A 135,032-nucleotide genomic window follows, 5' to 3' on the forward strand; every position below is an offset into this window, starting at 1 on the left:
CACCATTGAAAGAATACGAATAGGAATCACCATTCAAAAGAGTGGTGATTCCTAATACGGCCGGTAATTGGCGGGATACGGCTGCTAATTGCTGGCCAAATATGCCTGGAAAATACACTTCATTTTCCAGGCGTATTTGCCTTAAGCCTGCACGAATCAGTCAGATCCGTGCAGGCTGCAGTGTAAAAAAAAGAGAGAAAAAATAAATAAATAATTTTAAAAAATGGCGTGGGGTCCCCCCCCACGGGCATAACCAGCCCCAGGCTCACAGAGCCGGTTCTGGTTTTAAAAAATCAGGGACCAAATTAAACAGGGTTCCCCGTATTTTTTAAAACCAGCACCAGGCCCAAGGGCCGGTCCTGGTTCCCAAAATATGGGGGACAAAATGAATAGGGATCCCCCGTATTTTAAGAACCAGCACCAGGCCCAACCAGCCAGCAGGGTAATGCCACAGCCGGGGGACACTTAAGGTCCCGTGGCCGAAGCATTAAACTACTGACCAGTCAGCCTGGGCAGGGGTCCTGGAGAAGTGGGGACCCCCCCAATGAAGGGGTCCCCCCCTCCACAACTTACCTGCCCAGGCTGAAGCCTGGTGCTGTCCCCGGGGCCCCTGGGCTTTGGGCACTGGGCTGATGTGGGTGTAAAAATAGAAATAGCCATTGGGTTCTGCTTTGGAACTATGAGTCCTAGCAAGCCTGGTCCGCATACTGGGACTTGGAGAACCACAAGTCCCAGCATGCGGACCATTAATGGGCTTGCTGGGACTCTTAGTTCCACTGCAGAACCAATAGTTAAATAAAAACACAAAGACACCTTAGAAATTAAACTTTAAAACACACAGAGCCCATTCATGCAAATACAATGCCCCTCGTCCAGTAGAAATCCAGGATGGGTACCTGTGGAGGAAAACCATACTCACCTGGGTCCTCTGCGTAGATCAAGTCCTCTTCGTTCTAAAGTAGGCATCCACGGGACTTTGCAAAATAAAAAAAACGCATACCCAATACCAGCACGGACTGAGGAGAGCCGGAGGATGTCTGTGTACATCCTGTGGCTCTTCCCCCCGAATTGCGGTATTGGCTGCCTAGCGGCTAATCAGGAGTCGCAAGGGCGTTAGGCGGCTAATAGCGCTATTCGGCAGCAGGGGTATGCAGGGGGTGAAGGAGGGCAGTAGGAGGGTGCAGGAGGGCAGAAGGTGGACGCAGGGGATGCAGGTGGGAAGCAGGGGGTGGCAGCAGGGCAGCAGGAGGGTGAAGGTTGGCAGCAGGGGGTGAAGGTGGGAAGCAGCAGGGGGTGACAGATGGGCAGCAGGGGGTGAAGGTGGGAAGCAGCAGGGGGGGTGACAGATGGGCAGCAGGGGGGTGAAGGTGGGCAGCAGGAGGTGGCAGATGGGCAGCAGGGGGTGAAGGTTGGCAGCAGGATGTGAAGGTGGGCAGCATTGCAGCAGGAGGGTGAAGGTGGGAATCAGCAGGGGGTGGCAGATGGGCAGCATGGGGTGAAGGTGGGCAGCAGGGGGTGAAGGTGGGCAGCAGGGGGTGAAGGTGGGCAGCAGCAGGGGGTGGCAGCAGGGGGGTGAGGGTTGGCAGCAGGGGGTGAAGGTGGGAAGCAGCAGGGGGTGGCAGATGGGTAGCAGGGGGGGGTGAAGGTTCGCAGCAGGAGATTAAAAGAGGGCAGCAGATGGGTGCAGGTGGGCAACAGGAGGGTGTAGGTGGGCAGCAGGAGGGTGCAGGTGGGCAGCAGGGGTTGAAGGTTGGCAGCAGGGGGTGAAGATGGGCAGCTGCAGGGGATGGCAGCAGGGCAGTGGCAGCAGGGGGGTGAAGGTGGGCAGCAGCAGGGGGTGGCAGCAGGGGGTAAAGGTGGGAAGCAGCAGGGGGTGGCAGGTGGGCAGCAGGGGAGGTGTAGGTGGGCAACAGCAGGGGGTGGCAGCAGGGGGACCAGGCAGCGATATGCAGCCGGTGCAGATTATCACAGCACTGATGATACGCATCGGCAGCTGGCGGGGAGAAGGGGGGTGGACATCCATGGCGTCTGGCAGGCGGGGGTGCATCCATGGCTGGCTGGCTGGCTGGCGTTGGGGTGCGCTCCATTCCGGATTGTGGAGCATTGCCGGCTGGCAGGCGGGTTGGATTCGCTCCATGGCCAGCGGGCAATTCATTGCAGCTCGCAGGGGATTATCCCCAGCGGCTGGTCGCAGGCGGGTGGGGAGGATGCAGTCCGTGGCTGCTGGGCTGCGGGCGGGGGAGCATTCCAGGGCAGCTCCCAGGGGATTATCCCCGGCGGCTGGGGATGATGCAGTCCGTGGCTGCTGGGCTGCGGAGCACTCCACGGCAGCTCCCAGGGGATTATCCCCGGCGGCTGGCGGCAGGCGAGAGCTGCAGGAGGAGTCCTGTGGGGACAGACAGCAGCGGTATGGGGATTTGTAGATGGGAAGGCACAGGGTGCACCCCGGAGACCACAAGTAAGTACTGTAGGAGAGAGTGAGGGACGGAAGGGGGACACAGCCACCAGGTCAGCCAGTATGAAGGGGGAGCGGGTGTCCAGCAAACTCCCCTGAATGTGGCAGAAAGAAGCAGGGGAGTTAGGAGAAACTAAAAGTTTACAATCACTGCAGCACCACAGCACCTCTCCTGCATAAGCTAACGGCAGGCGAATTGTACATGCCCCCCTCCCTTCCGCCTCATTGGTGTTTTAACGCCAGGAGGTGTTCCGCCCTGTATTCACCCTGAATACACTAATTAGTGAAAGGGTGAAACAGAATCCGCCTGTCTAGCTGATGTAAAAGCTAGAACAGGCGGGACTGGACGCACTAACGCCGGACCCTGAATATGCCCCACAGTGGTAATGTCCTTCCACGTGGGTGACCAGTGGGGGAATGTAATCACCGATGGAGTCCTGTGAGTGGTGTCCGCCAATGGGAAAAACAAACGGAGGAGGGGGGGGGGGCAATGGATGGATGGTAGCTGGAACAATGTCCACATCAATGGGTAGTCCGCACTGGATAATCCTGGGCAGGAGACAAGCCACTAACGCGTTTCACTGCAACCCTGCAGCTTTATCAAAGGTGTTGAGATGTGTACCTGGGCTAGGTATATATACCTGATTTAATGAAGACATGATTAACATGTGTGTGGTCCAAACACTGATTCAATTAAATTAAATACATTTCAAAATACACTTTAATATGGAGGCAGACGTACATCACCAATATCCCAATAATATTTCAATAAAAAGCACCAAACTAAATAAAAATCAATATAAAAGAAATCCAACAGCACAATGAATCCGATCACGTGATCAGGGTCGGATCATTATATACAATCCTATATTTATTCAATATTGTGTCTATTAATATATTATGACACCAGGTTACCAATAATAGTCTAATTAGACAGAAAGTTGTTTTTGTTTTTTTTTGCAATTACTTCAGCCCGGAGAGTGTGTGAGATCCAGGCACTATGGGCACAAGAACCTTATTTTAAGATTTTTTCACACAAGGTAGTGCTCAGCACTAATCTGCAGTTTTTACCTGCGGTAATTTCCTCTTTAGGTCTACCTGATCGTCTGTGCATACTTTTGCTAAGCATTAGGTTCTGGATGTGAATTGAAAACATTTTGGAGAGCGTGTTCTTAGCCAAGTAATGGCTTGAAGTATTGTTATCCACCCTTATTCTGCTTTGGTATTCCCCAATGTTATGGCTGCCATGAAGTAGGAAGAAGTAAATAGCGGATTATACTCACAAAAATTAATTTTCTTCAGAATACTTCATGGTAGCCTATGATTTTACCTCCCTGTTTGTGTTTTTTTCCCTAGGATCGAGGGAGTAGACATTCAAAGGCTGAGGGTGCAAGGGTGGAGTGTGCTATATACGCGGTGTGGGAGGATCCTAGGGTTAAAAACCTACCTGTCTATGATGAGAAGGGGTTCAAACCCAATGTTATGGCTGCCATGAAGTATCCTGAAGAAAAGGAATTATCGTGGAGTATAATCAGCTAGGATTCTAGTTAACTCTGTAGCAATTGGGCTGAATCATAAATCACCTTTGAGAATTTTATATGGAGGCTTTTTCAGTTTTCCTTACAGCAAGTGATGGTTACAGACTACACCTGCAGTCACCTGGCCAAGCAACATTCTCACCAACTGTGAGCATTGACATGGTGGCACCATAAATAAACATTGCTGCCTCTTGTATTCTTATTAGCTTGCTGTAATTGCTGCAGCAAATGTTTTATTATTGCTTGTTGAATCATTCCTAACTCCTTATAGGAATATGGAAATATGCATCCTTGAGGTCGAGTGAGACTAGAAAACCCCCTCTTATCCCCAGAAGAATGGACTTCATAGTTTCCATATGGAATTTCTTCTTCTTCCATATCCTCCTGTTTAGATCACTTAGATCTAAAATAGTCTGAAATCCTCTGGATGCTTTGGTTACAACAAAAAGACGGAGTAAACAAAGGTGCATTCTTCCACCTCTGGAACCTTCTCCACTGCCCCAAAATTGATTAACTCCCTTATGCTCTGATCTAGAGCAAAACCTTCCTCTGGAAACATAGAAATCTTTGAAACCAAAAATGTATGGTTAGCTTGACGATCTCCAATACCGATTTGTCCTGAATGGTGCAAGACCAACTCCTTGCAAACTTCAGAAGCCTTCCCGCAACAGGAACAGTTACACGGGAAGGAACACCGTCACTGCCGCTAAGATCCTCTTCTACTGGAATTACGAAAATTGATCTCGACAATACGGCCGAATATCTTGCCTAAAATACTGCCTAGTTGAGAACTCAGGGAACTTTCCACGCTTATCTTGAGGAAGCTTGACTGACTTCCCACCAGACATCTTTTGTATTAAGGCATCCGATTTACCTCCAAATAAAAAGGATCCTTCGAAAGGCAGAGAAACCAGCCTATTCTTAGAATGCATTTCAGCTGCCCACGCCTTCAACCACAAAGCTCTTCTGGCTAGAATACATGGGGTACACTTTATCAACCCTCTTAAGCTCCTCATACACTATGCGATTTTCGGCCGATTTCACCCGATATCGGCACCGGATTGTGTTTGACATCTGATCTAATATGATGCGCGGTCCCGTGCGCATCGGATCAGGTGGTCGGACCAGCTGAACATAAGATATATCGGAATCTGATCCATCATGGGTGATTTATAGCACCCACAATGTTTCAGATCCGATATATCTCCGGGTACCTCCTTCCGGTGCTGTGGACCTCCTCCAAGCGCAGCAGTGGGAACTCCCCCAGTAGCAGCAGCGGGAACTCATGTAGTCACAGGAAGGGGCAGGCGTAACGGCCGGGAGATAAGAAGGCAGAGAGCGGCAGCAGGGAGACTCTTCCCTGCAGTGCTGCTAGATGTCATATTGCGCAGCAGAGCCCCCGGACCCCCCCCCCCCTCCCTCTCCTTTGCTGCTATATGACAGCACGGGCAGCAGAGCTCAGAGTCTGCTCGCCTCTGCTGCTGAATGTCAGCTCGGACAGCAGAGCACAGACTCCCCCTCTCTCCTGCCTCTGGATGACAGCACGGGCAGCAGAGCCCGGACCCTGTGTGTGCCTGACAAAAAGACACCAGTCATGGAGTATAAGCCAACGTTTCAGAGCCAAGTGGCCCCTTTATCAAGGTGCAGAGAGAATCGAACCTCTCTAATATAAATACCTGAGTGATTTGTTCGTGTCTCCCACCGCGGCACCATGCCTGGTGTCTTTTTGTACGAGTGCCGACACCCCCCAAACTATATATATACATATACCGCCATTCTCATTTTCTCAGAACAGTAATACCTGCAAGGTATAGCACTGTTCAGGCTACTCCCTAGAGCCATCCCATCAGATAAATCTCACGGCACATCCAATTTGCGTCTGATGAATCACGCGATAAATCACATGTGATAAATCACGTGATTTATCCGACGCAAATTGGATGTAAAAAATGGCACATCAAGTGTCAAATTGTATGTAGGCCTCCTGGGAAGCTGCTGGGGAAGTTCAGGGGAAATCAGATGCAATTTACAGGTCAGATAAATCTTACTAGTGTATGGGGGCCTTTTAAGCTGCCCATGCTTATCCGCATTGAGCCATTCCTTCTGTAAAACAAACTTTGTGTATAGGAAAGCATCTGCCCTATTTTTACCTATTTTCAAACAGGGTATCACTCATCTTTAACAGCCTCCTTGTAATTAAGGGTCTTATATAATTTCTTTAAGACTGCTTCCATCAGGTCCAAGTTAAATAATCTAACATCTTCAACAAGTTCTCCACCTCAGACAAAGGGGCAGATGTATTAAGCCTTAACAATAGATAAATGCAAGGGTGATAGAGAGATAACCCTCCAGCCAATCAGCTCCTTACTGACTTTTTTCAAACACAACCTGTAACATGGTAGTTAGCAGGTGATTGGCTGGATGTTTATCTCTCTTTATCACCCTTGCATTTATCTCTTGCTAAGGCTTAATACATCTGCCCCAATGAACCTTAATCCTCAGACATGAACACAGGGGAAAATATCTCATTCACAATCAAGGCTCGTTTAAAACCTAGATCTCTTGCTGCTATTAAGAAATTCCTCCTTAGAAAGGAAAGTCTTCTTCATCCAATCCATCAAGTCTGACAACTGCACAGCTGCATAAGCCCCAGGAGTTACATCTCTAGAACACTCTGGGGAAATATTTTCCTCCTCAATGGCAACAAAAGATTTATCACAAGAAGGGCAAACTTTGGAGCAATGCTTCTTGCATAGCTTCTTCTTAGGGCCTGGAAGCACACCAAAAAAACAAAGGATACTATAACTGACTGACTAGTAAAACAAAAAATAATGAAACTAAACCCAATCCTCACAGAGGACCTAATTGGGCAGCATTATGGAAGACTTTGTGGCAGAGGTAACCTCCATTATACCTTCGCTTGAGATTTCACACTGTGGCCTGCACCAACATCCAGCGCTGAACCCTCTTGCCATCGCACCAGAAGTGCTTCAGTGGAAGGTCCCCCTGGAATGCACGCTGCGCCGCCATGGAACGCAGCTCCATAGTGTTCCCAGTCCTGGCCACAGCACACAATGTGCAGACACCAGCAGAACCCATTCTAACAGCGCTAAGGCTGATACCCGGCTCCAGGGACTGCCAGAACATACTGCCGTAATAAGTCTGTGCTACCAGCAAGGACTAAACATGTGGGTAATGGCGCCGCTAACCCAAAGACCCTGCTGCCCAGCGCACAGCTCCCCGTGAGTAGAGAAAATCAAATAAAACAAATTGAGACCTGACTACCTGCCTACTTGGAGGACACAGGAAAAAAGACAAGGGTGGAGTGTGCTATACACTTAGTGTGGGCGGATCCTAGGGTAAAAAACCTACCTGTATGATGAGGAGGAGGGGTTCAAACCCAATGTTATGGCTGCAATGAAGTAGGAAGAAGAAATTATTGGGTCTATGTACTGTACTGAGAGAGATTAAGTACAGAAAGATTACTTTCTCTCTCTCCAGGCATAATAAGTAAACCCTTTAGTCAGCTGGGGACACAATGTTTATTTTGGGCAAGAAATTGTTTATTTTTTAACAGTAAATATAGTTTGACTAGGCATATTCCTTTATAATAAACAAAGCCAATAATTTGCTGTAGATGAAGCAATGTAATTTTAGGCCTGATACTAAATGTATTTAACCCTCCTAGTTTATAACACAAATATTGATTCAGACACACACAGATATTTTTAAGTTGTCAAACATTTATTAATACAGTCTCAGGAGTTTGTTCACTCTGTAATTATCACAGAAATATCAAGTGGACAAACTTTCTCCTGAAATGTAAGAAAACCACGAAAGATCAGCAAGGGTTCTGCTGACCTCAATTTATGTCCTATGGCACTATAACACACAGGTTGTACCACCATCATCAGCTACAGTATAACACAATTCATTCTTTAATTCTTGATTTTCACAATACAATCTTATTAAATGCAGGTCAGTGCTTAAAAGTCTGTGCAATAAACAGAGACTGTATGAATCACATGGCCTTCCTTTCTAGGCACTTGACTACTGTGAACACACAATAGCGCAAGCCTTGATCCTGCAATCTTGCCACACAAGATTAACATCTCCGGCAATGCTCCATCTAAAAACACTTGCACAGTGGTAATGGGTAATCACCAGTCTCCTTCTCATGCTGAAATGTGGCTTGAGATCAAAACTCATGTGGTCACAACTGCTCGAGGCACCTCCGGTTTCACAGCTTATAATGGCTTCTGCCTTTGACAGTTCCTATGCCCTTAGGCAATGGGAGGCATTTTATTTTTTGAACCAAAAAGGTAAAATGTTCCCTATTTGCCCCTGCAGAATACAGAAGCTAGAAGGGAAGTGTTGAGTGGATGAATCCTAGCAACACAGCTTTTGCCCTCACTTTTCCCGTAGGACACAGACTCCAGCATCACATCGTTGGGTAGCCATGGATGTAACCACATCCCAACTGTCAATAACAGGATCGTAGCATTCAACACTGTTCAGCAGGGAATTGCCATCATAACTGAAATACAAACAGAAAGTCAATGCAGTTCTATATTCTTGCTATTAAAGCTCAAATGATTACTTTATATCTGGACTCATTTGGGACAAATTCTTCAACAGACATATGTTACAATAGATGCTTCAATACTATAACAAATTCAATTTGATTTCGTATGTTTTTACTGGAACATATTACAAATGTACAGTGTAAATTAGCAATGATAGTGGAAAATATGATGGAACAGAATGTCCACATAACCATAAATGTAAAACGTAACGGTACTCTTTACCTAGCACGGCGCTCATCGCGGCTATCGCATGCACTAAAAAACGGGTGCGACGCGATGCCCGCGATTTCTCGTAGGGATCAATGTTAAAAGTGTGATTGGACGCGATTTTAGTGTTCAATGCCCGTGATTTTTACATAGGAATTTAAATGGGCCACAGAGCCCAAATAGTCCCCCTAAAGTCTGAAATGGCCCCCACAATTTTTAACGCCACCCTACGATCAACGTCAACCCGAAGCGTGGCGAGCGCAGCGAGCCCGCGAGGGGCGGCGGTACGCGTCCTCCGACCTCTTCATACCCCCACTATCCACGTCGGTGTGGAGTTGAGAATAGTGTGGCAAGCGCAGCGAGCCACCGAGCCCGAAGCGTGGCGAGCGCAGAGAGCCCCGCGAGCGGACGCAGATACCTTCACAGGTAAACGCGTCCCTTCGCGGGCTTCACAGGTATCCACGTCCGCTCGCCACGTTTCGGGCTCGCTGCGCTCGCCACACTATTTTATTCTCAACTCCACGCCGACGTGGATAGTGGGGGTATGAAAAGGTCGGAGGACGCGTACCGCCGCCCCTCGCGGGCTCGCTGCACTCGCCACGCTTCGGGTTGACGTTGATCTAGGGGTGGCGTTAACAATTGTGGGGGCCATTTCAGACTTCAGGGGGACTATTAGGGCTCTGTGGCCCATTTAACATTGTTTCCTATGGACAAATCGCGGGCATTGAGGCATTTAACACTAAAATCGGGTCCAATCACACTTTTAACATTGATCCCTATGGGAAATCGCGGGCATCGCGTCGCACCCATTTTTTTAGTGAATGCGATGGCCGCGACTTTTTACCCCCGATGACCGCGATGCCAATCGCGGGCGCCGTTCTAGGTAAAGAGTACCAACGTAACATATCCAGATATGCCATTTTACATCTTCGCTGCAATTATGTGAAACAGCCCCTCTTGGCACGCCAGGTCAAGTGAGAATCTAAAAACTGGATAACAATTGTATAGCAGTCGTAATGCAACGCAACTAGTATGGGGATTGTGCTGATCAATTTGATAAATGACACCTGCATATCTGTGTGTAGCACTTCGTATGTAGATTTAGAGGATTTAGTCACGATGTTGCAGCTGCCATTTTTTTCCAAATGCAAGGTCTGTTCTGCTCCGTATAGACTCAGCACAACCCTCATGTGCGTCCTCACAATGCGTTGCAATTAAAAAGCATTTTCGGCAAAAAATAAACTTTAGCAGACATTAGCCGAGCTGCAAGGGGCAGGGGGGCTAAATCCTGCCACGCAGCTCGCACTGCATCTGTAAGCATAGTCAGCATTTTGGACTGTTGCCTGATGCTTCCTGTGGATTGCTATTGTTACTGTATGAAGGTACCCAGCATTTAACTCCCCAGTGGTGGAAAAAGTAAAAAAAGTTGTATTGAAATAAATTACATGTAACAATTAAAATATACAATTTCAATACAACTTTTGCACTTCACCTGAATGCTGGTTCATTACTTTATGTACTACTGGTGAGGTAAGTGCATCAAATGGCTTTATGAATGCTGCACCTCTTTTCTTTGTATGAGTGCAGAGGCAGACCTATACCAGGCAGCACACCTTTTAAGATAGATTTAGTCCACTTTAATTGACCAGCATATTACCAAATAAGTTCTGGATTGCAAAAAAATGTTTTTTAAGGATTTTGGGGAACAATATCCAAAAAGATATATGAAAGACCACAGTCAACGAGCCTTCATCCTAGACTGACACACATAAATGAGCAAACTAGCCCAATATATATCTGTCTTTACACTGATCACAGCACCAACAGCTGTGTGAGATGGCTGAAAGGCCAATCAACGATGGCCCCTTAATGGGTACACCCCCACCAGAACTCCTTATAAGGAGCATGTCACTCAATTTAGCATACCCACATAACTGCAGGGACGTGCGTCTGTCAGACGTAACAGACGGCCGCCTGCTGCATAGCTCTGTGTGGGGGCATGCCCCTCTATATTAGGCTGAGAGAGAGAGAGACCCACAGAGATAGAGGCTTACCATACTATCCCTTTAAACTATGACACTTAAGGTGCCCATACACGTTACAATTATTGTATACAATATTGTATACAATATCGCATCTCATCGCATATCGGTTTTGCGATGAGATCAGATGAGATGTGCAGCACATACTTTTTGTACTAGATCTCATCGCAAAACCGATATGCGATGAGATGCGATATTGTATACAATATTGTATACAATAATTGTAACGTGTATGGGCACCTTTATGAATTACAGCTGTGTACACATCTAGCCTCCTTGCATAGTTAAACAGCTCATCTGATCATCTTTCCATGTAACTTTCTGTTGAAATGTGTCTTGTTCGCAAACTTATAGGAATAGTATACACAAGCAGATTATGCCGATTAAACCGATATGCTGCATTCCTATACTGTATGCTACAAAGGCTGCATCTCTATATGAAATGCTAAGCTACAGTTTTCCTTAAAAAAAAAAAAAACATTTAACATAGCATTTCATATACAGATACAGGTGCGGTCACATTTTAAATCAGCAGAAGCTGCTTGTGCATTCTATTTTCACCACTGTGCAAATAAGATGTATTTTCATGAAAAGAAGATACTCAGAAAGATGCAAGTCTCGAGGTACTCAAGTGTTAATTGTAACACGACTTGTAGTGAACGGAAGATAGTTATGTAAACAAATCTTCATAAAAGTTCGGTGGCTGGCTGACTTCAAGCCTGCATGGTATTTCGTTTTGCACTACAGAGGACGTGTTCATATCCAATATGGACATTTCCATTTTGGACTGTGCATAATGCACACAAGGGCCAAGTTTGCAGCATTTAAAAAAAAAAAGGAAGAATTAATAAGGGCATGAAAGCCATCTTAAGGTGCCCATACACGTTACTATTATAGTATCCAATATTGGATACAATATCGCATCTCATCGCATCTCGGTTTTGCGATGAGTTTAGATGAGATGAGATCTAGTACAAAAAGTATGTGCTGCACATACTTTTTGTACTAGATCTCATCTCATCTTATCGCAAAACTGAGATGCGATGAGATGCGATATTGTATCCAATATTGGATACTATAATAGTAACATGTATGGGCACCTTTATGCATAGATGGCTACAGAAGATTATATGAAAAAGGAGTTGACTTTTATTCAATGCCATGTTATTTAAGAAAGTTTAATAATCCACTACTGGTTCCGAATATGTAAAGCAGAGTGTGAGCCCATCAGCTCACTAAGGAGGAAATTTACTAAGATGGGAGTTCTATTTCAGATGGAATGTTACTAAGGGCAACCAATGACTTGTCATTTACTAAGCACCTTGTAGAAGATTATAGATCAAATCTAATTAGTTGCCCATAGCAACATCCCATCTGAAATAGAACTCCCATCTTAGTAAATTTAGAATTACATTGTACCCTCAACTCAAGGACTTCTCCCTTCTCACTCAAGTGTACATGTTATATCCTGCGGCCAATATCTTCACATCCACTGATAGGGTGAAAGTAAAATTTGCTTGTTGTTTAACCTTAAATGCGATCATTTCCCTTTTTTTTTGGGGGGGGGGGGGGGGGGGTATTGTAACAGGGTGTGAGAATCAGAAAGTATGAGCAATCCAGGGTTTCATTTGCTTGTTTTTTTTAAAGCAGCAGTCATTTACACTGCAACACCAGGTTGATTTTTTAGTGTAAATGATTGCCGGTTTAAAAAAAAACCCTACCAAAATCTTACGCATCTTACGAACCTCACACATTCCCACCTTGGTGTCTTCTCATAAAAAGGTAAATAACACCAAAACAGTCATTGAGTCTTCAAACAGCTCCTCATACACACCCAGCAATGGCATATAATCTTCCACGTAAAACAGTGGCTCCAACATAGCATCGTGGTGTAGTCATGCTGGTCATAGTAGTCCAGGAGTCTGTACGAATATTGTAGGCTTCAACAGAAGATAAATGAGCAGTGCCATCAAATCCTCCCACCACATAGATGTGATCATTTAAAAGGGCCACTCCAGCACCTGTACTTACAGTACAAAAAGTATTAAGTATCTACAATTAGATTTTTTTTCTTCAGATTTTAGTATTTTATATGATTATTTTGTATATAGTGTCCAAGTACCTGAACGTTTTGTAGCCATAGGTGTCACGTGACTCCAGTGACCAGTATGAGGATCATATCGTTCCACAGAACTTAGAATGTTTAAGCCATCATAACCACCTGAAAGTTAGGTTACATAAGTTATCAGAAACTAGTTATGCAGTGTGTATAATGTATTTCATTAATGCTGTCCCAAACCCGTCTCACCTAGACAATAAATAACGCCATTTGCTACAACAAGTCCTGCCCCTTCACGCGCAGTTTGCATATCACCCAACATGCTCCACTGGTCAATATTCGGATCATAACGTTCCATACTTGTGTGTCTCCTGCTTCCATCAAATCCACCAGAGACATATATCATATCTGTAAAAATGGGGGAAAATGTAAATTAAATTAGTTAATGGAAAACATTTTCTCTTATATGATCAGATAACTACTTTTTAAGAAAATAAATGTATTTGACGTAAACATCTTAATGACACATTTTAAACTCAGCCAGTGGTTCCCAAACTTTTTTTTAAATCAGGGCACCCTAGAGCACCAACATTTTTTCAAGGCACCCCTAGGCCAAAAGTTTCTTATTGAGAAATACATAAATATTAAATTAAGTATATTGTGTTTATATGTCATGCTTATCGTCAGTTATGTGGTAAGGAACAGCATTTGCTTCTATTTTTCCACATAGGTTATGATTGATGACCGCAAGTCCAATTTGTATTGGTCTTAGATTATCAACCCAAGGCACCCCTGCAAGAATCCCAACAGCTATCAGTCCCATGCTAATCTGCAGAAATCATTGGTGACATCTGATATGCATACAAGTTTTTACTGTGCAAAATCACCAATGTGTACATATGTAATTATAGCCAAAAGTAACATAGTAACAATAATCAAAATCCACTACAAAACACTATTCCCAAACAAACATTAATGGCACATCATACGTAACTGACCTTGTGGAATAAACCATGTATAAAAATGCCTTTAAACCATTCTAGTTCTAACCTCCTAAAGTGGTGGCTCCTGCCAGCCCTCGTCTTACATTCATGGGAGCCACCGAGTACCAAACGCCATCCTCTTCCGAGGTGTAATCCAAACACTCCACTGAGCTGAGACGAGAGCGCCCATCATAACCTCCTATAACATAGACACGGTCCCCGAGTGATACTGTGGCCACATAACGCCGCTTACGGGTAATACTCTAGATATGAAAAATAGAAAAACAGTAAATGTCATACTAAACAAAACCACAAGGAATCTAAAATAATAAAACTTAAGGTGTGTAGACACATTGCAATTTGGTTGCTCAGCAATTTTGGCTTAATATCGCTCAGCAATATATTGCTCAGTGCACCGTTTTCATCAGCCACCCGCGAATTTGGCTGAAAATTGCAAGCAATTCTGTCTTTAAAATTATATATATATATATCTATATATCTATATACACACACACACACATATATATATATATATATATATATATATATATATATATATATATATATATATATATATATATATATAGCAACACTTATTCCGTTTATAGGAAAAAAAAACAGCACTCACGATTTGGTGAAAATAGAAAACGGTGTATTTCAACAGGTCATAGTAGTTATCAAGCTGTCTGTCGTCCCCAGCTTGATAACTACTATGACCTGTTGAAATACACCGTTTTCTATTTTCACCAAATCGTGAGTGCTGGTTTTTTTTCCTATAAACGGAATAAGTGTTGCTGTTAAACTGAGTCTGGACCTTGCACCGCTCCTCCATTTACTAACTGTGTTTGAGTGCCACCTTGCCCAAGTAAATTATATACATATATATATATATATAAATAAAAATACATACACACACACACACATAAATATATATATATATATTTTTTTACCTCTATTCTATTTTTATTCTATAATCGAATGAGCATGCTCCTGTGACCAGTGACTCTTAAGAGCTGGCTGTGGGAGTGAGCTCATCAGAGGCAGATTGGCCAACCGGGAAACCGGACCATTTCCCGGTGGGCCGGTCCAGATTTCCCTCTGGCTGGGCCGCCGACCGTGCTTCCAGGGCTGCCGCCATCCTATATATATCTTATATATGCAAGCGGCCGCAGCCTGGTCACAAACAACAGCGTAGCCCAAAACAAAAATGTCTGCCACATATGTGCATATATTACATGCACATATGTGGCGGCCATATTTGATTTGGGATATGCTGCAGCTTGTGACCAGGCTGCTGTTCGCTGTCAGATGACGTCACCAGCTAGCGGACAGAAGCGCAGCGGACGAACCTGAAGCTTGGTGAGTAGTGTCGCCCCCCACCCCCCCCTGGGCCATAGCGTTAGCAAGAATGATGACATTTCCATGAAATGTTTTACATAAACTGGTTGAAAAGTACTAAAGCAGTGGTCAGAAAACAGGTAAATTACCCAATATGGTTTAAAAAATGGAATTTCTGGGGGTAATGGGCAGTCGCGACCCGTCCATTACCCCCAGGAATTTCATTTCATTACATCTAGAATCTATATATAGGTTCTAAATGCATGCCTGGCTATGTGTGTTACAGTACTGCAGTGCACAAGGACTCGACGCCTCCAAGTCCACCTTCTTCTTCAGTAGAGTTGACCAGTTGCTGCACCATCTCGGCAGCACAAAGTCTGTACTGCCACTGCGGGTCCGATTTTATTTGCCTGTGTATAGGCTCCTGCCAAGGTATACCCATCTCTAGTCTAGGGAAAAAAAATTGCACAGACTGTCACTATATCATCTTGAAATACTGACACTAATATTTATTTGGACGTCAAATTATCAATGGCTATACCACACACAGCCTGGCAGCCATTGATAATGATTACATGTGATGATGATTTGTATGGCTGTATGTTTTACAAATTTTGTACCACACACAGCCATACACGGTCATAGTCATCATCATCATCACTAAATTTCAAGGCTCTGGTACAGATGGGCATTACCCTCCAACATACTGGTATTCTTGGATGGTTGTACCTTTACCATAATAAATTCTCTCCTGGGGTTTTTCTCAGCCTATCCACAACTGCTAATCAAACCAACATGTTAGGTACGGACTACACCGACCCTTTTAGAATAGTACTTTGCAAGCCAACTTAAAAATTCTAAATACATTTTTACAGTCCATCAACAGTTAGTTGGTCCACAAACTAGCAAACTCAATTTCATAATTTAGGTTAATTGTTTTCAGTGAACAAAAATTTTTTTTTTTTTTTTTAAAACACACCATAGTAGCCCAAACAATGAGCTAGCTCACTTTTAAGCCATATACAGGTGTACAGTATAATTACAATAACAGATGGAACATAATGTAGCACCTCTTCTTCTCCTTTGCCTTTAGGTGCATAAACACTGGGGGTTTTATCCCAGCGTATATGTTCACAGATGATAGGGAAAATCACTGGACTGAAAAACATTCTGTGCACACACTGAGCGTTTTTCACCCGTTTAGCAATTTTCCCGAGGGTGGATGGCTTTCCATAGCAGGACGCTATGGAAAGCCGTCTGTGTCGCCACTCATCTGCTGGTAATACCAGCAGATGAGCGGATGGACCAACAATGATGCGGAAGCACGCATCAGCGATCACCACTCATTGCTGCCACGTACACACTGGGCAGCGTTCAAGCTGAAAGCAGCTCAGATGAGTAAACTGAATGGCTTTCAGCTCAGTCATCCAGTGTGTATGGGCCTTTTAAGTAATTTTCCAAGTGGTCTTTGAACATTAAAACGTGTGTGTGTGTAAACTGGCCTATCATGCAATAATCTGAAGAGCTAGCAATGGAGTATATGGAAAACAAGTACTACGAACTTGAAACAATTTGCTTCATACTCCACTGCAGCCATTACAATGGGATGCACCAAAATAACACAATAGGAAGGGATACAGATGAATCCGGCCTTACTGTTGCTGGCGATCCGCCAGCAACACGGCGCTCCAACTGACTGAGTCCCCCACGCACGCGCGTCTCAGTATCCGGGCAGCGAGGCAGATGCAATACTGTCCGCCTCCCACTCGAGGAGGCTGGGGGGGACCCGTGGGCACCAGGCGACCGAGGGCAGCACCGTCGGAAGGGGACGCGCACGCACCTCGTGCGCGCGCTTCACCTTCTGGCATACAGATGGCGCGGGGCAGGGGATGGCAGCTGGCGTCGCCATCGCCATCCCCTGCAAAGATGAATCCCGCTACATCTGTACATCCACTGCATAAGCAAACAGGAAAGATTCTATTTGGGAAACATGGTTTGTGTAGATTATATTATTCAAAGCCCCCTTATTTCCATGAGATTCGGAAGGTCTTTATACACATCTGACCAATTGTTGCCATGGATCCAGTGCTGAAGAAGGATGTACACAATTACCAATAATGGCTTACCATTAGGGACCAAATTTGAAACCGTAACATACATACACACTATTAAATAAAATAATTAAAAATAATGCTCTAATTAAGTGCAGCTCCCAGTGAGTTTCTGGAAACTCTTCAAATAATATGAGGAATATTTTATAGAGATAACTAAAAAGAGCACGGTACTTGTTTAGTTTCACGGAGGCAGCGCGAGACGCTCTAGCTTGAATATTGCCATCTTGTCAAACTGCCTTAAGCTGCGGTGTCAGCGTAGCTCCAGCAGCAATGCAATGATACACGGTCATCTGTGCGCTGACAGGTCATTGTGGCGCCACAATGACCTGTCAGCGCAGTGACTCGGCAGCACCTCAGTGCTGACTATGCATCTGAATTTTGCGTCTGCTGACACAGCGTCTGGATTTTGCGTCTACTGCTTAGACGCTATTGCGTCTAAGCAGTAGACGCAAAATTCAGTGGGGTATAGGGGTACAGTGTGTAAAACACTGTTAAACCAGTTCACAATGACAGTAGTTGACGTAACAGCTGTCAACCTTGTTTATTCCACCATCCACGCCATCCCGAAGCATGGCGAGCCCCACGAGGGGACACGGTACGCGTCCTCCCGACGTTTTCTTATCCCCACTATCCACGTCAGCGTGGAGTTGATTTTATATAGTGTGGCAAGCCGAAGCGTGGCGAGCGCAGCGATACACAGATAACCTTACATGTATTCCGCGTGCGCTCGCCGACGTGGATAGTGGGGGGTATAAAAAGGTCGGGAGGACGCATACCGCGTGCGCTCTCCTCACTTAAGGATGGCGAGGATGTTGGGGGTATTTCAGGAACACATTTACACCTGCAAAATCATACACTCATACAGTTACTAGGCAATATCTAGAGTGGGGTCGGGCTGCCGCCGCTGGAGCGTCTGAGACGCTCCTACGTAACACTAAGATGGAGCGCCTCTCCACCGGCGCCATTATGATGCCCTCTCCACATGAGGGCATATCATGCGGGCACAAGCGCTGTGTGAGAGGCGCTCACTTGACAGGAGGTTAGGGGTAGCAGCGCTGGCCTGCCACGGAGAACTCAGCAAACTAAATAAGTAGCTGCCGCCCTGAAACTAAACAAGTAGTCCAAGTAACCTGATCATGTAAGGCGGCTAGGCAGCTGGCAAGCTGCCAGAATTCAAACAGTCGCTACGCTAGTAGCGCAGCTTAAGCCAGTCTGGCAGTTTGGCAAGGTGCCAATATTCAAGCTAGAGCGTCTCGCGCTGCCGCTGTGAAACTAAACAAGTACCAAGAGCACAATAGAACAAAACATCAGATTTATTTAAATCTTTACACATAAGAGATTTAAGATTTTATATATATATATATCTATATATCTATATATATATATATATATATATATATATAGATATATATATATAGATAGATAGAGAGAGAGAGAGAGAGAGAGAAGAGAGAGATATAGATATACACGTCACAATTCTATTATAGTAATCATGTGGTAAATAAATGAGGTGTCTCAAGTTATCACAGTCAGCTGTTATACAAATTAGATGTTCCACGGTTCATGACTTTCCCTGTACTGTATACTAATGGGGCAAATGGTGCAAATTACAGGAAACACCTCTCTTTTCCAAAAAGGGTGACTTTACTTGTAATCAAGCCAGTGTGGGGGGGACATAGGGCACATTTAACGTGCTCCCAAATATATGTAAAGATTAATTTTCTACAGTGCCAAGTGACACAGTCGGCTGATCAATCAAAAGACAATCGCTATTAGGGAGTTAACATAGGATTTATAGTTTGTGCATTAATGGTATGTGCTGGTAAATAACACTGCAGCTTTTGGGGAAAGAAAGAGCTCCCAAAACAACTCCTGACGGAGTACACAAATAATTTATTCCTGGTGCAGTCCTTTACCCATTTCACGCGGCAAAGCCAGATGGGACCCAGGATCTCCACAGCAACCACACTAAACCTGGGTCGCTAATTATACAGAGGGCGACCCGGGTGTAACTCTTCTTATAACTTGGGTCAAATTGCCGGGTTGGTCGACCCATGTTATGAGCAGTGGTGGTTTCACACTGCACCCCAACCCAGGTCCACTCATAACTGACCCAGCAATAGCCCGTGTTTGAGCTGCAATTCAAAAGGGGTACAAAACCCTAATACATGTCAAATCTCAAACAATTCTGGGACAAAATTTTTCTCAAACAACATTATAAGCTGTAGCAAGTATAAATGTTAACTATTGCAAGTAAGAAATGCTCTTAAAGGAATAATACTGTAATATCCTTATACCGGCAAGCTCTTTTTCTACTGGAGACAAAGACAAGGGCACCTATATAGGAGGTGATACTCTAAAAGAGGCTGCTGATCAATTAAGGAGTAGTCAGACCCTAATAATGTTATACCAAGAAAAAGATAAACAGCGCCTTTTCACTACAATGAAATACACACAACCAATGGTAAAAAGTAAAGTTTTTATTAAAATAAATAGCACATAAATACAATTGTACATCAAATATAATAAAATTGATTGATATGCTCACTCCTGGAAGAACTGAATATGTATAACACTGGCTCAGTAATTAAAGAAGGGGTGCATGCACATTACCAACGGACTGGATGGTGGGTCACTGTCCATGAATGGGGAAGGAGGGAATGGTTACACAAGTCCTCTCTAGTGGTGCGGTCTTCAGATGTTAAACCGCTGGAGGTAACTGTAAACTGGTCCGGAAATTGAATCCCAAGTAGTCCAAGGGTAAAGCTACAGCCAGTAGTGAAACGTGTCAGGTGTTCACTCATTCCTGGACTTATATCTCAGATTCAAGGTCTGCCATTCCACCTTCTGGACAAACCTGGTCACTATCCCCATTGTGGAGATTTTTCACCAAACCCACAGATAACCCTGATCCTTCATTCTATCCGGATATCCCCAGGTAAAATTGGGCACCACCTACCATCATAAGCAAGGACATTGTACCATCACCCTGCGGTACCATTGTGTTTCCTCCAGCAGCCTGGGGAGCGCTGCATCACTTTTATCAATTTTATCAATCAATTTTATCAATCAATTTTATCAATAAATTTTATTATATTTGATGTACAATTGTATTTATGTGCTATTTATTTTAATAAAAACACTTTTTACCATTGGTTGTGTGTATTTCATTGTAGTGAAGAGGCGCTGTTCTTTATCTTTTACTTTTTCACTGTAATATCCTTGCCTGGACTGTTAATACTCCAGAGTTGACAGAGCAACTGCTGTGCTTAAAATAAAAAAATCATTAAATATGTATAATAGTGGTTCCTCGAGCAAAGTGTTAATAGTGGAAATAATCAGTTTCAGGAGATCAAAATAGCATACACAATTTTAAAAACAAGAACTAAAAGAAAATTATAGGCTTAAAAAAGGAAGTAAAATTAAAAAAAAAAGATACTTTTAAATCAATAATAAATTCACTTTGTCAAGCAATGCCTGATTCTGTTCAAGGAGGAATCCACAGCACTCTTGGTTTTAACTTACAAGCTAACAAAGGGATCTGCAAACACGTGTTTTCTCACATTTTAGGGTGTTACTGTGGGAGTTTCTGCCCATTTTTATTCAGTTTTAACCCATGCCTTGTTTTTCCAAAAAAAGCATGGGCCAAAAAAATAGCTCATAACTGAATATAATAGCAACTAAATAGTCCCATTATTTCCCTTGGCGAAAAAATGGGCCCATTTCAATAATCTCCCTAAATGGTAAACATCGACATTAGAAATATGTCGACATTTATGACTGTCAACAACTTTCTTTTAGGCCTTCTATCCATGTTGACCTTGTGGCCAGATACCATTTTTCTCTTTGTAGTTAAGATTTTGGTCTATAGCAGTGGTAGCCAACCCTAGCCCTCGAGGGCTACCAACAGTTCACATTTTCCAGACAACCTAGCTGCTGCACAGCTGCACTCATTAATCACTGACACATTTTAAAAGATACACAGATGGAGCTAATTAGCTCACTTGTGATTCTGTGAGGAGGCCTACAAAACATGCACTGTTGGTAGCTCTTGAGGACTAGGGTTGGCTACCCCAGGTCTATAGCATTCCCTTAAGCCATGTACATATAGGGGTAGATTTATTAAGCTCGGTGAAGTGATAAAGTGTCTGATTTTTATCACCGTCCAATCAGCTCCTACCTGTCATGTTTCAAACCAAGCCTGTAACTTCACAGGTAGGAGCTGATTGGCCAGTGATAAAAACCAGACAGTTTATCACTACACCGAGCTTAATAAATCTACCCCATAGTGAGATATTGGCTAATAGACTATTTTGACTAAGCAATTTTGGCTAGATGCACAAGCAATTTTGACTTAAACGATTTTGACTAACTAATGATAGTCTGTGATCTAGTAAATATTGCATTGCCTGACTTAGCAGGACCACACATCGTCATCGCTGCAGGGGAAACACTGGGAGATTTTGGCTAACCTAGGCAATTTTGACTAATCAAAAAAATACAACTGCAAAAATCCGGTTTACAATTGAAAACAAAAAAATTTAAGTAAGACATAACAAATAATGGGGCAGATGTATTAAGCCTTAACAAGAGATAAATTCAAGTGTGATAAGGAGATAAACATCCAGCCAATCAGCTCCTTACTGACTTTTTTCAAACACAGCCTGAACCATGGCAGTTAGCAGGTGATTGGCTGGACGTTTATCTCTCCTTATCACACTTGCATTTATCTCTTGTTAAGGCTTAATACATCTGCCCCAATATGTCACGACATGTTTAGTTAATTCGTATGTTTATATAGGTTTCAGATATGTTGTATAGAACGGTTTAAGCATTTTTACCACACAGTTCAAAATTCTATTTGTACAGTCACTTTCCGCTCCGTAACGGCAGTGGAATAGGTGCACAATTAATTTAACATTTAGCTCCTCTATGGTACAAATCCCAAGTTATGTTTCATACACTAATACGCAAAAATCCTGTTAAATAATAGGTCACGATGAAAAAAGGACATTTCTATACCCAAAGCAACTTTTCACAAAAAAACACAAACTATGAATTACAATGCAGTTTTGTTCAAGTTAGATTGCTCAATAGTTCCTACATGGTACCTGCCCTAGTCAGGAGACAGACCCATGAGTTTAAGCAGCAACATGCTTGAGAATTCCATCCCTAGGACATCCTCTGACCTAGCCCTATGCCACTCACCCAGCGACAGGGAGGCAAGGAACAGAGGCTGCTTCTGAAGGGCTATGCCATGAGGTGGCTAGGAACCAGGGTAGTGATTGCAGGGTTTGGGTCTAGAATCTTAGGGAGGAAATGCGCTGTTGACAGTATATAAAGATGAATCTTGCAGGATGGAGGCAGGGCATAATCACTCTAATCTGTTCAAAGCATTTGTTAGCTTGGTGCCCTGCATCCTAATTTCAGAAGATTTATCTTTGCACTAAACAGTCCTGGGATAGTTTGTATGAAAAATAAAAGTTTACTATTAGAACCACTAAACTCACTGGAAGGAAACTCCACTCCTGGTTTTTGGGATCATATTTCTCCACCACATCAATAGGAGATTGCTGGCTACCAAATCCTCCAATAACAAGCAGCACCTCATTCGCTCCTAAAAAAAATAAAAAAAAAATAAATAGAAACAAACATATGCCACAGACCGATCGTTCTGACAAATGCTCCAACTACAAAGGAAATCTATATTTTTCTCAAAAGCCGCATAGGGAACATGAACATCTTTATTCTTAAGACACCCAGTTAAAATATTTCTTGAACACCGACAGTGATATGAATTCATTTTTATATGATGCACATATAAACATTATTGCGATTCATTGAGATATGGTCAAAGGTACCATTTCATAACACCACCTTTATTGCACATCCAGTTATTGGGGTCTATGGGATAGACTATGGGTGTTTATAGGGCTGCCGTATCATTTGAAGCGCCTAAGTCTCCATACCTTAGTTATAGCTTGTGCATCCATTTCTAGGTCTAGCACAAACATGTTATGTGAACTCACTGTTATTGTACACATACTATGTGTAAGCTGTGACCAAATCTGCTTAGTCACATATGTACAGTAAGTCTTTATTGTACACCTGTGCTGAAAACACACAACATAGGTCCAATGCTACATTAGCCAATGTGTACTGAGCACTCCTCACAAGTGCACACCCCAATGGATGTGAGTCACAGTCAGCTACCATCTCCTTCCTGGGAAAATGGATTGCACAGATGGAAATGAGGAGAGACAAGTCCAATATCATACTATAGGTATAGAAAACAATTGCAATAAATTGTAAACAGGGAGTGATACGGGGGCTTTTTCAAGCCTTGAAAAAGACCCCATGGGTGAGGGTTGAAACACGTTGGGTGTGATGTTGACACTCTTTCATACCAGGGGAATCCAGAGACAAGCTTTGTTCCAGCTTCATTCCATACTCCAGTGCCTTCACCAGGGCGACAGACTGGTGACTATGTTATGCTGTTAGAACTGTTTGAAACCAGTTATTTACCATCAGCTGGCTCCCTATGAAATGAATCTACATCAGGATGGAAGGTCGGCTATTTCAATGGACGTATCATTTCATTATTGTATTATATATCAGTCTATTGGTGCCATATTATCCATATCACCCCCTGCTTATAACTGTACCATTTGTTTTCAAATAACCTTGTGTGTGATCTTGTGGCAGCCATTGAGAGCGCAGGACCAGGGATATACTCTTTTTTTGTTATTAACTGCAATAAATTAACCTTAAGAATTGAAGAATAAAAATTCTTCTTCTGTGAATGTGAAAAAAAAGTCAGCTTAGCCCAAGCAAACTTGAACAAGAAACTCATGTTGCGTGTACTAAAAAACAAATAAATCTAAATACTTGATGGCAATTCTTCTCAGTGTACCAGCAGACTATCAGATATGCAATGTTTGGAACCAATGCAGTACAGGAGATAAACATTTTCTAATATAAAGGATTGTTGTTACTTTTCATTTTCTTAGTTGCTGATCCTTAATTGAAGAGCAGCTGACTGGTTGGAAGCTATCCAGTTACAGGTTTTGCCCACCAGACAAAATCCCCAACAAAATCAACAAAGAGAAACTGACAGATTACAAAATTACCAGAAAGTAAAGATCTCCCACATAGCATTTTGCAACTTGGAAGAGGAGAGTGAAACTCTAAATATCATCATTCTAAATAAGTCATTAGTGAATTGCACTTTTAAAATGACATATCAGGAAATTTTTCTCAGCAACTCTTACGGCTTCTGTATAAGTATTATTATAGCCTTCCAGACAGCCGATATGACATGCACATTCTCACACATACCCAGGCGCACCCTGGTTCTTGGACCTTGCATCTGACTCCTTAACTCTGGACGAAGGTGAAATTTCTTTGCTTCATCTACCAGATCTCTGCACTGTAAGCTGCATTTGATTAGGGGCTGCAAGGAGACAAACATACAACTTAACACTATCAAATGACAGATCTAAGACAAAGGATAAAGAGGCAGAAAATACATTCCCTGGGCCATGTACCTCTGTATCTATAACATCTGTGATGTAGCGTGGCGTGAGCAGTGGCATGCGCACATACTGAAGAAGCTGTGGAAGGGACTTCTCCCTGTGCTGCTTGTTGTGCTTCACCCAGTTTAACACAGCCTCAAACACAGGCTCTTCAGAATCTATCTGCATGACAAAAAGTGACATAAGCCTCTGCAATCATTGAGATGAACACCATGTACTTGCTAAAGCAGAGCCAATACATACACACACACACACACACACACAGTGGCCATCACTTCATGACAACTGTATGTGCTTTCTTTTACTCTTGTACCTGGATCTCATCGCATCTGATTAGCTTCTCCACCTCCTCCTGCTGTAGCAAGATAAACTCCTCATGTTGTACTACATCTGGAAAATGTTTCTGGCTATAAACTTCAGCAGCCTGCATAAGGTCCAAGCAATTATGAGTCTCTGCAAAGTCCCGTATTCCTAAGCAGTTAGATGGATCTAGTTGAGACTCCAGGAAGTCACAGCACGCCTGTTTCACACCTGCATGGGTTACATGTTACAGTAGGAACTTGTGCAGCCATTTATCTAAGCTACAAAGAATAAATATGGAAAATAATATTTTCCCCAGTACACAACATCCCTATCCCTCCACACACTTCAGTGTAATATATATAGGAAAGTAACAGGAAAACCCATTGAAAGCAAAATTAAGATGCAAGGGGATACGTACATTGTCGGAAAGCACTATGCAAACCCTGGAACACTGGCACAAGGAAATCAACTAAAACTAAATGCTAATTATTGATAGGGTGTGGTATCTGCGCTCAACTAGAGAGTATTGTAGCGAAGGGGCTGCTTAGATTTAGAGTGGTCTAAGGTCTATTTAGGTAGTTTGTTAGTTATTAACCAAGCGCTCAACTTCTTGATATGAATGGTAAAAGGATAGCTGGGCTTCAGTGCTACCAGTATGTACATTTTGTGAAGTGTATTATGTATATCTTATGGTCACAACTCAAAAAAACAGTATAAAGAACAATGGAACTGCGCAATATAAGGGATAAATATTTTTGCCAATTTATTTGCTCACTGTAAAAACATATATCACATCAAACACAAGTCCACACAACATACATATAAAAATACTTAAGAAAAAATGTACACAACCGGTTGTGACTGTATTGCATGCACAAAAATATTTTTGTTAAAAGCTGGTCATGTTAGTTTAAATATGAACCACTCTTGAGGAAGAAAAAAAAATAGCCGTCGGGTTAGGGTCTTTTGTTAGCTCAGTTCAATGACTGGTTAGTAGACAGTCTATTTTCTGATGTTAATAACTGGTTTGTTAGCAGTTAATGATGTGAAATATATATAAAACCACTGTGGTTTTATATATATATTTCACATCATTAACTGCTAACAAACCAGTTATTAACATTATGATTAGCCATCCTGTATACATATGTAGCGCCAGCACTTGTGAAACTATTAAAATAGCATGTCACTGTTCTCTCTTTGTGCTGGCTTTCTGTGGTCCTCATAGAACAGGAATGGGGAATCTTCGTCCCTCCAGCTCATGTTGAGCTACACATCTCATCCCTGCTTCAGTTTTGCTATTTGGCCATGCTAAAACAGATAGTTCCCCATCCCTGCCAAAGTAGTTGTCAACATAATAAATGTTGACAAGCTCATTGCATACCAGAAAGGGTTTTTTTTTCTAGTTGTTGCTACAAGTAAAATGTGTGATGTGCTGAATATGTTGGTGGTCGAATTTACAAATAATTATGAAAAAAGTGATATGATGGCCATTTTAATGACAGTTGTCAGTAATTTATGAGGAGATCCTCTGCTCACCTTTCAGCTGAAGTAAACAAGCAGCTGGCAGAAGTTCTTGTACATTCTCCACTGTTACATGAACGGTCTCTGTGTACACAAAGTCAAGTAGTATCTCCATAGTAGATGACGTCAGCCCCTGTATATCCACATATGGTTTACCTTTCTCAGACAACTGATATTTTAAGGGTGGTTAAATGGGAAGAGAAGAGAATTTATTGAATCAGGAGATAAAATGTATTAATGATGTTGCAGATAAGCAGACATTACAAATATAATCTTCACACGGACTCTAAACTAAACTTAGGTACTTGTGTAGTTTCACGGCAGCAGTTACGTAGTTAGCGTAGCGTCCCTGCCAGAATCAGCGCAGTGTTCCCACCGTCAGCGTCCACACCGTCAGCGTCCCTGTAAGTATAAGCGTAGTGTTCACGCCCATTCGCGGCTAGCCGGAGCTTACGTAGTTAGCGTAATCAGTCAGGCGTCCCTGTCAGTATCAGTGTTGTGTTCCCGCCAGCCCCGCGAGTGGACACAATACACGTCCTCACGACTTGTTCATACCCCCACTATCCTCGTTGTCGTGGAGTTGATGTTATAAAGTGTGGCTAGCGCAGCAAGCCCCACGAGGGGATGCGGAAAACACGTCAAGTAATCCGCGTCTGCTCGCCACACTCTATAAAATCAAATCCGTACCCTGCCACAATAATTACTGAGACACAAAAGTGTCTGAGACTCTCCGGTGTCTCAGACAGATGGAGCGTCTCTCCACCGCCACCCGCATGATCCCCTCTCCGCCGAGGATATGGCGGTTACCGGCGCTGTGTGAAAGGTGCTCACTAGGCTTGCCAGGGACAGAGCTGCAGCTTCCGGGGACAGTACGGTGACTAGCTGCCAGACGGGGACACTACGCAGGGTTTCCGCGGAGTCACTACGCTTAACTACGCTATGCAGCCGTTGGTCTACACTGACAACGTAGCTTAGCCTACACTGAAAACTTAGTGTGGCCTGCTGCCGTGACACTATAGGTATTACCAAAGAGTCTGGTCTTTCCTCACCAGTACCTCTAGTTATCAACTTTGCATTTCAACCTTGAAATTTTTTATGCTAAAGCATCCATTTAATGCTCCCATCACAGAGAACATGAAGATATTTGGATCGATTCTAACATTTTTCTAGTGAATTAAATGGATATTACAGAGGGGATGAGAATTTATTTTGAGTAAATTGCATGGTCCAGATAACATACCTCTTGCAATAGTTTCCAGGTGGTAATAGGGGAGGGTTACTCTAAAATGTTGCGTTTAATTGGAGCTTTTCCCTGTCACTGACCACTCTACACATAGCTAGCCACTTATCAGCCACATGATGGTATGTGAAAAACGACTTTTAAAAGAACTGTGAAACAAGTTTGAAGACTTGAAACTGTTTTATTGCACACAATGTGACGGAGGAATTAGCCGAGAGAAGCTTTTGTTCTTTCATTAAATCTCAGCAAAATAACCAATTATTACCAACGGATATCTGTCAGTCATAGTTTTTAGCTTAATTGCCAAACTGTTGTTTTGCAAAGTAATATAAGTTATCAGCTCGAAAATCCAATGCAGAATATTGTTGCATGGTGTCCAATGGGAAAGAAAATAAAGAGTTCAACTTCAACATGCTACCTTGGAAACTGAACTAGAACTGTAATAATACAAATCAGTTAAATCTGTGATTTAACCAATTTGCATGAACAACAGGTTTTGTCCATTTTACCTTGTTATTTTGCTCTCTATTACAATATTTTATTTTTATTCCAACCAGCCAGCTAATTGTATAGTACATGCCCTAGTGGGGCATACATTCAGGGTGATTTAAGCCCCATTTCTAAGCGATCTGACAAGATTGCTTAGAAATGAAGCAAATATTTTGTTCTGTATGTACACCCTATAGCAGGCATTCCCAACCACGGTCCTCAAGGCACACCAACAGTGCAATTTTTAGGGATATCCAGGCTTGAGCACAGGTGACTTAATTAGTACCTGAGTGGTTTTGATTAAACCATCTGTGCTGAAGCCCAGATATCACTAAAACCTGCACTGTTGGTGTGCCTTGAGGACCGTGGTTGTGAAGGCCTGTCCTATAGTAATGGTGATGCGAGGTCCCGTGGGTCACCATTACCTGCAGAGATAGACAGTGCATGCACAGTCTCTACTGCTTAGATAGCAGTGTTTTGTTGAGAAGCATAAGCAAAACAAAGATCAGCACAGATCGCTCAGCACACATCGCAGGTGCATCATGTGTGTGCAGCAATGTGTGCCAAGCGATCTGTGGTTAGGCAGCTTACTCAGCTAGAGGCACCCATGCTTAAGGCATTAACACGGACCAAATGTATTCTGCAATATTGCAGAGAAGTCTCTTCTAAGCTGTGATCCTTCAATTAGTAGTTTGACTGAGAAAGGAAAATGTGTATTCTGCTGACCAGGTATGTTCAAAGAAGCGGTACAGAGTGGTATAATGATCAAAGAAGCGCTCAGTGTATAGCCATTTACAGATAATAAAATTGTATCACCATAGGTAGCCAAACTGCTTCTGTAGGTGGAACCCGTAATGATATCCTCGCAGGACATGCGACAAGGGGGAAAACAAGAAAAAAGGAATAGTGCAAATTATCCTTTAAATACACGATTTTTTAAATAAAAGTCCACACTTACAGTCTGTAGACGTATAAAACAGCATAAAAGGTTTCCACAGGGGCAATAACAGCAATACAGGATGGAATAGAAGGCAGGTAACACTTGTGGCTTCCAAATGACCCGTCCGGAACAGGGGATTCGGAGACCAGGGATACCGCGACGACTTGCAGCTGTCCGCCACTCGTGCAGAATGATAAAGTGATAATTTTATTATCTGTAAATGGCTATACACTAAGCGCTTCTTTGTTCATTATACCACTCTGTACCACTTTTGTTCTATTAAGGTTTTCACTGGATGTTTACTTTTGGTGTATGATGAACCTAGCTGCACAGTGTATTTAATTGCGCACCAACTAATGTAAACTACACTTTTTTCTACCTCCATGTTCTAAGAAGCATAAGAAAAACAAGACTTCGATCATTTTAAGCAATCCATAATAATGTTTGATAATATTTGATGACATTGAAACAACTAATCAAATTAGGGCATGGGTATGAATCCTCAATCACAAAGGTTGCCAAGGCCATTTCTATATATAAAAAACTACAGTGAGCTTTAGCAGAACCAATCATTGAACAGCTTAACGGAACATCCATCAGAGATCCTGGTAAGCATGCTTGTCTTTTGAAGGATAATGTCCTACAATCAATAAGTATATTCCGCTCGCTGTAGGATTAAGACGTATGGCTGTATTTGATTGGCTGTTTTAATAAACATAAATTCACACCCTAAAAAATATTGCCATCAGATATTTAATCATGTTTCTTAAAATTTCTTCCAAAGCATTGCAAGATATAGGACTTATTTTACGGAAAGTGTGTGTATATGAAAGACTACATGCTACTGTGAAACTTCCTAATTGTGAATATCTGTAAGGTCCCTTACCTCACTGGTAAACATGGCACAAAAATAGTCACTGCAAGCAGCCAGCACAATACGATGGGCAGGAAAATCTTGAGTATTTACGCGGAGGGTCACATCACATAATGTCTGGCTCTTACGGAGAGAGTTCATCGTATTTAAGATGGACTTGGCATGAGAGTTCGTCATGATGTCTTTAGGTGCCATGGCTTCAACAGGCATTGCCAACACCGCATCCAAGTTTGACAACAAAACATGAAACATTAAGTTTAACCTTCATCCAAACGTAACAAAAGCCAGCATTCTGCTGATGGATCTTACGCCCTCAGCTGTAATTCCACATGTGGGTGTAACTGAGTGGTATGAGGGCCTCTGCATGGAGCGTTTGAACGGAGTATACAGGTACATTTGGCAGCTATGTATCAGGAAAATAATCAGATATAGAGCACGGAGGCTGTATGTTACACGAAGCACAAACATCTCACATATTCATGCATGGAAGCGCGCACACACTCAGCTTCCATATTATTGGAACCACTCATCTATGTTAAGACTCGCATTGATAGAGCGCACAGCGCCGCCTACACTGCCTATTTAAACATGGTGGGAAAGCACGGTTACTGTACGTGCAGGATTAGTACACAGATCTTCTTGCGTGTTCCCCAAACGTTAATGCTGTTGGGTTGTGCTCCCACAACACAACTACACCGCCGCCGGGCGACAGTATGACACGACCGAAGGTCGCGTTGCAATGACGTCTCGTAATGAAACGACGGTGCTGCGCGACTCATTGTCCCCGTCACTAGAGGCGCCGGGGTGCGTCACGCTGCAGATACCGCCCCATAATATAAAAGGGAAAGAACGGCATACCGTCGCTATTAACTCGATCGATGAGAGTCCTCCTCCACTGATGGCAGCAGCAGGTGTCAGGTGGTATGGGCAGGCGTTTGTGGCCCATCCATCCATCAATCAGTGTCCTGCCAACATGTGGCCCAGTATTATTTGGTCACTTTTTAAAGTGTTGGTTATGTCCATCCAGTAAAGCTGCTGTGTCTGCCCTGCTCTTCTACCTTATATTTGTGTCCAACAAATGTGCGTGCAGTATAGTGTTTCTCCAACAGTGATTTTGCTGAGCCCTGCAAAATTTTCTCGCAGACTGGGGCTGAAGTTGCCGGGACAATTTTTTGAATTATTTTGGGGAATTTTTATTGCTTTATGCTTAATTGCTCTAGGGAATTGTTCCTTGGCCAATTATCTGCATAATGTTATATCAGCTAAATTCATTCTGACATCCGCCTCTTAATTGGAATTATTTACATATCCTTACCTCTCTCAAGTCATTATTATGAGGGTTTTGGACTAACATGACCCTATCTGGTGACCGCTTTGTCATGATGGGTTAATTTGAATCTTAATTTTGATTTAAAATAATTAAGGTGTAATCAAAACTACTTGCAATAAGATTGACTATCTTGCTATAAATAATCTATTATTCATTATATGAATCTGTAGAACTTAAATATGCCCATAATACTTATAGGAATCAGCGGATTCACTAGATTCATCCTGAATCCCTCCCCCTCCCCTTTTTTTGCACAAAAAGGGCACCATCTGGAAATTGGTATGTACTGATTCCCTTTAATTTCCAACTTTAAACCCTTGCTCTCCACCGGATCCATTATATCCATTATATTTATCCTTTGACATTTTTTATGTTTTAGAAAACCACGCTACATTGTTTAGGATTTAAGACCTTATAAGGACTTATCCATTGTATATGAAGTCAGAATTCTGAAGGCTCTTTATACACTTCTGAGCTGAGTTTGGGTATGTACAGTCCAAATCCTTCAGGCTTATACCATTTAGTACCCATGTAGTGTGTAATATGGTCTTTCTCCACCACTTAGATAAAATTAACCCCTGAGGAAGTCGCTGGGTCGACGAAACGCGTTGGGTTATTCCACAAACTGACTGAATCGAATATACAGATGAAAAATGTTTTATTGTAATTTTTAAATCATTTCTATTAAATGTTTCTGTAAAAGAACCACTACTGTATTCTATCATTGATCTGGTGGAGGATACTTTAACATAGGGCGCACTGGGTTAATTCCTTTGTTCCATATATAAATACATATACATGATAGATATATATATATATATATATATATATATATATATATATATGCAACTAATTAGGTTAATGTTATTTAGCTAGTAATAGTACCTCTTTGCTCAGTGCTCTGCCGCTTTTACAGCGCCGTCCATCCTGTTGTTTATCTTATCCCTAGCGCGTGAAAAACTACTGCCTGCTGGGGATCTCCCACACAGTGCCGTGGGAACGGCTGCGCATGCGCAACAGCCCTCCAGTGGCCATTTTTAGTGCTGTAAGACCTGAGGCTGGTGGCGGCCATCTTGGTTTTGGACACAGTGCTGTGGCCGCTAACCGCAGGGATGGCGGTCGTGCTGTCCGCGGCCCAGCTAGGGGGGTGAGCGGCCACTTCCTGGCTGAAATAGGCTGGCCCACTGGAAAATACCCCGGTGTCCTGCCAGGTCAATCCGCCCCTGGGGAGAACCTATGATATCCATGAACCAGTATTTTTAAAAGTATTAGATATATGATGCAGTGGCAAATGCAGGATTTCTAGAGGAGGGTTTTCAAATGCTGTCCACAATCTCCCACTATGTAGATCATTGAAGTAAGGGCGTGAGCCACTGTGGGAGTGGTAGAAGAACCTAGGGCCTTATTCTAGTTCACTCTTTCTGACAAAATCCTTCTTAGATGGACAAAACCATGTGCACTGCAGGTGGGGCAGATGTAAAATATGCAGAGAGAATTAGATTTGGGTGAGTTATTTTGTTTCTGTGCATGGTAAATACTGGCTGCTTTTTTTTTACACTGCAATATAGATCTCACTTTGAAGTAAAACCCCACCCAAATCTAATTCTCTCTGCACAAGTAACATCTGCCCCACCTGCAGTGCACATGGTTTTGTCCATCTAAGAAGGAATTTGTCAGAAAGAGAATAAGGCCCCTAGTGTGTTAACATTGGCCTTTTTGTACACTAAATAATAATAATATTTATCACTATAGATTTCCTATATAGCATAGTTGTATCAATCATTTAAATATTATAAATAAGTGGTCAGTAAAGGTTGCACATACCATAATAAATAAACAACGATAATAAAACCAGTATTGCACTTTCTGAGCTCACATTGTCCCACCTCATGGTAAGGGCTATTTCACACACTCCGGCTCCTGCCGGACAGCTAAGTCCCACACGGCCAGGAAGCCGTGCCGCACTAAGAAGATTAGAATGAAGGGGATGGCCACAGCCCGGCAGCCATCCCTTCCAGTGGTGGGATCTGGCTGCAACCGGACGGCCGGGCCGTGGCCGTCCCGTGTGAATGGACACAATAGTGTCCATTAACAACTACTTTGCACGGCAGGCTTTTGACCGTGCGGGATTTCGACGTCCGGCGGGAGCCGGAGTGAGTGAAATAGCCCTAAGGCAGGCATGTCAAAATGTGGCCCTCCAGCTGTTGTGAAACTACACATCCCATCATGCCTTGCCATAGTTTTAGCATTCCCTAATAGCAAAACTGTTGCAAAGCACGATGGGACTTGTAGTTTCACATCAGCTGGAGGGCCATAGTTTGGACATGCCTGCCCTAAGGCTTCTGTCTCTTCTTCCTAGTAACTACTCTCTGATCCAGTGCACTGATTAAGGACTCAGGGCAGTGGTTCCCAAACTGTGTGCCGTGGCTCCCTGGGGTGCCTCGGGGCACTTGCAGGGGTGCCCCAGGTTGGTGGTCCAGGACCAATTCAATTTATTTATGGTTAATTATTTATGGGCAAAACCAGTGCTGGTGCCTGCCAATCATAAAATGTGTACAAACAGAACCAAATCCTGCCTTTAGCACATAACTGACCCTAAGAATCGCATATAAACCCAATCTAATTCATTGTTTTTGGGCCATGGGGTGCTGCGAAAAAATTCCGATACACTAGGGTGCCGTGATTCAAAAAAGTTTGGGAACCCCTGACTCAGGGGGTTATTCTGATTCACTTCGAAAGACACAATCACTCTCTAATGGACAAAACCAGGTGGGGCTGATGTAACGTGCAGAGAGAGTTATAGTTATTTAGTTATTTGTGTGTGTGTGTGGGGGGGGGTGTCTCCCCCCCCCCTGCATTTTCCTATGTGATGGGGATGAAATAGGAGACCTATGGGCAGCTCACTGTTGGTCCAGTTAGGAACTGTAATATGGGAAAACCTAAGATATCCATAGACAAGTGTTAACATTGTGAATCTGCTATGTTAACCCAATAAAGGGAATACTACAATAAAACAAAACAGCAGGACCTAATACTAACACCATCATATACCTGACTGAATACAGAGCAAAGATCGATAACTTAATACTGACTATAATAAAAGATTAGAAATTTACACTCAGTGAAACCAAAAAGTATAAACACACACAGTGATATAAAACAGGAAATTCTCTCCACACACACATGCATGTGGAGATAGATGCAAAAATATAACTGCAACTTTGTTTCACTTTGACGTTTCGATAAAAGAAACCATTATAACTAACCAACATCCCCCTGAAGATACTACTTGGAGCTTAAGCTGGGTACACATCTGTACAATCCCTGTTTTCTTGCGACCATTCCACCGACTGTAGACACTTCGGACTGTCCACAAACAGCCGTTACGCGCATACACACCTGTACAATTGTACTTGCGACGTCCGATGTACTCCCGTCCAAACAGTCGCAAGAAAAAGATTGTACCACCGTACACACTCTCTCAATTTGGGCTTTTGACACAACATATATAAACACAATTATCATAATGGGCTGGGTTAAGGGCATACCAAAACAAAGAGGCGTAAGCACAGAACCTAAACAAAAGCAGTGCTGGCTGTGCAGAGAACACGTACGTTCATTCGTTTCATTTGTTTTCTACCACTTTCATCATGAGCTTGAGGAAAAGAAAGGTTCGTGCTTGCATTCTTGCTGCCATGGCCACAACATTGCAGTCTATAAAAAAAAAAGAAGAGCAAGAATTGCAGCTGCTGGACCAGAGACTGGCTTCTGCATCAAGACACCTTCTCCCATATGCCATTGGTACAGGAGATACGGGAGAAAAACCCTGATGACTTCTGGAATTATCTTCGTATGGATGACCCTACCTTCATGGAGCTGCTGGCACTAGTCACCCATTTAATCAAAAAAGAGGACACCTACAGTATTTCAGGAGGCCTATTTCAGCTGAGCAGAGACTGGTGCCAACGCTACGTTTCCTGACTACTGGGAGGAACCTTGCGGATGTGAGGTATAGCACCGCAATGTCCTCTCAAGCACTGGGACTAATAATAGCTGAGACCTGTCATGCCATCATCCAAGTTCTACAGGAGCAATACATGAATGTAAATATATGCCAAATAATATACATGCACCCCGTATCTGACCATAGTCAACCTGCCGGCTGACTAAAATAGACGCTTACCACCCGTATGTCTGTCCCTAGACACCCTGCCGGATTTTAGACACGAACACCAAATATTTTTTTTTTTCAATACTTTTCTTTTATTGAAGCATTACATACAATAAATGTGCACCATGGATATATTTCCATTGTATGGATCACAATCTGCAGTCACATAAAAAGAATGAACAAATTGTTATAGACATTTCATAGCAGTGTCTTTTGTTATAAACAAGCAACAGAATACGTAAAAGGGAAATTGGAGAAATATTCCTGGATCCGAGTCTATATTCTTCCCAGTCCCGACTAGAAAAGTACAGCAAGTTAGATTGGGGGGTCCTGAACACACAGTCGTGTTTCATACCACAAGCTGTTCTTGAAACACTTCCATATTTGTTCCTTCATAGAGTCTGACAGGGTCTCTATGTAGCTTTCCCACGTTTTAAAGAATTTCTCCGTACATTTCTCTTTTCTCTTTCGTCCAGTCCGGTGACACAGCTAACCTTGGGATGTAGAGGGGTCCGCCAGGAGCCAGGCACCTATGCTTCAATCTTTGGGAGCAGGCTCCTCCCTTCTGCATCCCATCATGCTTCAGTTTCGTTTAGGTGCCCACAGGAGTGGGTGCAATGCTGAGTGGCTGCGCTGCAGCCACACTTTTTTCTTTGGTTTTTTAGTTAGACTAGGCTTTTATTATTTTATTAACATTAGCTTAGATGCAGGTTTGCCAGCATGTGACTTCTGTTGAAGTCAGTACATGCTGAGAGCGCAACAGGACGCTGACAGAAGCGCGTCCTGTCAGTGTCCTGTGTGCAGAGATGTACATTCACACAGAATGTGCACTCTGCACAGCGCTGAGCTCCGCTCAGACGGAGACTTGTCCTGGGCCACGGGGGACCCCATCCAGCGCCTTGTTAGAAGGGGATCTTGGGGAAGGGTCCTCCAGCGATGGCGGCCGCCATCTTTACCGGTTTGGAAGCTGAAATCCCCCAGGGGAGTTGAAGCTTCTCACAGGACGCCCAGCGTTTCTGGGCAACTCCAAGTGGTCCCTGGTGGGGGAGTTACTGGAGTAGAGAGAGACACGGTGGGAGCGCCTGTGTGTGAGTTTGGCGCCAAAAGCGGCAGCTTTCCTCACTGAAAGGAAGACTTGGTCTTTTCCTCTAATTCCTGGCGCCATTATGCTGTGCTTACTGCGGAGCTGAAAAAGACAGAGCCTACTCAGAAGTCTCTCTGGATAACGCTTCCCCCGCTGAATCGCTGGCAACAAGAACACAGATAAGTACACTTGGTGCATTACTCTGTGACTTTGCCTGAACGTTAAGCAGTGTTTAATATTCTATTATTAACAGGGCGGACGAGTGCAGTCTGTTGCTGGGGAGGGAGCGCTTAAGATGTTTTATCATTGCAGGAAATGTAATGTTAATTTATCTGCTGAACAGTTGGACCAGGGGGAATTGTGCCCTTCCTGTGAAGCTGTGCCCTGTGGGTCACGCACCCTAAGTCCCGGAGGAGCTGAGCCAGCCTGGGCTGTGGCTTTGGGACAGTCTGTTAAGGCTTTAACAGAGGCTTTAAATAAGCAAAAGGGATCTTTAGTTGGATCACCAGGCCCTATTCCCTCATCCAGGGATCACTTCCCCTCTCACAGGGAGACCCTATTTTACTGCAGGCTGTGCGGGACACGGCACTAGGTGTACATAAAATGTCTTCTCTTTTAGAGCAATTCACAAAGGTATCTGATGAAGTTATGCTCAGACAGGGGTCTCCTATGGTACCTCCAGTGGCTACTGACGATGATGATGGAGTGGATGAGGATGATTTATGTTGGTCACAGGGGGAGGAAGCAGATTCCTCAGTCTCTGGTATTGAAGATCTCTTTTTGGCTGTTAAACAGGCTTTGGATTTACCTGTGGAGGAAAGACTGCTACACAGTGTGTGTTTAAAAGGAGTCGTAAGGAACCTGTTTCCTTTCCTTCAGATAAAGGCATGGTTGCTTTATTAGGCGAGGCTGGCAAGGCTCTGGAGAAGAGATTGTTAATGGCTAAAAGATATGCTAACATGTACCCCATGCCTGAGGATCACGTTAATGTAGGGGAGAAAGTCCCGTTGGTGGTTTCCTCTGTTGCCAGATTGTCTAAGGCCATGGCGTTACCAGTGCAGGGTGGCGCGGCCTTTAAAGATCCAGTTGACAAAAAAAGTTGAAGGCTGTCTGAAGGCAGTTTTTGAAGGAGTAGGTTTCACTATGAGGCCCATCATTGCTTCGGCTTGGGTGGCAAAAGCCATGATCAAGTGGGCAGAGACATTGGGGAATCATCTCCAGCATGATGCAGAGGCTTTTTCTATGGCTGGAAAGTTAAAGTGTGCTGCAGAATACATATGCGAGGCTAGCGAGGAGGGCGCCAAGATGGCGTCTAAAGTATCAGTCACGTCTGTTACTGCTAGGAGAGCTCTTTGGCTAAAAGCCTGGGACGCAGATAGTGAGTCCAAGAAGTCTCTGGAAAATATCCCTTTTAAAGGGGAGCTTTTGTTTGGCTCAGAATGGATGAGATCATCAAGCAGGCTACTGGGGGTAAAAGCACTTTTCTCTCCACTACCTCTAAATCAGCTGGCTCAAAAGTTTGGAGTTTTCAAACAGTCCTTTCGTCCCGCCTTTCGGGGGGGAGCATCTGGCAGAGGTCAGTCAGGCTGGGGAAGATTCCAAGCCAGCAGAGGTAGGGCTTCTAAGTCCAAGTTTGGCGCCTTTAATAAGAAACATGCTGCCAAGGGAGAGGACAAACCCTCTGCATGACGGGGCGGAGACTCCCTGTTCTGGAACCAGAGTAGGGGGTCGCCTCCTGCAATTTCAGGGCAGTTGGAGGGTAGCCACGGAAGATCCGTGGGTATTTTCCATTGTTTCAGGGGGTTATCAGATAAAGCTCGGGGGTCCATCCCCTCGCAAGATTTATCCCCACACCCTTACCAAGAACAGCGTCTCTCAGATCTTCTCTCGTGGGAACAGCTTTATCTCTCGAGGAGAAGGGGGTAGTTATACCAGTGCCTCGAGGGGAAAGAAGGAAAGGGTTCTACTCAGTACTTTTCTTAGTTCCCAAACCAGATGGGTCCTTCAGGCCCATTTTAAATTTAAAATCTTTGAATGCTCATCTCTGGGTGGATCACTTCCGCATGGAATCTCTGCGGTCAGTGCTGCTGAGCATAGAACCAGGGGAGTTCTTAGCGTCAGTTGACATTCAGGATGCTTATCTCCATGTTCCCATCCACAAAGATTTCCAGTCTTTACTCCGATTTGCAATAGGGGGAAGACATTGGCAATTCCAGGAACTCCCGTTTGGACTAGCCACGTCCCCGAGAGTATTCACCAAAGTGATGTCCACTATGGCTGCAGCTCTCAGATTGCAGGGAATAATTGTTATCCCTTACCTGGACGATCTGCTGTTCAAAGCAGAATCGGCAGAGAGATTAAAGGCTCACCTGGAGGTAGCAACACAGTTTTTGAGAAGTCAGGGTTGGATTTTAAATCTACACAAGTCCCATTTGACACCAACGCAAAACTTGAAGTTTTTGGGGTGATCATAGACACTCATCTTCACAGGGTTTTTCTCCCAGAGTCCAAAGCGGTGGAGATTCGACTGATGGTATTGGAGATTCTACAAGCTCCAGCACCATCGGTGTGGCAGGGAGTGAGATTACTAGGAAAGATGGTGGCAACCTTCGACACTCTGCAGTTTGCCAGATTCCATTCCAGAATTTTCCATTGGAACATCCTAGCTTGTTGGTCAGGAAATGCCAAAAGGATGAAACTGGAGATTCTATTCCTGTCCGCGGAGTCCAGGAGGTCCCTCTTGTGGTGGACGGATGTGGAAAACTTACAGCTGGAAAGATCTTTCAGGTCCTGGGATTGGCTGGTCATAACGACCGACACCAATCTGTAGGGCGGGGGGGCAGTAGCTCTTCATCTAAGGTTGCAGGGCCTTTGGTCAGTAGAAGAGTCAAAGCTGCCCATAAACATAATGTCTTACTACAGGCGGAGACTTTTCTGAAAGGGTCTCCACTGAAAATACAATAGGACAATGCGACAACAGTGGCCTATTTGAACCATCAGGGCGGGACTCGCAGCAGGATGGCGATGGCCGAAGTCTCCAAGATCTTCAGTTGGGGATCAATGTACCAGCATTCTCGGCAATATTTATACCAGGAATCAGAAATGTGGCAGCGGATTTCCTCAGCAGGGAGTCCCTTCAGGAAGGAGAATGGTCTCTTCATCAGGAAGTTTTTCAGGAAATTGTGAGTCGTTGGGGTCTACCAGACATAGACCTGATGGCAACGAGATTGAACCGTCAGGTTCAGAGATTTTGTTCCCGGGTAAGGGATCCCACTGCTTGGGCAGTGGACGCCATGACAGTTCCGTGGGACTTCCAGATGGTGTACATCTTTCCTACAATTCCCATGTTACCGAGAGTGTTGAGGAAAATAAAGAGCCAGGGAGTGCGGGCAATTCTAATTGTTCCAGACTGGTCCAGGAGGTCTTGGTACTCCACTGTACTGAGGTTGTCGGAGGAGTTCTGGAAGCTTCCTCTTTGGCAGGTCCTGTTTCGACAAGGACTTTTTTCTTCACAAGGACCCAGGTCATATCAATTTGACGGCGTGGCTTATGAATCCTCCTTATTGAAGAAAAAGGGGTTTTCTGATAAGGTCATTCAGACCATGCTGAAGGCCCGCAAGCCGGTGTCTGCGGCTAATTACCATCGGGTCTGGAAGATTTACATTAGATGGTGTGAGAGACAGAAACTTCACACATCCAGATTCAAATTGTCAAGGCTTTTGAATTTTTTGCAGGATGGTTTTTCATCAGGCCTTAGCTTACAGTCCTTAAAGGTGCAGCTGTCGGCTTTTTCCATATATTTTCAAAAGAGGGTAGCTTTGTTACCTGAGATTAAAACGTTCTTACAAGGGGTTGTTAGACTTAAACCACCTTATAAGCAGCCGGTGGCGCCTTGGGATTTGTCTTTGATTCTATCCATATTACAGAATCCTCCCTTTGAACCGCTAAGATCTGCGGAGTTAAAGTATGTGACGTGGAAACTTACCTTTTTGTTGGTTTTTGCATCAGCCAGACGAGTGTCTGAGTTGGGTGCTTTGTCGTGCAAGTCACCGTTTTTAATATTTCATGATGACAGGGCTGTGATACGTACAGTCCCAAAATTTCTACCTAAGGTAGTGTCGTCGTTTCATTTGAATCAAGACATTGTACTTCCAGTGTTTTCTCCCCCAGAAGGGGTAAAAAATAGGGACAAAAGGAAGAGATTGGATGTTGTTTGCGCCTTGCGAATATACATTGAAAGGGTAAAGGACATTCGAAAATCGGATTTACTCTTGGTGATATATGATGTGCATAAGATTGGGTGGCCTGCTTCTAAGCAGACCATCTCTCGCTGGTTGAGATCTACCATTGCCTTTGCCTACTGTAAAGCAGGTCGACCAGTTCCGTCTCGGATTAATGCACATACTACCAGGTCGGTTGCTTCCTCCTGGGCGGTGCGCCATGGGGCTACGGCGGAGCAGCTGTGTAGGGCTGCCACCTGGTCCTCTGTTCATACCTTTACCAAAATTTTACAGGTTTCATGAGTTCGCGTCGGAGGACGCTTCATTCAGACGGGCAGTGATGAGAACTGTTGGTCTGAGCGTACCCTCCCAAAGGACCGGCTCGTGAACGTCCCAAGGTTAGCTGTGTCACCGGACTGGACGAAAGAGAAAAGGGGATTTTTGTAAGAACTTACCGTTCGAACCCCTTTCTCTGAGTCCAGTCCGGTGACACAGCGATCCCTCCCTTACGCTCAGTTAGGTGTACCGTTCATGTGTTACCATGTTATGGTTATGTTATGTTATGTTACATAAAAAAGATGTTCGGGCATTGTTCTGAGTTATGTATCCTAGTGTGCTCTTGAAGTTGAACTGAAGCATGATGGGATGCAGAAGGGAGGAGCCTGCTCCCAAAGATTGAAGCATAGGTGCCTGGCTCCTGGCGGACCCCTCTACATCCCAAGGTTAGCTGTGTCACCGGACTGGACTCAGAGAAAGGGGTTTGAACGGTAAGTTCTTACAAAAATCCCCTTTTTGTAATGAAGCCTCAAGCCACTCCATTCTAAAAATATGAAACGATTTATCCAAAAACATTGAAAAGGGGGGGGGGGCTGTGAGTTGTATCCGTAATTGGAGGATGCATTTTTTTGCAGCCGGGGATACAATTATTAGCTATTTTTTAACTCCCAATGCTATTCTAGTGCGGTCCGGTGTTATACCGAATATTGCCCATTCGGGTGTCAGGGGTAGGCAATTTACTAAATGTTGAGTGTCGAATCTCCAAACCTGGATCCAAAACCTCCTTATTATTGGGCAGGCCCATAAACAGTGAAATATTTCCGCCCTTGGGGAGCCACATCTAGTACAGGCATGAGTTTCTAGCATTCCCATAAGATATCTATGGTGTGGTGATAAATATGTTTTATGAAGTACATTTAAGAATAACTCTGTATAGGACGTTGCTGAGACTAGCTTAACCGACATATCAAATATTCTCAATATTTTTTTAAGGGTAAGGGATGGGAATTGGCTTTTCCATTGTGCTAATCCTGTTTGCTGGGTCTCGTAATTAATGGGGACATGGAGGAATAGGTAATGCACAGAAATTGCCTTGAAGGTGGAGTTCGGTGTCGCCAATAAAGTATCCAGTGGGTTATTATAATCTCTCGGAGAAAGTGTTCTGGAAAGGCTAGCTACGTAGTGTTGGGCTTGTAGGTACGCCATGGGGAAGGGTTCTAGCATTGGGAATTTCTCCACAGCCTGCGCAAACTGTAGCGGTTTTCTAGTCTCACAATCCATTAGCTGCCTAGCAGTTTTCAGGCCCTATCTATCCCATAAGGAGAAGGGGAACATGCAAACCCATTTGAAAGGAAGGGTTACATACAAAGGGGAGGAATAATGATGCATGTGAGTTTATTGTGTGTTTGTGGCGTAGGATGTGCCACACTTTTCGGGTGGACATTAAGAGTGGGTTATATCTCTAAGTGTTACAGGGATTTCTTCATCAAGCAGATGTAGAAAAGAGATTATATTGGTACCAGTCAAGAAAGCACCTTCTATAGCAGTATTGGAGAAGATACTTTCTCAGTGTATACAATCGCGGAGGTAATGTAGGTGAGAAGCATAACTATATTCAGTTATGTTGGGCAGATTAACACCGCCATTGGATCATTGTTGTTGTAACTTGACCAAACTAATTCTAGCCCTTTTACCATTACAAATGAATGTGCGGATAATTTTGTCAATCTCCAAGGCATCTTTTTTGGTGAGCAAAATTGGAAGGGATTGTAACGGGTATAATATTCTAGGGAACAGCATCATTTTGACCAAGTTTGCTCGTCCCAAGTATGAGAGGGTTAAGTGGCGCCATCTTTCTGTATCATCTCGCATGGTACATATTATATTTTGAAATAATATTTTTAAAGTAACATCTTTTATTATAAACTTGACAAACTTTGATACATAACTATAAAAACTTTATAATAAATATAGAAAACAACTATAAACCAAATCAAATTAACTTAAAGTGGCTGGTAATGGAGGGGAGTGTCTGTATCCATCACTGTTTGGGAGGGAGATGGTGTTTCCATGGTTCCATGTTGCTGCCATGGTTGCCCTGAAGTGTGGTACTGGGGATAGTGGGGATAATGACCTGGCTGGTACATTTGGTGGTGTGGTACTGGGCCAGGGTTGATGGGTTGGAATGGCATAGGGGGGTAATCTGTGAGCCGGGTTTGTCGGGTAAGGGTCCCGACACTGGCCCGGTACAGGGTGTCATTGATGATCCGTACAGCCTCTGCCCTTGTTGCAGGATCTAGTTTCCGCAGTTTTTTTGCAACGTTGTTCCCCATGTGGTCCTGCTCATCTTCATCCAATGCCATGAGTCGATTGGCAGACTCCAGAATCTGGCGAGTCATCACCTCAGATGTATCTGGTGTCTGCCTTGGCCTTTTTACAGCCTCTCCTTGGTGGACCTTCAGGCTGCTGTGTGGCTTGCTGAGTGCTGGTTGTGGGTGTAGGCGTAGAGCAGAGGAGGGGTGAAGGCAGCTGTGAGGCATATTCAGTGTCGGTGAACACTGCTCTTCCGCAAATAGAGAAGGCTGTAAAACATAATGTAACAACAAAATCACTGATTTGTTTTGTAAAACCTCTTTACTTCTATATTTCAGTTCCCTATGACTACTGAGGAGTGGCAAGCTATTGCCCAAGATTTAAAGGATCTTTGGAATTTCCGCAATTGTGGTGGTGCCATCGATGTCAAGCATATCCGAATCGTGCCCCTGCTAATAGTGGCTCTTTTTTCTATAATTATAAGGGTTTCTTTAGCATTGTTTTAATGGCTATTGCCAATGCCAAATATGAATTTATCTTTGTGGACATTGGCAAAAATGGCAGGGTTTCTGACGGTGGGGCTTTGGAAAAGACCATGTTCCATGACAAACTTAAAAACAATGGACTTAATTTACCATAGCGGACACAGAATGTGCATGGTTTGAACTTTGTTTTTGTGGCTAACGAGGCCTTTGCTCGCCAATGTTGTGAAACCCTACCCCCAAAGTTTCCTTAACAGAGAACGTAGAATTTTCAACTACTGCCTGTGAAGAGTTTTGGCATACTTGGCAATAAATTTAGGATTTTTCATAGTGCCATAAATCTGCGACTAGATAAAATAGACAAGGTAGTTATGGCCTGTTGTGTGCTGCACAACTATCTACGCAGAAAAACACAGTCTGCACACCCCAATGTTTCAACCATGGATGACAGTGAAACAGTTGAGGAGCCAGTAGGATTGACATGTTTGGAGACCAATCTAAACACAAGAAATGCTACTATGCGTGCAAAATTGACCAGGGAAGAGTAATTGCCGTACTAATGGTGTAGGCGCAGTGGATTGGCAGGATGACATGATTTGCTATGACATGCTAACTTTGTAATTTACTTTCTTTTTATCTACATTTTCAATAAATATTTCAAATGTGTGTAATCTGTGTACTTACTGTGCCAGAGAGGGTTTCCTCAGGAACTTCAGGGGTGCATGGGGCAGCCTGGGCCGCAGCATAATTGCCGATGGAGTCCCTCGGCAGCTCTTGGTCCACCGTGAATGCCAGCAGATCATAGTACCAGAGCCTGGGCACATAAAGTTGGTCCGTACCAGCCCCTGATTTTTTGGATCCCTCGACCTTGTTCAGCTCCTTTTTGAACACTGTCCTCATGTTGGCAATCCTTGTCCGCACCCATTCGATGTTCGCCGTGGGGTAATAAGGGAGGCTGACCTTCACCAACTCCTCCAGCGCGACAGCTCTCTTCTGCCTGTTGGAATAGTTAGGCCTGACCACCCACAGTCTTTCTAACCATTTCCTCAAGACACACAATAAAAATCCTGCCGGTCTCAAATGCACAGCAATTCAGAAAAGCTCAAAAAACTGGAGAGGAGGTGATCTTGTGAAAGAATTAATAAAAGCCGAAACAAAATGGATTTACAACATGAAAACCCTAGAACCATCGGGGCTGAACATCGATATAGAACTTAATGCTTTTTTTATGAGTGGTACCTATTCACCTTTTACAATTCCCCTTTTTTTAACTAAATCTAAACATGGCTGCCATATAGCAACATGTGCTTCCCACCATTTTTATCCCCACTTCCGGAAATGCACTTCCGTTTTTACCAATAAAGTTTTTCTATAAAACCCCACAAACATCCTTGAAAAAGTGCACTAGTCTCATGAAACGCGTTGGACACAAGCGAGAAGACCAGCACGCTGACCCGACACCCGCTTCACAACACCATCCCGCGGCATCACTTCCGGCAACTTCCGGTTTCGGCGGGAGCAGACGCCGGGGACCAAAGGCAGCAAGTAACATCAAGCGGCTGCCCCTGCAAGAGACGCCCGGCACCGCAGCAGCAAATAACAACAAACAGCTGCCCCTGCAAGAGACGCTGCCTCCACACAACAACAAAAGGAGGTAACCTCTTTGCAGAAAAGTCAGGGTTGAATAGGGACAGCAAGCTGGTCACTTTTAAACATTCACCCAATTATTCCCCAAAAGGGTGTAAACATTTTAACTAACTTGTTTATTCCACAGGTACCACTCAACCTTTTCACCTTCCCCCCCTCCCCAGTATATATCAATTCTCATAATTTAAACATGTACAATTCCCCCATAATAACCAGCGCTCTTTATTAACCTCTTGCTGTTGGAATAGTCACTGGATTTACTATTCCAGAGACAATTCTGATCTCCTTCATAAACTCCACGTTCTTCTCAGCCATTCTCGAAATGTCTGTTCAAAAATAAAACATAATGGACATTACTTTCATGATACACACAATACATCAATACAGCATTTGTCATAACTGTGGTTGAGTACTCACCAAAGGAAAGCGTGAAAGGAAGAGTGTGTATTCTGCTGTTTACATCCACATATTCCACCAGAATGAAGATTCTTTTGTGTTGCAAGCATAGAAAACCTGTCGCACGCGTGCAGAGAAAACTGTGTGATTAGTTAATAGCGCTCGAATGTCCTGCCCATGCCCTTATTCAGTGGCACAAACAACGTGCTTACAAGGAGCCATGTACTGCTCTCTGATCACAAAACTTGCTTTTGCCGCTGTATTTGAAAACCACTATAAAGACGGGGTACGCGTCAGCTGGCAGGGTGACTATGGACAGATACGGCAAACTGTCTGTAGTCACGTAGATGCTTTCCCAGGTCTTTATAGCAGCTGGCAGGGTGACTAGAGACAGATACGGTGACCTGCTACAAAGATGGGGTGCATGTATATTATTATTATTATTTCTTTAATTATACATGGGGAGAGGTGAACACTTCTTGTGCTGTAGGAGACATCATGCAGCTATGGAACTCCCACATGGGCGTTCCAGCTTTGGCAGTATAGTCGCAAGAACTAAAGTCTGCACGGATCTGACTGATTCGTGCAGGCTTAAAGCAAATACGACAGGGAAAGCAGGGTGTATTTTCCTGTCGTATTTGCGTGGGTGTTTTACACCACTTAGCAGCCGTATTATCCATACGGCTGCTTAGTAAATCAGGAATCACCATTCTTTTGAATGGTGATTTCTGTCGTATCCTATCGATGGTGTAGGACATTCGTATTTGTAAATACAAATACGAATGTTCCATCTTTAGGAATACGAATTGTTTTTTCGGGATTGTAAATCCCGAAAATACAAATTCGGAAAAAAAGGTGTATTTCTCCCTACGAATACACCTTTTTTTCTACGAATCCATTTTGGTAAATGTCCCCCAAAGTATCTGCACACTTGTGTGCTCCTACACACATTGCTGTGTCCGCAAGATCATGCACTGTGCATGTGAACAGCCTCTGTGGATGATTTCCTTCACAACTCTAACAATACGCACGCAGTCAACCCATTCTCAACCATTAGTTAATGACATCATTTGACTCATTTTATTGTGTTTATTGGAACCAATTTAATAATCTTTACATACATAAGAGCTATTGAAAATGATGCAAGTGTGGTTTAAACAATTAAAATATATATGTGGGTTGTGAGAGTGTACAGGTTTATGATGTTTTGCACAATGATTGTCAGTCATTACAAGTGATATAGTAGTCATGTTTCCAAATAAAAGTGTCCACATGCATGCAGAAAGTTAGTAAAGTGAAAATTAAGGTGTTACATATACACACACACACACACATATATATTAGATATGAAGCATGAAAGGTAGAAATGTCTAAAGTGCAATAGTGTGCTTACCGTGGGCCTGCATTGAGTAGATGTGGTTAGTTAATTGTTTAAGAGAAAAGCTTGTATGGTGCATGGGTGAGTATTATGTGCAGGTGCATGTATTTTAGTGATTGTGCGTGCTAATTGGTGTTACGAATGTTGGTCCGCTAAGCTGCAGCCCTGCAAGACCTGAGAGTCACTTTTTTCTTGAGAATGTTTTTCAGCTCGAGCACTGCAAGTGTATATGCAAGGTTGTGAAGCCACCACCCACCACTTGTGGTCAACTCCCCTTGTATATGCCCAGGTTTCCACCCATTTTTGCCCTCTTGTGAAGCCACGCCCAGTAAAACGTTTCATCATGGTCACGTGAATTTGTCAATGAGAAAGTCACGTGAGCGTGACAAAACGTGTTTAGGAAGCTTTATAGGACTATCTGATATTGTGCCCTATCCTATGGATTGTGATGCCTTCAGTCTTACTTATTCATTATCCATGAGCCTGGCTACTTAGCTTGCACACCAGCTCTACCTGCTATAGTAGATTGTGCACACCTCTGCAGCCGCAAACGGTATGCTGTGCAGCCGTACTTCCATCAAACTTATGGGCTGCCTGCGGCAACACCAGCCCCGCCGCTGGACACACAGGCAAAACACTGTGCAGCCGTCCATTTACCAGCCCACTTGTGGCTGACAGAACTACTGTTGATCTCTAAGGGTGGAGATCTATCTTGCTTTGCGGAGCACCCGACACGGGCAGGGATATTCCATCTCTGCTCCACAGACGGTGAGCCTTCTAGATGTATTTAACGGGGCCAAATCTGCAGCTGAATACCCCTGAGACTGGAGGAAATCCCTGAGGGGATGGATAACTCCCTTATTTGGGGTCAAGCAACAGCTCCCCCCCATACATGATAGAGTGAATCTTACAGATCCATCCACTCACGGGCCAATATCAAGTCCAGAGAGACATTTAAATCCAGGTGAGCTCACCTTTTAAAATATACCTCAATTGTTTTATTTTATTCCTTTTTTTTTTCTGCAAGGCATACTGGGAGAACAACCGTAGAAGAACTCCAGGTGAACTACTTAACTGTAAATCAGGACTTTTATTCAGCATCATCACTGGGAAAGACCAGCAGATGAGCAGCTTTGAGGATGGCTTTGCATAGCGCAGCGCTATGCAAAGCCCCTCGCCCGTCAGGGAGAAAGCCATTCAGTGTGTATGCGCATATTATGCCGAAATATACAGGAGTTATATATGCTTTGCAATCATGCGGAGATATATGTGGTTGCGGTCACATGGGGATTGTATCGTGCCCTCAAGTTTCAGACCTCATACTGCTCAATACATATATCGGTGCTGGTTTTGGCGCTTTTACATACACACTATGCAATCCAAAAATTAGATCCTTTGTTAGAGGCAATTTTGACAGTTTCTGCGTGTAGATTTTACACATTTACATACATACAAGGTGATATCAGGAGATTTACTAGAGAGTGGCGTTTATTAGAGTTTTATTCAGATTGATATTCGCCCTCCTCTCTTGGGCCCTTATTCTGGTTGGTGCGGTCGAGCCGCATATGCGGCTCCGACCGCACCAGACGTATCCCCGCCCACACTACGGATCGCCACGGCCGTCCGTACACGGACGGCTGGCGATCCGCACGAAAATGGTGGAGGCGTACGCCTCCACCATGGTGGGAGCTGCCCCCTGCATTCGATGGTCGACGACCATCGAAGGCAGGGCCGCACGCCGCGGCAGCTCCCGCAAGCTGAGACCACACGGACAATCGTCCGTGTGGTAGCTTGTATGGGGGCTGAAAGCTGACATCCGGCGACGTCAGCTTTCCGCCCCCATGAGTGGCGTCATGCCCTCATTACCATGCGTACGCCCCGCGTTTGCATGGGAACGCCCATGAAACGCGGGGCGTACACATAGGGAAATGAGGGGATGAAGCCCCTCACGCCCCTATACGCCCCCTTTGCGGCGTCGAAATTTTTAACACGGAGAATTCCCCTGCACATGCGCAGAGTGACCTCTGCGCATGTGCAGAGAGAAAACATCGGCGGTACGGCCGCATGCGGGCCGTACCGCTTCAATCTGAATAAGGGCCTTGGTTCTCCTTATGTTTAATACAATTGCTGAGGGTAAGTGAATATTATTATAGGGCAGATGTAATAGTTCTACACAGTTTGGAGAATATCTATGAGATATGGAAAGTCGCGGTTATATACACGCTGACCCACGCTCTCAAACCTGACACCTCTATGGATGTCAAAAAGTTATAACCCGCTGGTATTGCTCGTGTGCTCCGATGTATGCCAGAGTATGCAGTTACGCTGTCAGCTCCCCACTCGCCTATTGCCGGAGACTGAATCTCCTTGGCTGGCGTGTATTGCTGCACCGCAGTGCCTGTTACTGGAGAGCTCAGTTATTGCACACTCAGGGGTAGATTTATTAAGCTCGGTGAAGTGAAAATCTGTCTGTTTTTTATCACCGGCCAATCAGCTCTTACCTGTAATTTTTCAAACCAAGCCTGTAACTTCACAAGTAGGAGCTGATTGGCCAGTGATAAAAATCAGACAGTTTATCACTTCACCGAGCTTAATAAATTTGCCCCTCTGCGATCTCCCAGTGTGCATGTAAAGACAGGACATCGGACCATACACCGCACAATAATCATTCTAAAACATCAAACCCTAAATACACTCATTATCTCTGAGGAGATCCAATCTGTGGATTGCCCAATGTGTGGGTGAATGTGTGAATATTAATACCTGTGCGCAAACGTCTCATCAATCTACACACTGTGCCAAAGTGTGGCGGCTGGCACACTTTTCACTTGATGTTTATAACAGTATATATTGGCCAATAACTGCACTACATTTGAGTTAAACGACTGAGGCAAACCTAGAAGACCAGCACCCTACTTACAGTGGTATAAGAAAAGGCAGAAGTGTTCTCTGCACAGTATAAATATACATTGTATCCATAACACCTACAAACTCCTGTAAGTGTGACATTTGAGACACAAATCACTTAAAGAGGAATATATACATAAAATATAGCGTTAATAAGACGCAAAATACAACAGACAGTGAGATTATCTTTATTATTATAAGAATAAACACAGATTTTAACATTTCTGGACCTGCAATAAAATTAGCAATTGATATATAGCAGAACACAGATCACAGAGACTCATTTTAATTTTCATTAACTTACTTTTCTATATCTTTATCTTGTTTTTAATAATTTCGCTACTTGTGATCCCTTTCAAAGGGAATCACTATATAAAGGTCAAAGACAATTAATAAAATTGAAAATATTATTTTGTAAAGATGGCCTGTTGGCCCAACGTGTGAAGATACACAAATAACATATACACCTAATTGTAGGTATGATTTTATAAAAAGTCTTAAAGAGACAGTGTGGGTGAGGAGAGTGTCCCTTGAAACCCGATTTCCTTTCTTTCTTCTCTACACATTGTACAACACCAAATCAGGGGACAGCACCCTAGCCAGTCAGGAACTATATTTGGATAAAATTCCTGTCAGGCGGGCATCTAACCACCCACCAGATAAAAATATTACTCTCATATTTATGGTGCGGGTCTTCCAACCCCTTTCTCTCACAGGTTTTTTACCTTTTGATGCCGATGCATGCTCCTGTGACAGCACAAATCAAAACCCAGATAGACAGGGCAGCAATGACTATATAGTGCAAATCTAATGCTGATTGTATGAATTGTATGTTAAAGGTACAGAGATAGCAAAGATTGTATAGCACTCGAATTTTAAGTCGAATAGCAAGGGAATCTCACCACGTGTACACACCATAACAGTCAGGATCCAAACCAACGGCTGTTCTCTGGGGAGAACCTGTGGCGAGCCACCTAGCCTACAAGGGGCTTTTTTGCAATCCCTCCCCCAGTGGAGTACAGGCGACTGGGATTCCAATGTCAGTATAACGACTGTTGGCCAGTCATACCACACCGACCAATGTGCACTCTGGCAGGAACCCAACTACCCTCCTTCCCTAGCGGTGGGCTTCTGGCAGCAACCCACCATCAACTCTGCCCCCTATCTCATTCAATTAAGTTCCCTGCCTCCAAATAGATGAATCTGGTTATTATCACTACTAATATAGGTTTGGCTGGAGCTATCCTAGCAACCCCAATGCCATAATCCTTTTTCGCGAATTGGTTACCGTGATAATGACCATCGATCATTAATTGCCCATCTGCCCAGTTTTTTATCGTGTTAATTAATAGTATAGCCCTCATATCGGAATAACTTGCTCACAGCTAGCAACCAGATTATCTCATTTATCTAGCACAGCCTGTAACATGACTGTTAAAAACCAACGTGCTGGCATATGGCAATTCACGGTCTCACCCAGCCAGCCGGCTGTACGTCTCTCCCCCCAGAAACTCATTTATTTCATATAGCCCTTTAAATACCTACACTGACACTCCCGCCCGGGTGCTGCTGAGCAGGCCTGGTAACCCTCACAGTCACAGCGCCGTGTGCCCCCGGCACCCGCAACACGGAAGTGGTGGCCGCATCTGCACTGCTCTTGACACTGCGAAGAGGAAGCGCTAATTGTGGCGATGTACGGAGTTGGAGAGAGAAGTGAGCGTGCTGCTCGCCAGTGACCCTACCCTTGAACCTGCGTGTACCCGCCTCCTGCACCCGGCGTGATCCCGCCCTCTCTCTCCCTGCGTGCGGGGCTTGGCAGGCGGTGTTGGCGCGCTGGGCTAGTGGGCTGTGCGGCATTGAAGTCGTCCTGGCTGGTCCGTGGTCTGGCCGCTTCCTCCTCTCCCCGGCGTCATGGCGCAGAGTACTCCTGCCCCCTTGCCCACTGTCCAGGCCGGCCTGCGGGAGGCCCTGCTGGAGACGCTGAGCGGCATCCTGTCCCCGGGACACGAGGTGCGAGCTGCGGCGGAGGAGCAACTGAAAGTGCTGGAAGTGACGGAGGGTGAGTAGCCGACAGCTGCAGAGTGTTAGCGGGGAGGCGATGCGCCTGAACCCAGATGGATGGAGGTGAGAAGGGGGGTTGGATAGGATGCGGTGCGGGGATGGATGCTGCCTCCTGTAACTTCCGCACACACAATGTAACTGTGCTTTCCTCCTCTCGCTGTCCCCTGTCAGTAACCGCCCCCCCCTACTGTCTCCCCCTGTAACAGAGTTTGGGATACACCTGGCTGAGCTGACTGTTGATCCACAAGGTGCTCTGGCCATCAGGCAGGTAAGACACATTGTATATATTTCCTGCATCATGTCCTAGACTCAAAGATGGTACCCAGCAGGTTGCTGCCGGGTGTCACTTCACTACTTGCTGTTGGGTTTACTCTAGCATTGGTGAAATCTTGTCCTCAGTTTCTATAGAAAGCATATGACGGAATGGTTGTGTAGGCAGAATTATTTAATACTATGTTTATAACACTACAGTACCACATGCAGTCGGTATGCCTTTAGATGGATGGTCCAGTTACATGGAATTTTTCGAAGTGTTATTGGTGTAGAGACTTCATGTCTTTAATAACAGACTATGGATACTTTGATAAGCCCCATACAAACTAGATGAGATAGTAAAAGATAACACTCCCAAGAGCCCTTCTGAATGGGACTATGTAAAGACCGGACTAAATTCCGGACCGCCGGACAGGACTTCACAATCTGCAGTCCGGAGCTTGTAGGATCCGGTCCGGGGGTGTCCTGTCCGGGGGGTGTCTTGTCGGGGGGGGGGGTCCCTGTGATAGCTATCACTAGGGACATGGGGAAGGGGTGATTACAGCCTCCCTGTGTGGTCCGGACCGTCCGGTTTTAGCTACATGCCCGGACGATACAGGGAGGCTTTATTCGGTACTTCTGTACATTCACGGCGCCAGCATGGCGCCGCGCATCAGAGTCCCCTTGCGGGGCTCGCTTCGCTCGCCCACGCTGCGGGCTCGGTGGCTCACTACGCTCGCCACGCTAATTAAAATCAACTCCATGCCAACATGGATAGTGAAGGTATGAACTATCCATGTTGGCATGGCGTTAACTCCGTTTATTTAACTTAATTAGTGGCGAGAGTAACCCGGAAGTACGCGCGGCGCCATGCTGGCGCCGTGAAAGTAAAGAAGTACCCTTTATTCTCCCCCTGCTCCTCTCCCTGGTGACAGGTGTGACAGGCAGCCCCCCCGGACAGGACACCCCCGAACAGGACACCCCCCCGGACCGGAGGCCACAAGCTCCAAAATGCAGAGTTTGATGTCTGGTCCGGCGGTCCGGGGGTTTTGTCCTGGTCCGGTTTTCACCCATACCCCTTCTGAATGGTATCTTTTACCATCTCGTCTTGTGTGTAAATGCAATATCGATGGGTCCCCGCTGCCACCAATATTGGCGTTGGCTGGGATCTTTAAGTGTGTATGGGGCTTTAGTTTTCTAAGTTGACTTATTTTGTGCTGTGATGAATGATTTGTTTTGTCTTCAGAGAGCAGTAGGAGAGGCTTATGATAAATAATACAAATTTTGTATGATTTTTGTACCTGATATACAAAACAGACTAATGAATAGCAACATTGTATGATCTGTTGAAAGACTTGTGGGATTTGGCAGGGCAAATTCATTGTATACAAATTTACTATTTTTTATTTACCAGCTTGCATCAGTAGTATTGAAGCAGTATGTTGAAAATCACTGGTGTTCTCATTCAGAGAAGTTTAGATTACCTGAGACCACCGAAAGGGTGAGTAGTCCTTGGTTTCTGTGGTATTGTAGGTACGTTTGGGGAGAAGTACTCATACTGCCTAATTTTATCTTTGTTTAGGCCAAAGCTGCTATCCGCCTTCTACTTCCTCGAGGGCTTCGCGAGTCAATCAGCAAAGTGCGTTCCAGCGTAGCGTATGCAGTATCTGCCATTGCACACTGGGACTGGCCTGAAGCATGGCCGCAACTTTTCAATCTACTCATGGAGATGTTAGTAAGCGGGGAAGTCAGTGCTGTGCATGGTGCCATGAGAGTGCTCACAGGTACATATAGTTTTGGTGTGTGTGTGTGTGTGTGTGTGTGTATATATAATTCTGCATTCATAGGGCCAGATGCACTTAGCTTCAAAAGTGATAAAATGGAGAGTGATAAACAGCCAGTGAATCAGCTCCTACCTGACATGTCACAGACTGTGTTTGAAAAATATCAGGCAGGAACTGATAGGCTGGCTGTTTTTACACTCTATTTTATCACTTTTGAAGCTTAGTGCATCTGGCCCATAGACTAAATATCTTACAAAAGTGATCTCGTAGATGGAGCTGTTCACAGCAGATCTTGACGGTCTTTATGAACTCCTGCTGAGTTTGATATTGTTAAATGATGTGCTGTACCTTGTGTCTGAGTTACTTCTAACATAAAAACTTATATACAACAAAATATTGCCCCAGTCATTGACGGCTTCAAACATCGAGTTCATGTATGGCGGAAATGACCTCACTGTTATGTATTTAAAAGGGCTATACCACCTAAATACCGCTATCTTCTTCAACATTACTCTGTTTATATCCCCAAAAAGACTTTCATGATGACTCATAGCATTATTTCTTCCTTTATTTGGGGAGGGAGGGCACCTAGAGTGGCTTTGAGGTTCTGGTCAACGCTAAAATAGATGGAGTACTGGGTCTCCCAAACATTTGTATGTATTATTTTGCTGCATAACTGGTGCACTTATCAGATTTGCTCTTAGCTAAAAGGTGGTGTCCTGATCTACAATGGTCTACTTTAAATTCAGTATTTTTTATTAAAGTTTTACTAATTACAAAACCAAAGTACATGGGCGTATTGATATAAGCAATGCAAATGTGTATAAGGTATCAGACACTCGCAGAAGGATATACACAAAAAAACATACATAGAAGGTGAAGTTTTACGTCCATGTAAGGAGTAATATCTGTAGACTCCACATACAGGATAGTCAAAGAGCACAGACCCGAAGGCGCCATTCGGGCAGATATAGTGGAGATTAGAGCGCTAGATGTCCAAACACTACATTGAAAGGAGTATGACCTGTCAAATACTGACAGTACATAGGTATGAATATCTAAACATCACAGCAATATCAAACTAGGAGAGAGAGAATGAGAGCAATGCCCATCTAAGTACCAACAGAATAGAACCCCAAAGTAAACCTTATTGCTAACAAAATAAATCCCGACAGGACCCAAAAACAAACCTCCCCATAACCCCCCACCCTGTATTATCTAACCCTAATCTAGGTATACCTGGATCCTGAAAAACTCTCCCCACCCAGCGAACTAAACCCCAATCCCCAAACCAAATAAAGGATGATGCACGGATAACTGGCTTGGGCATATAAAAAGACCGGATATTGTATCAAAATTATGGCCAGACCTCTTGGTTAAGTGATGCAGTAGAATTGATACATTCCATCCAGGATATATAGTAGTGATCCCAATTATCACAATCCCAGCTCTGATAGAACAACAGGATAACATCTACTAAGTAGGGGTTAATTTACACCAAGGCAGTACATCAACATCGTTCTGAAAAGAAGAATCAGCAAACATAGCAGTATACATGACATCCAAAACCTCAAATCAGAGAAAAATATCTCTCTAGTCCGGCCAGTCTTTAGAAGCGGCTGATAAATTTTTTTTAGCACCCTGTAGACCCCAAAACGCACATATGCAACCTGAGAGTACGGGTGGTAATAGTCTCAAATTTGCCCTATTTATCCAAGGATAAACACAAATATAATGGCAAAATAAACAATCATATATTAAGCGTCGTCGCTTCAAGTCCAGTCGTACAGCCACATCTTCGATTTTGTGGTAGTCCTCCAAAACAGGAGATAATACGGTGTCAGCAGAATCCCGTGTCAGCAGTATATAGGACTTCTCTTCTTTAACAAGGGTACCCAAAGGTTGAGCTGGTGACAAAGGCGTGGAGGCCACAGCAACAGGATTTAAAGGCACAATCACCAGAACGTCAAATTGAGCAAGAAGTCTCTGACTGGAGGCATTTATGGCATGAAGGATTTGTTGCACGTATCCTGACATCATAACTGGCGAAGTGGCACTCAGTACTGGATAGAATGGCGGTGGCTAGCACACCACCAGAGCCTTCCACGGGTCTGTTAAGGACAGCACCCACCAACTTCCAGCGCCGCAGAGGAAATCACTCGGAGAGTAGAGCTTGTGAACGCCACCAGAGTCCTCTGCCTTGCGTGCTCTGGATAGGGCAGGGTTCCTACTGAGCTCAGCTCATTCAGGAGCAAGTCAACATAGGAGCTGCAGTCCAGGGGACTGACAGGCAAGATGGCGCCAGCCTCTCCGTGCGGCCCAAGCAGCGTGACACCAAAGAGACCACTCCCGCCGCTAAATCCCTGGAAAGCCACCAGATGCGCCCCCCCCTTCACGCCAAGTCACCCGGCAGGAGACACCAACGTTGGATATTGGGGCAGCACGTCAGAAACAGCTGTGTTCTAAGCACATGTAATAACTCAGCAGGATTGTACAATTCTATGAAAGTGCAGGAGGATGCCTCTGACAATGGAGGAAAGTCACAATATATATCCTAATGGCTGCAGGGCATGCAAAAATAACAGGATGCAGTCTATGGGTCACCAGTTGGCAGGGTGTAAGCTGAAGAACATTAATATCCTTTAGAAGATACAGCAGACCTGTCACAGTAACATGCAGTATATTAGAATGCAGCACTCCAGGAGCTTCTCTCGTGCTCTGTGCGCCTGTAATGACAGCAGGTGCTGCCACTGTTACACACACCCCCCCCCCCCCAACTCAGATGCAGGACACAGAAGCTGCCCTCCCCCTGGGTTAGGATCCCAATCACTGTAGTGGGCACCAGACGGTCGAGGTATTTCAGACCCGGCAGTGTGTCCAGCATGTCCCCTCCGTCGCAGCCTCCAAGCAAAGCCGCTAACGGAGGAAGGGAATATCCAAGATGGCGCTCACAGAGGCAGAGCAGGATACAGACACCGGTGCCACTCCCCTCCGTCTAGACCCGCAGCCGCTGCAGAGGGCTCCAGGCGGGTCAGAAAAATACTGGTTTCACCTCAGTGGTTCAATTATACAAGGGGAACTTTCAGCAGTTGTGGAATATGAGATCCTTAATAGCTTCTTTTTTTTAGGTAATGACAACTTTGTAATGCTGTGCAGGCTCAGTTTGGGGTATTTCCTCCTATGTCCAATTTATCAATTAAAATATTGGTTGCCAATTTGGGTACAAGAAGGTTTATTTCAATCCTATACTGTGCTCTTAAATCAAATGTCAACCAGAACCTTTTTTAATTCCATGCAATCTGCTTGGGAGGGTGATGTGGGTGCCCTTGATAAAGAACAATGGATTCAGATTCTAGGCTTTGTTAAGTATAGCAAGTAAATGTGACCCCAAAGTCACACGAGCGCAAGTAGGATATATGACAAGTCAATTATTACCACTGTGCACTGCTACTGCCTCGTAATGAGGGTGTGTACACCTCTAACTTGAAAAATGGAGATTAAGTACTAGTGACTAGTCACCAGTACTATAGAAGGCGCAGCTGCACTCAGTGTGATAATTAGAATAATTACAACGTTTTTCAACCAGATTATTAATTTATTTAAAAAACACTCAATAAAAATGATACATAATTAACAGTTGTTAGAAGTGCACAATACAAGATGCAACATAAATATAGGCTGGCAATATTTTTTATATTCCAAACCGAAACTTACATTAAATGTTTGACAGGTGTACGTATAAAAAAAAATCTTTCAGTTTTCATTCGTTGGGGGTCAAGTGAATAACCACCAGGGGATCAATAAGCTGTAGTAAATTACTGGCTATTTCAATAATCGCTTAAGTATTATTCCATATGATTTATTTATTTATATATATATATAATCTCTATCTATATCTATCATATTCTATCCAATGCCCACAGGGGATGGCTGTGGTGTATTGCCTGGGTGCTCGCACAGGGGTCACAACATACTCCAATGTATAGCAGCAAAAGAGCGTCCACTCCAGGCACTCATTTGACTTTTAACCAATAGTGGTAGACTATTCCCATAGTTGATATGCATGCAGTTTTAGCCTACTTTTAAGCTTTGTATGCACTATACAATATTATCAATATCAGAGCTCCTAGACTAGTGATATAGGGCATACACATTGAACAATTTCGTTATCGTTTAGTGACATCACCTGGCCTCCCTGCTGAACATTCGTTAACAAAATAGGCAGATTTGACTGCATGTTCAAAAGACAGGAGTTGGTTAACATCCTGTGGGTGCAGGCATTATTAATGATAGTTTGTACATCGTAGATGATATGCACTACAATATCGTTAATGTTCTTGTAGATATCGTTTAAAAATATTGTATAGTTTGTGTTGCAACATTTTAGTTGTTAACCAAACTTTGGCAGTTGGTTGTTATTAGCAGCCGACATTTAGTTGGTCTTGAGGCGTTGCAACTTAGTTGTAAATGGCCGACTTAATAAATCAGACAGTATAACCAGGGGAGGCTCCTGGGGGGTGGCTGCAGCGTAGTTCAAAATTTAAATTGTGGAGCCACACCAACTGCCATTCCAAACTGACTCACTGGCAATTTGTGTTTCTCCCCTTTTTGAAATTTTAACTGTTTATACCTTTTAAAGCCCTGTGTTTACATGCAAATGTAGATGCTCCTATCCACAGTATGTATTAAGTTAGGTTAATGGATATTAAGGGGGGTATTCAAACACTGTCGTGCTCCCGCAGCCATCTCCCGACGGGGCAGATGGCTGCGGGGCCCTATTCAATGCTGTCTTCCCCGACAGCATTGAACAGGGTTTCTCCGCAGAACGAGCCCGACATCACAAGCTGTCGGGCTCGTTCTGCTGAGAGAAGCCAGAAATAGGCGAGCTCCTGGCCGGAGCTTGTCTATTTCCGCCCTCAACTCGCGGCCACGCCCCTTTCTCGCTGCTCGGTGGCCGGGACATTGAATCCCGACCGCCGAGCTCCAGTTGAGCAAAACGAGAACGGGACAGGGGCACGTCTATCGAGCTTGCTCGACAGCCGTACCCCTGACATTGAATACCCCCCTTAATCATTTCCCATAGCTGGCATTTAAATAACTTGGCATGTAGTCAAGATGCCAATGGTCTCAATACCAACAGAGGCATTCTTCCAGTGTTAGGTTGTGAATGAGATCTGGTTAGGCTGCGGGAGGGGAAAGTTATATTTCAATTCCTTAATAGCTGGTACACACACAAAATCCCCATAGTGTGTATGTTAGGTCTGCTTAATATCAGCTTCTAAGATCTTCAGATGAGACCACCTACATCTACCCTCAATATGCCATGCAGTGTGAGATGCCTGATGTGAGTGAGCCAACAGGTCCCTTGCAAATGTATTAGCGGCGGGCATCTGTTTTTTTTTGTTTTTTTTTATTATTATTGCAAGAAGAGTCCCAGTAAAGCTATATCCTGTCATTAAACATGGAGTCATGTATGCTTTAATGAGTTAGGGTGATATCCAATTAGCTGCTGTACATTCCCGCAGCTAATTGATTCCACAGGGCTATTAAATTAGGCTCGATAAGCCGGAATTTATTGTGGATTATACTTATACTGCTCATCTTTCTCCTATGTTAGGAGCGGATTTGCTGCTACTATTGGGGAGTGTAAAGGGAGCAGCAATTGGCACTTCATGTCATTTTCTTCCCCGCTATTGCCTTCCATTTGTAAAATAGGCATTAAATATGTGTACAGGTTGCGTATGTATACTTCCTGTCCTTTCTGATAAGACTGGGGAGGCTGGTAATGGGAATCTGACAGCATTCTGTCATCCATTCAGTGTTCGCAGAACTCTCTCCTTTTATAGGAAAACTCCACCTAGGGTAGTATTAATTTTCCTGTTCAAGTAAAGGGGTGTACAAACACTTTGATTTTGGCAGGTTTTCCATTCGATTTTGCTTATAGAAGCAAAATCGAATCAAATGGTTTTTAAGATGCTCTCGATCTGCATTCGATCCGATGTGCGCTCCCGTTTTTCTCTGTCGAAAAGAAAAATAGAAAGTGCCGGCTAGGAACAATCGAATTCGCTCCAGTAAAACAAATGTGTACACTGTACCTTGAATGTGAAAGCAAAGGCCGAATCAAAAGGAGGTTGAATAGGGGAAATCAAAAGCATATTGAAAGTAAATAGACACACCTTATGGCAGTTCGTCCTGTCCAACAGTGTAACTTTGTAAATAAAATAATATGGATGTGTATCTATAAAAAAAAATTAATGTATATTTTTAAATATATATTTATATTCTTAATTGGCAGCAGTGACTCCTTGGCCTACTTAGAGGCCTTCCGTTTCAGGAATTAATCTGCTTGCATCTGTACTGGAAAAGTAATAGAAGTCCTTTGTAATGGGTTTCCCTCTAGTAAATCCCAAAATGAATGGGGTCTCCTCTTTTTTTTTTCCACAGTTGGAATCAAACAAACCATGAGTCCTAGATCTCGCGTCATAAGACTTTTTTACAGTGCTAATTATTTTGTTCAAAGTCATTACTAGGGTGCATTTTTATTAAAACTCCTAACCCTTTTTTACAGAATTTACCAGGGAGGTGACAGACACACAGATGCCCTTGGTTGCTCCTGTCATTCTGCCAGAGATGTACAAAATCTTCACCATGAGTAGTGTATGTGGGTTTTTTCTTTCTGGATTTATACATATATATTTATACTTGTTTTTGTACTTTGGTGTTTTGAATCAAGCAGTGTGCAGAAAAAAAAATATGTATAATGTTTGTCCGTTCACTTTAAAAAGTTGTGGTCACCTGATCATGGTTTAAAAAAACAAAAACTTTTATTTTGGAATAAATGGTAGTTTTCTTAAATTAAATTTATTAAAGGCTGTGGAGATCTTTTAGAAACCTAAGCTATTTTAGACATTTTAAAGCTCCCCTAAAACTTAGTATTGTGCCTAGCAGTGTGCAAACAATATGAACATTTATTTTTGGAATGGTTAGTTGCTGTGGCCATCTACTCCTGGGACAATTGTTGAGCATACCTTTTAGTTACCTGGGAGCTGATTATTTCATTCCTTGAGCACAAAAAAGTAAAACCAGATGCTCAATGTGAGCATTATGCAATATCCAACTTATGGTTGCTTTTACAATCTGGCTACATCATTCTAATGCCACCAATAGTTTTCGTCCTGATGGAATCCCTGTGTGAGGACAGCTATTACCATATCCTTTCTAATAGTGCTCTAATGAGATTACAAAGCGAAACTTCTCTTAACTAATAAATAGTCAGCCTCCCAGCACAATGAGACCCTCACTGGCACATTTTGTATTATGCATAGCTTTAGAGAGCGGCTTATATGACACTGGTTTTAAAACACCAGAGCAGTAAGCGTAGCATGTGCTTGTATGTGTGATATATAGTTTTACACACATTGGTCGAATTGAATTATAGTTTACATTTTTATGTCGTCTCCATGTTTGCAGGTTTACAGTATTCGTACCCGCTCCCGGGCTGTGGAGATTTTTACGACATGTGCGCATATGGTTTGTAATATGGATATGCTGGAAAAGGTTAGTTGGTTTTCTTATGTCTATCTCCCCTTTTAGAAAGACTATTTTAAATTTTTCTGCAGTTTCAGTACAAAAATAAGATCAGACACAAATTCTTCCAGGGCAATGTTGCCTAAATGGAGTCCTATGACCAGTGTGTTAATGGCTTTATCTCTTATTCCTTCCCTTTTTCTCAGTGAGCTTCCTAATGTTGCCTCTTGTCTCCTTTTTCTTTTCACTATAGCAATTGAGCCACTGACATATATACTCCATGCACCCCCAGATGTGAGTGGGCTTTGTCTCAGCAATAGCAAAGACAAGGTGGCTTTATATACTGAGAAACTATTGCAGTTTCTTGCTGACTCACTCATCTGACTACAGCGTTAAAAGTACTATATTGCATCAGCCATTGGGCCAGATGCACTGAGCTTCAAAAGATGATAAAATGGAGTGTGATAAATAGCCAGCCAATCAGCTGCCCAGTGCCCTCGTCACCAAGCAATTTCCATTGAAATGCCCAGCGTTCCCATGAATGTGACTATCAGCCGCCGCTCCACCCCCCCCCCCCCCCCCCCAGCCACAATGCTGGATGAGTGCACTTCTCCACACAACCAGAAGGACATTCTGTTTGCTTTTGCCGCGCACACCCTGTGTCGCAAGCACCTTCCCTGTTGTCACACACACCTTGCGAACTAAGGGGTCCGAACAAATGGACCAGAATAACCCCCATAGTCAAACTGGCTAGTCTACCTCAGCCATACATTTGAGTCCCAAGTTTATGGTTGTATTGAGATTGGGCCATTTTGGTTACCATTGATTACAGATTTTCTACACCATCAATACCTGGTATATATCTTAGTGTAAGATATTGTTACTACTGGGATTTTTATTCCATGGCTGTTTTTAATGTAATATGCATAGTTACTTTTTCTGTTATTTTTGTCTTTTCTTTATGTATGGCAAAATCTCTATTTTTTCACTTTTTTTTTTAATTATAAGTTTTATTTATACACAGGATTGAAATCCTAAAAAGAAAGGGGAGTATAGCAAGTTTACCACTATATAGACATACTGTATGCAGAATAAAGAAAATTATTCATAACTGTTACATTAAACACATTCTCAAACCTGGAACATTATAAATAATTCCATATTATGAAACAATCCTCTTAATTTTATCATTATCAATCATGATATATCAATAGGGAAGGTGAAGGGAAAATTAATAATTAAGATTGGTAGACAACCTATGGACATAATTATAAAGTATAAAACTAACTTTATATTGTATTGAGGAGTTTTCTTTGAAAAAATTAATACCATGGGCCCAAATCAATCATAATTTAGGGACATTGTTATGAAGTAGGGCTGTAAGGTATTCCATAGAGGCCAAATACCACATTTTATTGGTTAAGGCAGGGATTCCCAATCTTTTTCTAATCACGGCACCCTAGAGGATCAGAATTTTTCCGCGGCACCCCTAGGCCCCCCAAAATATATATCAAATTAAGTAGATTGTGTTTATATACGCTTCTTAGGTTCAGATATGTGGTAAAGGGCAGGATTTGGTTCTGATTGTACAGATTTTATGATTGGCAGGCACCAGCACTGGTTTTGTCCAGAAATAATTGGTCGCAAATCATTTGAATTGGTCCTGGACGACCAACCCGAGGCACCTCTGCAAGTGTCCCGAGGCACCACAGGGAGCCTAGGCACACAGTTTGGGAACCACTAGGTTAAGGCCCTCAGATGTATGGCAAAATCATTGAATTGGTTCAGTTTGATAGATTGTCAATGTCTAGGTCGATAGTCAATAGGTCAACATTGACAGAAGGTTGAAATGCTAATGGATGACACATTTTTCATATTTTTTTTATTTTAACCAACCTTCCTTTAGAATCCAAGTGGACTTAGAGACACCGTACCCAAAGCATGCCGACAGATGCCAAAAACATGAATAAATTATCTACCATTTCCATGTCAACCTTTTTCGACCTTTTTCATGTGTCAACTTATTGCCTGACTACCAATAGTGGTAGACCTGGGCACTGTGGTTCCCATCTACTAAAACTTGGTTAAGGTCATTGCCCACAACCAAAGCACCATTTTTATTGACAGAAGTGCTGTAAAGCTATCAATTAACTATTTTCAGAACGGATATGTGCGATTGTCCTTAAAAAAAAAAAAAAAAAAAAAAAATTTAGGCAAAGCTGTGTTTTTTTTTGCTTCTCATGAAAAGACAAAAGCTCCTCAAAAGTGGGATTTATCGTTAAAGGGTTCTCAGTGTAACAGTTGGATCCAAAGGGTGGATTTTGCAAATATAACCCTTTGGGGTTTAATAGATTAGCAAGCACATCTAATGCAGTTTCATTCTTCAGCAGCCTGTTGTACGGAGTCCTCTGTCCACACGCTGGCCCCCGCAGGGACACTACAAACCTGATACTGGGTTTATTCTTAGTACGGTGAATAGCTTTTTGAGTTGGTTTACCATACTACTGATGTCTACAGATCACACAGTGTTGGAATGAAGAAGGCTGCCTTAAATGTAAATACTTGGTATGTTTTACTAAAGATATCAGCTTGATCTCTAAGCTGTGGAAGTTTTCCAGCTCCGGTCATGAACTTAAGTATTTGTGTAATGAAGTCTGAAAGATTGGTTCAGGTTCCCTTAGCAGGCTCCAAGGTTGTATGAATCCAATGTGGAATACTGGAATACTTACAGGGTTTGAAGGGGGAAAAATCTCACACCAGTGATGTCAAATGTTAACTGATGTCAAATTCTGTTTATGTAATGTTGATTTTAACAGATTTGATTACTGTTATTTAACAAATGTATCTAATCCCAGGGAGTGGCACATGCTCTCATCTTTCCTGTGGTCCAGCAGTTCACAGAGGCATTTATCCAAGCTCTGCAAATGCCAGACGGCCCCACCTCTGACAGTGGCTTGAAGATGGAAGTGTTGAAGGTATAAGGTTTTACTTTTTTTTTTTTTTAAATGGCATTTTTACTGGCCACTTGCAGTGTATGCTGTGAAAAGCACATACTTGGCCCACAATTCTTTCATACAGCCGAGTTCTGAAACCTATTTTTGATGTGCTACAGACGAGATGGGTAGTGGGTAACGGCATCTTGATCACAAGGATGCAGGCAGGAATGGTTAGGTTAAGGCACTAGCAGGGCATTTGGGATTAGGCTTTGATGGTATGGGGGTGGGGAGTTTAGGGTTAATAAAATGTATAATAAAAGTTAGCCACTAGCGGAGAAAGTTAGGGTTGGGCTGTGGTGGGGGTAGGGCAGGTGGAAGGTAAGTATACTTACTGGCATCTATCGAGACTCCCTGCAAAACTCAAAACTTTAGTAAATTTGCCCCTTTGTATTAATGGTATAGGGCCTTTCAGGGGGTATGAATTATAGGGTTGACAAGATTTAGATTGACCACTAATGATCGACACCGGAAAAAGGCTGACAATCAAAAAATCGTTATTGAGTTTTTTTGGTTGGAACACCATATAAGTGTACCACGTGCCCTCGCATGGCTCGCTTTTCACACCATGTTTCGAGCATGGTGCCTGGAGCACTATATTATTCATTCTTTATGCGCACTCGAATCGTGAAGTATGAGTATGTTGCTTTTTGGGGGGGGGGGGGTTGAAAAACTGTCAACCTTTTTCTTGTCTTAATATTGCTTGTGTTGACCTAAGCATGTCCACCTTATCCAGGGGCCAGCCTATGGTGTTTCGACCATTTGTGGTCAATGTAATGCTAGAAACTGTCAACCAAGCGACTAAATACCCTTTCAGGAACCATTGAAAATATCCTATAGTACCCTTTTTACAATTTTGTACTTGCTTTGGGACTTCACCCAGAAGATGTGGTGGGTTATTTATGTTCCATATACTTTAAAACTGTGAAATATGTTCGTTACTAGATCAAACAGATGTCATACTTTTATGAAAGTCTATTTGCGCTCTTATCTATGCCACGGTCAATTGAAAATGTAAACTTCGAGTGCACTTGTTATTCATTATGCAGCACTCCACTTAACAGAATATACAGAAAGCACATACCTTTCTAAATGGTTTCATAGGCTATCTAATTTGAATGAAATGCTCTTTGCATCTAGTATTCTAGTATTCTTCTTACGATGTCTGGAGGATAACATGCTGATTTTCTTTGTGTCTCAGGCAGTTACTGCACTAGTGAAGAATTTTCCTAAGCACATGGTGTCCTCTATGCAGCAGATTCTGCCAATCGTTTGGAATACACTGACTGAGAGTGCTGCTTTATATCCTATGCAGTGGCGTAACTCCCGGAGGCAACGGAGACTCTTGCCGCCGGGCGTTAGCCATCAGGGGGGGCATAGGGAGCGGGCACTAGCAACAAACCCCGGCCACAGAAAGAAACCCCGGCCACCGCCGCGGCTCTCAAAAGGTCTCCTGCAGCTGCCACACTGTGGATCGGATCTCTATTAATGATCCGATCCGTGCCGCTGATCTCCTTACTGCCGGGCAGTGGACACACTGACAGCTCACGTCAGTCAGGTGCCTGTGCTGCAGAGCTAGTCTGGACAGCTAAGCAATGGCTCAGCTGTCCAATCAGAGCCGGCCCTAGGCATAGGCAGCCAGCATCTGATTATGTCAGCAGCACCAGTATGGGCGGCTCTGCTCCTGCACTTCTGAGCTGAGCCGCCCGTCCATCTGTCCGCACACCCACCTGCACGCCTGTCCGTCACTCTGTCTGTCCGTCCGCTAGCCCGCTTGCCTGGTAGCGGGTTCTAGTTAAAGATACGGTTGGTGCCGTGGCTGCCGCTGGGGCTGTAGGACAGAGTCTGCCCCTAAGAAAAATGGACGCTGGTTGAAGGGGGAGGGCTGCTGCGCGTGCCCAGAAGCAGCTCCTCCTCCCTCAGTCCTTTGCGGTGTAGTTTTGACTCCAGGGGGGCAGCGTGAGTCAAAACACTGTGACTGAGAAATTACAAAAGTACAGTGGTGGACCGAGACCAAGCCCAGCGCTAGCACTGGATGTGTGTGTACTGTGGATATATATATATATATATATATATATATATATATATATATATATATATATATATATTATACTATACCTGTGTGAGAGAGATATGTATACACACATGTATATATGTCTATCTATTAAAAAAAAAAGTATTATGCGGTGTGCGTGTGGAGTGGGGAGGGGGCACCACTAGATATACCGCCTCCGGGCACCTTGAAGGAACTTACGCCACTGATCCTATGTTTCTTTCCAAACATTGGTTCTTACATAAGTCACACGACCCGCTCTGATGGCCAGAAATAATTGGCAAGCCAATGGAGAATAATGGAAATATAACCTGTTAAAACTGCCCGAATTGTCGTTGAATCTGGATTTTGTATTTTGTTTAAATATTCCCAATTCCCTGACCTGGTCACTGGGGGAAAGGGCATTGCCTCAGAATATCTATATTGTATGGTGACCTTCACATATGGATTCCATTGTTTATTTTTCTTATAATTGTTTAATTTTGATATTTAATTTATTTATTTTTTTGCCAAGTTTGGTTACTTTTCCTTAATGCTTGCACTTATGTCAGGACCGAGGTAAATGATACAGAAGATATTGAGGATCCTGTGGATTCCGATGGTGAGTTTTGATTTCTTATATGTAAGGTATCTTCTTATCTAGAAATGTATACTTGTAACGTGTCTGTGCTGATATAGTTTTTTTTATTTTAAGTCCACAAATACTTTGAATTGTGTTTGTATTTTCTTAATTTTGTATTTGTTACTATTTTGCAGTGACCAGAGTTTTCTCACGGCACCCCTAGGGCAAAAGTTTTGCATTGATAAAATCAGAGAGGTACTTGTGTACTTTCACAGCGCCAGCATGGTGCCATGCGTCTGTGTCCCCTTGCGGGGCTCGCTGCGTTCGCCCACGCTACAGGCTCGGTGGCTCGCCACGCTATCTAAAATCAACTCCATGCCAACATGTATTGTGGGGGTACGAACTATGGCATGGAGTTTACAGCCCTGCAGCTGGACAAAGACGCACAGTGCCATGCTGGCGCTGTGAAACTACACAAGTACCATCAGAAAAAAAATATAAAATTAAGTAAATTGTTTCTATCTCATCCTCCGTGTCGGTTATGTGGTGATGGACAGAATTCACTTCTGTTTGTCCGTATTTTGCCTATTACAGATGGAGCAGGCTCCATCTTTACAGGGGCTGGCGATTCTATCGCCAGCGGCCGCCTCGCGCGGGCCCTGTGGCTACGGATCTGGCTCCGGTTGCCCCCCGCTGTCCCCCCTATCCCTGCCTGTCTCCCTGAAGAGGAGGTGGGCAGGATGCCGCCGCGCCATCCTGAAACTGGGGCGCACGTGCGTGTGAGACGGAGCTCCTCTGCGCTGGCGATCCCCGGCCAAGGTTCAGAGGCGCTCCATCTGTACATTGGTCATGAATAATTTTTCTATGGACATGGACCACCAATCCAGGGCACCCCTGCAAGTCCCTTAAGGTACCCCAAGGTGTCACGGCACAGAGTTTGGGAACCACTGCACTAGGGCGATGTACATGCTATTTGGTTACTTTTTATGGCTTTCAGGTCTGATGCAGTGCATGTTCCCATGCATGTTGCATCCAAAACCGAGGATCGCATGGGCTGGAGGAGAAATGTTGCATCACAGCCAGGCAGGTTTGGCTGGGAACACATGCAAAAAGGACTGCATACAGTGTATCGTATCTGATGCTGCCACCTGGGAGGTTCCCAGGTGGCTAAATGGGGATTGCGGTGACTTCTTCCCTTGGAGAAGTCTCTCATTTATGGCCAGCTTTAGAGGTTTTAAAAGTGCATTAACTAAATACAGTTTTGTGCAAAAGTCCCTTAAACTGGGTATACACCTAAAGGTTTATCTGTCCAATCTGATTGGTTGGAACAAAAAGCTGTAATGTATGGGAGCAAATGGAAAATCAACCACTTGCTGCTGAACACTGGAAAGCAGGCAATAATAACCCTTCAGACAAATTGGTTCAATCAATGAGATTTATCTGAATAACTGGTTGTTTGTTTTTTTCTAAATTTAATCCCATACATTCCAGATTTTTGTTCCAGATATATATATTTTAGTTTGTACCCAGCTTTACAGATTTTACTATAGTGTTTAAGATTTGTAAATATACTTTTATCAAGACCACATGATAAACACAAAATACAGTTTTAAATGATGATTACATTTATTGAGGGGGAAAAAGTGATTTAACACCTATGTCACCCATGTGAAAAATGAATTGCCTCTTAAGCTTAAATGGTTTTGCCACCTTTAGCAGTAACATCCTGTTACTAAAGCTGAAGGAATACTGATGCACACCTCTGCAGAATTTCTTTTAATTCAGCTACTTTGTAGAGTTTGGAAGCATGAACTGCCTCTTTAAGATTCTGCCACAGCATCTCTATTGGATTTATGCCAGAACTTAAATTAGGCCACTCCCAAAACCTTAATGTCTGCTGCATAACCCAAGTGCACGTAAGCTTTTAATCAGACTAATTTACTGTACAGTTTCCCTCTGAATTTTCTTGTCCGATGCAGAATTTATTCCTTTTAATCATGGCATGTCACCCAGGTCCATGAAACCGCAATGTATCCGCCACACCATCATACTACATTCAACATGGTGGTAGTAGTGTGATGGTGTGGCGGATACAATGCGGTGACATGCCATGATTAAAAGGAATAAATTCTGCATCATACACGAATATTCAGAGGGAAACTGTATGATAGTCATATTGTAGAATGTTGTGTTGGTTTAAGTCAGATGTAATGACACATGTTTTCCAAAAATGTACAATTGTGACTCGCCAGCCCACAAAACATTAGCCTAAAAGGCTTGGGGGCTTTCAATTTGTACCATTTTTTTTTTTTGTCCATGGTGGAATCATGATTTGCAGACTTGCAAAGGTGGGCGGTTGATTGTAGGGAGCAGAGCCACTGACATTACCTTCCAAGCCTAGTGGCTTTTTGAAGGTCGTCCTCTAGTGGATGTCATTAGGTGTTTATTTCCGCGTTCACATCAGATGTGACTGTTTAAAGGAAATAGCTCAGCTTGCCATGGCTGCTTCTGATATGACCCTACTCGCACAGGTTACGAATACCCATTTTAGACATATGCCGGGTAGTTTTGACTGCTGGGTCATTTTCCCGGGTGAAGCTTGCACCCTTTGACACTTACCGCAGCAGATTACCAGGTGAAGCAGTTCTACCTGGTAATTTGCTGAAAAATCCAGGTTTTTCTTATGTCTGAAAGGGTCAACCCGGGTCATAAATCCCATGTCCTCAACCTAGGTGAAAAGAAGGGTCGGATGCCCAGGTTTTAACACCCGAGTTGACCCTTTCAGACATACTAAAATCCTGGGTTGATGCGCGTTCATCTGCAAAAACCTGGGATTTTGGAGTATGTCTAAAAGGGGTATTATAAATGCTTAGTGTTTTTTGTTTTGTTTTTAATTTTATTTTTATCAAATCTTGCTGCCGTTTTTCTGTTTATAATATACTGTATACAACAAGCTTTCCTTTTGCTTTTCAATGCATTTTTATCTAGAAGTTATTTTTAATTGACTTAACTTTCTGACATTCGTCTGTATGGACATTTGCAATCTCAGAGCAGATAAAGAGAAGTAGTCAGAAAGCCGTTTGGCTTGAGAACCTAAGACGTTGGGGGAAATTTAATAAGATGTGTATTCTACTTCACATGTGATGTTGCTATGGGCATCCAATCAGATCATGTCGATCTCCTAGAGGTTGCTAAATAAATACAAAGTAGATTCTGATTGGTTTCCCATAGCAACACCACATGTGAAGTAGAATACACCTCTTAGTAAATTTCCCCGTTATGTATTTTCTAATCCTATCACTTTTTCTCACTTAACAGGTGAAGTTTTAGGTTTTGAGAACTTGGTATTTAGTATATTTGAATTTGTGCACACCTTATTGGAGAACAAATTTAAAGGGACTGTGAAAAAAGCTCTGCCCGAGCTGATCTACTACATTATTCTCTACATGCAAATCACAGAGGAGCAGGTAAGGGCTCAACAGAAGGGAACTATTGGGCTAAACGTTAGTTTCACATCAGTCAAAGTATATAGGGCAGTGTTCATTGCTGCTGGCGAGCTGTGTCAGCGGGCAGTGCTGCATGCTCCCTGTCACAGCTTGCAGGGTCAGTATTCAATTGACCCTCTGCATATGCCGATTCCCCCTCATTTTGAAGTGAGGGAGATTCGGCATGTGCGGCAGCTAAAACAGCGTCGCAGCTAAATGTAGTGGGCTCCCTGCATTAGCTGCGAGCCTCGCTTTTTGGGGGAATCCTCGCCATCCTCTGACAGCAAGGATTCCCCAGGAACGTTGAATAGGGTGAGTGGCTGACAAAGGGGTTAAATGGCAAGGATCGCTAGTTTTCAGTGATCCCCGCAGTTTAACCCCCCTCGCCGGCCGCATTGAATACACCCCATATAGATCTCTATGCATAGCTAGATATAGGTGTGTTTATTGCATGATGACAATACAACTCCTGTATTGAAACGTTGCTATTAAACTGACTTATCTCTTTGCGTAACAATGTGTGGAGTGCCGTGTGTCCGGCGTCTGTACTTTGCTTTACACGGGCACCCACCAAGCATCTATTAAGAGGCTGATCCAGACACCCCCCTGAGTTACAGAGAAAAAAAATAATATATATATATATATATATATTATATATCCATATCCCTACATCAGACATGTCCAAACTGTGGCCCTCCAGCTGTTGTGAATCTACAAGCCCCATCATGCCTTGCCACAGTTTTGCTATCAGGGAATGCTAAAACTAGGGCAAGGCATGCTGGGATGTGTAGTTTCACAACAGCTGGAGGGCCACAGTTTGGACATGTCTGATGTAGGGATATGGATATATAATATATATATATATATATATATTATTTTTTTTCTCTGTAACTCAGGGGGGTGTCTGGATCAGCCTCTTAATAGATGCTTGGTGGGTGCCCGTGTAAAGCAAAGTACAGACGCCGGACACACGGCACTCCACACATTGTTACGCAAAGAGATAAGTCAGTTTAATAGCAACGTTTCAATACAGGAGTTGTATTGTCATCATGCAACAGCTATACAATAAAAACAGATTTAAATAACTCACCCATGTTCCTTGCGGCGTCCGGCATCACCACTCTCATGTACGGAAAGCGCAACTTGATCCAATGGGACCATGCCGGCAGCCAATGTGAGATGTGTACATATCACCATGGCCATAACAAATGAACATGCTGGTTTGTCTGTGTTTATGAATTAATGTCTGTCCATTATACTGCTACGTTGTGTGTTTGTTATGTACCTGTTTTGTTTTTTATGTTTCATAAGTTGTTGTTAGTGTGGCCCTAGTGATATGTACACGTCACACGTGCCGGCATGGTGCCATTTGACCAATGATGTCTTGATAGTGCCAATAATGTCATTTCATATGAAATCCTGGAGTGCCACCTGATTTTCCTGACTACCTAAAAGGACCACAAGGCCCAGACAGGAAGGCACCGGCTCAGTAACCATCCACATCCGCTTTGGAGTGCAGGACCGCCTATATATATATATATATATATATATATATATATATATATATATATATATATATATATATTATAGCAAAACATTAATAAAGTTTGTTTGTCATAATACAAAATATATAGAAATTTGTTTTTTTCTTGTCTGTTGCTGGAATCACTACATACTGCATTTATTTATATTAGATAAAGGTTTGGACCGCTAACCCACAGCAGTTTGTTGAGGATGAAGATGATGACACATTTTCTTACACTGTCCGCATAGCTGCACAAGATCTTCTGCTAGTGAGTGATCACTCATTTGTGAAGTACAATGCACTGATTTTGTTTTCCTGGCAATACTTCAATCTTCTGTTTTTCATCTATTTCCAGGCAGTGTCCAGTGAGTTCCAGAACGAGAGTGCGGTTGCTCTTGCAGCTGCTGCAACACGTCACCTCCAGGAGGCTGAGCAGATAAAGACACAAGGTGCTGAGAACTGGTAAGCAGATCTTCCTTGCTGCATAACCATGCCAAGATAGATTTTAGTAATTTCTGCTTATGTGATTTAGAGGGGGAAAGTTGTACACAAATTTGTATACAAAGTTTGGTTTAAAATGAATGCAATGGATAAATTACCTCCATGTTTAGTAATTTGTCCTAGAAATTCTATTTTGTATTTTTTGTTAGTTCCCAAAACGCATTCAAATTAGTTCAATAATGAATATAGTTTGGAGGAAAAGTATAGCAATTACAGCTTTTTACTAGGTACAGTGCACCCGGAAAGTATTCAGTGTTTCACATTTTGTTATGATACTTCCTTATTCCAGTATGGAATCAATTCATTTTTTACCCCTCAAAATTCTACACCCATTACCCCATAATAACAAAGTGTAGAGTTTTTCGGAGATATTTGGAAATGTATTACAAATAAAAAACTAAGGCTGTAACATAACTAGGTTTCTAGGGATCAAAGCAATTGGACGTTTGATTCAAAAGCTTTTTCATGGACAGTTCTGGGCTATTCTTTTTTTATTTCTAAATAAATTAGGCAAGCAAAAGGTCGCCAGTTAATTCCAAGAGTGTCATTTGTATCTTATTGCAAGTAAAAAATGTCAAACAAAATCTGTCAGAGATGATAGTGGGAACCTTTGGTTTGGCCAAATCAACAGTTTGATACATTCTGGAATAAAACCATTGGAGCTGGGCAACACATAAAGGCCTTGAGGTCTATGGCAGGCAGTGTATGGTTGATTGTAAGATCCTTTCATTGGTAAAGAAAAACACCTTCACCTCATTCATCAGAGTGAAGGACACTCTCTCCAAGAGGTATGCATATAATTATTCAAGTCTACCCTTAAATAGAGAACTTCACAAGGACAATACAGAGGTGTCACCACAAGGTGCCAACCCTGCATAAGCTTCAACAATAGGAAGGCCAGATTACACTTGCCAACAAACATTTAAAAAAAGCCAGACTGCATTCTTTAAACAGGTAAAACTAAGATAAACCTGTATCCGATTATTGGAAGAAAATATGCATAGAGAAGGCTTGGAATGGCTCATGATCTGAAGTATACCACATCCTAAAAAACCTTGTGGAGGCAGTGTTCTAGTATGGGAATGCATGTCTTATAATGCCGCCAGGTCACTAGTGTTGTGACAGAAGCAGCTGAATGAATACCAAAATGTATAGAGATATACTGTCTGCTCAGATTCAGCCAAGTTCATTGGACAGTGCTTTACAGTACAGATGGACAATGGGCCAAAACATATTGTAACCCAGGAGTGTTACCGAGACTAGCTTTGTCTTAAGTGAAATTCATGCTCAAAGGCAGAAAGACACCCATACAAGCAATAACTGAAGACAGCTGCAGTAAAGGCCTGGCAAAACATAACATCATAAAACTCAGCATTTGGTGTTTAGTTTATTCAATTTATATTTGTGCCCATGAAAATATGTGACTATAAAAATAGATGCAGTTCATGGGGGTTTTTTACCACATCTTGATATGCACCAAAACCCGCACAGCGGATTTTCACTGCGGGTTTATCGCCCGCAAAAGCTGGCGATACCCCATACAAGCCTATGGACTCCTTAATGCACCCATGCTGCCTCGAACGGACAACCCCCACCTGTGTCCAGGCAGCACAGAGCTGTACTGCCTGGATCTGTGACCTCCTCCTCCCTGCACTTCCGGGTGCAGGGAGGAGGAAGAGAGCACACACGCATGCAGCAGCCCCAGGTAATCGAGGGAGGGGGAGCCGTCGGCACTCGCAGCACATCGCCGGCAAGATCGCAAAGGACAGCTCTTAAAGCAAGAGCTGTCCTTTGCTATAATTATCGCATATGTTAGAGCATATGCGATAATTAGGTCTGCGGTAGCCGGTGATGTTTTATTCAATATTTTTTCAACTCCATGGTGCTAATTTCAATAGTTTTGGGTGTCTTTTTCCCATCTAATCTGGGAAAGTATATATGCCCAAACAATTGTCCGGATTCAATGGTGTTTGAGTGCCCATGTAAACATGTCACGTCAAAACAGGCAGGTTTTGGCCACATAAAATGGGTAAAGCTGTCAAAAATTCTTTGGCCGTCCAAATAGCGCGCACCGCACGAAAATAAATATCTCCTGGAATTGCTCCATTTTCCGCACACTAGTGGAAGCTTCAGGTTAATGCCATTGAATCAGCAACCTTGAAGTGGCTGATTCAATGGCATTTGAAGTCTGATTTAAAGTCTGTACTTCAATTACATGTCAGTTGTTTCATTTAAAATCCAATGTCTTGGCTTACAGAGCCAAAACCATGAAAATTGTCTGTGTCCAAATATATACTTTAAAGTATCTTTTTATCCAGAGTGTTTCACATTTCTCTCAAGTTTGTATGCAGTTATGGTGTGTACACACGGTCAGATGTGCCTTCAGATACTATCCACGATCAGATCAGATCGTGGATAGTTTCTGAAGGCACATCCGATTTGCATACAAGTCTGACTATATAGTGCAGATCTGCACTATATAGTCAAGGCAGACAAGACTTTCTGCCTTGCGATACATGAACGCGCATCGGAATCGGATCGGGATCTGAAGGGTTAAAACCCTTGAGATCTGCATCCGATTCCGATCCGATGTTGACTATATCGTCCACATCGGAAGGCAAAAAGTACTGTGTGCACACACCATTAAATTCTTTCCCATGATCATAGTTTATGATACATCTCTGATATATTAGTGTGTGTGTGTATATATTGTGACTCATTGTAATATTAAAGACAAATATATATATATTTTACTCTGTTCCTTATGCGCCGACCAAACAGCACAGTGCTGTTTGGTCGGCTCACAAGGAACAGAGTAAAGTATCATTTTTGAGGAAGGCACCACAGAATGTCCCCTTATCAGCAGCAGTGCCGAACTACCGGTGCCTTCCAAAAGAAGATACAGCAAGTATTTTCACGGTGCAGGTGGCACTCATGGGGGGAGGTACTTGATATTAAATGAGAAGCTGACACCGTTGCAGCTGGTGCTAACAGTTTCGGAATGTTTAATTCCTTCGTCAGAGTATGAGTACTCCAACGAAGGAATTAAACATTCACTGTGCCTGGTCCAAATTCAATATTCAACACATGCCTGCATGCATACAGAGAAGACCAGCACCAGTCCGTTTTCAATTTTATATATGCAATTTATTGTCCTCACAGGACATCTCCATGCTTTAAGTATTCAACTCAGCATAATCAATAGACACCCAACAGGCAATACGATAAGCACATCGTCCTCGACGGCCGTTTCAGTGCCCTAAGCACCTTTGTCAAGAGGGGTCATCAAACAAAAAGCACCTGGAGATGCCTTATAAAGAGCCTCCCACACCAACTCACCTGCTTGCAATCAGTACTGACCTCCGACATCCCTGTCACATTCTCTGCCGCCCGCCCCCACATGCACGCACCGGATGTAACTCTCGATGGGCGGAACCAATGCTCACAGTATCATGTAGCGGGGACTAGCAAAGGGTTCCTAGGTGCCGGAAGTCATCACTAGAGCAGCGTGCACATTGCTATGGTTACCCGTTGCCACCGCAGCATTTATGTACATACAACATAACATTCTCATTACATATAAAGTGCATAATTGTATCTAAATGCTAAAGTTCTTAATAGTGCATTCAAACATTTTAGCCATGATTGTAGCAGCATTAAGAAAAATATGCATATATATAAGTAGAGCTATGCCGGAACAGTAATACTATAATCCACAATTTACATATACAGACAAAACAACATATCAACAAACAGACAAACATCGGTGCAGTGCTATATTAAACATATCAACAGCTACAACCAAGGATTGTATACTGGTGACTCTCGATGTCACCAGCTTATACACAAATATCACACACGAGGAGGGCATCGGTGCAGTGCGAGATATCCTCAGTGCCAGTCCTTTTTATAAAGGACCACCTATTGAATTTTTGGTTTTGTTGATGGAATTGGTTTTGAATAAGAATTATTTTTTGTTCAATAACTCATTTTTTTTCTGCATCGTCGTGGGACGCTATAGTTTATAGTTATGAATATAGTTATTGTATTACTGTTCCGGCATTTCTTTACTTATATATATTATTTTTATTAATGTTTTTCTTAATGCTGCTACAATCATGGCTAAAATGTTTGAATGCACTATTAAGCACTTTAGCATTTAGATACAATTATGCACTTTATATGTAATGAGAATGTTATGTTGTATGTACATAAATGCTGCTGTGGTAACGGGTAACCATAGCAAAGTGCACGCTGCTCTAGTGACGACTTCCAGCACCTAGGAACCCTTTGCTAGTCCCCGCTACATGATATTGTGAGCATTTCCGGTGCTGCGTGCATGTGGGGGCGGGCGGCAGAGAATGTGACAGATGTCGGAGGTCAGTACTGATTGCAAGCAGGTGAGTTGGTGTGAGAGGCTCTGATGACCCCTGTTGACAAAGGTGCTAAGGTCACCTAAACGGCCGTCGAGGACGATGTGCGATAAGTATTGCCTGTTGGGTGTCTATTGGGTGTATGCTGAGTTGAATACTCAAAGCATGGAGATGTCCTGTGAGGACAATAAATTGCATATATAAAATTGAAAACGGACTGGTGCTGGTCTTCTCTGTATGCATGCAGGGATTTGTTGAAATATGTGTGTGTGTGTGTGTGTGTGTGTGTATATATGTATATAGCAATGTAGTAGGGGCGGCACTCCAAGCAGATGGTTTAAAACTAAACAGTTCAGCAATGATGCGGTGCCCTCCAGTATGTGACAGTGTTGCTGACACCGATGTATGGTTGTGGGGGACGGCGGCACTCGCAAAATGAAGACACAGGAGAAAGTGGTCTCCTGTGTCTTCATTTTGCGAGTGCCGCCGTCCCCCACAACCATATATATATCGATTCATCGCGCCCTACGTGCGCTCTACACACAGTCGTAAAGGGCTGCGCCCCCTTAATTTGTGAACTTTTGTATTGTGTGAAATATGGTTAGAATTGTATGGAAGATGCCCTGTATTGCAGCTTGAGTTATAGGTGAAATGTGTTAAACAGAGAGCATATGATTTGGAAGGGGGTGTGTATTGTTTTGTTTAATTAAAAAGCTATTACAGAGTAAGATGTACATGATAGTGTGGAGGGTACAGTGACATTTGTGGGTGTGTGCGTGCGTGTTTAGGTGTGTGTGTGTGTGCGCAATAGTATAGTAGGGCGTTTTTGAGTCAGCGGCTCCCCACTGGCAGAGGTCACGACACAGGAAAACAGGAGACTGGGTAGTTATAGGGGTGTGTGGGCATAAGGGGGACTAAAGAGGAGAGTGGGGGACATTGTGCAGCTTCTGCCAGTGGGTGAGGGTCCAGCGTGGCAGCCAGGGCTGCGGAGTCGAGGAGTCTGAGTCTGAGGAAATTTAGAGTACCCGGAGTCGGCAAACAATGCTCCGACTCCGAAAATTATAATTAATGACTTCTCTACTGTAAGAATAAAGACCAATGCATGCAGTGCCTCACATAACCGCAAAACGAACACGTTAAGTGACTGTGAAAAAGCATGCTTTTCATGTGCTTCACTATGACACGCAACGCACAATTCGGAGCACCAATACTTATAAATGTGTTCTCCCTTGTAGTTTACAACTTATTTCCAACGTTCAATAAGGTTTTCAATACCTCGTTGGTAGAAATCACCTGGTGTAGACTCGAAAAATTAATTCAACCAAGCTCTCCCACCATACGCACAACATCTTTTTACGTGGATGAAGATCTTGTTTCATGCGCGGGGTCGTTTGTTTACCTTGGCTAAGCCATTCCTTACGCTGGTTCATATTGATGTACAGGCACCATTTTTCGTCGCCAGTAACAATTCGGTAAAGAAATCGTTCCTTGTGTCAATGAATTGAACAGTGACGAGCAAGCAAACCAGCGGAGATTGTGGCTCGTTGATTTTTGTTGTCGTCACAAAGCATGCGGAACTCATGCTCCACACTTCTGAACCTTTCCTATTGAGTGAAGATTCTTCTCTATAGCTAGAAGAGCTTAGAAGGACTTGATTTAGCAGCTTCTTGGATTCAACTGTTAGTGTTTATATTTATTTGAAAACCTGCATGCCTGCTTGTCTGTATGAGGGTAGACATGTGTAAATGTTTCTGGAAGAAACGGTCTATCCTAGGTTTTTAAGTGTGGTGCAAGGAATGTATCAAATACATTCGCATATTAATACAGAGGAATCTGAGTCGGGGTCAGAAATACGAGGGGTCGGAGTCGGAACATTTATCTACCGACTCCACAGCCCTGGTGGCAGCACAGGAGTACAGGATGGTGGCCCTGAGTCAGTGTCTTCTCCTACTGGGTGGTAGTTAGGGTGCATGAGAGCAGGAGGCTGGGCTATGAGGCATGATGCTATGCTCCGTGTTCCGGCACCTTAAAAAAAATTGAAACTTGATCGGTTCTCCTTTGCCATCAATGTAGGACAACCATATGGTCCTCCCACACCGATGGCAAAAGTATTCAACATCGGCCATAAACCATCGATTATTTGAAATCGTTGATGTTCCCTAGAACTGGGCATCCCTAGAACTGGAGGAGGGTAGGGGACAGTATGCAGCTCCCGGCAGTGGGTGAGCGTCTCCTCCCACTGGGAGGGAGTGAGGGTGCATGAGAGAAGGAGGCTGTATAATTGTGGTATGTGGGCAAGCCATTGATCAAAGTTGTGGCCCTGTGCAGAGGACCGTGGGGACACTTCTGGCAGTGGGGGAACCTGCAGCGCGGCAGCCAGGGCTGGATTTCCCACCTAGGGGCAGCACCTGCTTGTGGCGGTACAGGATCCCCCATTCTCATGGGGGTCTGTGAAATGCGGGAGCAGGGGTCTGCTGGGGGGGGGGGTTTGCGGGAAGGTGGTCAGGGGGCCCGCAAATTGCAGGAGGGGGGTGGTGCGGGGGTCTGCGAAACGCGGGTGGGAGGGAGCGTGAATCGCAGGAAGGGGGGGGTTGGGGGTGCGTGAATCATGGGAGGGGGGATCGCGGGGGTGCTTGAATCGCTGGAGGGGGCTTGAGGGTGCAGTGGGGGAGGGGGTGGAGCAGGGGGGGTCCCGCTCACCTACACCATGGTGGATGGTGGGCATGTCCTGTAGCCCTGGCTGGGCGGGGGGAGGTGATGTCAAGGGGGTGGTGTTGTGTATCACACTGGTCTTTTCCCTGGGGGTTGCGGTTTGTGTAGAGCGCTGGGCGGGAACGTTATACACACAGGGGATGAGTGACAGATCTGGCTAAATATATAAGAGATTCTACAAAAGATAATGTGAAAATGGTTAGGGCAGAACATCTGTCAAACAGTAATGTAGGTATCTTAATATGAGCTCAGGCAGATTCCTTCCATGGATCATAAAGGTAAATTATTATTTTTAGATCCACATGTTTACTACTGTAAATACACTTCATAATTTTTTCTATCATTTCTTTAACCGTATTGTTTGTTTGAATGAATGTAGCCACAGATAGTGGGGACAATAAAGGGAGAGAAGCGGTCATGGAACCTGCATGATGCAATACCATCGCACAATGCCGGAGCGAGGTTACAGGGATTAGTGTAGACCAGGCTTTCCCAACCACGGTCCTCAAGGCACACCAACCGTGCAGATTTTAGTGATATCCAGGCTTGAGCACAGGTGACTTCATTAGTACCTGAGTGATTCTGATTAAACCATCTGTGCTGAAGCCTGGATATCACTGAAACCTGCACTGTTGGTGTGCCTTGAGGACCGTGGTTGGGAAAGCCTGGTGTAGGGTTTTGGCCGGAAACATGAATCCGCTATGAACAGCAACTATACTGCTAATAGGTGAGTACTGTTTCTTCCTGCATTATGATGAACTCCTTGTGCTCAGCTCCCATACAGGATGGACGATGGTGACAGAGTGTATTCCATAATAGATGTAGTGTAGATGTAGTGTTCCAAATTGGTCCCCGGCCCAGATTGTCGGGATTTGTGCATTTCTGCGCATGTGCAAACCCTACGTTTGGGGTAAAGAAAAGATAACTCTTTTTTTGGGGGCACTTTCTTAAATTATTATACTTTTACTGTCATAACATATAAGGGATAATCCAAAACATCAAACAGTGAATATTTTGGGAGTATGCAGGCTGTTTAAGAGGAAATTTGGGCAGTTGGGGAGAGAGAGAGAAAAGGGGAAAGTAATATGTAATTTTTAATTGTTTTTAATGCTTATGGGATGGATTGGGTATGTGGTATCCACAAGACTGTGATATTATAGGTCAACACACATATTTAAAAATGGTGAATGTTTCAGGTTGTCCATGCGTGGGGTTCCTTAGAATTCCCTGGACAATTGATCTTTTTGGCTGATTTTTTTTGTTTTTTTCAATGCTCTGTGGCTGTGCAATATTCTTATTGCTTACTGGGATATTGTCCCATATAGCAAAAAAACTTGTGATAATGTGAATATTTAAAATGCTAAGTGATATTAAAATGGCGATAATGTTCTTATACAGTGGTGACGGCCACTATGACAGGAAACCCATTAAATTGGCGCAAGTTCGTCTGAGATTTGAATATTTGGGAAATCAGATGTGCACCCCTAGGGTCCCAACTGTCCCGTGTTTACCCGTGTGCCCGTAGGGCAGTGAACGGGTTAAACAGTACACAGATTCAGGGGCCGCTAATTGGGGGCAACAGAAGAAAGAAAACTGGGATCTGCTTTTGGGGCTCAGCTCCTGGATCACCCCTGATGGAAATGCCAGCGCAGGGGGTCACTCTTTGGCTGGCCGCAATGAGAGTCCCTTAGCGAGAGTAATAAGATTGAGATAATAGCACAAATAGAATTCAGCAGGTATTGGTCAGCTATGTATGTACTATAACAATGTTGTAAATAGTTATAATCTATCTTCAATATTCCACAATGTGTTCATACAAATTGCAAAGATGCAATGATTTACTAAGCCTTTGAACGCACAAATATATGTTTGGGAATAATAATTTCTACCAATAGCTGAAAGAAAAGAACCTGCTGGTATCAATCTCTCACAAAAAGAAATACTATAAAAAAAAATTTTTGTACATCTCTGTGATCACAGTGATATGGATTTTGTGATCATTACATCCCTTAATAATTACTCAGACATTAATATCCATTTGCTCATACTTCGAAAAACAGGTACTCAATATACACTATCCAATTCAGACTCATCCAATTTCTTGGGCGATCTATATTGCTTTAAGTACCTCTCACTATATTGTATATGCACACTGCGGGCACCATTACTCTCACTTACATAGTACATGAGGAATATGCATAGGTTTAGGTTTGACCAAGGTCCTTATAACTGGTCAAACAGAGACATTTGTTCATACAAATACTTAGACATCACGTCCCAAACCATGGCATATTACTTATCCTTCTGATGTGAGTTCTGTCTGTGCTTAAATAGCCCCTGGGTCCTCTCTGTGGCCGTCTTTCCACCCTGCTGTACGCGCGTTTCGCCGAGTAGGCTTGTTCACCAGTGTGGTGAACAAGCCTACTCGGCGAAACGCGCGTACAGCAGGGTGGAAAGACGGCCACAGAGAGGACCCAGGGGCTATTTAAGCACAGACAGAACTCACATCAGAAGGATAAGTAATATGCCATGGTTTGGGACGTGATGTCTAAGTATTTGTATGAACAAATGTCTCTGTTTGACCAGTTATAAGGACCTTGGTCAAACCTAAACCTATGCATATTCCTCATGTACTATGTAAGTGAGAGTAATGGTGCCCGCAGTGTGCATATACAATATAGTGAGAGGTACTTAAAGCAATATAGATCGCCCAAGAAATTGGATGAGTCTGAATTGGATAGTGTATATTGAGTACCTGTTTTTCGAAGTATGAGCAAATGGATATTAATGTCTGAGTAATTATTAAGGGATGTAATGATCACAAAATCCATATCACTGTGATCACAGAGATGTACAAAAAATTTTTTTTATAGTATTTCTTTTTGTGAGAGATTGATACCAGCAGGTTCTTTTCTTTCAGCTATTGGTAGAAATTATTATTCCCAAACATATATTTGTGCGTTCAAAGGCTTAGTAAATCATTGCATCTTTGCAATTTGTATGAACACATTGTGGAATATTGAAGATAGATTATAACTATTTACAACATTGTTATAGTACATACATAGCTGACCAATACCTGCTGAATTCTATTTGTGCTATTATCTCAATCTTATTACTCTCGCTAAGGGACTCTCATTGCGGCCAGCCAAAGAGTGACCCCCTGCGCTGGCATTTCCATCAGGGGTGATCCAGGAGCTGAGCCCCAAAAGCAGATCCCAGTTTTCTTTCTTCTGTTGCCCCCAATTAGCGGCCCCTGAATCTGTGTACTGTTTAACCCGTTCACTGCCCTACGGGCACACGGGTAAACACGGGACAGTTGGGACCCTAGGGGTGCACATCTGATTTCCCAAATATTCAAATCTCAGACGAACTTGCACTCTGCATAACCTAGCGCATGGGCACCAATTTAATGGGTTTCCTGTCATAGTGGCCGTCACCACTGTATAAGAACATTATCGCCATTTTAATATCACTTAGCATTTTAAATATTCACATTATCACGAGTTTTTTTGCTATATGGGACAATATCCCAGTAAGCAATAAGAATATTGCACAGCCACAGAGCATTGAAAAAAACAAAAAAATCAGCCAAAAAGATCAATTGTCCAGGGAATTCTAAGGAACCCCACGCATGGACAACCTGACTGGAACAAGCTGAAACATTCACCATTTTTAAATATGTGTGTTGACCTATAATATCACAGTCTTGTGGATAACACATACCCAATCCATCCCATAAGCATTAAAAACAATTAAAAATTACATACAGGTCGAGTATCCCGTATCCGAATATCCGTTATCCGAATTATTCCGAAATACGGACATTCCAGAAAGTGAAAAAACATTTTTTTTTTGCTAAAAACTCACTGGGGACATGATATGTAACTGGCACTATATATGTGCAAGACAATGATTGCTTGGCATTCAAATTCAGTGCTGAGATAGTACACACATTTTGTTTCACGTTTTGAAACCTTGTTTTTTGAACAATTAAAATATATTTGTGTGTATTTTATGTGGTAATAAAATATATTTGTGTGTATATTATGTGTTTATACAGCATAAATGCAAGATACTTCAAAATACATCATTGAAATATTAAAATATTCCGAAATACGGAATAATCCGTTATCCAAAATTCTCCTGGTCCCGAGCATTTTGGATACGGGATACTCAACCTGTATTACTTTCCCCTTTTCTCTCTCTCTCCCCAACTGCCCAAATTTCCTCTTAAACAGCCTGCATACTCCCAAAATATTCACTGTTTGATGTTTTGGATTATCCCTTATATGTTATGACAGTAAAAGTATAATAATTTAAGAAAGTGCCCCCCAAAAAAGAGTTATCTTTTCTTTACCCCAAACGTATGGTTATCCATAACTCTGGGGAGCACCACCAACTAGTATATGGTTTTGTATTTATATCTCTAATGGCATAAAAGTTGGTACTAAACTATGGTAGCGATCTAAGAGTCAGTGCAAGCCAAAACCCCCTGTTCCTGGTAACATGTGCAAACCCTGACAGTGAATGGCTGAGCCATTCGCAGCAGGGAAGGAGGAATGGGGGCGTGGGCATGTCCATGTCTGCCAGGGGCATGCAGCTGACATCCTAGGATGTCAGCCGCCTGTCCCGGCCAGTTGAGACTGACTTATTTGCAAAGACAGGACAAATCATTTGGTGGTCAGCATCAGGGGAACGTTTAGCGTATTATGGGGCATCCCCATGAAAAGGCCTGGCCAAGCAGGCATGGCATTGGCTACTCGGAGCCGGGCGGCTGACGTCATATTTCGTTGACACGATCTTCGATTATCAGCGGCAGAAATGTCGGCTCGGACTGGCTTTCCGAAGGACTTTGATGGTGGCCTTCCGATGTCCATCCCTATGCTGGATTGTGCTGTCCTGCAGAGGCTGCTGCCACTGAGTCTGAGATGCACAGAGAGGCTCCCTGTCTACCCCTGCTCCAAATCTTTTTAAACTATTTTTTGCTAAGGGTATGTGGTCACGCCTCCCTTAATTAGGGCACACCCCTCAAATTTTACCAGGGCGCATCCAGTCTTTCCAAACCACTGCTTGCTCTGTAAATGGGTATGCAGCCCAGCTGTGGTTTCACTAAATTTGCATAGTGCATGCTGAATGGTTGATTATGATAAACTGTTTTTGCCTATCTCCCACACTGGATACGGCAATGGTGAATATAAACTGTCCCGGAGAGCAGCACTACCCAATAGTGAAAACCACACACAAATTTGCCTATCGGTTTTCGAGATGAACCCGTTCAGAGAGATGTGCTTCAGGGACTTTATACATTTTGTAATAATGTTGTTCATTGTAGATCATAAATAAGATAAATTAAAGAAACTAAAGAAGTGCACCTAGAAGATTTACTGTATGCTCATTCCCCATCCGCACTCTTCTCTTTAAATACAAGTTGTAGAGTCAGTATTGGCCACTGGTCATGCAATCAGTGGAGTTTTTAAGCTGATTATAGTGCATTTATTTTGGAATTGTATTAAATCAAAGCATAAAATGGATTCATTACTCTTCTCATTGTTATCGATGCACAGCTTACACACTAGATGATATTGTGATCAGTATCGTTCAGAAAACCTTTCCTGAACTTTATTGTGACCAATATAGTCTAGTGTGCACGGTCCTTAAATCTGCATTCTTATCGAAAAGTGTGGTTGCTGTTTAAGACCTTTTATATCCTAAGGATTTCTGTATTGCATTTCACAAAATACCCTGCAACACTGCACAATGCTATATTTGGTTTTAATGACAAATTAAATTGTTGTAGATATAGGTAATTAAGTAAAGCAGCATTAAGCATTGTTCTTCTAAAGCTATAGATGTGCAAGTTGGTATCCTACATAATCTGTGGTTTGTACAGGTGGAAGATACATGAGGCCTGCATGCTAGCCTTGGGATCAGTGAAGTCTGTGCTTACAGAGGGTGTACAGAGCGGAAGGGTTCAGTTTGATATGCCTGGCTTCTTGACCGGCGTCATTCTTTCAGACCTCAATCTCTCAGGTGCGTATCTACAAGAGTAGCAGTATATTTTAACAAGAACAAACCATATTTTGATTAGTGTTTTCTTTCATAGTTGTATCATGTCCATTTTTATAATTATTCATTATCTAACAATACCTTCCTCTTGCGCTAATTGGAATAATTGAATAGTGTGATAATGTGAACTGGGCTACAAGAACCAATTGTTATTACATTGACACTCCAACTGTTGAACTACACATCCCAGCATGCTCTGCTACAGTTTTGCTATTTGTCAATGCTAAAACTGATGCAGGGCGTACTGGGATGTGTAGTTCAACAACAGCTGGAGTGTCCAGGTTAGCCATCACTGACCTAGAAAGAACAATGACCGAAAATGAGTCACCTGCCCCCGTCGCACCACTGAATGTTTAAGCACATTTGAAATTCGTTTGTACCTTAATTAAGAGGCAATTTTTGCATTTTTTTTTTTAAATCTGTTTACAAAACTTTTGTATATGAAGTTTGCAGTATTATTTCAGAGTCAATTCTCCTTCCGCACTTTCTGAGCTTTTCTTTTTAATTCAGTAACTTTTGTTAGAATTTTGACGTAACCATAGTAAAAGGACATAGTTATTATGGCGATATACAAATGTAAAGGTAAGATATTGTCTGTTTTCATGTGGAGGTGCATACAAAACAAGGATATATAGCAAAGCTAGAAATAGAACACGATACTCACGATGCACAGGATGAGAATAAAGCAAATACCCGAAGGCGCCATTCGGTTAAACAAACTTAAAAATATGAGTATATTGGCAGAGCAATATATAGCTTTTTTGGTGCACCCGACCCATAACAAATAATAGATGAAGATATATCACAATAATACCAAAATATGAGAAAAGTGGTTATTGTCCATCCAAATACTAGACAACCTCAAATAAACCTACCCAATACCCCCCTCCCCATATTACCTAACCCCATCCTATGCATACTTGGATCCCTAACTAATCCCCCTCCAAAATATAACAACCTGTTACACCGCCCCCAATCCTGTATAGCCAATCCGTGGTCGCAGTGGGGGTATACGTGGATCCACATTACCCTACACTACCTAATCAACCCCCCCCACAGCAACCAAATATATAATCATCACATGACAAGATACGTCCTTCGCTAGTACAAACCTAACTTTCCCACCATTTTTAGGATATACAGGTCATAGTAGTTCTATAGCTATTATAAATAATAACTTGGATCAAGTAAAAAATAAAAAAAACATTCAATTATAGGTAAGGAGCACAGTATCACAGAATATTCATCTGACCAGGTCTTCGTCTTCCAAACCCAACCTACCAAAAGAAGGAAAATAACGATTTGGAATGTCTGGGGCAATACACTACTGACCTTTATCTGACTCAAACCTGAGAAACCCACCAACACCAAGAAATAGTGTGCACACTATATAAGAAGAGTTTAATAACAATAGAAACAGATCTAAGAATCAGGCAATTTAAAACAATTCAACATGTGTGAGGAACATACAGATAGAGCGCCGGCAGAGAGACGCTACATCTGACTGGGGCGCGCCTCAGTTTTTTGGCGGTGGGGGACAGAGTCCCTGCATCAGGAAAATGGGCAGGGGGCTACGGCGTGGAGACGGCACTGGGCTCCATCATAAGGGGACTCGCGTTTGGTGATCCGAACACCAGCCCCTGGCTGAATGAGGGGTGCTACATCTGTACAATGAAATAAAATAAGAGGCAAAGGAGCATAAAGTATTAATCTGGCCAGGCCTTCCTCCCCTGTATAGCCATAAATAACAGTCTTCCTTTGTAGGCCCAGTGACCTGCATGGATGTGATGACAGTCCCCATAACCCCCACCCTGTATAACATATCATAACCAAATGGACTGTCTGGGGCACTAAACTAACAACCATAATTAGTACAAGACTGACTTTCCCACCAATGATAGGATATAACATATATAATAATACAGGGGTCCTCAAACTATTTTTCTCTGGGACCCCATCAGACAATAAAAATAATGACCGGACCCCACCAAGTTATTGCAGAAAGTCATCACATCACATGTGTAGTCAGCAGACAGCACAGGCATGGCAGCATTGTAGAGGAACAACATGATGGGAGGAGTCTAACATAACAGACCATTCAACAGATTCTTCAGACTCCTTGAATACTTGACTGAGAATAGAAAAGTCATCAGCCTGATGTTCAGCAAAATGGAGTCGCGACCCCATACTGAGAAGGTCAGGACCCACAGTTTGAGAACCGCTGTAATAATATAATAGGATATCATAGGCTCCAAGTCCATAACACTGCTGAAGGCAGTGACAGTCTGTGATGGTGCCCCAGCATCCTGATGATCCTCCTCATTGCAGTAACTGAGATTAAAAAATTGCCCAATACTCTCAGTAAATCCCACTATTGAGCTAGGAACATGTGCTTCCCACATTTTTTCTAACTTCCGGAAAAGGACTTCAGTTTTTACCAATAAAGTTTTGTCCATAAAAGCAAATCATGTTGGACCCCAGAAGAAGACCGGCACGCTGCCCCACACACCCGCTCTGAACTCCTCTCGACGCTCACGGCTAACTTCCGGTCACGGCAGGCATGGAAATACTCGGAGGTGCACCGCAGCGGCTACATCGGCAAAACGGCTGGACAAATAACCGCCCTGCATATACTCCGCAGCGCCACCATCCATCCCAGAGCTCAATCAGGGTAATTGTAGGGAAAGCTGTACCGGTCAATTCTGCACATAATCAGATAATCCCTAAAAGGGTGTAAACATTTCTATTAATCATATTTTTATTCCACAGGTACCACTCAAAATATTTACATTATATTTAACCCATCCTTTACTGCATTTCTAATCAATATCACATTTAACGCACCCCCAATCATATTTATTTATTTAGCGCTCTTTATTCTCTATACTGATAGGATATAAAAGTCAAACCGTATCATGGCTAAATAAATAGCATAGAGAAAATAAAAATAATTAAGCAATAAAAAAAATCCAATATATTTAAAGCACTCAATGACCAGAAATAAGAAACACAGGAACAAAATATTAATTTTAAACCGTTTTTTGCCATTCAACCTCTCAAACAAAGATTATTCCATGGGTTGACTAAGGCAATATACTGATGATCTTGGCTATACCAAATGTGGATCTCTCACTAACATCATGATCTAATGTAAGCAGTGTACACACGGCAGCTATATAGGCTGATATCGCTGGAAATATGGTTGCTGGCGACCATATTGCCAGTGATGGGAATGTGCCCCGGCGATTTATGTGCTGCTCCCATTTTCAGCCCCGTTCTAATCGCTGGTTGCAGGAGCTTGCTCCTGCGACCAGCTGATTACCTCTGCGGCACCGACGGCAGAGGTTTCTTTTCATCAGCGACCATCTCTGGTCGCCGATGAAAAGGGGGCATTGAGCAATATATTGCCCCGTGTGTACGCACCCATAGTGATTACTCCGCAAAAGAAATACAGCACAGTCTAACATATGAGAAACAGACTAGTGAACTAGAATAGTAAGCATAGGAGCAGTAAATATTTATCTGGCCAGGCCTCCTTCGCCAGCAGAGCTATAATTATAGATATAACCGTCCCTCCTGTGTACACCCATGGACACAGATGGATGAGCTGCCAGTACTTGGACACCAGTTCCTTGAGTCTCCCATCCATCCAGTGGTATGTAGATGGGTGGAAAGACCATGGAAATAAAGAGTTCTCAAGCTTGAAGTCTGCTGCCATAGCTCTAAAACTGACCTTTAGAGACTCCTCAGTAACAGGAGCTACAACAATGTCAGTTAATAGGAGAAACCTCTCTTTGGCAGGATAAATCCGAAAGGATAGTCAATGTAGACTAAATGGAAACCATAAATGCAGGAATCGAGGACACCGTTAACACATAACCAAGTTTAGCAAGGATCCTCTGAGTTTAAGCAAATACCTGGAGTATTTGTTGCAGAGATCCAGACATCACTGAAGTAGTATGTGAAAACCTCATTATAGGGATATAGACAACCAGAGGCAGAGTTCAAATGTAGAATCAATTGGCCCAAATAAGGATGTGCTTATTACACAACCTATAGAAAAATATATAGACCCAAGCATAGTCAGATGCCTCTATTATAACCGCATCCTGAGACTACAGTAGACAGGCAGGATGTACACTGCAGGTTTGGCAAAGTCAATACACAAACTGTATGCAGCTTATAGAGCCAGTGGCTCTATTAGTCCTTCCAACCGCTAGATGTGAAAGCGGGGCTGGGTGGCCTTAAGATGGCACTGCCAGGCAGAGGGGCCCATAGAAGTGCGTGACCTCCAGCTCCTGTCTGTAAGTCTGCCTCCGCGGCTCCTGACAGAAGTGAGGGCAGTCTGCTCATGGCCGACCCCAGCGTCCAGCAGGACAGTCAGCTAAGGCCCTGTGCACGGAAAGGCCACATTCTGTGTTTCCCTGCAGCTGCAGTCACCGGATCTCCTGTCGGCACTCCAGAGGGTCAGAAAGTGTGCACAAGGGGGGTACCGTGCACAATCAGACCCCATTCTACCACCAACACTGGGTGGGCAGGATATTAGCAGGGAGCTACAGCACCAAGCTGCCTACTCAATGCTCAGTCAAGCCACACCTGCATTATCTGAGATTTACTGAAGACTGGGGATTGCAGAATATATATATATCCAATGCAGTTTGTCTCATACAGGGACTTCATCAGGGGTGCATTTCTGAATTTGGATGAATCTTTGACCTGTAGTATGGGTTCTTCTACGACTATAACCTGGTTCTAATACAGATAAGGAACAATTTCTGCAACAGGAGGGATCCAAATAGCATCATTAGTAGCTGTTGCAGTGTTTCCCCATTGGTTCCCTATTCATCAGCTGTACCCCGGATGAAGTCTGAGAGACTAAACTCGTTGGATTTACCTCATATTTTGAGATGCCCTTCAGTCTTCTAAAGTTAATAACATGTTTTCTCACTCCTTTTATGACTACAAAAGGGGCTGCAAATTTTGTCTGTCTCATGTTGCTTAAATAATTTTAGGGATTAAAGCGCATTTAAAAATGCTAACGTAGCAGTCTGTCTAGAAAGGAAACCTAGAAAATGCACTTTGTCTGACAAGAATGTTGCTTAACCAGCATATGGGTAAAACGCTTAATTATAAAGTTACAAGGTGCCAAGTCATTAAAGGCTTTCTCTGTTTTAGTTTTTCATTCTTGCAGGCTGAAATTTTGATTAGCTCTTCAATATGTAACATTGCTACAAGTATAAAGAAAATCTTTCCAAAGCCTTGTAAACACATACATATTTGCTGGGGTCTAGGATACCAGTATCTTTATAGGAAATTGTAGAACGCAAGATATGCCGTATGAAAGAAGGCCCTGGATTGGGCACATCAATACCCACTTCTCCCCAGTTGTACTTCTAAGAGCTTTTCCAGAGAAAGTAAAATGTGCTTAAAATGTTATTTTTGTTTATCCCCCTCAGTTTCTCCTTTCCTATTGGGGCGCTCCCTTTGGGCTGCAAGTCGATTCACGGCTGCTATGTCTCCTGAGTTGATACAGCAGTTTCTTCAGGCTACTGTGAGTGGACTGCACGATAACCAGCCACCATCTGTGCGCATCTCTGCTGTCAGAGCAATCTGGGGGTAAGTATATAAATCATTGTTACACTTGCATACATATAATGTTGTAATACAACATATATATATAGTTTATGTTCTGTGTTTTTAGGTACTGTGATCAGCTGAAGATCTCTGAAAGCACCCATGTGCTTCAGCCCTTTCTGCCTAGTGTAGTTGACGGACTTATACACCTGGCAGCTCAGTACACATCAGAGGTGTTGAATCTTGTAATGGAGACGCTGTGCATTGTCTGCAGTGTGGATCCAGTATTCACAGCCAATGCTGAATCTAAGATCTGCCCTTTCACTATTGCAATTTTTCTTAAATACAGCAATGGTGAGGTTTCTGGATGCAGTTGGGGAGGGGATTGTAGGAGGTGAAATTAATTTTATTGTAACTTCTGTTTTTATGGCTTCTCAGACCCTGTTGTTGCCTCTTTGGCACAAGACATTTTTAAGGAACTGGCTCAAATAGAGGGGTGCCAGGGTCCCATGCAAATGAGGCTCATTCCAACTCTAGTAAGCATAATGCAGGCTCCTGCTGAAAAGATACCAGGTGGTCTCTGTGGGGTGAGTACATGTTTTGCATGCTCTTTATTACTGTTGTCAAGACTACAATATACATACCGGGGATAGTGTGCAGCACACACTGTCTGCTAGAGCCATTTTTATTTTGATAAAATTTGAGACCATAGATGACTAAACAGCATTCCCATATGTCAACTTCTAATTTACAGGTTTTGCATTGCAGGTTTAGCTATATTTTGCTATCTTGACTTTTTATTGTGTATCTGACAGTGGCAGGGGAGGTGCAGAGAAAGTTTGGGCGCCGGGGGTCTGCGGGGCTATAGTTACCCGCTGCTTTCTGCCGGTACCTGCCTGCCGTGCCGTCTCTCCCAGTGCTGGCTCCTGCTTCTATAATGAAAACGGACACTTAGAAAATGGCTGCCCCCATACTGCAGTCACTTTTCATTATAGCAGCAGGAGCCAACGCTGGGAGAGACGGGACCTTGACCGCAGATGCGGCTGGGCAGGTATGGGCATGGGGGGGGGATTTTCGGTGGGGGGGCGCAAAATAGGTAGTTACGCCACTGGTATCTGATGAAAGTTGATGCAGTTTAATCTGTATTTCTATTTAAGTGTTCAACATATACGCTGTGTTGCATTCCTCAATCATGTTTTATAAGGAGAATGCTTTAAAGGCTTTCTAGCAATGTATATGTATGGATTTTGAGGAAAGGTGGATTTTAGATTTACAGGGTTAGAAATGCCTCCAATGCTGATCACTGTCTGCAGTATAGGGGGCAGCCATTCAAGATTACAGTATACTTTTGCTTGTGAGATGCGCTCAGCCGCCCTACTGCACAATTTAAAATTCTGACGTTTGTTTACTTTTTCAGTTTGGTGTACATACACATATGTACGTGTAAATTTTTTAGAATTTATTTTTTTCTATTTTCTACAGACCTCAATTGATATTTTGACAACAGTGGTGAGGAATACAAAGCCACCTCTCTCAGAACTTCTCATCTGCCAAGCTTTTCCTGCTGTGGCCCAATGTACTCTACGCACAGATGATAATACAACCATGCAGGTACCCTTTTCAGAAATGTTTGGGATACAGATTGGACGTATTTGGTACTTGTCTCCATATTAATACTGTTACCTGTGGATAAAGGTGTTCCTCTTTTTTTCAGAATGGTGGTGAATGTCTTCGGGCTTATGTGTCTGTAGCCCTGGAACAGATTGCCCAGTGGCAAGATGAGCAAGGTCATAGTGGCCTTTGGTATGTGATGCAGGTGGTCAGCCAACTACTGGACCCTCGTACATCTGAATTCACAGCAGCATTTGTCGGTCGTCTTGTATCCACTCTCATCGCCAAAGCTGGTCGTGAGCTGGGCGAAAACCTAGATCAGATCTTAAGAGCGATTCTCAGCAAGATGCAGCAAGCAGAAACGCTCAGTGTTATGCAGGTATAACTATAGGGATAGTGATATGTTAATTTCATGTTATTTCTCTTATACTGTATCTGCACCTAGCTATATTATTGTTGGGCATATTGATACACTTCAGGGGCTACATAGATTGCTCTCTAGCCTTCACTAACACTGCACATACTTTACAGTTATAATTTTAAGAAATCCAATCAATTAAAGAAAGAAGCACCCATTTATAATACTATATGAGCAGGCATCTTACTGTATGAGGAACAAGTGTTACAAGCTATAACATTTGGACACATTTTCTCCCAGATTTTCAAAGTTGGGTGAAAACCTGGACAGCCACAAATATCTGAAGAAAGATTGCTAACTTGTTGCTCTTGTGTTTCATTTATCCCACGACGGTGTGTAACCTAGAATAGGCACATTTATTTTGCATGACATTAGTGCATCACCTCCTTAGGGTACTTACTGTAATTAGCAAAAATTGTGTAATGGACTTCCCAGGAGCACTCATTCTCTCCTGCTCTGTGCTGGTTGTGCTTTGGAGGGGGCCATATGCTGTGGCCATTAAGTAGTGTTCTCTGCTCCATGATGACAAAGCTTCGCTTGCTGGTCCTTTTTTGAAAATATTTGGGGGACATATCCTAAAACTGGGAAAAACACATACAGTATGAAGGACATAGAGGCTATAGGAGTCTTAATACTCGCTACTTCCAGTTTTTATGAATGTGGTTCAAGTAAATGTATGGTTTTTCTGTTTCAGTCCTTAATCATGGTGTTTGCGCACCTGGCAAACTCCCAGCTGGAGCCTTTGCTAGAGTTCCTTTGCAGTCTTCCAGGCCCTACTGGTAAACCAGCTCTAGAGTTTGTGATGTCAGAGTGGATGAGTCGGCAACATTTGTTCTATGGGCAATATGAAGGCAAAGTTAGGTAAGTCACTATGGAACTGTGCAATGTACCTGCAAAATATTTTACCAGGGCAAAATAAGGTGCTTAAATGGGGAGTGTTGTAAAAGCTGTTTACTCAGGGAAGAGTCACTGGATAAACAAAAAAAGGGGAGATTAGTGCCAATGTAATAAAATATGGCATTTGTGTATTATCGCAGTGCCAGTGTGCGCAATGTAGTTGGCGTAGTCAGAGCTACGTAGTCAGCAGAGTCAGAGCTACGTAGTCAGCGTCAGCCAGCGTAGTCGTAGCAAGCGTAGTGTAAAGTAACGAGTAAAGCTGCCGGTGTCCACAGGGTCGGGTGCACTGGCAGACGCCGAAACAGCACTTCACATACAGTTCCCCAACCCTGACGGACACCGGCAGAGGCGCTCCATGTTAGTTGAACGCGCGAGCATCTCATACGCACGAGCGTTCCAGACGCTCTGCGGCTGTGGACGAAAAGCCTGCCAGTCTCCACTTCAGTGCCCGAAGCGCGGCGAGCGGACGCAGATTGCTTCACATGTATTCCGCAGCCGCTCGCCACACTTTATAAAATGAACTCCATGTGGATAGTGGGGGTATGAACAGGTCGGGAGGACACGCAATGTGTCCGCTCGCTGCTCTAGCCACGCTTCAAGGTGACGTGGATAGTGGGGGTTTGAAATTAAGGCATTTGACATTGGGCACTGGGATATGCATCCTGTCCTTCTTTGTGCACAAGACGCACGTGTGCCACACCCCCTAAGCGTTCTGACTGACTAAGTTGACTGCGTAAAGCTCGTGCTGAAGGGATACTACGCTGAATAGGACAGTATGTAAACTCAAAAATGCAGCCGCAGTCGCTTCACCTCTGACTGACTAAGTTGACTGCGTAAGCGTTCTGACTGACTACGTAAACTACTTAACTGGCGTTGCGAAATGCCGCCGCCATGCTGAAGGGACACTACGCTGAATAGGACAGTACGTAAACTACGTAACGGCGCCCTGATAATACACAAGTACCTAAAATATTATCATTGGATCAATGGTATTTAAAAAAATCTTGATTTAATAGTACATAATTATACATATAAAAACAATTCAAATGAATGAAAAATGTACACATTGAGGAACATACATTAGCAAGCTCAGAATGTGGGCGATAGTCCTGCTTGTTCCTATGTTGTTCCATCCTCTCTAGGGCAGTATGTTATTAGAGAACCCCCATGAATACAATCCAAGTAATAGGAATTTATGCGTCACCACTGGTATTTCTGACCATACATATGATAGAAGTTGACCGCTGGAGGATGTTATGCTTAGTGTTGCCAATGGGCGACCTCACTAGAAGGTGGGTTCCTCGGGTCTCCAATATCCAAGCTGGTCCAAGTCTGGATGCAAATTGTTGAGTATCCTATATTGTGTCCAATGTAATGCACTGACGCGTTTAGTTGTGTGCGCATTTATCAAGTTGTGTACAGCACAAAGAAACGTGGCAGAAGCACTACAATAGACAACCACCTCCAGCTATTCTGTATGGAATGTCTGCATGAGTTTTTGCAGCACTGCTGCTAGAAAACAGCAGAAGGGAGTTTGTTTCATGTTTCGTGTTCCCAGACATAACTGATGGCGGTTGATTTGTATTTTTTTGGCCTACAAAACAATCAATCCATAACAATACTAGAGATGTGCAGGCTCGGATTTACTCTGATTTCAAAGCAGGATCTTATTGGCTATCAACGGTCATGTGATTTGGGATAGCCAATAAGATCCTGCTTTGAAATCAGAGTAAATCAGAGCCTGCACATCTCTAAACAATACAGTTTTTTTTTTTGTTTAAAGTGAAAGTTTACAGCCATATCTTATGTTGAATGCCAGCCACCACATATTGTATTTTCCTCACAGATGCCAGAGCATACAGTGAGTTATGTAATGCTACAGCTAGAGAGACACAAACTGTGTCTGCATTTGGCATGTAGAAATCTCTGCAACCATTTTTGACTCTCTTGCTCCTCAGCTCAGTGGCCCTTTGCAAGATTCTGCAATATGGCATTACTATGGATGACAAGAGACTTCAGGATATCAAAGTTAAAGGTGATGAAATATTCAATATGGAAGAAGGGATCCGAACAAGGTCAAAGACAACAAGAAGTAAGTTTCTTGACTTTTGTGGTAGTATAAAAATATTCCAGCCTAACATGTAGGTTAATTGCTGGTCCATGAATACATCTATTCTGTAAAAAAAATAATAATGTACTGTTGAACTGGACTTTCAGTATTCAAAGTGGCATTAAATACTGAACACTATTTGGATTTCTCAATCTATATGCTTCATACGATATGCGATTAATCTATTTATGAAATGAAGTGGTGAGACTGGGGTTTTTATGAATATGATTCATAAACATATATAGTGGGTCCCCTTTCATGCTGTTGTAATAGTTTTTATGTCCAAAGGCCCATAGACATTAAGAAATATTTCAAACCGTATTGCTTATTTTGGCCCTTCTCAATCATGACTATCCATCAATGACTGCATATTCAGTGGGGGACAGGATAACATCCCTGAACTGTATAGTTAACGTTATCATTCCGTGTGTATATACTATTTATTTATTTATTTATTAACAGTTTCTTATATAGCGCACACAGATTCCGCAGCGCTTTACAGAGCATAGTTATAATCAAAAACACATAACAAATTACAGTACAAGACAGTTTAGGACAAGTACATGGTTAATATAGATAGTTGCATCAGGGGACAGGACACTGAAGCAATCATCAGGGTGGCAGAGGTTTATATATTCTAAGAAAGGCACATGAGGAGAGAGGGCCCTGCTCGTGAGAGCTTACATTCTAAAGGGGAGGGATAGACAGACAGGGGTGACACAGAAGGTAAAGAAGTGAGCATAAACAGTAGGTAAGGATAAGCGATGGTCAGGTTTTATGCAGGAGGGTGGGAAGTTGACAGCTTAGTCTTTGATATTTTAAGTCTAAAAAAGCGCTGGGTCATCCAAGAGTAGACAGCAGAGAGACAGTTAGAGATATGAGTGAGGATAGAGGGAGAGAGATCATGAGAGGAGAGGTAGATTTCACTGTTATCAGCATAGATGTGATAGTGGAAGTCGAGTGAGCACATAAGCTCACCCAGAGAGGATGTATAGAGAAAGAGGACACCTACTATCAATGGAAGAGCAGGAGAGGGGAGGTCATTAAAGGTACAGCTGGTCATTTCCAAAACAGACAGTGCAAGTACAAGCTTTAACAGTGATAGTAAAAGTTGTTTGCAAATGTAAAATGCTGATGTTATGGTTGAATTGCCAGATCAAGCAGGCCGGAGTAGTGTGAATGTATTTAACTCACTCAAAGTAGACTTTGTTTTTTTCCGTTGTTGTTTTGTCCTTCAGTTTCACTTTGGTTTAACGCTGGTATAACGCTGTAGTTATGAATCAGTTTTCCCACTTTAATAACGGCCCACTTCAATCTAGGCCCACAGATAAAATCGGCCCACAGCCTATCCGGCCACAGCCGTATGCAATGACTACTTAAGTACTCTAACAATGCATGAGTTCCCAATTCCCAATAATTGGAATCCACTCGTTTAGTCCCCACCCCCTACAACACATAGCAATAAAAGTGGCTTAGAAAAACAAAACTAGCATTCCAGGATTCTATATATCACCTAGAATAAAAATAAATTCCTCCCTACACACATGCTAGGTACTGTTGTAAAGTACACAGAGGAGATGTTCAGTGTATTACCTAGAAGTACAAATCAATCCCACACAATAGATGTAATGCTCTGCAGTATAGAGGAGATGTTCAGTGTATTACCTAGAAGTACAAATCAATCCCACACAATAGATGTAATGCTCTGCAATATAGAGGAGATGTTCAGTGTATTACCTAGAAGTACAAATCAATCCCACACAATAGATGTAATGCTCTGCAGTATAGAGGAGATGTTCAGTGTATTACCTAGAAGTACAAATCAATCCCACACAATAGATGTAATGCTCTGCAGTATAGAGGAGATGTTCAGTGTATTACCTAGAAGTACTAGTTCGTTCACCTTGTTTTCAGCAGGAAGTTGTTGACAAAACAACCTCCGCCGGTGCCCGCATGAGCACATCTCTGCCGGCGTCCGCCAGTGCAGGGGATCTGGTGGTTACCGGCGCTGTGTGAGAGGCGCTCTCTAAGCCTGCCAGGGATGCCGGGGACAGTACGGTGACTACGCTGCCTGACGGGGACACTGCGCAGTGCTGCCTGATGGGACACTACGCTGACTAAGCTAACTACACAGGGCTTCCGAGGAGACACTATGCTAGGCAGCCGTTGGGCTACGCTGACAACGTAGCTTAGGCTGCCGCCGTGAAACTACACAAGTACCCTTGAGTATAATATTGGTAATGGAGGAACGAAGTCTCAAGCTGTGTACACACGGGGTCGCTGATGAAAGGGAACCTGTGCAGAGGGAATCAGCTGGTCGCGGGAGCAAGCTCTTGCGACCAGCGATCATAAGGGGGCTAAAAACGGGAGAGTGCACCCGGCGATTTATCGCCGGTGCCCACTCCAATCACTGGCAATATGTTCGCTCAGCAACCATATTGCCTTCGATATATGCTGAAACCGCCCCTGTGTGTACACAGCTTCACATTGCCATGGAGATGAACCACACCACTTCCAGTTAGCATCTTCAGACTTCTGCGATGTGTGCTGAGCGATTGTTCTGAAGCACGTCTCTTGGCTAAATAGCTGGATTGCCCTTTGTGTACGGGGCTTAAGTAACAGAAGCCCACACTGGATTACATATTAGTTGGAAACTCAGGGTGAAGTGGGTACAGGTCCACACAACAAAAAGTTGCCTGAAATGGCTGTCAAATGCAGATCAGGGGAAGGATGCATTAAGCATTGCAATTTGCTTGTGATGCATCCCACCACTCTCCACATTCATATCTGCATTTACTTATGAAGTGTGCATGCATATTTTAGCTAAGGCCAGCTCTTGTGGTAAGCACCGTCCTTTGAAATGGACTTACAGGTTTATGAATTTGGTGTTGATTATAAATTCATGGACACCATTCTTTTTATATCAACTGATCAGTATGGTGATGCTGTAATTATTTAGACTGTTTTCTAGGCACGTCATTGAGCATTGTTTAATTCGCACAGTCTAATTTCATGTCTCCAATGACTTCAACTGTCGTCCATATCTAAATCAAGTTGAGCATCTTTAAGATTTGCTTTCTAGCACCTTGTGTTTCAATTAAACAAAGTATTGGGGGTAAACTGTATAGAAAGGTTCCCTATTGAAGTGGCCTATCACCATCTGACTTTGTCTTGTTCTCTTTGCTTTATTTTTCTATGAATCTAAAGAGAAAAAAACGAAATCACCTTTAATTACAGTATAGCCAGCAGAAGCTTAAGAAAAAGAAAATTGCATTTACAGTATATTAGAGAAAAGTAGATGGGCCACCATAAAAATAAAAAATAGACCAATGCAGTTATGCTTGGAACAAACAAATCAAATATGCCAAGCCCATTATATCTCATCTTTAATTTAATAGTGAATGAAGAATGGTTAGAGACTCAAAGTAACATTGCTTCCAGCTCCATCTGTTTTAGGTATACATTGTTGCATCAACGGTACTGTGTACCCTCATGAAAGAGGGCACTGTTCCCTGTAGCTTCAGACAGATGCTGGAGGGGGTGCTCTGACGAGTACAGCTCTGACAAGTACACCTTTCGTAAGGTGGTCTTGCTCGATGGGATGTCCTAAATCGTCTTTCTAATTTTCTCGAAGTTGCCCTGCCCCTTTAGAGTCAAACTATTCCTTCTTCCTCTGGGTTTCCCAGTGATGTCCAGACACCAAATTAAGTTAATGTGCTAAACCATTTCTGCCACGACTTGACAAATTGCAGCTGATTAGAAGACACCTTCCTCGCCCCTGGAAGATGGAGCACATGGCCTACATAATTAAAATTCAACCAAATAATTTGTCTGCTGGTTGCTAAATGCCTCATTTCTGTTTTTGTAGGCAATATTCCTGCTTCACACAGCTCCAAACTAGGGGCTCCAGCCCATTTGTGTTGTCTCTTAACATTCTTTTTTCTCTTCTCTTTTTTTTCTGTCTTACGAATTCTTTAATGGTTGGCCATGCTAGATGAGGGTGTTCCCCTGTGAATTTTGATTCACTCTTGAGAGAATTCTGGATATGACCTGTTATGTGCCCTTATACTTATTCTGCAGTTATGATTTCTATATGTTCTGTTCAATGTGTCTTGCTGTGATCTGCTCAATAAACAGTATTTTATTTTACTTTTTAATGGCATTGACCAGTTAAGGAAAAGAAAAATAGGCTGCACCAGCAGGGGAATGATCGAACACCATGTAATAAATGCAGACATTTTTTTCTTATAAAAATATATACAGGTTCAGTGTCCCTTATCCAAATATCCGTTATCCAAATTATTCCAAAAACGATAGTCTCCAAAATGTACTTAAATTTTTTATTTTTTGCTAAAAACCTACTGGCTACATCTGTAACTGGCACTACTGGGGAAATAACATGTAACTGACTAAATGTGTACTCTCACCCCTGCTCTTCTCCCTGTACACCAACGACTGCACCTCAGAGGCACAATCAGTAAAGATAATCAAATTCGCCGATGACACTACTGTCATTGGCCTTATCAAGGACAGGGACAAATCAGCCTACAGACAAGAAGTGGACCGATTGGCTCGGTGGTGCAGCAGCAACCATCTAGAGCTCAACCCACTCAAAACCGTTGAGATGGTAGTGGACTTTAGGAAGAAGGCTGTTGGTGTTCCTCCGCTAACAATTGCTGACCGTGTGGTGTTGCTAGTGGACTCCTTCAAGTTCCTAGGAACCACAATCTCCCGGGACCTTAAATGTGGGCCCAACACTGATACTATTGTTGGAAAAGCGCAGCAGAGGCTATTCTTCCTTAGGCAACTGCGGAAGTTCAACATCCCACAGAAGCTTCTACTCCGCTATTGTGGAGTCTGTACTGTGCTCCTCTTTACTGGTCTGGTATGACAAATGCAGACTCCAAAAGGTAGTCAGAACTGCGGAGAAGATAATCTGGACCTTCGCTCTGTCCAGGACCTGTACCTGTCCAGAGCAAAAAAGCGGACCACGAAGAAAGTAAAGGACCAACTACATTCTGGCCGTGGCTTGTTTAATCTGCTGCCATCAGGCAGATGCTACATAGCTATTCCCACCAGGTACAGTAGAAGCCTAAAAAGTTTCTTTCCTGAAGCAGTTCATCTGTTGATACGTGGACTCATGAACACCTCACTGTCTAATCGCGCCATAACCCTTTGCACATAATCTCAGTTTCCCCTCGGAATAACTTTCTATATGACTGTACCGTGTTTCCCCGATAATAAGACCTCCCCGAAAATAAGCCCTACCCCAGATTTTGGACACTGGTCCAAAATAAGACCTCCCCCGAAAATAAGCCCTATCAAAATTTCCCTAAGCCGAGTGGGTGCACTAACTTTAACCCCATCTCCACCCCCGCTAACCCCCTTCACCGCCGCCTTGCTTGTACAGGCTTTTACTGTACCGTAGAAGCTGTTGCAGCTCCCGGTCCCAGGGATGCACTGCGCACAGCGCGTGACGTCACTGTGCACATCACCCGGCTGCTGTACACGGAGGGAGCAGTGGTGCAGGCGGAAAACAAGAAGAAGAAGAAGAACTGAAAAGTGCTGTATTGTTGGTGAGGAGCAGGACTCGGGGCATGTTACTTTAAAAGGAGGAATGGGGGCTGTGTAAGAAGGACTGAGGGCATGATGCATTAAAATAAGCCCTACCCTGCAAATAAGGCCTATGATGTTTTTTGTTGGGGGAAAAAAAATAAGACAGTGTCTTATTATCGGGGAAACACGGTACATGTTCCCCCACCTGTTTATATTGTTTATACTGTATGCTGTTTACTTGTTACCCACCTGGCTGCTGCACAGCAAACCGAAAACAAATTCCTAGTATATGCAAGTATACCTGGCCAATAAAGCTGATTCTGAAATCTGTGAAACATGATTGCTTGCCATTAAATTCAGTGCCTGAGATTGTACACAAACTTTGTTTCATGTTTTAAAACCTTGTTTCGTGCACAAATAAAATATTTGTGTGTATTTCATGTGTTTGATGTGCTTATACAACATAAATGCAAGATACCTCATTCAAATAGAAAAATATTTCAAAATACAGAGTTATCAGTTATCCAAAATTCTTTTGGTCCCTGGCATTTCGGATAAGGGATACTCAACCTGTTTAAATATAATTTATTACTTTGTAAGTAAATAAATTGAATACACTCCTAAAACAAGGCACACAAATACATATACAATTATATGGCACACTGGGGAAATAAAAAGAGGAATAATTGTATATGCGAACACAGACACTGTTTGACGTACAGCTTCCATTGACCGGTTAAGCCTGTCCCCGAACATACTTTCATGCTTCATTTTTTTTATAGTCTTGTGTTGTAAGAGTAATGCTGGCCACACATCAGACCAACTTTCCTCCAACCAACCATCTAGTTGGCTGGATGGAATAAAAACCTGGTAAAAAAAAACCCTGAGCAAATGTTATTTGTAATTAAGTCATTTGTTTCCCAAATCTGAAAATGGACAGCTGTCACTCAGACAATGTACTGTAGTTGGATTTAAACAATTTCACAGAATGTTTTTGTCCATTATCCTGAGTTTGTGAGCAAATTGCTTAATGGCATTTGCCCCCATACAGTACTAGATTTTCAGTCCAACCAACAAACTAGTTGGATGGTTGGAGGAAAGTTGGTCTGATGTGTGGCCCTGCATAATATTAATCCTGGGGTAAAAACAAATTTGCTTTAATAGTTTTCCACATCTGAATGCATGCATTTGCTGTTTGTTGTGTAGGCTGTATAAGATTTCCTATTGACCTTCTTTTTTTTCCCTTTCCCTCCTCTTCAACCCCTACCTTTTTAGATCCTCAGCGTTTTACAACCATACCTTTGCTAGTTAAGATTTACAAGCTGATCATTAATGAGCTCTCCAGTGTCATTGAAGCGAATGCCACCAGGCATACGGAAGAAGAGTGGGCCCAGGGTAATGGGGGTATGTGGGAACAAATCATTTTTCAGTTTCTTCTTTTTGTTTGTTTGTTTGTGTGTGTGTGTGCTGCTTAACACAGGAGGATGTTAAGTTTAACTTTTACCACCTTTTTCATTTGCAGATCCTGATCTTTAATAATCCATATAAACTCCCCAGAAACTGGATTTAATAGTAACTCGCACTTTAGGTAGTGTGTACACACCATGCAATATATTGCTGAACAATATATTGCTCAGCGTCCCGTTTTCATCAGTGACCAGAGATGGTCGCTGATGAAAAGGAGACTCTGCCACAGGGGGAAATGCTCCAGCGAGCATTAGGGCTGAACACTGGAGCGCGCACCTGGTGTTTTATCGCCCACAGCACCTACAAATAGCACTGGCAATAGAGTCACTCTGCGAACATATTGCCAGCCATATGTGCTTGAAATCACTCCGTGTGTACACAGCTTTAATACCACGGGCTAAAAGTGTGGTAAGTGAGGAAAGTAGTTCCTGGCTGACTTATCTGACTGCACAATATGGATATTTTTTTTTCTGTTCCTTCCTAACTATAATAGATGTATTGCAGGACAGGCCAACCTGTGGCTTTCCAGATGTTGTGAAACTACAAATCCCATCATGCCTTGCCACAGTTTTAACACTCCCTTATAGCAAAACTGTGGCAAGGCATGATGGGATTTGTAGATTGACAACATCTGGAGAGCCACAGGTTGGCCAGGCCTGATGTATTGCATATTGGACATGGTCTAATTAGTGGCAATAACCAATAAAGAAGGCCGCTAATTTGGTAAGAGGGTGGGTAAGAAATTGTTTCGGATAACGTCTTAGCTGATCCACTTATATGCTCTTCACTGCTTTATACCTGAACCCCTATATTAAATAATTGGCAAAAATTGGCAAAATACAATGTTCCAGTCCAAATGAATCAGTTGGTGTTTCATATTTTGTATATGTATGTGTGTATATAAGTTTTAAGTAATTTTTGTCTTTATTATAAAGCTACAAAGAAGGAGCTAAAATATATGTAACCTTAGTTGATATTCGCACATGACTAAATACATGAACCACATAAATATTAACTAGTCCTTACACTATTGAAAAGATCGCTGTATACCCAGCTCATTTGTTTTAGAAACTTTGCTAATGGTTTATCCATGGTAAAAGGAGCATTTGTGAATATCCTTTATTTAATAAATCAAGTAAATACAATTTGTTATACGTCTTTTGGCATCAGATATCTCCAAGGCAATACATTTACTGTACTTTAGTGCTTAAGGGATATTTATTATTGTTCGGAGAGAGCTAAAATTGTGAGATAATGTACTAGCCAATCAGCTTCTACCTTACATTTTTTTTTTACAGGTAGTGTGAAAAATGGCATAAGCTTTTTGGTTGGTATTTAATTGCTCGCAATTTTTTCTTCCTCTAAATTTTGATAAATACCCTCTTAATCTTCATTTAGAGAGAGATAGAAAGAGAGAGAGAGATACTTATTACAGGGCCGGCCACGACCTCGAACTTGGTTACTCAGTTGGGTACCTTCGTTGGGGTAAATGCAGACTTCTTTAGGGATAGGTGCGGCACTCCAGACACATGTGAACATCAAGTTTTCTTTATTGAGTGAACAGCAACGTTTCAATGCAACAGCATTATCATCAGACTACCACTACGAGTCTGATGATAATGCTGTTGCATTGAAACATTGCTGTTCACGCAATAAAGAAAACTTGATGTTCACATGCGTATGGAGTGTCGCATCTATCCCTAAAGAAGTATATATAGATATACTAGGTGATTCATCGCGCCCTACGGGTGCTCTTCACACCGGCGTAAGGGGCTGCTCCCCCTTAATTTGTGAACGTTTGTATTGTGAGAAATATGGTTAGAATTGTATGAAAGAATTGCCCTGTATTGCAACTTGAGTTATAGGTGAAATGTGTTAAATAGAGAGCATATGATGTGGAAGGGGGTGTGCATTGTTTTGTTTAATTAAAAAGCGGTTACAGAGTAAGATGCACATTGATAGTGTGGAGGGTACAGTGACATTTGTGGGTGTGGGTGGGGTGCGTGTTGAGGTGTGTGTGTGTGTTAGTATAGTAGGGTGTTTTTGAGTCAGTGGCCCCCCACTGGTGGAGGTAACGACACAGGAAAACAGGAGGCTGGGTAGTGATAGGGGTGTGTGGGCATAAGGGGGACTAAAGAGGAGGGTGTGGGACACTGTGCAGCTTCTGCCAGTGGGTGAGGGTACAGCGTGGCAGCACAGGAGTACAGGACGGTGGCCCTAAGTCAGTGTCTCCTCCTACTGGGTGGGAGTTAGGGTGCATGAGAGCAGGAGGCTGGACTATGAGGCATGATAGGGGTATGTGGGCAACACAGCGTCAGCGACTCCCCAGTGGTGGAAGTTACGGTTCAGGAGAGCAGGAAGCTGGGTAGTGATAGGGGTGTGTGGGCATACTGGGGACTAAAGAGGAGGGTGGGGGACACTGTGCAGCTTCTGCCAGTGGGTGAGGGTCCAGCGTGGCAGTACAGGACGGTGCCCCTGAGTCAGTGTCTCCTCCTACTCGTTGGGAGTTAGGGTGCATGAGAGCAGGAGGCTGGGTGGTAAAGCATGATAGGGGAATGTGGGCAACACAGGGTGAGCGGGTCCCCACTGGCTGATGTTACGGGGCAGGAGAACAGGCGGCAGGGCGGTGATAGAGTTGTGTGGGCATGAGGGGTAGTAAAGGTTTTTGGCTGTTGCTGAGTAGGGATAGGCATTGGTGCAGACGCCATCGATGGTTGGCATTGATGGCGATTTTGCACCCTGCCATCGATAGTAGTAACATATTACTTGGATAACCATCGATTTGTTGTAGCTATCGATGGTCATCCATTATATCTGACTGAATAGGCCGTGGGTCAATCAGAACTTGGTGGCGGAACTTCCGGGTGTGGGGGGCGGAGCTATGCTTCGTGTCCCGGCACCTTAAAAAAAATTTGAAACTTGATCGGTTCTCCTTTGCCATCGATGTAGGGAGACCATCTGGTCCTCCCACATTGATGGCAAAAGTATTCAACATCAGCCATAAACCATTGATTATTTGAAATCATTGATGGTCGATGGGCATCCCTAGAGAGTGGGGGACAGTATGCAGCTCCCGGCAGTGGGTGAGCGCCTCCTCCCACTGGGAGGGAGTGAGCGTGCATGAGAGCAGGAGGCTGTATAATAGTGGTATGTGGGCAAGACGTTGATAAAAGTTGTGGCGCTGGTGCAGAGGACCGTGGACAGACTTCTGGCAGTGGGGGAACTTGCAGCGCGGCAGCCAGGGCTGGATTTCCCACCTAGGGGCTGTGGTGAGAGGGTCGCGGGGGTCCCGCAAATCGCGGGAGGGGGGGTAGCGGGGGTGCTGGCAGAGGGGGGGGTGCGGGAGTAATGGTGGCTGTGGAGTAATGGTGAATGGTGGGCGTGTACTGTAGCCCTGGCAGGGCGGGAGGAGGTGATGTCAAGGGGGTGGGGTGTGTAGAACGTTATACACATAGAACACTTTTCCCTGGGGGGGCGGGTTTGTGTATCCCGCTGGGCGGGAACGTTATATACGCAGGGGATGAGTGACCGATCTGGCTAAATATGAGATATATAGATATATCTCTTATGTATCGAGCAGGCTGGCACGCCACACTGGTAAATGGGGATACTTCCCAGGTGCCCTCCTTGGTACTTGAAAAGACCACTTAGATACAGGATGGATATGGCGGCACTCGCAGCACATATACAGAAAAAAAGAGACCACTCTGGGGTTCTTTTGCAGTGGTCTCTTTTTTTTTTTCTGTATATGTCTTGTGAGTGGTGCCATATCCATCCTGTGTGAGTATATGTATATATATTTTTAATCCAAATGTTTTATATATTTTAAAACTTAAAGAATTGTTTTTCTTTCAAACAAATGGATTTCGGTTTCAATTTGTGCACCAGCTCTAAATTAACTCTTAAACCATTTCAAGAAATTCAAACCTTTCTAAAGTGCAGTGGTAGGAAAATAGCACTGTTGGTACTGCACAGTACTTTAATCTGTGCTACTACAGTAGGAAGTGTAGGATCATTTCAGCTTTACATAAAAACATTGACTTATTGCTTTCTGACTAACCTACACGGATTTGTTCTTTCAGATGACACCAACGATATGTGGGAAGATGATGATGATGAGGATGAAGGTTTGGCTGGGCAACTTCTATCAGACATCCTTTCCAGCAATAAATATGGTAAACCTATCCCTCTCTATAACCATACATATATATGCTTATTGGATCATTACATTTCCTCTTATGCTCAATAGTTGTCTTGTATTGTGGGAAATGTCTTTGTCCCCATAACAAAAATAAGTGTCACATTGAATATGGACAGAGTTACTGCTGAAAGTTTTCTTCCTCTATGAAAGAACAGATGAGATGGTGTCCATGTTGTATATCAGTGTTTTTCAACCACTGTGCCGTGGCACACTAGTGTGCCTTGAGCTGTTCTCAAGTGTGCCCCCAGATCTAGAGATGCCCAAACCAGTTTACAGCCAACACCAGTTCAACTGTTATTTACTGGTCTCTTCTTTTCATGTACAGGGTCAATGTATTTTACGTTTGTTTCCTGTGGGGGCCAGTGTTATTGTTTTTATATGGAGGCCAATAGGTTTGTTTTTTTCCTGTGGGGGCCAATGTTTTTTGCCCTGTGGGGATCTCATGGTGTGCCTTGGCAATTTATAAATCTTATTTAGCGTGCCACAAGGCAAAAAAGGTTGATAATCACTGTTGTACATAGTACGCAATGTGTGCTGTTCCAGCTGCTGTGGAACTACACATCACTGTTTTGCTACTAGGTCATTCTACAACGGCAGGGCATGCTGGGTTCCGCAGCAGCTAGAATGCCACCTATTTTCTACCCCTATTGTAGATATTCCTATGGCTAGTGACAAATCAGTGTAGTGATCCATATTACATGACATTTCATCACATACTGTGTAATGCTTTAAATTTGTCATAAGGGACATTGGTTTTGACATTTGCTGTAAACATCTTTAACAGATGAAGATTATTATGAAGATGATGAGGAGGATGATCCCGATGTCCTGAAGGACCCATTGTATCAGATTGACTTGCAGGTGAGTAATGTGTTGGTATAGTTGTACTACATAGTAGCTGTTCTCTCCCCTGCCCTCCCCACAGTAGATGTATTTATTATACCCTTATCTTGTGTGTGTTCTTTGTTCTTTAGACATACCTAACAGAATTTATACAGCAGTTCGCCCAGCAACCTTGTTTTTCTGCATTCTCTAATCATCTGAATGATAATGAGCGTCGAATCCTCCAGTCTATTGGTATATGAAGGTATCGGACATCAAAAGGGATCATTTGCTGTATGAAGACGGCGACCAGCATTGGGTTCACCCTACAACCTTAACTCCACTGCTGGTTGTGCAATCTGAGGGACCAACCTATTTCATCTGCACGACCTTGTGTTTTGACCTCATTGGGGGCCCACTTCCACTGCATTGTCAATTATGTATATTCGATCATATGAGCATTGTGAACTATAGTCAGTGGTGCACAGGATGGCAGTGCGTGAGCCGTGTTCTCAAAAACTTTAGGCATTTGCTGTGTAAAACTCAACTGATTTTCACGCGTAACCAGCAGCGTTGTCTTGGGCATGTAGCAGTATGGATTTAGTATGACTGCGCTCTTCTAGCCCCTGTGGGTAATTTCCTCCGTTCCCTTCCATACTTAATAACTTGAGAAACCTGGTGCCTTGTATAATGATGCATAGTGTTGATGCAGTGTAATGCTAAGCTGTTCAGGGCCAAGCCAACCTCTGCATGCCCCTGACTCTCTGCCCACAGGAGGTTAGAAGGAGCGTTGCTGGGAAAGCACAATGGACAGCAAGCAGATGAGACTGTGACCTAAATGGGCACAGCGAAAATAAAGTCTGGACTTAAAAGGAGACCTTCACCTCTTCATCGTGCATCCTGCTGAGGATTATGCACCTCTACACATTGGATCATATATCTTTTTTTTTTCTCCCAAGTAAAACTCTTTAGCAGTACTTATTTGGTTTGGGATCTGTATTTCTAAGAGCTTTCACCCAGTGTGATATGTGACTTTTAAACTCTAATTTATCCATAACAAGCAAAGCAACAACATTGTCATTAAAGTGGTGCGCGCAGGACGTTTACTTAGAGTAGGGCACGCTCTAAGCCTGGGGTAGCCAACTCCAGTCCTCGAGAGCTACCAACAGTTAATGTTTTCCAGATCTCACAGAATCACAAGTGAAGTAATTAGCTCCAACTGTGAATCTTTGAAAATGTTTCAGCTAGTAATGAGTGCACCTGTGCAGCAGCTAGGTTGTCTGGAAAATGTGAACTGTTGGTAGCTCACGAGGACCGTAGTTGGCTACCACTGCTATAAGCACTTGCTTCACATCAATGTGAACACCGTTATGCAAAGGAAGATGGCGATGGAATCCTTCCTGAGGTCTATTATCCATGTGACTGATTGGAGCTCCACTTTTAACCTCTCTTCATTTACTACCCACAGGATTTGATAAAGCATTTGTGTTTTTCAGAAGTCACTTTAGGAAAATAAAATATGTGAATAAATTATCTTAAAATCCCAAATACAATTATCATTTAGTATTGGATTTACTCTGGTGTATGTTTAAGAATGATATACTTTGGTCATAAATCAGAATTATTTATGTAGACCTAGTATAGTTTTTTTGCACAAAATAGGGTACTTGTTTCCTAGAACGGCGCCCAGATTTCCTATGTACGCTAATGTAGGGAAATCGCATCACATGGGCCATTATAGCGGGATGCAATTTTCTTTAATGTAATTTTTTCAATGCTCTATATGTCCCACTGTATTACCTATACAATGATATCATTATATGTCCTAAAAAGAGGTTTTATGCACACCCCCCCACCCCCCCCCCCCCCACCCCCCCCCCCCCCCCCCCCACTATCCACGCCACCCCAAAGCGTGGCAAGCAGCGGCGGAACGCGTCCTCCAACCTTTTCATACCCCCACTATCCACGTCGGCGTGGAGTTGATTTTATATAGTGTGGCGAGCCACCGAGCCCAAAGCGTGGTGAGCGGACGCGGATTACTTTACATGTATTCCGCGTCCCCTCGTGGGGCACGCTGCGCTCCCCACGCTTCAGACTCGCTGCGCTCGCCACACTATATTAAATCAACTCCACGCCAACGTGAATAGTGGGGGTATGAAAAGGTCGGAGGACGCGTTCCGCCTCCCCTTGCGCTTGCCACGCTTCGGGGTGGGGGGTGCGTAAAACCTATTTTTAGGACATACAATCATATTGTATACCTAATGTAATGGCATCGCACACCCTATAAAATCACATGCGATTTAGCGGCAGATGCGATACCCTGGGTCAGACAGAGCAGTGAATAAATTACGTGAAAAAATCGCATCGCATTGCATCGTACAAAGCATGTCCCTAAAATGGCCCATGGGATGCAATGAGATTTCCCTACGCAGAATAGCCCACTAAGCAAATAGCTTAGTGGGCGCCGTTCTAGGAAACAAGGACCCAAAATAGTTTACCATGTCTTAAGTGAAGGAACAAATGCATTGTTCGTTCAGGGTTTCCTGGCATTCCACTGTAGTTTTTTCTTTTAGAATAGAAGTTTAAATTGATGAAATACTGGACAAACCTGAGTCTGCCTGTTAAATACTTAAGCTGGGAGTACACTACTGCATTTCTCGCAGCAGTGTGCTGCCACCCGATCACCTGCGAGCCGCCCCGGGACATTCCCGGCTGGCAGGGTCACATGTGATCCATCACATGCTGTCCTTTTACTTGTGACTGATCGCATGCGACCCCTGTTCCCCTGCCCGGTCTTCCGTCTGGAGCAAGGTTATCTGACCTCCGACTCGTCCAATGCGCACGGAACCATGCATTGGACCTGAGGGGATTTCACACTGACCCAATTTGGGACGATTTGTATTTCTATTCCTTTGGGATCAGGGGAAATCGTCCCAAATCGAGTTATTGAACCTTTAGACCTTTCCATGCCTGCCATTTGTAGCAATCCACACAGGTCGCACCTCTGCAGAGCTAGTCAGTTACTCGATTACAAATACCTGCTCCCTGCAAATACATTTACGTACGTTTCTTGTACAAAAGCAACACAGAAATTTCACTGCACATGATCACTTCCATAGTCTAGTGTTTGCAGTGTGTTTCATCAGCTATTTACCAATTTCATATTGCGAAATTCACTCAGGAAGTTGCAAAGCCAATCTTCCCTCTTTTGTTAACTGCAGTATAGTTCTAAATGGGTTAGATTTTGTCTCTGTATCTTGTATTCTGCACCTGAACCATAACCATTAAATGATGCAGAAAGTAGCTTGCCTGTGGTGCTGATCAATAGGTTGACAGTTAATCAGTCAAACACTATTGGTAGAGAGGCCGAAAGTCGACCCATGAAAAATGATGACATGGAAAAGGTTGACAATTATTTTTCATTTTATTTTTCTGTCAACATAGGTCGATATGGACACCGTATTTTATTAACATTATCATTTATTTATTTTGCGCCACACTGCAGCTTCATATTCCACAATACATAAATGAATAAGTAAAACAATGACTTACAGTTGAATACAGGCTACATAATCAGCTGCACCAACAGTACATGAGTTCACCATTATCTCCATTTGCAGAAATGCAGCCCCAGACTTCCAAGGAACCTCCATCACGCTTCACTGTTGCCCGCAGACACGCTCTTCGGTGAACATACGCTTTCTGTTAACAGTCAGTTATTTCAGATTTTTACTCTTCTTCAAGAGCACATGCTGTTATTTTCCGTGCATAGTTTAGTCGCTTGCCTGAGCTGATGGCACTGCTGGATATCTTCTGGTTACAAAGGGAAGCACAATGGCCCTTATTCTGATTCACTTGCAAAGGCAAATTCCTTCTCAAATGGACCAAACCATGTGCACTGCAGGGGGGGGGGGGGGCGCGCGCAGATATAGCATGTGCAGAGAGATTTAGATTAGGGTGAGTTGTTTTGGGTACTTGTTTCCTAGCACGGCCACAACGATTTAGATCGTTGTGGTCGTAAGATAAAAAATCGGATCGATCGCATCGCATGCGATTTGGTCGCATACGATGCGACCGATCCGACCGACCGATTTTTCACCCGCGAGGGGCGGCGGTGCGCGTCCTCCGACCTTTTCATTCCCCTACTATCCACTAGGGCGTGGAGTGAGAATAGAATAGTGTGGCGAGCGCAGCGAGCCCCGCGAGGGGACGCGTCTAACTTCACAGGTATACGCGTCCCCTCGCGGGGCTCGCTGCGCTCGCCACGCTTCGGGCTCGGTGGCTCGCTGCGCTCGCCACACTATTCTATTCTCACTCCACGCCCTAGTGGATAGTAGGGGAATGAAAAGGTCGGAGGACGCGCACCGCCGCCCCTCGCGGGCTCGCTGCGCTCGCCACGCTTCGGGTTGACGTCTATCGTGGGGTCATGGCAGGCACATAAAAAATGTGAAATGGGTCATATTGGGCCATTTCACCTTTTTTATCATTTTACCCTATGTGAGATGGACTTAATCAAGTCCATCTCATCTTGTGCCATTATAATGGCACAAGACCGACGCGATCCTCCCGATTTCAATGTTAAAAGTTTTTTTAACATTGAAGTCTATGGAAAAATCGGGTCAATCGGTCGGTCGCATCGCGGCCGATTTTAATTGGTCGCGACCGACCGATTGACCCGATTTCTGTCAATCAAAGTGAAAAAATTGTAAAAAATCGGCCACATCGTGAGGATCGTGTCCCTTAATTAAGAGCCACGATCACTCACGATTGTGGCCGTTCTAGGAAACAAGTACCTTGTTTTGTTTCTGTGCATGGAAAATACTGTCTGCTTTATTTTTACACTGGAATATAGATCTCACTTTGAAGTAAAACCCCAACCAAATCTAACTCTCTCTGCACATGTTACATCTGCCCCATCTGCAGTGCACCTGGTTTTGTCCATTTGAGAATTTGTCTTTGCGAGTGAACCAGAATAAGGGCCATGTCTTATTTGATGCACTTGGCTGACAATTGCACTCACTGTTTCTTTGTGCTTCTTTGGAAGAGTTTGGTCAGCACATCTTGAAACTGCGGCGAGACCATACTGATGGTAGAGTATAACTACCTTGTGTCTTGTTGCTATACTCAGTCTTGTCATGGTGTATGATCTGTGATCTTAACTTTTTGTTGCAGAATTTACCACCGTCCATACCAAGAAGATGAAGGTGTGCGCCAGTGGTACCTACAGCTGTGCACCACTGGCGCATCACCTGTCCGGACAGGTTTGTCCTGCCCCAGCAAAACCCACCACTCAAGGGGTTGATTGAGAAAAATTAATTTACATCTATTTTTTTAAGCATTCTTATACATAGTATCCTTAGTTTTTAATTAAACATGCATACAATCTTGAATATTTGCCATATTGTAAGAACATCAGTCTAGGTATCGATTGCCATAATCCAGGCATTCCCAGCCACGGTCCTCAAGGCACACCAACAGTGCAGGTTTTAGTAATATCCAGGCTTCAGCAGAGATGAATTAATCAGAATCACTCAGGTATTAATTAAGTCACCTGTGCTCAAGCCTGGATATCGCTAAAACCTGTACTGTTGGTGTGCCTTGAGGACCGTGGTTGGGAATGCCTGCCATAATCCTTAAGAGGTGGCATTGTCTAGCACAGAAAGAAAGATTGCATTTTCACTTCATGATAATGATGATAAGGTTGTTTTTGGTGAAAATTAATGTACTTGTGGCTTATTATGTACACTTGCAGAGGTGGACTACAATGTGAAAACAGTCAGTGTACCAAGGAAATTTTTATTGTTTAGGTCACATTGTTTTTTTGTCTGTCGACCTATTGACTGTATATGTAGACCAGGAGTGGCCAAACTTTTTGCAACGAGAGCCAGTTTTGGTGAGGTGAAAATGTGGAGGGGCCCAACCATTCAGCCTGACATTCTTTGAATCATTAATCACATTAGAATGGTCCCCCACACTGCCCCTTTATGTCCCCCAGCCTGCCCCTTCATTGTATATTCCCTAGACTGCCCCCCTTCTCTGTATTTCCTCCAGCCTGCTCCCATTCACTGTATGTCCCCCACTCTGCCCCTTCACTGTATATTCCCCTGCCTGACTATCTTTCTCTTTATGTCCCCCAGCCTGCTCCTCCTTCACTGTATGTCCACCATTCACTGTATGTTCCCCACTCTGCACCCATTCACTCTGTCCCCCCTTCTCTGAATGTGATAACTGCCTCCATTCACTGTATGTCCCAAAGCCTGACCCTCCTTCACTGTATGTCCCCCAATCTGCCCCCCCATTCATTCACTGTCCCACAGTCTGCCCCCCTTCTCTGAATGTCCATCACTGCCTCCATTCACTGTATGTCCTTCAGCCTGACCCTCCTTCACTGTATGTTCCCCAGTCCCTTGTGTTAGCCAGCGGACAGAGTGACAAAGCAGGAACTGCAAGGACAGGAGATGATTGGGCTCCCGCTGCCGCCCTCCTCCACTCTGCATGTTACGGGAGCAAGCTTCCCCCTTGCTGCACCCCCTCCCCACACACTGCTGTCACTGTGATTGCAGAGGAGGGTAATATACAATTGCAGCTGCAGGGGTTGGATGTATACTCACCCAAAACACGCCAAACACATCTCACTGTGGCAGCCGGCACCTCCTCACTGCTGCAGACAGCAAGCTAAAGCCAGGCTCGCCGGGGCCCCACCTTTTAGTGTTATGTGTTCCGCATATGATGCTCCACCCACTTCTGGTTGGAGGCTGCGGGCCGCTTGAAATGACCGCACGGGCCGTAATTGGCCCCCGGGCCAGACTTTAAAAATTCTTCCCCTTCAGTGTGTATGGCTATAGTGGGGTATTATTTAGTATACATCATTTTCTTGGGTACTTATGTATTATCTGGGCACCCATGTTAAATGCACCCTATTTTTGTCCTACCCCTACTATCCAACTACGCATGGAGTTGATTTTATATAGTGTGGCGAGCGCAGCGAGCGGACGCGGTCTCATAAGAAAAACGGGAGCCCAGATATTACATAAGTACCTTTTCTTGTGTAGTGCTGCTTGATGGCTACTGTCCTAGTTCTGGTATTCCACCTTTTATATTTTGTAGATGTTCATGTGCAACAAAGAGCTGTGCAAAAGCAAGGACTCTCCTACCCCAGGACAGACTTAAGCTGGACCAGAACAACTTGTGTTCAATGCATACCGGGTTTTATTCTCCTATTTAAACATTGTAGAGACATCAACTGTATCATGCTCTAGTACAGAGGTATTTGTCACATGGATATCCAGCTGCTGTAAATGTACAGACTTTAAATACTGGACAATCAACTTAAGCCATATTGCAAATAAAAGGCCCCATACACTTCTCATGGAGAAATTGCCAGTGATCACCACTTGAGCTTCTTGGGCACCAGGATCGCATGTGATTATAACGCGTGTGGTCATTTTGCATGCAATATATTGCAGACGATCCTAGCCAAGCCTGCCCAGCTGTGCAAGCAATCCAAGAGATTGCTTGTGCAGCCTGTGCAACTCACAGGCTCCAGTCTTATGTTTCAGGACCGTGCATTGCATTGGACCTGTGATTTGGGCTCTTTTCCTGCAATTGATCACTGCAATCGCAGGAAGAGGGCTCAAATTGCAGTGAATTGCAAAGTATATGGGTCTTAAGATATGTGAAGAGCTTAAAGTTTAAAATACATATATAAATTGTACAACACGTGAAAATAACCAAATTGCTATTCAATGCATAACTGTTAATTTTGTTTGGAAAGTACCTTTTGTACACCTATACAAAATAATCTGCTTTATTTAAGCATTTTACTGTAGCTGTCCATGAGTTCAAGAATTGCTTGTTGTAGTCTGCAGTCTCCAGTCCACTAAACCCATTGTAAACTAAACTTTAACTAAACCCTTCCATCACTTGGAGTAAGGTCTGTGTGTCTTTCCCGCTGCGTCTTTCTAATGCACGTTTGTTTGTTTATATGGTAATTGTATGTTTCTCAAATCACCTGCTCTACTGACAATTTCAGCAGCTCTCACTTTCTACATGTTCAAGAATCCATAACAATTCTCCGGTTTTATATTGTAATGTTCATTTTAACAGCGCACAACAGCGGCAAACCCCCAAAAAACAGATGTTTTGGGGGAATTACCTGCATATATTAAATGATAAATGGGACTACAGTATATACCTTTTAGTCAGGGAGCTTTGGCTAGGTCCATGTAAAGACGCCTTTTCAAAACCTATTGGTCCCCACCTTCCTGCCTGCGGACAAGCGCAGATGTCTCCTTGCTTAACTAGCTGCCTTTCTGGATATACACAGTTTTTATTGTGATCATGTTAGTGTTTGAGATTACGGATATTGAATGTGCCGCCTAGGATGTCTGCTCTAAATCCTCATACAGCTAATTATTCAGACTTGAGAGTCGTAAGCATTAAAGTGCATCTGCACTTATAGCTAAAATGGCATAATGGCCAATATCACATAGCTAAAGTTCAGTAAGGATGTTTTGATTGGGTTACGGCCACAAAGTTCGCCTTAAGTCTAAATACTTGTTTTCAGATGCAGGTAATTACAACAAAGCGATAGAGGACACCGTGTACAGCAGGGCTGGGTAATTGCGTCCCTCCAGATGTTGAGGAACTACACATCCCAGGATGCTTTGCATTAGTTTTGCTATGTGGCCATGCTGAAACTGATGCAAGGCATGCTGGGATGTGTAGTTCCTCAACATCTGGAGGGCCGCAATTGCCCAGCCCTGGTGTACAGGATGTGTAAGACTGTGCATACTAGCAAATATAAGTAAACAATTTCATATCTGACAATCCTACTATTCTTCCTTTAATGTTAGCAATATCCAAGCTGACATTACTCCCTAATTGTAATGCATGTCGACGTGTCAACCTGTCAGCATGTTAAATGACGATATTTTGACCATGACGGTTAACTGAACATGTCTGTATAATGAATTTAGTTATATTGACCGTGTAGGTATTTTGACTGTCTGTCAATGGATGACTGTATAATGACCAGACATTTTTCAATGTACTGCTCGATTATCTGTTCTATTAAATATACAGCCCTCCCAGTGGGATCAATTAAGATAAAAACATTATCCACCTGATTGTGATCATTTGAGACCGGCTGTCAAGGGCATAACTACTACAGGTGCAAGGGTACAGCTGCTATGTGGTCCAGAGCTGGAGGGGGGGGGGGGGGCATCTTGACTGTATAAATGATATGCACTATATACATTTATCACCATTAGTTTGTACATAGGAGCCTTTACAATCATTTGCTATGGGGCAAATGAATATCTAGTTAGGCCCCTGCCGACTTACACTTTTTAAACATGATTCCTATGATGGGTGATGAGATAAGTTTCAATGAAGTCTATTAAAAGTTACATTTTATCATGAATTATTTCACATAAGTAATGCCCCAGAACCAGAATCCTTTATTTTTGCTCTTTCCTGTGTGATCTATTGTATTTTGGTTTTTGGGTGCCCCACCAATACAAGAAATTTTCTTTGTAATATAGAGAAACTCACCCATGTTGGTTGTTTCTTAATCATATAATTAAATTCTATTTGACCATACCGACATAATCATTGGGTGGTGGCGTGGCTTGGACGGGAGTAAGTGAGCGCCGCAAAACCCCTGTCTATAAATCCTGCCTAACAGATCCTGGGTGACATCTCACCCACTCACCGATGCTCCGGAAGGTCCCCTGTCCTGGCTGTGTGGTTGGAGGTCCGGGTGCGGGCTTGCGGTGCCTGGCTTTGTCTCTGCCTGGAACCCTTCTCCCCTGAAACACGCGGGCGCCATCTTGGACAATCCTGTGCGAGGTGCCCCCTGAGCTGAGGCAGCGGGAGAGCGACGCAGGGTTCAGCCGCCCGGATCCCGCGCTGGAGAGGCTGCTTGCTTCACCGCGGGTGGGCTGGGTGCAGACCTACGGTGTCCTGCTCCGACTCGAGGCGGGCGCCATTTTGAAAGTTCCTGCGCGGATCCCTCATCACGGCCGGCGGCAGGAGAGAGGCGGTGGAGGCTGCGGCTGTTACCCTACCACATCTGAAGAATCCGATCGTGAGTTGCCCGGCTGGGCTGGTGCTGCGGTGGGGTGGTGTGCCTGGAGCTGAGGCCAGACTGAGGGAGCCATTTTGAGGGAGCTAGAGCAGAGTGCCTGAGCTGTTGTCGTGCGGAGGATACCTGCACTCTCTGCTCTTACCTCCCCCCCTGCATAACCAGCAGTGTATACCTTGTATACTTGCATTGACATTCCCCCTGTGTGGATTGGGGCACTGAACTGCTCAAAAGCCCCTATACTGACAGGGGCACTGGACTGCTGACACTCTGGGCTTCCCCCGTTTTGATATACACTATAGCTGTCTGCTCTGACCTCTCTACCTGCATAGCATACAGTGTGTGCCCTATACCTGTGTACTGACAATCCTATATGCTGACTGGGGCACCGGACTCCTGACACTTTGGGCTGTCCCCGATGTGATACACAATACAGTTATCTGCTCTGGCCTCCTTCCTTACATAGAGCACAGTGTCTGTCCTGTGTCTGCGTGCTGACAACCCTCTGTGCTGTAGGGGCACCGGTCTGCTGACCATTTGGGCTATCCCTGCTGTGATATACACTACAGTTATCTGTTCTGGCCTCCCTCTCTACACTGCGAACGAAGTGTGCCCTGTGCCTGCGTGCTGACAATCCTCTGTGCTGACTGGGGCACCGGTCTGCTGATACTTTGGGCTATCACCGCTGAGATACACACTGTGACTGTCGGCTCTGGTTCATCCATTTAAATAACACTACTGGGGCTGCTTGACCTGATCTGCCTGTGCCTACAACTATCTACTATAGTTTTTAAAGATATATACTGCACCGGTAGTGCTCTCCTCCGTTATGGGGAAGACGGGACACGCCGCTGCGGCATCCAGGCTGGAAAAATAAGCGAGGGGCTCGCAGTCGACCACCTCTCCACCTCATTCTGATGACCCCCCCCCCCCTCTGATGTGGGTGCTGGGGCCCCTACCCAGGAGACCCATATTATTGGCCATTTCAGCTTCTGAGCAACGAGTGATGGATAAAATTATCCAGGTACAGGTTGATATATCCCTAATAAGGCACGACATGCAAAAACTTCGTGAGCGAGTCGGTGAGACGGAGCATAGGATTTCTGATTTGGAGGACATCACCAACCCCTTGAAAGCTACGGTGGCAGATTTGTCGGCTCAAATGGCAACGGTCAAGACCAAAATTTCGGATATGGAAGGGCGGCTAAGGCGAAATAATGTCCGCCTGGTTGGTCTGCCTGAGAGGATGAGGGCTCTGCTCCAGAACAGTTCATTGAGACCTGGCTTCTTAAGATCTTCAAGCGTGAGGATTTCAGCCCCCAGTTTTCTGTGGAAAGGGCACACCGTCTTCCAATGAGAGCACCGCCTCCGGGTGCGCCGGCTCGCACCTTTTATTGCCTGTTTCCTGAATTATAAAGATCGAGACATTTTGCTGAGGCTGGCCCGGACGCAGGGCCCACTACAATTCGATAACCATAATGTCTCTGTGTACCCAGACTTTGCTCTCGATGTGCAGAAGTCCAGGTCTCTGTTTCTCAATGTTAAGAAGCGGCTGAGAGAACGGCAGATTCAATATTCCATGCTATTCCCGGCCCGCCTACGTGTGGTGCATGCGGACATTACACACTTTTTCAACTCCGCGCGGGAGGCAGAGGCATGGCTGGACCGTCTTGCCCAGCCTCGTGACTAATAATATGCATTTATTTTCTGTTGTTAGCACGAATGGGTTCTTTAAGATAGGTCCCTATTGGGACCTGGCTCCGCTATGGGTCTTCCTACAGTGAGTGTATTCCCGATATCCGTTTATACCTAGGTTCTAAGGGAAAATTACTTCTTATACCTCATCGGAGCTACATGCCTGGTTATAGTTTATAGGGCTATTTCTACCCCTATACCCCTAGGGTTTCTGCTTTTTTAAGTTGTATTCTTTACATTAAGTTGGTAGTTAATTAAGGGTACAGGTATATCTAGTTTCAAGGATATGCAGGGTGGGGGGTGGTTGGGACTTCATTGTTATTCTGGAACTATATTTTTATGTTTTGGTCTCAGTGATGTTATTATACGAAATAATTGGTATCTGAACTGTTACGTGTATGATATTCGTGGCCTGTGGCCTGTGGCTTGCATTGTTGTTGGGAAGGTACTACCCCGGTGGGTGGCCCCCCGCTGAGCCTGGGGAGCCGTGCCCTGCTCCTATACATGCCAAATTTATTGCGGAATGTCTAGGGTAGTGAATGGCCTGAATGTGCTCAGTTGGAATGTACGGGGTATGAACGACCGTATTAAAAGGGCCCTGGTTCTTAACCAGATTAAAAAATACAGAGCGGACATAGCTTGTCTCTCAGAAACGCATCTCGTGGGTGGTAGAACTCTGGCCCTTAAAAAACCCTGGGTGGGCTTCCTATATCATTCCACTTTTTCAAATACTGCTAGTGGAGTCTCGGTCCTTGTTAGAAAGACCGTTAATTTTCACTTGGTGCACAGCCAAATTGACCAATATGCCGATATGTTTTTCTCAGGGCCCACGTTAACCACAAACTTATTCACATTCTTGCTGTCTATGTGCCTCCTCCTTACAGCAACGAAGTACTCAAACATGCAGTGACCTTTGTCTCTCTGGCACCTGGTATGCCGGTCCTCTGTGTGGGAGACTTCAATAATTACATGGACAGATATTTCGATAGGTGGAATGAATCCCAGGCCCCTAATCCTCCTTTACAACCTACTATTACTCCCTTTGCCAAACTAGTGAGTGAATTGGATTTACTAGACATTTGGAGAATTAGACACCCTCTGCAGCGTCATTACTCCTGCCATTCCTCTAGTTTTAATACGTTGTCAAGAATAGATTTAGCACTGGTTTCATCTGACCTGACACCTAAAGTGCTTGATGTCCAGTATTTACAACGGGGGATATCTGACCATTCCCCTCTACTATTGGTGTTAGATGCCCAGCTGGACCACACTTCCTGTATATGGAAGCTTAACCCATTCTGGTTGAACTTAATTGTAGATGGCCAAGCGTTGATAGATGAATGGAACGACTTTGATGCTTGTAATGATTCTTGTATGGACTTGGCGATGAAACATGATACCTTCAAGGCCTATATGAGGGGTTCTTTTATAAAGAGGGTGGCAAATATCAAACGTGCCAGCAGAGAGGAGGAGCTTAGATTAGAGGATGAGTGTAAGGGGCAGGAAGAAACATACATACTGTCCAGATCGCCTGAGGACCGTCAAAGTTGGGATCTTGCTAGACGTAAATGGTCCGCCTACTTGTTGGATAAAACCAAACGTAAATTGTTGTTCAATAGGCATGCCATGTACTCGCAAGCTGAGATGGGTGGTAGTTACTTGGCTTACCTAGCTAGGGATGAAAGGGGAATTGGTGCCATCCAGCAAATTAGAGATGCCTCTGGTACACTACAATATTCTACCCCTGCCATCGCCCAAGTCTTCCAATCCTACTATTCAAGTTTATATGCTATTAGAGTCACATATACACCTCACCAACTAAATGAGTATATGGCTGGGATCTCCCTACCCTGTCTTTCCCCTTCATCCATAACTCTCTTAGACGCGCCAATTACCCATTTGGAGATTGAGGCTGCCATAGCATCCTTTCCCAATAGAAAGGCACCGGGCAGCGACGGTATCCCTATAGAGGTCTATAAGAAATTCAAAGAATATTTTATCCCCTACTTGCTCACATTATACAATGCTCTTTTTCAAGCGGGTACTCTACCCCCATCTATGATGGAGGCGGTTATCATAGTGCTCCCGAAGCCGGGTAAGGATCCTGTGGCTCCGGAATCCTATCGCCCGATTTCATTATTGTCCACCGACATGAAGATTCTGGCGGTACGCCTCAACTCTTTCATTACCACCATAATTAATGACGACCAAACGGGCTTCATGCCTGGTAAATCGACCACACAGAACCTACGCAGGCTATTTTGCCATATACAAAGGGGAGATGTTAATGGGTTGGGGGCGGTGGTGGTGTCACTTGACGCTGCCAAAGCCTTCGACTCGGTCGAGTGGCCATATCTCTGGGAGGTCATGCGTAGGTTTGCTTTTGGCCCTAGCTTTATACGTTGGGTCAAGTTATTGTACTCTAACCCCCAGGCCAGACTGTCTATCAATGGCTATATCACCGACCGGTTTGAATTGGGCAGGGGAACCCGGCAGGGGTGCCCACTATCGCCGGCTCTTTGCCTTGGCTATTGAACCACTGGCCTGTATGGTCAGGAGCCACTCGGCGATTAGGGGTATCTCGGTCAATAATTGCTCTGATGCGATAGCTCTATATGCTGACGACATGTTGCTCTTTCTTAACGATGCCGGTCCCTCTCTGACAGCTCTGCTGGAGACGGTGAACTCTTTTGGCGCCTTCTCAGGCTTACTAATTAAATGGGACAAGTCTAATATATTCCCAGTGTCTGGGGTGATCCCTAGCCAATTACCAGTTAGTTCCCCCCTCCAATGGACTCTCCGTTTCAAATACCTGGGAATATGGATAACTGCTGATAGTACAGAATATGTTAGACAAAACCTGGAACTGGTCACGTTAGACTTTCAGAAAAAGGTTCATATATGGAAAAAGCTCCCCTTGACTGTGTCTGGACGTATCAATTTAATAAAAATGGCTATGCAGCCCAAATACTTATACGTTTTACAACATGCCCCGACATATGTCCCTTAGACAGTATTTACAAGAATTGAGAGTATCGTCTCTTCGTTTGGGGAGGGGGGACTCCACGGGTGGCCTTGAGGACTCTGACCAGGGCACGTGACGACGGGGGTTTGGGTCTTCCGGACCTACGTAACTATTACTTAGCAACCCAGCTGGTACATACTTCTGAATGGGTTGGGGGACGGGGGGGGCCTACATTTCATAACTTTTATATGGAGAGGGTGGGCCTTGCGCTGCCACCGTTGCACTTCCTGCTGTCCGGTGTGCCGTCGGGAGGCTTTCCGCCTATGCTGAGACAGACCCTACTTGTTTGGAGACACTCACACTCCTTTTTTGACTGGAGGGGTATTGATGGGGATACACCCTTGTGGCATAACGTATCCTTCCAGGAACTGCTGCCTATATCTGACGACAATATATGGCTCAGGGCGGGGCTTACTTCAATCCGTCAACTTTATGCAAACAATTCCCTTAAGTCCTTCCAGGAGCTGAGTGCAGAATTCCATGTATCCAACAGAGCCTTTTTTAGATACTTTCAGCTGCGTCATGCAGTGCAGACTCAATTTGAGGGCATAGTGCCTACTATTTCTAATTCTCCGGTCAAGGAGCTTGTCCTCAACCTTGGCCAGCGAGGGCAGGTCTCTAGCCTGTATGTCAGCCTAAATTCACATATGAACCCCCAGGTCCTGGTCAGTCTGAAAATTAAATGGGAACATGACTTGGGACCCCTAGACGACAGTCAGTGGGTGCAAATATTGGAGTCAGTCAAATGTTCTACTCCCTGTGTCAAATACCAGCAGGTATCTTTTTATGTCATGCACAGAGTGTACCGTACCCCGGTGTCCCTGCACAGGGCGGGATTAAGGCAGAATGTGGAATGCCCTAGGTCAGTGATTTTCAACCTTTTTACCTTGCGGCACACAAAATATAAATTTTAAAATTGCCAAGGCATACCATGAGATCCCCACAGGGCAAAATACATTGGCCCCCACATGAAAAAAAACAACCTATTGGTCCCCATATAAAAGAAATCACACTGGTCCCCACAGGTAACAAAAATAAAACACATTGGCCCTTTACATGAAAAGAAGAGACCAGTAAATAACAGTTGAACTGGTTGTGGCTGTAAACTGGTTTGGGCATCTCTAGATCTAGGGGCACACTTGAGAACAGCTCAAGGCGCACTAGTGTGCCACAGCACAGTGGTTGAAAAACACTGCCCTAGGTGTAGATTCAGTGAGGCAGATTTCTGGCATATGATATGGTTATGCCCCACGGTCCTTGACTTTTGGAGGGAGGTATGGTCCAATATTCGTTCTACAGAACCAACGCTCCCACCCTCCTCGCCCCGGCTGTGTATGTTTGCGCTGGACCTGGCGGAGTCCTGCTCCCCTGTGATTTATAGATATGTTCTGTGTTTACTATCCCTAGCTAAGGTTATAATAGCACGAAACTGGTTTGCCCCCTCTGCCCCTAGTGTCAAACATTGGCGCGCATTAGTCAATGAGGTCTCGGGACATGAGAGACATGTATTCAATTCGCGAGGCACACTTCCACATTACTATTCAAAATGGGATAGATGGAATGATTCCGGACTGGCTTCCGACACTCCTGCAGGCTGAATGCTGGTTAATTTATTTCTGTGGGGGAGAGGACACGGTACCCGGTGCCACTTTATGGGCTCTAACCATTGGGGTTTTGCGACACTACTTGCTTTACTTACTCCCCACGATGTATGCTATGCTATATATGTCAAATAAACATACACGTGATGCTTTTTGTAATAAAAAAAAAAACTTTATTGTAACGTTACCAATGAGGATGCAGATCTGAGACCTTAAATTTAAATTTAACTGTATTTTATTTTATTTCATTTAGTTTTGTTATCTTGTATAGTTAGTACTAGTAATGTATTGTAACATGTAAATTGTAAAATTCAATAAAAAATTTACACAAGTAAAAAAAAAAAAATAATCATTGGGTGGTGTTGCGGAACCAAAAAAAAGAACCAACACGTGGTGTAATAAGATTGTGCTATTGTGTGGCATAATTTGAATTGGCCCATGTGAGACCAAACAGATTTTTGTGGCATGTGCTAAAGGAGTGCAGTGTCACTTTCAAAGTTTATCACATCAAAGGGCGCCAAAATCTATATTTTTAGTTATCAAAAAAATTAAGCCGGGTCTGGCACTAGGTGTTTGTTTGCGTTTATCTCACTGATATAGCTACTGCATATTGGATGATTTAAACTTTGTGCACAATTACTTTTATTCTAGTTTCCAATAGCTGTCTACATACAGTACATATAGCTGTCTACATACAGTACCAATGTTGGTCATGTTGGCACATTTATATATATATATTTTCAACATTTGCATAAAAACCATTATTTAACACATTTTTTATTAATTACAAACTTCTTGTGCCATAAACAAGTAATATTGTAGAGATCATCTTTGCACTTTCAATGTTTTTCCTATTTAATATAATACGGTAGGTTTTAGAAGGACGTATTCCAGCAAAAACCGATGGATATTGGAATATTATAATTAATCACCAGGTGTCGTTGAAAATTAGTGTACATAAAGCTGTAAGATTGGGAGGGAGTCCAGCAAGGAACCAAAAGCAGGGTAAGCTTAGCTACTTGTTGGATTGCTTCATAGATCTGAGGTCTAATTTTTTGTTTCAAGATGAGATGAAAGAACTGATAGCCAAAACATAATAATATTAGGTACTTGTATATTATCTGGGCGCCCGATTTTATCATTGCATGCCACTTCTTAAGGCATGCGATGCGATTTTTCATTGTAAAGACCAGATTTTTAATTGTATAGTCACCCATGGGTGATTTCATATCCCCACTATCCAACTACGCATGGAGTTGATTTTATATAGTGTGGCAAGCACAGCGAGCCTCCAAGCCCCGCGGATTACTTTACATCAGGCATGTCCAACCTGCGGCCCTCCAGCTGTTGTGAAACTACACATCCCAGCATGCCTTGCAATAGTTTTAGCATTCCCTAATAGCAATACTATGGCAAGGCATGCTGGATGTGTAGTTTCACAACATTTGGAGGGCCGCAGGTTGGACATGCCTGCTTTACATGTATTCTGCGTCCCCTCGCGGGGCTCGGCTCGCTGCGCTCGCCACACTATATTAAATCAACTCCATGTGTAGTTGGATAGTGGGGGTATGAAATCACCCATGGGTGACTATACAATTAAAAATTGGGTCTTTACAATGAAAAATCGCATCGCATGAATTGTATGCCACTATATTGCATGCGATGCAATGAAAAAATCTGGCGCCCAGATATTACACAAGTACCTAATATTATATGGTATGATTCTCTGCTTTTCTTCAATTATGTATATGTTTGTGTATATATATTTTGAGAACAAAGCTGTGTAGTGTAAGCACACACAAACTCAAGACTTAGGGCCTTATTTTGGTTCATTCTTTCTGACAAAATCCTTCTTAGATGGACAAAACTATGTGCACTGCAGGGGGGGGCAGATGTAACATGTGCAGAGAGAATTAGATTTGGGTGAGTAATTTTGTTTCTGTGCAGGGAAAATACTGACTGCTTTATTTTTACACTGCAATATAGATCTCACTTTGAAGTAAAACCCCACCCAAATCTAATTCTCTCTGCACATGTTACATCTGCCCCACCTGCAGTGCACATGGTTTTGCCCATCTAAGAAGGATTTTGTCAGAAAGAATGAACCAAAATAAGGCCCTTAGTTGTCTGTTATGCCAATGTGCCCATCCACTTGTGATATCGGTTCAGACAGCAGTGTGAATGGAGAACACGCTGCCCAATCCATCTGTAGATCTATCTGCAGATATAGCTATTAATGTGTACCCTGGCTTCACTGTGACTGGCAGTGACTTCCTATTAGAAGTCCGACCTGCCAGTCACTCAAAGCAGTCCCATTGGAAGGTGTTTCTTCTCATCTCTCCAAGATGCATTCTATGGGCTGTTGCACCGCATCCCATTAAATCCAGGGTCAGCACATGCCCTGGTCCAGGTGCCTGTCATTTGTATTTTACAGGTGCCTGAACATGATTTCACTTCTATGGGCTGTTGCCGAAGCAGTCCATAGAAGCTGTCCGCTTTCACAGTACAGAGGTCGGTACTGCACATGCACAAGTCCCAACGCCTGTCATTATTGTACAGGAACGCTGCGGCGGGGACCAGGAGTGGCGGTTTCAGGGGGGGCAGGCATCACAGCAGCAGCAGCCCCCTCCTACCATAATCTAGGAGCCACCACTGCACCAGAGTGATAGCACAAAACTATCTGTATTTATTACATATTATACATGTATTTATCTGCTATTAGGGAAAATGTTCCTCCAAACAAAGTTATTGTTTGGAGGAACATTTTCCCTAATAGCAGAATATATTGTAACCTATACAATATATTTAGCTATTTTTTATTCACAGATTATTCTTCACTTAGATGGTTTGTATTATCATCTTCAAACATGCATTAATTTACTTAACAGAAATGTAGTTATATTACTCAGAACACTACTACTTTCATAAATTGTAGTCCAGGCTACCACTATATTTTTAATAAAGTCTGCACTAGACTACAATGTTAGTATATTATACCTGATGGTTCGGCTGTGAAGCTTCGCAGCGGCCAAATATCGATAGACTAAGTATGGGTCACTGCGCATGCGCAAGGCTGGCCTGCGATTAAATCATGCTACTTTTTCTTATCGCTGGCTGTTTGCAAAGTGATTAATAGGAAGTAGGGTAGCACCCGGCTGTTTCGTGGAGGAGCAAAGAAAAGGTGATTTGTGCCTTAAAAAAAAAAAAGGGTGGTTGTGTCTGGGGAAACACTATCCGTGTCTGAGGGGAGGGTGTGTGATGTCAGCTCCAGGACTTATGTGCCCTTTTCTATCTCACCACCGAGTAAGTCTCTGGCTACTTCTGAGCCTGCGATGAGTTGTGCGCACCTAAAAAATCAGTTGATGGTGAGCCTGTTATGATGGGTTTTGGACATATTTGCATGGTTGCGAATAGAAGTGTAGCCATACACATCTGTTCACACAGCAAGCACATAAATTCGCAAGGTGGGATTTCACTCTGGCGGGGTGGAAGCTTCACTGAACGCTGTGTGATCAGGTCTGAATTACTCCCAGTATTCTTTTGTTGGTGCATTTATACGTCTCTGCTCATGATCTCCCCAGGTTGGGGACAGGTAAGTGACATAATGCCTGTGGTTCAGTTAGGATTGAGTGATCTGCCGAGCTGATGGCATAAATAACGGTTGCTATGCTGCTGCAACTATGGAGTTTTTGTTTGAATAATCCTTTGAACTGTGCTAGGCAAACAAACACCTTTATTTTAGGGATACGTAGCGCCATCAGTTCAGGCTGGCACTTAGGTTAGCAGTCAAGCTAGAAGGAGTTAATGAAGGGAACATTTACAAGACTTAGCAACGATTAAACATAGAAGAAGTGATATCAGCTCAAAAAACCTTTCCAATACCAGCGCTGACCATTTTGACACCTACACCTTCGGGGCAGTACGGATGGTGTGGATGGTTAGCATTACTGCCTCACAGTGATGAGGTAATGGGTTCGATTCCCACCATGGCCCTAACTGTGTGGAGTTTGTATGTTCTCCCGGTGCTTGCGTGGGTTTCCTCCGGGTACTCCTGTTCCCTCCCACAATCCAAAAATATACTGGTAGGCTAATTGGCTCCTAACAAAATTAACCCTGTAATGTCTGTGTGTGTGTACATGTGGTAGAGAATATAGACTAATGCTGTGTACACACGGAGGCGATAGGGGCTGAAATCGCTGGGAATATGGTAACTGAGCGACCATATTGCCAGTGATTGGAGTGTGCACCAGCGATAAATCGCCGGGTGCGCGCTCCCGTTTTCAGCCCCTGAATGGTCGCTGGTTGGAGGAACATGCTCCTCCGACCAGCGACATCCCCTGCCTCTTCACCCAGCAGTGTTTAAATTTTCATCTGCGACCATCTCTGGTCGCAGATGAAAATGGGACACGGGGCAATATGATTGCTGAGCAATATATTGCCAGCGATCATATTGCCCCGTGTGTACGCACCTTTAGCTCCACTGGGGCAGGGACTGATGTGAATGTTCAAAATATCCTCTGTAAAGTGCTGTGGAATATGTATGCGCTAAATAAGAAACTGTTAATAAATAAATAATAATAAAGCTATTGATTTTGACAGCTGCAGATAGCGTTGCTCTACCGTCCATAGAAAGGACAGTGCTGTCTCTAGCTGTGGTAGCTGATGGCAGAGCCGGCCCTAGCCTAAATGACGCCCTAGGCAAGATTTTGGCTGGTGCCACCTAGCACCGCCACTATTTCCGCCTCTGACCCTGCTCCCCTTTCCCAGCACCATCAACCCTCATCATAGCAGTCATCATTTTGGTGCTCCTACCTGCAATATTTTAAATAGAAACAGCGCACACATTCGGTGCGCAGCCCAAACAGGGGTGTGTTCTTGCTGGGAAGGGGCATGGCCACACAATAGTACCTCCAATTCAAATTATGCCACACAGTAGTGCAACTTTATTCACATTATATCATGTGATGGTGTCCCTTATTCACGTTACATCACACAGTAGTACCACTTTACCTTATATACATTATTCACATTATACCCTTAGAAAAAAATCCTGAGAAAATATTGTATTTTAAGCACCACCAAAGCAGTGTGTGCTGGGCAGAGGAGAAGAGCTTCAGCTGCTGCTGTCACTTAAGGGGAGGGGGCCCGGGGCCCCCACTGGGCCCTTCCATCAGACTTTGGCCTGGGTAATTTGTATCCCCTACCCCTTTCTCTCGGCACCCCTGATAATACCACACAGTAATGCCCCTTACACATGACACACATTATTAATGTCCTTATAACCATAATGCCCCTTAAACATTATGCCAACCTTTATTAATGCCCTTCATACACATAATGACACACATAATGCCCCTTACACATATGTTGCACATTATTAATGCCCTTATACAAATGACACAAATAATGCCTGTTACACATATATCGCACATTATTAATGCATTTATACATGACAAATATAATGCCCCTTACACATATGTTGCACATTATTAATGTATTTATACATGACACACATAATGCCCCTTACACATATGATGGCCATTATTAATGACCTTATACACAGGACACACATAATGCCTGTTACACATATGTCGCACATTATTAATGCATTAATACATGACACACATAATGCTCCTTACACATATGCCGAACACTATTGCACAACCAACCCACCCGCAGAGAGCACTCACACAGCCGCTAACACTGTGACCTCTGCCTGGATACAGGTGTTTCCTCATACATCTTGCCTCAATAAGCCATGCAGCTCCTGGCCAGTTCTGCTAACATTGGGTGCCCTTTTTGCTGAAAATTTGTCTTATTTGCATTGTTATGACCAGGACACACAAGGAGCTTCCAATGATTAAAATGATATGCTGCATGCCTATATTCTGTGAGCGACTGTGGCTGTACCTGCATACGGAATGCTGTGTTACAGTGATTTCCATGAATACACTATTTCATATGCACTCACACACAGAATATAGGCATGCTGCATATCATTTTAATCAGCATAAGCTGCTGATGCCCCCAGGCATTCCAAATGCCCTAGGCAATTGACTAGTTTGCCTATGCCTAAGGCCGGCTCTGGCTGATGGCTCTGGGGCAGAAAAGGAGATCTCTCATGAGTAGCGAGATACAGTGCATCGGTGTGTCCTCAAGGGGGCATCGCCGGTGGGGGGAGTTTTCACTTCCCTGCTATGGCGTACAACTGGGGTAGCCAACCCTAGTGCTCGAGAGCTACCAACAGTGCATGTTTTGCAGGTCTCCTCACAGAATCACAAGTGAGCTAATTAGCTCCATCTGTGGATCTTTTAAAATGTGTCAGTAATTAATGAGTGCAGCTGTGCAGCAGCTAGGTTGTCTGGAAAATGTAAACTGTTGGTAGCTCTCGAGGGCTAGGGTTGGCTACCACTGGCGTTCAACATGTTCATACATATTGTCTGTGTCATACCTACTTTGCCTTGGAAATGTGGAAAGCAGGAAGTGTTAGAGTGGCAGATAAGTGTTGCATTAATACATCTCTCCTATTAGAGCCCATTAGAAGTCACTGCAGAGGAAAAGTAGGGCTCAATAATGCATGTATTTCAATTGGAGTGCTGTAGTGAAAAAGTGTAAAAAAAAAAAAAAAGTTTTTTAATTATGTAGCATCTGCAGTGTAGGCTGGCTCTATGTTAAAGCTATGCTGTCTAAATTAAAGAAATCTCTCTATGTAGTGTGGATAAGGAAATACTGTACCACCAGCCAGATATATACACTACCATTCAAAAGTTTGGAGTCACTAAGAAATGTCCTTATATTTGAAAGAAAAGCTTTTTTTCAATGAAGATAACATTAAATTAGTAGGAAATACACTCTATACATTGTTAATGTGGTAAATGACTATACAAGCTGCAATCATCTGTTTTTTTAAAGAATCTCTCTCTCTCTCTCTCTCTCTCTCTCTCTCTCTCTCTCTCTCTCTCTCTCTCTCTCTCTCTCTCTCTCTCTCTCTCTCTCTCTCTCTCTCTCTCTCTCTCTCTCTCTCTCTCTCTCTCTCCTCCTCCTCTCCAAAACACTGCCATCTGTTGGCAGTGAATGAAACTATGTCTCTTTCTCTCTTACACATGCACAAACACAGAGGCAGCCACAAGGTAGTAAACTAGCTTTCGAAGCATTTGCTTAGAGCCGGCTTACTAGTATCTCCATAAGTGTATAGAGGCCCATTTCCATCAACCGTCACTCCAGTGTTCTAATGGTACATTGTGTGTCAATCGCATCAGAAGACTAATGGATAATTGGAAAACACTTGTGCAATTATGTTAGCACAGCTGAAAACAGGTTTGCTCATTAGAGAAGCTATAAAACTGACCTTCCGCCCCCAGACGGCCTTTCTATAGCATAATATAAGATGTTTGGTGATGAACTATCGCCTTTAATGCTTCAAGCATTCAATCAGATATCTGATCAGACTTTCTCCCCTCATTCTCTGCTGGCCCACATCTCAGTTCTACCTAAAAAGAATAAAGATCCAACCCAATGTGCTAGCTATAGACCCATCTCGCTGTTGAATGTTGACATACAACTGTTTGTTAAATTATTGCAAATTGGTTGAAGGTGTTCTTTCCAACCTTAATTCATGTAGACCAGGTGGGATTTGTCCCTGGTCGTGAGGCCAGGGACAATACCTTTTAATGCTGTGTACACACGGTGCAATATGATTGCTAGCAATATATTGCCAGCAATCATATTGCTCAGTGTCTCAGCGATGAAAAGGAGACACTGCTACGGGGCGGAGGGGGAGTGCAGCAGCAGCAGACGCTGCTGCTGTCACTTTGAAGGGAGGAGGGAGGGAGCAGCGGCACGGGGCTGGGGAGATCAATGCTGATCTCCCCGGCGCTGACCTCCATGAAGGGAGGAGGGAGGGAGCAGCGGCACTGGGCTGGGGAGATCAATGCTGATCTCCCCGGCGCTGACCTCCCGGCACAGCGATCGCCGGGGAAAGCCGCTGGTCGCAGGAGCATGCTCCAGCGACCAGCAGGGAGTGCACACGGGAGCGCGCAGCTGGCTCCAAATCACTGGCAATATGGTCGCTCAGCGACCATATTCCCAGCGATTTTACCTAATATTGCTCCCGTGTGTACACACCATTAGGTTGTTGATTTAATTAATTTTGCTTATCATTATGAATCTCCTATTTTGCTCTCAACTGATGTAGAGAAGACATTCAACAAGGTGGATTAGGACTTCCTTTTGATGGTTTTGCAGCATATGGGATTGGGTCCTGTGGGCTTTCAAATTCGGGCATTGTATACTACGCCTTTCGCCCGGGTCTGTGTAAATGGAGTATTATCACATTTCCTAAAGTGAATGGTGAAAGTGATTTCCTCCTTTGATATTTGTTTTATGTATTAGGCCCTGGCGAGGGCTATTTGGCAGAATATATGCATTACTGGACTGATTGCGGGAGCATAAACTCGCTCTGCTTGCCGATAACCTCCTTGCAATTATTTCCAACCCTTTGATCTTTGTCCCTAACCTACTTATGGAATGTAAGAGATTTGGAGCCTTCTCCAACTTTATGGTCAATTTAGCCAAATCAGTGGCACTGAATTTAACACCAAACCAGATGTGTTCGGAGGGCCTGCAAACCATTAACCCTTTTAGGTGGCATCCCTCACAATTAAAATATCTGGGGATAATATTACGCAGAGATCTTCCTCAAGTATACCAATCTAACTTTTTCCTTCCTTCCAAAATTTGCGGGGCTTAGCAGCAAATATGCGAGGGTTTGCGGCGCAAATGGGTGTTTTGGGGAAATTAGCCGCAAAAATTACACAGTAAATGGGCCCTATGTCTGCACAGGGGATCCTTTAGTGGGTAACACACATCTACCCCACTATTCCTAATTCGCAAATAACATTCTAATGCTTCTACAGATATAAGCTACTCTCTTCAGAATCTTCTACATTCAGTAGATATTTTCAGATATTTTTCTTTTAAATCTACAAATTAATTGAGAGAAATATAATTTTTTTGTATATTCTACAGTCACTTTGGTCTAGGACAGTGGTAGCCAACCCTAGCCCACGAGAGCTACCAACAGTTCACATTTTCCAGACAACCTAGCTGCTGCACAGTTGCACTCATTAATCACTGACACATTTTAAAAGATACACAGATGGAGCTAATTAGCTCACTTGTGATTCTGTGAGGAGACCTGCAGAACATGCACTGGTGGTAGCTCTCGAGGACTAGGGTTGGCTACCCCAGGTCTAGGACATCAACCTATACGGACGGGCACCTATACTGGCTTGCTTTAAATCCGCTGCCCCGCCTCCCTGCTACTGCCTGCTATTTTGTTGATCACTGCTGATCAGTCAGCCTGGCAGCAACACCCACATCATGGGAAATGTATAAAGCAGTCCTTAACCTCTCCTCTAGACACCTGATATTACAGAGAGAAGAAGGTGTTGAAAAAGCGAAATTGCAGTGATCAAGTAATGTTGACAAGTGAACAAACATTGTCAGGGGCAAACGCAGGATTTTCAGAAGGGGGTTTCCAGAGGGGCGGAGCAAAGCACGGAGATGGACACTTAGGTGACCCATTATATGCCGGGTCAGTTAAAGTATTATAGATAGACCAAATGTATATAAATAATAA

The 135,032-nt window shown here is 43.6% G+C and overlaps 3 protein-coding genes across 4 annotated transcripts; 1 reads left to right on the plus strand and 2 right to left on the minus strand.

Moving 5' to 3' along the window:
* Positions 1 to 7,716: 7,716 nt before the first annotated feature.
* KLHL12 (kelch like family member 12) lies at positions 7,717 to 30,968 on the minus strand. Of its 2 annotated transcripts, XM_083173229.1 has the most exons (11): positions 30,240 to 30,967; positions 26,700 to 26,853; positions 25,171 to 25,388; positions 24,870 to 25,019; positions 24,661 to 24,775; positions 22,833 to 22,939; positions 13,938 to 14,133; positions 13,137 to 13,295; positions 12,951 to 13,049; positions 12,663 to 12,849; positions 7,717 to 8,530 (listed from the first exon to the last, which is right to left on the minus strand). In XM_083173229.1, exons 1-11 carry the CDS (start codon positions 30,477 to 30,479, stop codon positions 8,404 to 8,406), a joined length of 1,752 nt encoding a protein of 583 aa, XP_083029355.1. In that variant the 5' UTR covers positions 30,480 to 30,967; the 3' UTR covers positions 7,717 to 8,403. The 2 variants fall into 2 exon arrangements, with proteins under 2 accessions (XP_083029355.1, XP_083029356.1); XM_083173230.1 differs by lacking the exon at positions 12,663 to 12,849 and having other exon boundaries at positions 30,240 to 30,968.
* A 12,275-nt stretch (positions 30,969 to 43,243) lies between these two features.
* Positions 43,244 to 45,905, minus strand: LOC146060237 (uncharacterized). The gene is made up of 2 exons (XM_083173232.1): positions 44,788 to 45,905; positions 43,244 to 43,890 (listed from the first exon to the last, which is right to left on the minus strand). Exons 1-2 carry the CDS (start codon positions 45,001 to 45,003, stop codon positions 43,312 to 43,314), a joined length of 795 nt encoding a protein of 264 aa, XP_083029358.1. The 5' UTR covers positions 45,004 to 45,905; the 3' UTR covers positions 43,244 to 43,311.
* Positions 45,906 to 52,092: 6,187 nt separating this feature from the next.
* On the plus strand, positions 52,093 to 110,517 carry IPO9 (importin 9). The gene is made up of 24 exons (XM_083173228.1): positions 52,093 to 52,490; positions 52,699 to 52,760; positions 54,159 to 54,245; positions 54,327 to 54,528; positions 61,097 to 61,185; positions 61,999 to 62,085; positions 64,911 to 65,030; positions 66,250 to 66,350; positions 67,644 to 67,702; positions 70,982 to 71,130; positions 72,843 to 72,941; positions 73,029 to 73,135; positions 86,153 to 86,292; positions 91,785 to 91,944; positions 92,030 to 92,256; positions 92,341 to 92,489; positions 93,385 to 93,513; positions 93,617 to 93,892; positions 94,626 to 94,792; positions 96,787 to 96,920; positions 103,770 to 103,898; positions 108,044 to 108,136; positions 108,947 to 109,023; positions 109,137 to 110,517. Exons 1-24 carry the CDS (start codon positions 52,343 to 52,345, stop codon positions 109,245 to 109,247), a joined length of 3,102 nt encoding a protein of 1,033 aa, XP_083029354.1. The 5' UTR covers positions 52,093 to 52,342; the 3' UTR covers positions 109,248 to 110,517.
* The last annotated feature ends 24,515 nt before the right edge of the window (positions 110,518 to 135,032 follow it).

This window comes from Crinia signifera, chromosome 2 (genome assembly GCF_055691185.1).
Source record: "Crinia signifera chromosome 2, ASM5569118v1, whole genome shotgun sequence".
Taxonomy (NCBI): domain Eukaryota; kingdom Metazoa; phylum Chordata; class Amphibia; order Anura; family Myobatrachidae; genus Crinia; species Crinia signifera.

What these genes read in the sequence shown, in the direction of transcription:
- KLHL12 (XM_083173229.1), bottom strand. Translation starts at nt 30,479, where the DNA reads ATGTTTCATGTTTTGTTGTCAAACTTGGATGCGGTGTTGGCAATGCCT. An exon ending in AGGAGTGGAGTTTCCTTCCA is followed by an intron (nt 14,134 to 22,832) that starts GTGAGTTTAGTG and finishes TTTCATATCTAG; the next exon opens with AGTATTACCCGTAAGCGGCG. An exon ending in TATGGCTACAAAACGTTCAG is followed by an intron (nt 12,850 to 12,950) that starts GTACTTGGACAC and finishes CTGTAAGTACAG; the next exon opens with GTGCTGGAGTGGCCCTTTTA.
- LOC146060237 (XM_083173232.1), bottom strand. Translation starts at nt 45,003, where the DNA reads ATGAGGACAGTGTTCAAAAAGGAGCTGAACAAGGTCGAGGGATCCAAA. An exon ending in AGGAAACCCTCTCTGGCACA is followed by an intron (nt 43,891 to 44,787) that starts GTAAGTACACAG and finishes TATGTTTTACAG; the next exon opens with CCTTCTCTATTTGCGGAAGA.
- IPO9 (XM_083173228.1), top strand. Translation starts at nt 52,343, where the DNA reads ATGGCGCAGAGTACTCCTGCCCCCTTGCCCACTGTCCAGGCCGGCCTG. An exon ending in GTGCTCTGGCCATCAGGCAG is followed by an intron (nt 52,761 to 54,158) that starts GTAAGACACATT and finishes TTTATTTACCAG; the next exon opens with CTTGCATCAGTAGTATTGAA. An exon ending in TGCCATGAGAGTGCTCACAG is followed by an intron (nt 54,529 to 61,096) that starts GTACATATAGTT and finishes CCTTTTTTACAG; the next exon opens with AATTTACCAGGGAGGTGACA.